Below are 122,924 nucleotides of genomic sequence, written 5' to 3' on the forward strand. Positions count from 1 at the left end.
GAACTTAATATCTAACTGTGCACACACGCCCCGTGCTTCTCCTCTGGCTATTCCTTCCACCTAGGTTCCCCTTCCGACTGGTCTTGATAGGTGTGACCCAGACCTCGCTCAGGGATCACCTTTTCCAGCACCGCTGCCCCCCCACCCCCCGCCCTGGGAAGGGCTAACTCTGCCCTCTGGTTTCTCTCTGCATCCCAGGCCTGATCTTAGCTCTTACTGCATGTAGAAAACACTGTTCCTTCTACCTAATGGCCCAGGACTTCCTCCAGAAAGCCCACCTTTCAGGTGGCAATGGACCCAGGCCCCAGGGATGAACCAAGGCTCATCTAAGATGTCATGAGCATCCTGTCTGCCCTCCCCCACCCCCACTGCCTGACCCTCACTTTCCCTGTCTCCCTTGCAGCGTTGCCTTTCAGTCCTGGCCAATGAGACATGAAAGGTCCTTTTCTGGTGGTGTTTCTGGGAAATACTTTTCTTCCCTGATAAAAATGCAGCCACATTTTCTCCTGGGCCTTTTTGTTTCCTGCCTTGAATATAATTATAGGAGGCGCTGCAGCCGCCATCTTGCAACCCTGAGGTAACACGCATGCGGACAATAATTTCATGGATTGAGGAGAGCAGAGCAGAAAGACAGAAAAAGCCTGAGTTTCTGATAACATCACTGAGCTCTTTCACTAAACCTGGAGCCACAGCAGGTCCTAGAAGATGCTCTTGTCGGAGTCTGTCTCCATGGCCATATGATAGGCTCTTGAGGACAGGAATAGTGTCTTAGGCCTCTTGACGGTCCCAGAATGTGTTCCTAACACAATGACTCAGGAAATGACGGTTCAAGAGAGTTGGACCAAAGTCCCTTCCCTGACAGTTCTGAATAAGGGGACAGGTTCACTTTTATCCCACATTTCTCGGATCACGGCCATTCTTTCAACCAATCCTTCTTCCTTCATTCTCTTCCCCCAGTCATCTGAGACATGAAATGGTCTCCAGCACCAGGCAGAAACAAGCCAAATGCCTGGCAAGTCTTCACAGTTGAGGTGCCCATGCACTGGGTCCTGCCCTGGGCCAAGGGGACACCATGGGTCAAGAAAACACCACCTCCATCCTCTCCCTGGCCCCGTGGGTAAGGGCACAGGACACACACTGTCAGCTCAGACCAGGCCTCCAGACCCGGATCCTGACTGCTTCAGGGCATCTCCTCTTCGCTGTCTTTAGGAAAAGAAGTTCTTCAAAGGCAGAAGCCTGGCCTTCAAGATGGACCCCAGCCTCCGAAAGTGTAGACACACAAAGAAGGCACTGCCTCCGCCATCCCTGACTGCACTCCCCGCTGCCTCTCCCAGGGCCTGGGTCAGGAAAATGCGAAATTCCAGAATGAACTGCCAGCCCTGTGCCCCTGTCTGGCTCATTATTAATGAACTCAACGATTTGAGTTACGAAATGTACTTTTTTTTTTTTTGAAACTTTTTTCCCCCCATATACCCACTTTTCTTTATTATTGTCTTTTTTTTAATTCCTCTTTATTTATTTATTTGATTTCTTTTCAGTGTACCAGAACTGATTGTTTATGTACCACACCCAGTGCTCCATGCCATCCGTGCCCTCTATAATACCCACCACCAGGCTCCCCCAACCTCCTACCCCCCGCCCCTTCAAAACCCTCAGATTGTTTTTCAGAGTCCATAGTCTCTCATGGTTCATCTCCCCCTCCAATTTCCCCCAACTCCCTTCTTGAAACTAAACCTAATTGATGCTGGGCTCCTGGGTGGCTCAGTGGGTTAAGCCTCTGCCTTCGGCTCAGGTCATGATCTCAGGGTCATGGGATCGAGTCCCACATCGGGGTCTTTGCTCAGCGGGGAGCCCGCTTCCCCCTCTCTCTCTGCCTGCTCTCTGCCTACTTGTGATCTCTGTCAAATAAACAAATAAAATCTTAAAACAAACAAAAAAAAAAACTAATTGATGCTGAGCATTTAAACCACTGATAGCATTTCTTGTTGATTCCCAAGGGCTCCAACTACCTGTACTAAATATTGAACACAGACTCAGTCTTCTGGTAACATATGACAGAGAGCGTCATGCTGCAGCCGCACTCCGCTTTGCCCACATTCTCAGCAGGTAACTCACCTGGCCTGGGGCTCCATTTGCTACCCCTCTGCTCTCTCCGAGAAGCCTGCAGATCGATGCCCACCGTCCACCCCTGGGGGTGGGGGGATCAGCAACATGCCCACCACTTTGGCTCCCACAGCCGAGCCCCGGGGGACCCTCAGAGCCACTGTGTTTGTCCTCAGACCTGTTTGTCAGTGGCTCTTGTTACTGTCATTGCACAATTTAGTTGACTCCAGCTTAACACAATGAAATATGACTGTGAGAAAAAGGAGTTTTCCTGTTTTCTTAAAAATTCAAGTTGAATGTTTGGAAGAGTCCCGTAACAGCAAACTGCTGAAAACACGGCCATTGAGTTGGAGGTGGAAAAGTCAAACTGCGAAGAGTGGGGCCGGCAGGCCATGTGGTTGTGGTGGCTCAAAATCTGGAAGAATCCTCCCCTTGATTAGTTCTTAAGAGGTGTGAAGTTCTCCCTGTACTTTAAACCAAAACTGGAACCCAGAGAAGACAGCGTGTCACAGGATGGTTTGCATGAGAGAAAACATTCAGGGCTCAGGAGGGGCTGAGCCCAGGGGAGGCCTCAGTCACGTATCAAAAGGCTGGCAAATATGAGCACATCCATAGGTCTCCAGTTAAAATGAGCTATTTGCCCCGTGCATGTCTATGAGCCCTGTGCTAACCAGCCGACTGCAAGTCCTGATGGAGAGAGGTGTTAGGAATTCTTCCCAGGGCCAAGCCTAAAGCCTACAGCAGAGGACTTATCACTCTGAGCCTCCGTGTCCTCGTGGGTGATATCCGACCCACTTCAGAAGGCTAGGAAGATTAACTGGGACAGTAAAGTGGTTAGCCTAGCGCCCAGCACAGAGGAAGCACTCCGTTCACCATCCAACCAATTAAGCGAGTGAGAAATCTCAGACCCGCTCCCTAAGGCTCCCTCTCCCACCCCTCCCAATGCCACTCCAGTGACCTTGGAAACCCATTCGGGCTGCTACTGAAAACCTCTTGATCCGGTCCTAGGGGGCCCCCCCTCTCACGGGAGGACAGTCCACACATCTCTCCCCACCTCAGATTCCATCCTCCTCCAGCAACAAGAGGGGTGTCTTTATTTATTTATTTATTTAAAGATTTTATTTATTTATTTGACAGAGAGAGAGATCACAAGTAGGCAGAGAGGCAGGCAGAGAGAGAGGAAGAGAAGCAGGCTCCCTGCCGAGCAGAGAGTCCGATGTGGGGCTTGAACCCAGGACCCTGGGATCATGACCTGAGCCAAAGACAGAGGCTTTAACCCACTGAGCCACCCAGGCACCCAAGAGGGGTGTTTTTAAAACACAAATCTGATCACGTCACTCCTTTGCACGTTCCAGGCTCCTTCCAATAGCTGAGAAGGCACTCTGCACATACGTGCAGGCCCTCCTGTATGCACACACGCGCAAGCACACAGAGAGCACTGCGGCCACACCAGCCACCTGTCAGCTCCTCAGAAATGCACTCTGCCCCCTCCTGCCTCGGGACCTTTGTACATACTGCCTGTACCTAGAACAGTCCTTGCCTCTTCTCAACCTGGTAAATCCTCCTTACCCTTCAGGCCCCTACTTACATGCCACATTCTTGGGAGTACTTTCTCTTTCACTTCTTAAAAAAAAAATGTGCCTTCTACGTGCCAGGCGCTGTTCTCGCTATTGGGGATACAACATGACCATGACAGACAAGAATCCCTGCCCTCAGGGGCGCCTGGGTGGCTCAGTGGGTTAAGCCGCTGCCTTCGGCTCAGGTCATGATCTCAGGGTCCTGGGATCGAGCCCCGCGTCAGGCTCTCTGCTCAGCAGGGAGCCTGCTTCCTCCTCTCTCTCTGCCTGCCTCTCTGCCTACTTGTGATTTCTCTCTGTCAGATAAATAAATAAAATCTTTAAAAAAAAAAAAAAAAAGAATCCCTGCCCTCATAAAGATGATATTCTAGTGTGAAAGAAAGATAATAAACAATTAGATAAATAATATTTTCAGGTAGTGGTGATAAAGGAATCTGATCAAAACAAGATTCATTTTATTGCCAGAAGAAATAAAGGGTTAGAAAAAAATGATTTATATTTTTTATTTGTTTAAGGAAAAAAATAAGTTTCAACAGTATATGGAAGGCATTTTTTTTGATATATGTCAAACATATGACACAGAATACACATACATGTATCTGCCTAGAGTAATATCACAATTTGTATTAAAATTTAGTTCTAGAATGTTGTTTTCTGTTGGCGTGGTTTTGAAAAGGTGAGTCTGGTGCGTTCCACGACTCAACAGGTAAAATCCAATACGATGGCATTGCTCCTGTGTATACCCACACGAACACACGATACCTGGAAACCAGCCTGCAGAGCCCGTCACAGGTGGCAGACTCACATGTGTACATACGCAAAGATATTATTAACATCACACACACACACACACACACACACACACACACACACACACACAGAAACCGGGGTTAGGGTGTGAGCACTCCCCCCCACAAAAGCTGGTGCTCCCACCGGAGGTATGATTGCTGAGAGAGGTGAGCTCCTCTTCTCCTAAGACGTCACCATTCCGATGATAAGCAGCACCTGGGGTGGCAAGTGGAGGCCCTAAATTCTCCCCCCACTCCCAACAGTTACCCAGCAACCTGACCCCTGGCAGAGGCTGAGGTTAAATTAAAATAAAGAGAGATCAAGGTACGTTGTAATTTTGTGGTCACTCTTTTCCCTGGCCTGCACGCAGCCCCCAAGCCCAGGGGCACACTCAGAACCCACCCCATCACTGACACAGCCCACCTCGCCCACAGCACGCGCACACACAGTCCCCACACCTCACGTGATCTCCTCATCGATCCCCCCTGCACTCGCACCCACAAATCACACACTCCTACATCAGCCCGTCTCACATGGCACACAGAAACACAAGGCAGCCACCAGACCTCCCTCCCCCACCCACACATACCCGACGCCCCTGCCCTGCTCTCTTTCTCCTCACCACTGCCTGCAAGAAGTGACTCACTGCTCTTACACCCAGAGCCGGCCATGCGGGGCAAAGTAGTACCCCCACCCTAGCCCCAAGCGAACATCCAAGGCTCCCCACTGTCCACTGGCACCTGACCTCGCTGCCACACTGCCCATAAATACCCAAAGAAAGGCCAAAGTCTTCGGGGACAAGGTCCCTCCTAAGTGGGGCAGGGCAAGTCATAGGATCTGAGGTGACATCAGAGGTCTGGGGACATCAAGAACACAGGGAGGGTTGAACCCTGGGCAGAGCATAGAGCTGACCACCCGGGTCTCTCTGTGCCTGGGACCCGTGGAGCACAGCTGGTCGTGGCAACAATGGCCATGAATGGAGGGTAGTGGGCCAATCCACAGAGGAGGGATCTAGGGAAGGCCCCAGGGAAGGATCAGGGATGATCCTTCCACCCTCCCTCCAAGTCTTGGCTCCAGGGGGCCTCTGGGAGTAATAATGCCTAGGAGATCATCAGAAAAGTCATATGAGAGCATCTGGAAGGAGACATGGCCAGGACCCTCTCCAAATGCCAAAGGGTCTTCTCTTCTCTCTGATCCCTTGGTTCCAAGGGAGAACCAGGCAGCCAACAAGCTAGAAGGAAAACAGGCACAGAATGGTCCAGGCCCTCCTGGAGGAGGAAACCAGCACTGAGATTCTATGATTCTGTGACTTGGCACAGGGGAATACAGGGGAGGAAGAAAAGGGGGAGTGGCTGCCTTCCTCCAGCCCCAGCCTCTCCTGACCTGCCACCCCAGCCACACAGCCCCTGTCTCAGCCCAGCCTCAGGATCCCTTTACTGACGGCTAAGAACCAGCGGTTTACCTCCTTTCGTAGGGTGGGGGGCAGGGGGAGACCAAGACCCAACCGTGAAGCAGATGGATGGAGAACAGGGCAAAACAGGCCAGGGAACCACCGGGAGAAACTAAGGGTTGAGTAAGGAAAGACTGCCTGGTTGACAAAAGACACTAAAATCCAATTAACAAACAGTGACTGAGTACCAGTGGGTCTGCACTGGGCACTGGGCTAGGTGCTAGAGCCACCAAGACGTAGGGAACGTGTTCTCTGACCTCAAAGAGCTGAGACTATAATAAAGTAATAATAATAATAGCCAGGACCTGTATCATGTTGGTGATATTTTAAGTCTTGTTTTATGAGTCATCTGATTCTTATAACCAGCCTTCTAAGCTAGAAACTGTTATGCCTCCTGTTTCAAAGATGGCAAAGAAACTGAGGCATAGAAGGGTTAAGCAACCTGGCCAAGACTAGACAGCCAAGAAGAGGATTTGAACGAGGCATTCTGGCTCCAGAGTCTGTGCTCCCCTCCGTCTTGTCTTCCCCCTCCTGGACAGCCATCTCACACCCATTCTCCACAGCACCGGAAGCCCCCCATCTCTCCCACCACGCTACCCCCAGCCCAAATCATGTGTCATTACAGATCATCTTCCTTTCACCAAACACACACACACAGAGCACCTGCTATTTGCAGGTCCTGTGCTGGTGTTGGTCATGTGTCCCTCAACCAGGCCAGGGCCCAACTCCTATGGTTGGTGGGTGAGGCCAGCCAGGTGGTCCCACTGTCAATGCAGGGAGACAGCCCTAGAGGTGACTCTGGAAGCCCAGATGAAGTAGCCAACCCCAAGCATGGCAACATCAGGAAGAAGGGTCATTCGTGAAACTTAGAATCTTCTCTGCAGCTGGACACCTGGTAGTCTCAGTCAGTAGGGCATGCGGCTCTTGATCTCGGCATGGCGAGTTCAAATCCCGCACTGCATATGGAGATTGCTTAAAAAAAAAACAAATTTTAAAAGAATCCTTGGTGCATCAAAAGATTCTATCAACAGAGTAAAAAGGCCACTCCCAAAATGGGAGAAAATATTTACAAGTCATATATCTGATACCTGATAAGAGATTAATACCCGGAATATGTAGAGCACTCCCAAAACTCAATGACGAAAATACCCAATTCAAAAACAGGCAAAGAACTTAAAGAGACAACATACAGATGGCCAATAAGCACATGAAAAGATGCTCAACTCCACTCATCATCAGAGAAATGCAAATCAAAAGTAGAATGAGGGACACCTGAGTGGCTCAGTTGGTTAAGCCTCTGCCTTCAGCTCAGGTCATGATCTCAGGGTCCCTGGATCGAGCCCCGCATTAGGCTCTCTGCTCAGCAGGGAGCCTGCTTCCCCTTCTCTCTCTGCCTGCCTATCTGCCTACTTGTGATCTCTTCTGTCAAATAAATAAATAAAATCTTAAAAAAAAAAAAAAAGTAGAATGAGGTATGCCCTTACACCCATCCAGATGGCCACCATCAAACAACCGGAGAATCACAAGTGCTGACTAGGATGTGGAGAAATTGACACTGTTGGCGGGAACAGAAAATGGTGCAGTCTTTGTGGAAAACAGTTTGGTGCCTCCTCAAAATATGAAAAATGGACTTACCATATGATCCAGCAACTTTTCTTCTGGGCATATGACCCCCAAAGAATTGAAGGTAGGGTTTGAAAAAGGTATGCACACACCTGCGTCATAGCGAGGACATGGTGAACATTATTCACACTGGCTAAAACGTGGAAGCAATCCAAGGGCCTCTCAGCGGATGAGTGGATCAGCCTGAGGTGGTCTATACATACTGTGGAGTAACATTCAGCCTTCAAATGGGAAGAAATTCTACCATTACACCACAACATGGACGGACCTGAAGGACGTTTTGCTAAGTGCAATAAGCCAGCCACAAAATGACGGATACTCCTCTGTGAGCTACCTAGAGTAGCCCAATTCACTGAGACAGGAAGTACACGGCGGCCGCCGGAGGCTGGGGTCAGCCGGGGAAGGGGAGTCCGGGAGTCCGTGCCTCATGGGTGCAGAGCTGCAGCTGGAAAAGACGAAAAAGTTCTAGAGAAAGATGGTGGGATGGTTGCACAACAATAGGAATGTACTTAATGCCGCTGAACTGTGCACTTTAAAGTGGTTGAGGTAGTAAATTTTATGTTAAGTGCGCTTTACCACAATAAACAAAAATTAAATAAAAGAATTAGAGGCAAAGTGTAACTCCAAAGCGAGCGAGCCTGAACAGAGAAAGTTCTTTGAGGGAGAGCTGGAGAAGCAGTGCAGCGGGAAGCCGCGTGAGGCCCAGGCTGAGGAGGGCTGGTTGCCCCCACCAGGCCTCTCTAGGCTCTGGTCACAGAACTTCCTCGCTCCAGGGCTCAGTGTCTTCGTCTGTCTAGTGGGATTAATAAAACTTTCTTTGCCAAAACCCTAAGAAATTGTGTGTGCAAAGGGCTTGAAGAAGGATAAGCTGCCAGCCTGTGGTCTTTGGGCCAAATGATAATAGTTAAAAGCCACAGGCAGGAATCTGGGGGAAATCATTAGATTTCAAAGCCTGCGAAAAGACAAAAGTCATGAATTGCTCTATGAACCATGTGCAGGAAAGGAGAGCGAACTTGAGTAAAGCCTTCACAGAAAGAGGGACACTCCTGTCCATGGCAGTCTCCCCTGTGAGGTCATCTTGTCCATCCCTCTGCCTCTTCTGGGCCTGTGCTACTGGACAAGCCCCCTCAGGGCCCCCAGCCCCTCCCGTAGGGAATCCCCAGATGGCACAGCCACTTGCAGCCACAGAGCCCAAGGCAGTGACAGACAATGCAACATGGCCAAGCTCGAGGCCACGAGATTGCTGCTGTTTCCCACCCTGGCTCACACACACTGACATCTGGGACTAGTGTGACCCCATCCTGATCTTCCTGCGGATTTGTCCTTTTGTGACCGTAGTAGCGCACTTAGCAAAATGTCCTCCAGTTTGATCCACGTTGTGGTGTCTGGTAGAATTTCCTTCCTTTGGAGGGCCGAATAGTCCTCCATTGTATGCACACACCACATTTTGCTTATTCCTTCATCCATTCCCAGGCTGGCTGGGGCAAATCATGAAATCCTTCTGGAGCCTTGACTGAGCCAGTGTGCTAGAGAAACAGCTAGGCCGCGGCCCATCACCCTCCGTGGTAAAAAGCATGAACCTTTCATACAACCCAGACCAGGGGTCGAGTCCTGCTCTGGCCCTCCATGTGTGTGATCTCGGGCAGTTACATAAGCTCTCCAGGCTCCCTTCTCCACTCTGGGAAATGTGGGGGTGAGATCCGTACCCTCTCACGGGGCTATTGAAAGGATCACAAATGAATCTATCTATATATATATATATCCTCGGGGCCCAACAAAGGGTGGCCCTTGTTATTAATATTATTACTTACTATTCTGCTTCCCGAGGCCGGGGGGTTGGGACTGAGAGGGAGAATGGAAGGACTGGGCAGGTCAGGGGTGATGCTGGCATATCTTCCAAGTGTGGGGGACATGCATATGTCTAGTGGTTGAGGGTGAGCGACCCCAGGGAGTTGCCTAGCCAAGGCCTGACCTCCTGAGGGCCCAAGACCTGCTCTCCCCTCTCATTTGGCTGGAAGACCCCCCCCCCGACCCCTACTGTGGGAATTCTAAGCCTTGAAAGTTTCTTCCTCTCCCAAACCGCTCTCCTGTCAGAGCTGGGGGTTGGGGGGAGCAGCGCCCTGGACTTTACCCTCCCTTTCAGGCTCACAAGTTCCCTGGGCTGTCTGCCCTTAAAGACACACATGGCCCAAGCCCAGCCAGGAGGGGAGGCAACCCCAAGAGGTATGTTCAAAGGGCCATGATCCTCCTCTTTATGTGTCAGCCCAGCGCTGCCCCAGGCCACCCCTCTGTCACCACCTCCCACCCATCCTCGTACACACTGTCCTCCAGGCTGTTGGTGACCCAACAGGTAACCATTAACCCCAAGTGAAGGTGCTGGCCCTTTAAGGCTACCCTGGGAAGAAATGACAAAATCACCCCACTGGACTTTGTGCCCTGAGGCTGTGGGGGGGGGTGGACAGGAATAAGGCCTGGGAGCTACAAGCAGCCAGCTCAGGCCAGCTGGCAGCCAACAAGTCCCTTTCCTTCTCCCTTCCTCTGATAGGTTAGCCCTGCTTGTGAGAAATGGGACCTCTGCTATGCACACAAGTGTCCAGAGGCAAGCTCCCTCTGAAGAGCATCCTCTCTGCCCCAGCTGCTTCCTTCATACCCTTCTCTTTCCAACAGGTATCTCAGCCTGGGCCATCTTTTCAATGCCTATCTGCCACTGGGTGAGGAGGAGACCCTGGTAAGGACCATTCTCTCTGTGCCCCCCACTTCACCTGGTGAAGGCACTGGCCTCGTGAAGGAAAAGGGACAAAGGGTGACTCTGGGAGGGAGCTCAGGGGGGAATCAGAACACTTGCGTTCTGGCCCCTTTGGGTTCTGGCCACATCGCCCCATCCGGACCAGACCTTGGGTTCTAGGTCACTTCGGGGCCTCGGGAGTATCTCTGCCCATCTCCGAGCCAGCATGTCTGGCGACAAGCGACAGGCCCTCTCATTGCTGGCTGCTGGCTGTGGCTCCTGATGGGGCAGGGCTTGCTGGGGAACAGCCCACATTCTCCCCTTCTCCAAGAACCAGGCCCCAGGCTGGTCACCGGCATATCTTGGACTAACAGAGATGGGCAAGGGCTCTCTTAAACAGCTTGACCACATGAATGGTTGTGTAAGAATGTTTTAAGGGCCTCAGGGGCCGCCTCCCCAGGGAAGCTTTCTCTGACTGCCCCAACATTTGGCTCCAATGCTAAAGACTGTAAATATCTCATCTCCCTGAGATCAGGAACTATATCACCTCCAACTCTGAGAACCAGAATGAGTACAGCACCTGGCACATTGAAGGCTCTGGCCGAAGGTCTTTTTAGTGAAAAATGCATGAACATCGATGGTTTTAAAATATCAGCACTGCACGCCAAAGGGGCCCTGGCTCTGAGGAAGGATGTGCTGGTTGGGCCAGGACAGGCCCAAGCTCTTAAGCTACAAACTTGGGTGACCTTGAGAGATAATCTGACCTTCCTGGCCCTGCTTTGGCCCAGATCCCACAGGCCAGTTGGTTAGTAAGCATCACTTAGGGGTCCACTGTGTGCAGGAGACAGGGGTGGGGTGGGGATCAGGGGGTGACGCGAGAGAATAAGAAGACCCAGTCTCTGCATTCACGGAGCCTACCTGTGGTTGAAGGCACCCACCTAAAAGAGCAACAGCGAGCAGAAGTCGGGACAGGATAGAGAGGCAGACCAAAGGCAGGAATGAGAAGATGATAAGAGCAGGGTGGAAGCAATCATGGCAGGTTTCCTGGAGGAGGTGAATTCTGAACTGTAGACCCAGGATGTTAGTCTCAATCCTCCATTCACCAGTCTATTGGACCAGATGTCATCACCGGCCTTTGAGGACACAATGGTAAACAGACACTGTCCTCACGGATAAGTGAGGACAGCCTTACGAAGAAGCCAGCATCTTGACTCAGGTGACCACATAATCTGAGATGAGGCCTGATAGATACAGAAACCATGTGCAGAAACAGGAAGTGCATCTCGGAAGGGTCAAATGCAGAAATCTTCTGGGAGAATCTGAGCTTCTAAGGAGGCAGGAGACAAAGTTAATGAGAAGGGCAGGAGGAACCTTATAAGGCAACAGGTACCTGACAGATAAACAAGGTTAATGAGGACCTGTTGTTTCTCCAGGTTCTTGGTGACCTCACCTTTGACCAACAATTTCCTGGCACTGGCTCAGGCTGCCAAGCGGGGTAGAGGGGGAGGAAGAGGAGTATAAACAGCAGGTGAGGCCAAAGGTGGTTCTGGAAGGCAAGGGGCACATTCCGAAAAGTCTCCCCAGCCTGAGCCTGTGACAGAGCCCAAAGTCCGATATCGAACCCACACCTGCATTCAAACTATCCGAAGGGACCATGAGTACCTGAGAACCCACCAGAAAGGATGGTCTCCGGTGCCTGGGAATTTCTCCCCTCCCCAGCTCCCCCAAGTGTCCCCTTCTCCAGGAGGCCTTCTGGGTTCGGTGGAAGGAACTGAGGATTTCCATCTGGGCATGACCTCCTCCCCCTCGGCCTCCTCCTCTTCTCCCTTCTCCTCACTCCCCCTGCCCAGAGTGCCAGTGGGAGAACCCAAGAGCTAGTTGCTGGGTCCAGGCCCACGCTGCCAGCCACAGTCTGTGTGATCTCAGGCAAGTCACCCAGCCTCCCCAAACCTTGGGTTTGTCATCTGGAAGACAGAGCTGCTGACAGGGAAGGATTTCACAGGGTTTTTGGAAAGAATAAATGAGATAATGTACATGAAATAAAGGTAGACATTACTATTCTAAATGCTGGTGTTATTCTGGTATCACGCAAACTTCTCATTTACTCAAGAGGAAACAGGTCCAGAAAAGACATGAAAAAAATTGGGGAATGGGGTACTCTCTCTCTCTTCCTTCCCCTTCCTCCTTCTATTGCTCATCTTATTCAGCCTCGCCTTCTAAATGGCTCCTAAGCTTTAGGGGGCACAGAACCCTTGGAGAACGCAAGAGCAAAGAACTTTCTGTCCCCCAGACACATTAATTGGCCTACCCCCCCAAGTCTGTGTGAGTGATTTGAGGCAGTTTATTTGCCTTCGGCTGGAGGTGCTGTCCCTGTGACAGATGAGAAGAAGGGCTAACAGTCTTCAGGTCATGCTTCCATAGTCACAGCTCAGGGAAAGTGAGAAATGACAAGGGGCAAAGCCGCAACTTCAGGGAGCAAACCTCAGCTAGAGGGTCCCCAAAGCGCTGGGAAGGAAGTCCTATCTGAGACCCCACCCCTCCAAATAGCTCACCACCCTCCTCCTACACTCCCCCCCCATTCCCAATCCACAAAAATCCCCTGAGCTAGTTCATTCCATTCTGGTCCTTGAAAGTCAAAAAGTCAAACAGAATCTGAGAGGCTATCTGTGCAAACCTCTTTATCTTTCCAGATGAGGAATATAAACAACAAAAGATAGATGGACTTGCTTGAAGTCACCTGGATAATCAGTACAGGAGCCAGGCTGAACTAGCCAACCCCGTCCCCCAGTGTGCGCCAAGAACCTACTGTGTGCTCTGGGCCCTGCTGGCAGGGGTGGGGCCGCTAAGAATTGATGAGCTGCAACTTGATTGGCCAAGCAAGCCTAAAATCCTTGGAATGAGAGCACCAACAGGTTACCAAGCTCCTGATTGTGTAAGAGAGGTTGCAAAATCTCTTCAAGTTAGCAAAGGCAGTACTGGAACGTCGGTCCATCCATCCATCCGTCCATCCGTTCATTTGTTCATTCATTCAACAAATATGTATCAAACCCCAAACACTAGGCATGAGCACACAGTGGTAAATCACCCAGACTAGGTGCCTGCTCTCCTGGAACCCTAGAGAGGGAGAAAGACAATAAACATGTAAACAAATAAAATTAATTCAGCTAGTGAGGAACACTATGGAGAAAATAAAACATGATGTAATGGTTGGCATGACTGATATCGTCGAGGGGAGGTGCTCAAGGGAGGCCTCTTGGAGGAGGTGATATTTGAGCTGAGTCCTAAAAGGTGAGGAGGAGGCATACAGGCAAAGGTGTGGAGCTGGAATGTTCTAGAAGGAGGGAACAGCAAGTGCAAAGTCCCTAAGGTAAACATGAAACTGATATGTTCAAGGAACTGAGAGATCAGTGTGTAAGGGGGTGAGAGGGGCCTCCAGGAGGTGGAAGAGGTGGTCAGGAGGCAGGTAAGGAAGGCAGGATTTATGCGGCAAGTGCGGAGGGTTTAAGCAGAGAGGCAGCATGATCCCACATATGGTGTCAAAGCTCAGCCTGGCTGCTGGGAGGGGCATGAATTGGAGGGACTGAAGGGGAAAAAGGAAGCCACAGAACCCAGGAGAGACGGCGGGAAGAGTGGAGCAAGGGATGGAAATATTTTTGAAGTAGAACAGGCCCCGGGATTGCTGACGGATTTGGATGTGAGGCTCAAGCAAAAGCAGAGATCAAATACGAAAGCCAGGCTGTGGGCCTGAGCAACCATGGGGGTGGCGGTCCCATTTCCAGGTACAGGAAAGTAACAGGTTCCAAGAGAAGCCAAGGGTTAACAGTTGTGCTTCAGGACAAAAGAGCCCAATGTCCTTTGCTCACGACCTTTTCCATTAATGTCTAGCACAGAAGAGTGTCCACATGACAACAAAAGATAGAGCCTTTTCAAGAATTCAAAGGAGGTTGTAACAGAGGATGGGGAAGCAGAGGCCTGGCTCTGAAAATGGCCAAAATCTCCAGAATTGTATCCATCACAGTAGAATTTCAAAATTATTTTCCTTCTGGGTTTTCTACACGGTGTGGCAGGTGGCCGGGCCGTGTGGCCGGGGACAGCGGGGCTGGCAGGGCAGCCTCGTGTACTGGTGTTCGTGGTTCTCTTGCTCACTCTCTCAGCCCATTTTCATGTTATACAAATGCAATTGCTGGATTTGGGCATGGTTCCTTTTCGTAAGTTCAGAGTTTCTTTTTATCGGAAAAAACTAACAGCTGAGATCAAATACAAAACTACACTCTTGGTGCCACCTTCTGAGGGAAACCCAGGTAGTAGACCCTGCACCCAGAGCTCCCGCTGGGGGCCTCCTGGGTTGCGGGGTGACACTGACCATCTCCCCTGTGCCTGTTAGGGCAGACCGCAGAGAAAGGTGACAGATTTCTTCTCTAGGGATTCTGGGTGGGAAACCCAGACTCTTCCTTCCTGTATCCTGTAAGGCCCCACTGGAGTACCCCCCCATTAAGCCCTTGGGGTCTTGCTGGCCCCTTCTCAGCCCTGCCTCAGCCCTGCTTCTCACGGGGGCCTCTGCTGACCCCTGCCATATCCTTCCTCTTTCTCTTCCATCCTAGTAACCACCATACGGTCCTTGTCTACTTTTTTTTTTTTTAAGATTTTATTTATTTATTTGAGAGACAAGGAGGGTGAATAAGAGAAAATAAGCTATGGGCGGGGGAGTGGAGAGGCAGAGGGAGAAGCAGTGTTCCCACTGAGCAGGGAGCCCAATGAGGGGCTCAATCCCAGCACCCTGGGGTCATGACCTGAGCCAAAGAAAGATGCTCAACCAACTGAGCCTCCCAGGCGCCCTGGTCCTTACCTACTTCTGACTGGAGGTATCCGACAGTCTTCCTCATGTGCCACTCTTGCACTAGGCCACCTCCTCCAGAAAGCCCCCAGTGGTTAAGCCTGATGCCATCATCAACCTGGTAGTACAGTTTCTGACCTTTTTTTTTCCCCCTCTCTGTTCTGGATACAGATGTGTGATCATCCTAGGGAGAGAGAGCGAGAGCGAGAGAGCTTCCCCTTCAGACAGGGGAGATCTTACAGGGCCTCAGAGTGACCAGTAGACATGCCCCAATTCTCTTCTGCAGGAACTGCCCTTCCCCCACATATGGGCTGATTCCTGGTCATTGTCCTGCCTTCCTACTCTCCCTGGTCCCTTCCATCCAGCCAACAAATATTTACTGGATGCCTCCTCTGAGCCAGAGAAGTGCCAGGAGCACACCAGTGAAGGAGGAAGACAAAGTGCCAGGTGTCTGGGGGACTGTTGTTCCAGGCGGAGGGACTGATTATAAATGGAGACATTGATGGGGCAGGGGTGAGAGGGTAAGTAGAGGCAGAGGGAACAGGTCTCTCCCACAGGGATAGGTGCTAGTCCCTCTCTCAACAAAATGAGCACCTACTATGTGCTGGATCCTGTTCCAAGGACTTAAGATACATCAGTGAACAAAACAGAGACACTTGCCCCTGTGGAAGTTTAATTCTAGTTGGAGGTGAGAGGAGACCAGCACTGTATCATGCACATAACAAAAGCTTTTTATAATGTGAGGGCATTAGGAAAGTGATCAGCATTTAGGAGACAGAGTAAGATGAGAGACAAGAGCGTGGGGGAAATGTTGCCATTTTAAACAGGCAACTCCAGGGAGGCCTCATTTTGCAGGTGGTATTTGAGCAAAAATTTGAAGAAGGTGAGGGAGCGAGTCCTGTAGACAGCTGGAGAACATTCCAGGCAGAGGGGAAAGGTTGTGCAAAGGCCCTGGTGCAGGAGCATGCCGCATATGTTTGAAGGACAGCAAGGAGGCCTGTGGAAAGGGAGGAGCTGAAGACCAAAGTCAGGGAGGAAGCTAGGCTGGGAAGGTATTATGGAGGTGTTTGAGGGCCATGTGAGGGCTTTGGCTTTCACCCTGAGGGAAATCAGGAGCCGCTGCAGCTATCTGAGCCCAAAAAGAACGTGATCTGAGCCACCCTTTCCTCACTAAGGGGCATAATTGTAGAAAGTGGTGGAGGAGGAGGCTGCTGCTTGAGGTAATGAGGTCAGTGGGTCTCTGAGGAAGTGCATCTAAGCTGGGGTCTGAGGCGCAAAGATTGGATGTCCCCCCTTCTTCCCCCTCCTCATCCTCAGTCTGTCAACCAGGCAGAGCCTTCTGCTGTCAAACTGCACCTCTCTCTTCTCCTTTCACATCTCCTTTCTGCCCCCTCATCCTCTCTCTCCCTCCCTCTCTCTTCCCACCCCCTTGCTGACCCTCCCTCTCTCCTCATCTCCCTCCTTCTTCTCACCTCTTTTTGTCTTCAGCCTTGCCCCATGGGGATGAGGGCTTCCCCCTTCCCAGGGTTCCTAGGAAACAATTGTAAAACCACTAGGAAAGGCCACAGCAGGCCCTTGGCAGGAGGGAGGAAGGCAGATTACAGTGTCTGGTCCCGGATGGTCACCCTGTAATCAGCAGGGTGTCTTAGGTGGACAGGGACACTGGGGCAGGCCCTGCCAGGCCAGGACTTCTCATCCCTAGTCCACTCCTCCCCAGCCCCCCACCTCAAGCAAAAGCATGGAGAGAGAGAGAAGGCATCTTGCAGGCTTTCCCTCCGCCCAGCCTTCATACCTTGATAGGGAGAGAAGCGAAAAGAAACTTCCAAGCTTTCCAACACAAACCCTCATGGTGCAGAGGGTAGGACCCAAGGGCAACAGTGCAGCTCCGGGTCTCATAGTCAGATTCAAACCCAGGATGCTGTCCACAGCCCAGACTGTCTCATCCTGTGGCCCAGTCCTCAGGATCAAGCAGCAGGTCAAGGCTTCTCCAGGAGCCCCTGCCTCAGGCAAAGAAGATGGGGCTGGCAGACACTCTTTAAGGGCAGAGCAGGGCAGCGTGTTGTGAGCTGCTGGCTGCTGTCTCCAAAGGGAAAACTCTCCCATTGACGGTGACCCTAATCCCACACCTCTTAGGGACAGTGGAGATGGCTCAATACAGCAGCCTTCCTGTCCTCTAGGAAAGGAGCCTCACAAGGTCAGCCTCCCGGGTCACCTGTCTGTCCAGGAACAGACCCAGCTCTTCTCGGCTATCAGGTGCCACGCGTGGATGTGGCCTCCAGCACCTGAGTCATCTGTGACTCATCGCCCTCTGCCCTAGGTCCCAAGAGGGTTGGGCTGGGTGGACTTGGCTTGGGAATGGGATAAGACCTGTCCAGTGTCCCTGCTTCAGGCAGGCCTGCCCCTGTCCTCCCTGAATTGAGATAGAAAGAGTCAGACCCCTCATGGAGGACACCCAGGTCAACACACCTTTACTCACAGAGGAGCCGGAGCCCTCCCACCCTCACACACACATGCGCGTGCGCACACACATGAACATACACACACTCCCTCGCAGTGTCTTCTCACTCACACATGTGTTGTGTAGACCCACATCCCCTGAGTCTCCATCTAGCCGAGAGCACAAGTCTGGGAGTCAGGGTTTACACTTACTTCCCTGTATGACCTCAGAAAGGATTCTTCCCCTTTCCAGGCCTCAGTTTCCTCCTCTGATCTGGGACTCATATACCTCCAACATCCCTTCTATTCCTAAATCACAAGAGGGATTTTGGGAAATGACTTCAGACCTGTGGTCAGCCAGTGAAGGAGAGAGTTAGCAGGGTGAAGGTGGGCATGGCTGAGAGAAAGGACACTTCCCTGGTACTCTCCAGATCATATAGCAAAAAAGGCTATAGACAAACACTGCAGGGAAAGGGATGATAAAGCCTCTTCCCCAAACCAGTCAGCTCAGGGCCTCCAGGGCCCCACTGCAGTCAGCACCCCAAGGAGAAGAGTCACAGAGATAGACTTCCATAGGTCTCCCCCTCAGACTGGGGCTCCCTGTGGACCCGGCTGTGTCTACACCTAAAACTGCGCCTCCCTGAGGGCGGAGTTGTATCTGTCCCTCAGACAGGAGCCCTCAGGGCTCCCTGAGGGCAGGGTTGTGTCTCCCCCTCTCAGACTGGGGCTCCCTGAGACAGAGCTGTTATTTTCCTCAGACTGAAAGCCCATAGGTCAAGAGCTTTTGGTTTTATCTTTTTTTCCCAAACCAAATCGTCCCCTCCCTGAGTGAGCCTGACCCAGCACCAGGGCCTGTTCCCCATCTGCCTGTTTTACCATATGTGAGTCGGACCCCCAAGAGGACAGCACCTACAGAGATAGAGGCAAGCAGTAATATAACAGTCTAGCAGCCTACCAACTTCCCAACTTTCTCCCATCTTCTCCTCAGATCCTCTCCAGAATGTGGGTCACACCTGGATCTTATTCCTCAGAGTTTCGGGCAGTGAGTTTCAGAGAGCCAGAGATCTGTCAGGTCACACAGCAGAGGATCCCCAGGCCCTCACCCTTTCTGTCACATCCACCCACACAGACCCCACAACTCCTGGAAAGGACCCCTCCCCCAACTCCCAGGAAGGGGTTAATGAGCTTTAGCACTGGCAGGGTGGAGGGCAGTTGGGAAAGTTAGGGAGGGAACAGTGTTTCTCCACTTGGCCAGAGCTTCGGTTTCCCAACACAGTATTACTGTGGGGCAGACAGGCAGCCGGACGGGCTGGGCACCACCAAGCTGAGGATCTTAGCACTTTCCTCTGTTGCACTGGCTGGGGAACCAGCCCCAGCCCCTGAGGGCCCTCAGTGGGGAGGGACCTGGTCTCTGGGGAGGGTGGGTCGGCGCCCACAGAGGCAGGGCGGGAAGATACGACTACCACCTAGGAGAGTGATCCCCCAAGAGGGAGCTGCCAGCTGGCCTGGCATCCATGAGGTGAAGAAGTAGCAGACACCTACCTCCAGGTCTCCAGCTGCCCCTGCCACCTTCTGTCACAGCTTCGAAAATAATGTCCTCCTGACATTTTTGTTTTACCATAATCCCTGTGAAAAATACAACCTTCACTGTGACCCCTGAACACATATGAACATACATACCCCAAGAGTTTCAAGAAATAATATTTACCCTTACTACACGCAAGCCTGTCAAATATTTTATATTCTCTTTCATATTTAAGAAAAAGCATAATGCTGCTGCAAACCCTTAAGCTGACCTCCTGACCCCCTGACAGATCACAGTTCACGGTTTGGAAAACACTGCCCCAAGGTCAGCAGGCTGGACACATTGCCACTGTACACAGAGGGACACTGAGGCTCAGGGAGGAACCAGAGCCTGCCCGGGGTCTCAGAGCCCCAGCCAGAGCTCAGGTGGCTCCCACCACAGAATTTCCAGAGCCTGGGGACTTCTTGAGAGCACTGCCTGCAAAAACAAGGCTGAGGGAGAGGATTACCACTGGCCGACCCTCAGAAAAGAGGAGAAGGAGGTCTGCTGAGAAGCAGGCTCTCCTAGGGCTCCCCTAGGTCCCAGCACTTGAGACTCTTTTGAGTCTCTGGAAAACATCAGGCTTGGGCGTCACGTTCATTTCCTCCAGAGATGGTCTTAATCATGATGCAGAGGAGAGTCGGAAGTTCCCAGTTGGAGGGGCGATGACACAAAGCCCCTCCCCTCTGGGAGTGCCCAGTCTGAGGAGGAAGACCCTGCCTGCTCTCAGAGAGCTCTTCATTTGTTTCACATCTCTGCTGCAGGCAAAAATTATGGACATATCCAGAACAGGGGCCCAAATATAATGTCTACACAGGGAACCTTGCTGGCAAAGTTGCAAGAAGGATGAGGAGGAAGGAGAGAAGGATCAAAGCACCTGGAGGGGGGCGCCTGGGTGGCTTAGTCTGTTAAGCGTTCAACTCTTGATTCTGCTCAGGGTCATGAGATCGAGTCCTGAGTTAGACTCTGCACTCAATGAGGCACCCGCTTCAGACTCTCTCTCTCTCCTCCATCCCCCACACCCACTCTCGCTCGCTCTCTCTCTCCAATAAATAAATAAGTCTTCAAGGCACCTGAAGGAATCACCTAGGAGGAAGGTCTAGCCACTCCTTTCAGGTAGGGTTGCCAAGCTAAGTACAGAATGCTTAGCTAGATTTGAACTTCAGACAAATAATGAAAATTTAACTGGGTGTCCTGTATTATTATTTGCAGGGTCTGACAACCCTGCCTCCAAGATATTTCCTCTTCGTACCTATCAGGGTCGGGGTGAACAGGAGGCGCATGTAGGACTAATAGCAGAAGCTCAGATACCCGGTACCCAGGGCTGTGGGTGGGGGGCAGAAATGAGAGTCCCTAGAACCCCCTCAGCCTCCAGCAGGCATACCTCAGACCCACAGACACCCCCAGCTTGAGCAGCCACCTTCCCTCTCTCCCCTGGAAGTATGGCTAGGATGGAGAAGGCCAGGAAGAGCCTCTGGAGTGGGCATGTGGTGGTGGGCAAGGGAGCAAATGGCTTCCTTCGCTCCTTCTCAGCAGCCACACCAGGCCGGTTGAGATAAGAGAGTCTTCGGGGAAACTTCCTTTTAGGCCAAAACCAACCGCTGGGCCTGGCACCTTGTGGGCAGTTTCTCTGAAGTCATGGGGTCTGGGGAGGGTTTACCAGCATCAGGAAGAGCTCTTCCCCAATTCATGTCTCTTCTGCCCTCCTTCCTCCCTGCACCCCCCAGCACATAAACCCACAGTTTGGGCTTTTAGGATGGCCACTGGCGTTGGGCAGGGCCGAGGGTATGGCTGGGGTGGCCACAGCCAGAAGGAAAGGAGACGAGTACATCGGCCTCACTGGGAGGGCATTCTCTGAGCTCTCATAACCTCTGTGGGCACAAACATCCCCTCTCCCAGGCCCAGGAGCAGGGCTAAGTGCTGGGTCCCAGATCCTGCCTGTCCCCCACTCATGACTAAGAGGAAAGGAAAAGCTGTTTCTGTCTTCCCTTGTGGGTTTCTACACTGGCTGTTTCCACATTTCTTACAGACCAAGGGAATAAATCATCTGAGATGCTGAGCCTTTGTTGGGTCCTGTAGATCAGCCTCGAGGAAGCAAGCCCAGAGTTGCACCCCCATCCTCAGGGAGCACCCCGCCTGGTGACAGAGACTCTATCCCAGTCCTTAGGGACCCTGACAGAGGGATGTGACTAATGCTCAGTCTTTCATTCAACGAGTACTGTAGTTACTCAGCCCCTCTTAGGTGGCAATCACTTTATATTGTTAACTAGCTTAACCTGCATCAACAGCTGGGCGATAGGTCTTATTATGCCCATTTCACAGATAAAGACAATGAGGCCCAGAAAAGTCAAGTAACTTGCCCCAGGGTCGGACGGCCAGAAATTTCTGCTGATGTGAAAAGTAGAGCCCAACTCTGTGGGATCCCAGATACTCTCTTCCCACCACCCTGTGCCCAGTGACAACAGCAACAACTGCTGACATTTCCTGCACACATACTCTGTGTCAGCCACCACCCTAGGCTTCTCCACATTGGCCAGATCCTCAGGGGTCATGGCACCCATTTAACAGACAGCCATTAAGACTCAGAAAGGTAATTCTGCCCTGAGACACAGTTTAGAAGCGGTCAGGGTTGGAGCTGTCTTTTAGGTTTGGTTTTGGGGCCTTGGCCACATAGAATTAGCAGCCGGGATTTGAACCCAAGCGGTCAGTCCAGGCTGGACCAGAAGTGACCCGGCATTATCAGTCCTGTGGCCGCCAGACAGAGGGTTATTAATATCCAGGAGGTGCTATTGCAGAAAAATCAGCAGCTCCCAGAGGGCAGCTCTGGGCCATGGGACGACAGCCAGGTCAGCACCCGCGCCCCCGCCCCCAGCCCCATGGGGGCTCAGCCTGAGAAGCCGGATCCCTCCGCAGAGCCTCACAGCCCCTGCCCCGGGAGCCCTTACCCAACCAGGCAGCTGCCCCGTGACTGGTAGCCGTGACCCCTGTCACACTTGCATGTGTGCGAGCCTGTGGACGTGCTCGTGTGCTAGAAGACCTGTCTAACCCCGGGAGAGAGGATACCTTGAGGGTGTCTGCTGGGGATAGGCCTTCCCCCACAGGATTCCAGCCTCAGGAGGCCAGCAGGCCCTAAAGGCAGGTCCAGGCACCTTCTCTATTTCTCAAGCAGGATGGAGGGGACTGAGAGTGGATCCACCGGGAGGAAAGCCTTGGGGAGTGAAGCAGAGGGGGTTGAGGTTGGAGATGGAGATTCCTGTGTCAGAAGCAAAACCAACCGCAAACACCCTCCCTGAATATTTCTCCAGAAGACATCCTCCTGCGGCCTCCCCAGGAAATGGAAGCTTCCAGCTCTCAAAGTCCCAGGGAAAGGCTCCTTCCCCCTGCTCCAGTCCCAGAGGGCTATACCTAAACACAAACTTTCTCCCCACAAAGATCCTAGAAGAACAGGACTTCAGTCTTAGCGGGTTTCTGAGGTGGGCCCCCTGAGAGCCTCCTCCATGGGGGGCCCCTCAGATGTAATCTGGGAACAGTCCGAGAGCAGTTAGCCCAGGCAGCCACACCTCAGGCCTCCAGGTTTTCTGCCCAAAGCCCAGCTGTGTATAGAAGTGTGGACACAAGACCTCCTCTTTCAGACTGGAGACCTTTGGTGTGTTTTGGGGGACACAGAGAAAAGAATGGCCTTGTGTTCTAGTCCTGTTCATTTGTTCCTTAATTTCTCAAATACTCATGGCAGGCCTGCTTCACACCTGGCCCTGGGTTCAGAGCCCTATAGGGCATCATCCCTTCCCCGGGGGGCTCTCTCCACACCCCCTCCCCTTAGTGCGACCCCTCTTCCCACTCCTGGGCTCCAGGGCTGGAGTCGCCCTGGCTTGCCTCACTTCTCACTGAGAGAGAAAGGATCTCTACTCGCAAAGATTGGTAAAAAACCCGGTTGTGGTATTTCAGTTTAAAAATTTTTAAGTGAGGGGGCACCTGGGTGGCTCAGTCTGTTAAGCAGCAAACTCTTGGTTTCAGCTCAGGTCATGGTCTCAGGTCTGTGGGACTGAGGACCCTGTGAGGCTCTGCCCTCGGTACAGAGTCTGCTTGTCCTTCGCCTTCCCCTCTGCCCCTCCCCCTCCATGTGCAAGCACACGTGCTCTCTCTCTCTCAAATAAATAGATGAAATCTTAAAAAAAAAATTTTTTTTTAAGTGAGAAGGAAAAAAAACTAGCCAAATTACACCAAAGTAGGAACTCAGAGAAGAAAAAAACATTGATGTGGGGACTAGACCTATGAACATAATCATAAAGACTGGCTTTGAGGTGCTGTACTAGGTACTTTGAGATGTCATCCTCACCTCTTCTCCTCAAGCTCACACGCTGGTATGATTGTGCCCATTTCAGAGAAGAGAAAGTTAAGGCCCAGAGAGGTGATTTAGGCCGTAGCCAACCCAGGCTTCTGACCTAGATCTGTCAGAAGGCTTGGCGGTGCTCAGGGCAGCACAGACTGGCTCTACAGAGGCACCAGGCAGGGCCCACAGGCCCACACCTCCTCGCCTGGGAGACTTCCAGTCCCGGGGTGATGGCGTCTGCTGTACACAGGAAGGGGAGCGGGGATGTGGTCTCCCTGCGGGGAGCCTGAGGAGGTGGTGAATGGGGTTCTCAGACCTCCCCAGCAGAGGGGACAAGCAGGGCCCCAGGAGGGGGATCCAGGTTGGCTTCTGTCCCACCTGGAAACAGACCCAGAGACCATGAGGGGATGCATGTCAGGGCCCAGATTGGTAAGCGGCGCTCAACTCTTAACAAATGGGCAGAGAAGCCTTGCAGGACCTGTCTATGTGTGTTGGGAGAAGAGGGAAGGATGAGGGTGAAGGTCCCGGAAGGGCTCGACACGCACCCATACCCTGTGATTCCAAACATCTACCACAGCCAAATGAAGGCAAGGGAGTACCTTCTTGAGAGTGGTTTCCATCTTAATCAGCAAAGAAGTGTCTGCCGGTGGGGCTTCTGTCTCCTCCCTCAGACTAGAATCTCTGTGAGGACAGGGCACTACCTGAGGGCAGGGGCCATATCACTCCGTCAGACTGGGAGCTACCTGAGGGCATTCATTTGCTTCTTTCACTAACAGACTCTCATCCCTCCATCCAACCACCACCAATGCCAAATGCAACCTTTTAAAAGCTATTTCAGATCTCAGGCCACTTGTCCTGAGGAGACTCAGGCCCAGGCCTTCTCCCCTAGGTGTCTCAGCCTGATGGGTCCTTTCCGTTTGAACTACTGCTCCCCTCCATTCTGGCTCTTCCCACTTGTGAGTGGCTTCCGTCCCCTCCTCTGCAGATGCTCAGCCAGGCCCCATCTTTGCTTTGCATTTTTCCTTTCCAAGTAGATAATAAATATTTACCAATTCCTTCTCTCCCCTGCCCTATTCCTTGAGTCCTGATGCATGATGGCCTGTGGATATGGCTGAATTGTCTCTCTCCCAACAATTCTGAGACCAACCCAGCAGGGCCTCTCAAGAGGATCACCTCCTCCATTTCCCCATCTCTAGGCTGGGGTGTGCTACAACCACCCCTAGTAAAGGAGAGGTCACTCCATACCAAGGAACAGCACATCTGACTGGTATTCCATAAATCCTGGAGGAGGGGAGGGAGAAGGAAGGGAAGTGGGGGGGGGGGAGATTCTATTGGCATTTCCTCCAAATTCCTTGTGCTTCTCTCTCTGCCAGTTCTCCTTAACGTCTGGCCTCTCCCCTCATGCTGTAGATGGGGCCCCTTCCTCCTGGTAAGGCCTCGGTAGAACTGTCTGGTTCTCCTCACTCCAAAACTTTGGACAATACTTTGTCCTGCTTGGGACAGCCCGTGTCCTGAGTCTTCCCACCAGAATTCCCACCAAGATAGACCCCTGGTCTCTGAGTCTGTTATACATATGTCCTTCCTTCCTTGAACCTCGATCTACCTCCCCAAGACCATCTCACATACCAATAAAACACTATGGGTAGGAAGGGACAAAGGACCAAGCCCTGAGGAAGTGACCGCTTAGTTGGATCATATAGTTATGATTGCTTGGTAATACCCACCCCAAAACCTCATAGCTTGAAACAGCAACAGTCCGTGTATTTGCTCATAACTGTGTGCATTTAGGCAACGATGGCTTCTCACTCTATGTGTCCTTGGCAAGAGCTGTTCCCCTGGGCCTAGAGAATCTAAAATGGCTTTGCTCCCGTGTCTGGTGTCTCATCTTGGGGTGGCTGGAACAGCTGGCAGCTGTTCCTGCCTGAGCCTCTCTCTTTCCCTCTGTGGCTCCCTCCCCAGCAGGGTAGTTGGACTTCCTCACAACATGGTGGCCGCCTTCCAGGAGGGCAAGATGGAAAACTGCGTTGTCCCTTAAGGCCTTGGCCAAGAAGCCCTACAACAGCTCTTCTGCCACATTTTCTTTGTCAAAGCAAGTCCTATGGCCAGCCCAGATGCAAAGGAGGAAAAACAGTCTCTGCTTCTTGATGGGAGGAGCGGCCTGTGTGCACAGGGATGGCAAGAACAGTTGGCAGCCATGGTCTCATGCAGGCCACCATGATGGTCCTCGCGTTATGAAACTGATCCAGAATCAGCCAGGTCTGTATGGATCTACCCAGCTTCCTTGCGGGGGTCAGGGTGTGGGGGAAGAGAGGAGGCTGGCAGTGTCCTTGGAGAAGCAAGAACTCACAAGGCCTTTGGGGCTATGGCCAGGGTCTGTCACTGCTTAGGGAAAAGGGAGGGGGAGTCAGGCTGGGCAGATCAGAGTTGAGAAGGAGCACTATGTACTTCTGGGGAAAAAAGTGGCCAGGCCAGAGGGAAGGGTGTGAGTCTCACAGAGGGGAGATGATTTGGGACAGCTTGGCACTGGGCCTCGCTCCAGGTTGGGGGTTGAGCAGGTCTTATACAACTGGAGGATGCAACATTTTCATTTTATCCTTCTTTTCCCCATGGTCTATTTAAAGACTGTTTCTCTCCTCCAAGGCTGCATGTTGCAATTTCTTTCGTGCTTAGGTTTCGGATCTTCCCCTGACAAGCCCCAGGCCCTGGAGACATCTCTTGCCTCGCCTTGCCTTACCACACTTGGGGACTCTGGATTTCAGCCCTGGGTTTTGGCCACCACCACATCCTCCCCCTGTCCCACTTTTCTTCTGGCTGTTTGTATTCAGTCTAGACGATTCATTTTTACTTGTTGATGTTCTGCCCTAGCCTGGGGCAACCACGGTGTGGTGGGACCGAGCACTAGAGTTGGAGTCAGGAAAGCTGGTTTAAATTCTGGCTGGGCCATTTACTGGCTGTGCGTAAATTCGGGCATGTTATTCACCCTCTCTGAGCCTCCTGCTTCTCATCAGCAAGCAGAAATCATGAGCCCCATCTCCAGGGTGGCTAAAAGCAAGAAATCGTGCCTAGCACTGGCTTCTGTCCCTAATCCCTGCCATGGACTCAGTTCCGTCCTTGTCCAGCCCCGTTCAAGTGTCTCCACCTGTCAGTGAGCTCCTCCACCAGACATCACGGCCGGCCTCTCCCACCTCCCCAGCCTTGGGATGAACCCCTTGGTTGCCTTGGCTTCAGTTTCACAATGTGTCATTCAACAAATGTTAACTAAGCATGTGCACTGTTCTGGGAGCTAGAGATACAGCAGTGAAGGAAACAGACAAAAATCTTTGCCTTCACACATTGCCTGCATTCTAGTGGGGGCAGGGGTGGGGCGTGAGGGGTAGAGGGAGAGACAGACAAAAGGGAAAGTAAATTTTAGAGCTACCTGGTCCAAAACAGTAGCCACTAGCCACATGTGTATACTAAGCCCTTGAAATGTGGCTGCTCCCAAATGAGATGCTTGACAATAAGAACAAAGCACGCATCAGATTCGAAGATTTCACACAAAAGAAAAGGGAAATCTCTAATAATTTTTACATTGATTAAATGCTGGAAGTTAGGGTTAAGTAAAACATAGTATTAAAATGAATTTCACCATTTCTTTTGACCTTTTGAAATCTGGCTCCTAGAAAATTCCAAATTACCTGTGTGGCTCACAGGGCAGTTCTCCTAGACAACACTCTTCTAGGATGGGTGAGAAGATGGCACACGTTATGGGGAGAGGAAGGGGTGATAAAAGGAGGATCCAAGTGCAGAGTGAGGAAGGGTTGTCAATTGTAAATGAAGTGGTCAAGGTGGCCTCCCTGAGAAGGTAACAATCCAGGTTGCCAGGATTGGAGAAGAGTGCTCTGGGAAGTGGGGACAGCTAGTGCAAAGGCCCTGAGGTAGGAGAGTGCCCATAGTCTGAGGAACAGAGAGGCCACAGTAGCTGTTGCTGAGTGGCCAAGGGGGTTTAGAAGTCATAGAATCAGGGAAATAGAGGCTGCCCAGATGGTACAGGGCCTTTTCAGGCCATCGTAAGGACTTTTATTTTTTTCTCTGAGTGAAATAGAGCCTCTGCAGAGTTTTGAGCCAAATGGTGACATGATTTGGCTCACAGTTTCCCAGGCTCATTCTGGCTGTGGTGTGAGAACCAACTTAAAGGGGGTGAGGCTGAAAGAATTAGGGGGCCAGTTCAGAGGCTCCAGCAAATACCCACTTGGGATGACGAGAGCCCCTACTGCACAGGGCTGTGGTGTGAATTCTGAGTTAACCAATGGGAAGCTCTGTAGGTCAGAGACCTAGCCTCCCGTCTTCCTCATGGTGTAGCCAGGGGAGGCAGAAGTCGCCACCACCCCCTCAGCACCTCCCCTTGGAGGGAGGCCACAGTCTCCTTTTGGCCTCCCTGCCTCCTGCCTGCCACAATGCTGGGGTACTCCTTCGAAAACCCCTCAATTGCTGCTCATCCCTGACAGGCCAGAGGCTCCTGGCATGGCATTGCAAGCTCACTGTGAGCCAGCCCTGCCTCTCCCCTGCCTCCACACCTCACCCCTGCCCACCAGAGTCCCCACTCACACCTTTGCTCATACTGTGCCTTCTGCCTGGGATATCTGCTTCAACCGTTCCCCCCGCCTTCCCTCCCTATTCTATCTTCTCCTACCTGTTCTTCAAGAGGCTACAGAGAGGTAATGTCAGGAGAGGACCCCCAGACTCTGCCACCCCCAATACCTCCCAAGCTGGACAGGTAGCCCCCTCACATGTTATGTATCTTTCTAGTCATGGATTTATAGTTTCTGTGACTCCTCAGCCACCCACCCTCACCAGACCCTTGAGGAGTCCTCTACCCTAACGTAGCCCCATAAATATGGTTTGAGGCAATAAAAGAGGCAAGAGGAAGTAGACTTGGAAGCTTTGCTTACAAATGCCAAAGACCTAGACAGTGTCTACCCTCGCCCGGACCACAGGAGAGCAAGCCCTCTACAACGAGGCGGGGCGGGGAGTCCTCTCAGGGGCCACCAGAGCTGCGGGTCTATCTTCCAAGGGCTCAAGGAACTCCAGGACCCACTCTGTAAAATTTAATTACACCCTAGGGTCACAGGGTGCCCGTGAGCACTCCTTGCCACTCCCAGCCTGTTGTGGCCAAGGCCCCATAGCCAACCTTGGCCCTCTCCTGTGCCACAGGCAGCAAGCTCAGACACATGGCCAGTCCCTTCCTCCACCCAGGGACTAGGCCTGGATCACGCAGTTCCTGAAGGCAGCACTGCTCACTGCAGGCCCTGGCTCCTCTCTAGGGTGCTGTTTCTCCCTCCCCCATTGCAGAGCCCCTCCCCGCACATCATGGCAGAAAGTGGATGGGACGGCACCTGCTCAGCCAGAATGTAAGTGCTGTAACCCCCAGCATGAGAAGGTGGGCCACCCCATCACCTGCACCCCTGGGAACCCCTTTCCCAGACCTAAGACAAATGCCATTTTCCCCAAGGGAGGAGGGAAAGGGGGCAAGAGGGAGTCTGGAACAAGGACCCAATGGAGAAGGAGAAACCAGGAGGAGCTTTGAGATCAGAATTAAATTCTTTAATACAAAATGCTTTTTTTAAGATATATCTGTATTTCTTTGTTGTTGTTTAAAAATAAATATGTACTACGGAATATCTCGAAAAACTGTACTAGAGACAAAGATGTGATGTTAATATCTTTTTCCCCCACAATTATTACGGATAAACAGTAGCACCAATAAATAAATGATAACAAATATTAAAATTAAAAAAGGAGAGAGATTTAGTATGTAGAATTCTCTATTTTTTCTTGTTTTGTTTTTACATATAAAAAACAGAATAGCAATGTCTATTTTATCAGAATCACATATATACATAAACATATATATATATATATATATATACACACACACACACACACACAAACGCAAGTTGCCAAATATATATATAGTATGTAGATGTATATTGAAACCTTATTTCAAAGGAATGTGTGGTGGGGAGCCAAGGGAAAGGGGAGGGCAGAGCTGAGTGTTAGCAAAATTAAATATCTGTCCAGGACAAGCTAGTGACTGTCACCGATCGGGGAGCTAGAGATTGGAAACATGAATCTTAAAACACAAAGACCAGTACAAATAAGCGAGAGAGAACAAGAGAGAGAATACATCTCATAAATAGTTGAAATTAAATATTAACCAAGAATACTGAAAAAAACCCTACTCTTTAATTAAATTAACTGTTTTAATTTCTAATTAAAAAGGAATATTAAATAAGTACCGTATATAAAACACGTTCTCTGCCTCCGTGGTGGGCACGAGGATCCTGCCCTGTCTCTCTGTGCCGCAGGAAGGGTGGGGTCTGGGGACAGGGGAGGGGTGAACCACTCACACACACACAGCCAGGTCTCCTGGGGGGACAGAACTAGTGGTTTCAATGGTCTGAGGACATCAGGCCCTCCGGGGCTGCACCGGGGAAGGGGAACTAGGAGAAGGCCAAGGCAGGAGTCCCCTCCTTTGGAGGACAAGCTGCCGCCAGGCGGCCCTTCCCCCACCAATGTCTCTCTTCTTTTCGCCAAGACTTCTGCGGGCAGTGCCCTGGGCCTCTAGGGAGCGAGCGAAGAGCCGGTGAAGGTTGCCCAGTCTCCTGAATCTTCCAGGCAGTGCCCCTAGGGGCAAGATGCCTGTGCAGCATGCGGAGAGGATCCCCAAAGTACAGTAGTGTCCGGAGGCTCCCCAAACTCCTGGTCAGAACCAATGTCCTCATCCCTGTACCTGCTGTCTGCCCATTTGACTCGGGGTAGAGGCTTGGGGCCAGGGCTGGGTTTGTCGGTGTTCCCAAAAGCAGGCCAAATTTGCCCCCGTGCCCTGGCCACGCACGTTCCCGGGCAGGGAAGGGGACCCTGGCCTTCCTAAGAGTAGGACTGCAAGATCATGCCAGAGTCTCCCCTCCCATCCTCTTCCCTGTTGGGATCTGGGTAGGGGCATTCTCCTCCCAACTCAAGTCCACAGCAGTCAAATACATCCAGTGAAGACACCAATAACATTAGCAATGTTAATTTAAAAAAAAAGAATATATATATTTTATATGTATAAAATATATATATTTATTTTTATATATATATAATATATATATATTATATATATATATAAATGTATGTATGTGGGTGGGTGTGTCTACAGGAATCCCAGAAATAAAACTCTCTAATCTTCCGGGCTCGGTGATTTAGCAGCAAGAAAATAAAATGGCGATCCAATTCCAAGAAGGACCGTGCTTGGTCACCTGCCCGGGAATGCTTCTGCCGGAGTTGCGCCCTCCGGACCCAAAGTGCTCTGCGCAGAGTCTCCTCTTCCTTCATGTCAGGTTTCTGGATTAAGGGTTGTTTTGGTGACGGCGATGGTTGGTGTGGTGGTGGTGGCGGCGTGGTTTCTGTAGCGTTCTGAATCAGGCTTTCCCGGTGAGAGGTCTGGTTCCCGAAACCCTGAGGGAGGCTCCTTCTTCCAGCCCGGCTCACCGCCTGGGCTTGTCACATCTGCGGGAGATGGGAAACAGAGGTTGGGGTCAGGGCCAGCCATGGGGATGCAGTGGTGAGGCAGGCAGCCTCCCCATCCTGGGAGCCCCGAGTCCCCAGCCAAAGCACGGTGCTGCCTCGAGGAGCCCAGCGTGAAGGGAAAGCCAGCCCCTGCGTCCAGGGCACCCCTCTGCCCTCTAGAGCTTACAGTCTAGTTGAGACAGGACAAGGACACAGGGACATGTCATCAGAGGCGACAAATGAATCCACACTCAAAAGTCCCTCCTTGACATTTAAGAGCTGATGGTGACCAGAGTTAGGCTGAGTTAGTCAGCGAAGAGTGCCCACAGAGAGATGTGCTTCGACTCTGCCTCTGTGGGGCTGGCTGGCAGGAGACAGTGGGGAGAGCACCCTGACCGGGGGCTAGGGCCAGCTGAAAGGGAGGGGACACCGGCGAGGCGCTGAGGGACACATCTCCCTTCACCATGTCCTCCCTCTGGGCCTCATTTCTTTAGCACGCTGGCCACAGCGGGCGCCAGGTACCAGGCTGCTGTGTGACTGACACTGGGGAAGACGTGATCATTTCCTGCACTGCTCCTGTCCACCCAGAGGGGATGCCGAGAGCTTTCGTGTCAGGCCCCTACCCCTGGCACTGATCGCCTTTGCCCTTCTCCACTATGAGAGGATGGAGCAGTCCCTGCCCTTCTCAGAGCCCGGTAATGGCATCCTAAGCCCCGAGTTGGAGTCCTGAAACTCCCACGTATGGGGGAGGTCACTGGAGGTTAGCATAACTTCCATTAGCCCCAGGTCAATTCCCACACCCCATCCCAGACAGTCTCTCTGCAGAATAATCCCCACAGAAACCCTAAAATGATAAAGCCCTCACTTTCCCCAAAGCCCCTAGGGCATGTGGAGACCCCTCACTGGGCCCTAGAGTTAGGCAGAGCCCCAAAGCTAGCACTCACTTTTACTTCCTGTCTTCATGTACCCCCGAGACAGACAGAAGGCTGCACCAAAACCCCAGGGCCTCATCCCCGGTACCCCATGAACATCCACAGCCACAGGAGCATGGGGGGTAGGGAAGGCAGCCACATTTCAAAGACTTTGTTAATGGAGCAACTGGAATGGCTGGGGGGGACCCCAACCCTGCCCGGGCATCCCCACAGAAGCCCCCCTGAGTGACACTCAGGCTGGCCCAGAGGGCTCCCGACCTTGGAGCAACAGCCTGACTGGTATAAACACCACCGAAGACTTCGAAAGATTGCCAGCCAACCTGTCACGGCTCTGTGTTCCTGACCTTACCCCCTGAACTCAGCCATGTATTCGCTTACATGCTTGACACTTTCTAGGTCCCCACTGTGGTCCAAGGACAGAGCTACAGATGCCTGGAAGGTCACCCCAGTGAACAAAAGCCAGGCCCTCCCATGGGGTGCTCCCGACCCGCCCATCCTGGAGGCATCTGGAACTAATGTGGGCTGTTTGGGGTTGTCATCATGACAAGAACGTATTACAGGTTAACTCTCCTAGGATCCCAGTTTCAGAGGGCCTCGCCCCCTGCCCCGTGAGAGACACTGAGGGGATGAGAAGCCCAGCAGTACAGACTTCAGAGGGTGGTGGCAAGGTCCCCAAGAGCCTTTGCGATTTGTAGATGGCAGCACCCCCTCAGAGCAAGAAGGGCCCTCCGTATTAGTAGCAAGGTAGTAGTAACCACATCAGGACCAACAGCCACCACAGGACACCGCGGGACCACAGGACACGACACTTAGCCTGCGTCCACACCGTCACATGAAGCCACACCAGGCTACCCCCTCAGGCAACCAGGGCAACGTCTGAACAGGCCCCACCAGGCCAGGCCAGCGCCTGCCACCCCCCGCAGGGGCCTCTCGAGCACAGAAGGCAGCAGTCAGTCACCAGGCAGGCAGCTAGAAGCCGAGCAAGCAGCTGGCCCCTCTTGGGTGCGCGTGCGCGCCAACTCTCTCTCTCTCTCTCTCTCTCTCTCTCTCCCCATCTCTGTGTGAAGCCCCTCTCTGACTCCCTTGCCCTCTGGGAACCAACCTGCAAGTACGTTCGTTTAACTCAAGCTGCCTCGCCTTGCAACGCGAGTCTGTGTTTTTGCAGGAACATTTACACGTCTGCGGATCTTGTACAAACAAATGCTTTCTCCGCTCTGAGCAAGGCCCACAGGGACTGCAAAAAGGCAAAAGGAAAGACATCTAAGCTAGAGCGTCAGCAGAGAGAGAGAAAAAAAAACAAAAAACCATGCAACACCCCCTAACAGTCCGCAGCTGCACCACACCCCCCTCAGCTCACTGGTTCCCCTGCCCTTCCATGCCCTGGAAGGATCCAAGGGCTGCAGCGGAAGACAGAGAGAGCGGCGGAAAGAGGCAGTACTGGCTAGGAAGCCTGCCTGCAGGAAGAGGCAGGCACAGATGGGCAGAGTGCAAGGAGAGGGCCCCCGTAAGGGGGGTGCTATCCCCTGGGGACAAATACAAGTCTTGGGCCACAAGGCCCCAACAGCTACCACCCCAGAAAGAGCACACCTTGACTCTTCACCTGCTGGGGACAGCAATCCGGGCCACCTTCCCCCGTGCCAGGGCTCAGGCCCAGGCCCCTCCACCAAAGGCAGGCTGAAGGAGGGCACCATGGCAGGCCAAGCCCAGAGGCAGCATCCACAGCCAGGCCACCAGTGGCCGAAGGGCCCACCACAGCCTCCAACCCAGAGGAAGAGCCTCCAAACCTACAGGGAGGTTCCCGTGGGTGCCGTGGGTTGGCCGAGTTACAGGGCTCCCCTCCGGAAGCCCCAGGTCCACGAGGATGGGCTGCCATGCAGTGCCTGACCCCACCTGGCCTCTCCTTCAGCTGACGACAGGCTGCCTCGTGTCATTCGCGCCCCTTCCTCGCGCCACATCTGCCCACCCCACCACCCTCAGCTTCCAGACAAGTGCACAAGCCCAGAGCAGTGGAAACCAGTTGAGTGAGAAGGCACCAGTGCCTGGCACCCATGCCAAATGGGCCCGCCACCAGTGCCCAGTGGGTGAGGGAAAGGCGGTGCCCAGCCAAGCCAGAGTTCCCCGCCCCCCCCCCCCCCCGAATCCTCTGGGCCCACTCTGCCTGCCTGCCCACCCATCCCAACCCTGGACCAGCCAGCCACGCCACCACCAAGTCTAGCCACTGGTGCCAATTAGTGGAGTGAGAGTGAGAGAGAGCCACTGCGGGGAGAGGCGGAGGAGAGCTGGGGGGGTTGGGGGGGGCAGGGTTAGGGGTCCCGCCGGCAGGAGTCTGACTGGGGGCCAGGGAGGCTCCAGGCATTGAGACAGCGGAGGTACCACGTACACGCTCCAGGGTTTATACCGGGATTTCTTGCGCTTTCTTTTTTGCCCCTTTCCCTTTCCTCGAATTGATTTTCTGGAAAATAAAAAAACAGAGACAGACAAAGAGAGAGCAAGGAGGAAGGGGAAAGGAAAAGAAGCAACAAGGAGGGCAGGGTTCGGGACGCACTCCCTGGAACAAGGCATCGGGAGGCCAGCGGGCTCCAGGAAAGGGCCTGCACACGCGCACACACACACACGCAGGCTGGGGCAGCTGGCATGCAACAGCTCCTTCTTCTCCCTTTGGCCTCCCTAGGGAGGCCAGTCCAGCCTCCAGCAATGCTCTGTGTTGGGAGCAGAGGCTGGGTGGAGGACACAGGACCCAAAGGCCTGCATACTCGTGGCAGCTCCTGGTCCCAGGCAAGGACCTGTCGGCAGGCTCTGGGGCCAGCAACCCTGGGCAGGTTTGACCCTGAAGGTCGGGTGGTGGGGGGGGGGCTATAAAAGGTAGGCCAGAGTTTGGAGAGACCTGATTTGATGGGGGTAGGAGTCAGGGCCCAGGCTGTGCTCCAGGCACCTTCTGCCTTCATTTCCAAGTGCACTAGCAAAGGGGTCCCTCAGGGCCCTGCCTCCACAGATCCTGGTGTGGGAGAGCAGCTACCCTGGGAGCTGGCACAGACCCAGGGGCGGCACGTGAAAGGCGCCAGCCTGCCCAGCTATAACCTGGGCCGAGAGGCAGAGATGGGTGTCCTCAGAGCCCCAGGCAGGCGGTAGGGTGGGGTGGGAGTTAGGAAGGCACGGGAGGAGGGGCCTGGGCGTTACTTGGCATAAAGTCCTCTCCCCAGCCTGTCAAAGCCTGCTACACCATCTCACCAGACTCTCTTCGGAGCCCAGGCAAGCCCCCCACTCTCCCTGTGGGCAAAGCAGACATTTGGGAAATAGGCAAGGGGGGGCAGGCTGAAGCCTGTTCCCCTCAAGGGAACCAGCACTCTCCACACCTGCCAGGCCAGAGGGTGCCCAGAGTGTCTGCCATGGGGGAAGAAATGAGGGGGAAGGGACTGAGGAGAGGGGCAAAACAGCTCCCCTAGGAGAAAGCACTGGGAAGGCAGGAGGTCTACACACACAAATACACATTCTCTCTCTCTCTCTCTCTGAGCCTAGTCTCCCAAATCGCTGCTCTGGGAGCAACAGCAATCCTGGAAGTTGGGGACTCAGAGAAGAGGGAAGGGGTTGAGGCCCCAGAGTTTCGGAGTTCCCAGAGCTTTGGGGGCAGACGGGATGGTAAGGGAGGGGAGGAAAGGGCACAGTTGCTCTCTCTCATTCTCTTTCCCTGCAGGCTAGTCCCTAGACCTCACCAGGTCTCAAAGGCCCACTGTCCCCAGACTATGCCCCCCTGCTCCATCCTGACCCAGCCCTCCACACGGAACAACTAGAAGCCTCAGAAAATGACCAAGTGTCAACTCATTTCTCCCTGGCCAGTGAGGGCTGAGTGGCTCTGACCCACCCTCCTCCTACAGGGCATCACCCAGAAAACATCTCAGCCGGCCCCCAAGTCCAATCACACCACCAGAGCAACCACTGTGAGAGGCCATCCCCTCTGACACACAGAAGCTGGCCTCTTTGCTACCCGCTCCCTCTCCCCACTGTGCATGATGGGAGACTAGAGCAGGCCGGGGAGGCCATGTCCACACGGCCCCCCAGCACACCAAAACTGCAAGTCCCAGCCAGGAAGGACCTGGAGACCTGGAATGTGTGGTCTCTCCTACAGGAAGCTCCAGGCTCCAGACTGGGGTTTTGCCCCTAATCCTAGAGCCATAATCCTCGAGTTTGCTCCAACCCCCTCCTGCCACCACAAGTCTTCGGTGAGGCCAACTCCCTGACCCGGTGAAGCCATCAGACCCCCTGAGAGAGGAAGCCAAGATCCCCAACCAAGATAACCGGCCAAGGAGAGGGAGAGGAGCTAAAGTCATGTCCACTTACTTTTCTTGCCTTGCTCTATCTTTCTTTGGTCTGCAGTGGGCAGAGAAAAAGAAAAGAACAAAACAGAGAGGGATTCAGACGGTGATGCTGACAAAGGTAGTAACATATTATTTATGACACATCAATGCAGTTTTAATCCCTTTACATAAAATAACTCAAATGTTCCAACAACATTATGAGAGACATCCTATGGTTGTGCCCATTTGACAGATGTAGAAACTGAGGCACCATGAAGTAAAATTAAAATGTCCAAGGTTCCACAGTTGCAAGAGAGAAATGGCTAGCAAGTGTAACATGCTTAGCCCTCCCACTGTCTGCTGAACGAGCAAATTCGTGCCTCTGTCCTCACCTGCATTCACATTTGCTGTGCTGTAGGAAACTCATCTCCCCTATGTGCTGGCCTTGATGAGGTTTGATCCGCATAATCTAGAGGGAAAGGAAGCAGATCACAGAGGTCAGTGACCCAGCCAGCCATACCCAGATGGGACACCCCGTGGCTCTTGCCACTTAGCACCAGGGGTTCTACAGAGCAGGGGTGGGGGCAGAGGGAGGAGGGACCTGGGGCTCTACCAGAAAGAGCCTCAGGCCCACCCCCACTCCCCTGACTCCCCAGACCCTGCTGACCTCAAGGAGCCCCCGCTCTTCCTGGGGGCAGGCGTGGCTGCACGGGTTGGCCAGGCTGGGAATTTGAGTCCTGGGTTCTTGCCGGTCCCCTCCCCTCCCCTCCTGTTAGCCCCTCTAGACCTCACCCTGACCCCTAGTTGCTACCCAAGAGCTACCTTCCCTGGGGTCTCAGAGCTCCCTCCCACCCTGTCCGGCCTGAGATGTGCCCTGTCACTGGGCAGCAGCAAACGATGTCCTTTGAACACTCTCCATGTGCCGGGCTCATCCAGCACCCCAAACAGAGCCCCCAAGGAGGAGGTGCCCTCTTCCTCCAAGAGAAGAGGAGAGGGGCACCTGTCACAGGTATGAGCCCCTCCTGAGCCCAGGGGCAAAGGTCAGGGGGGAGGAGGAGGCAGCAGGGACTTGTGGGGAACCCCAAACCAGAAAATGCAGGCATCTTTTCCCCCAAAGGGGCAAGACCCCCCACACCTTGCCGTAACTGACTTAGGGACAGGCGCTGAGCAAGACGAGTCTGGCTCTCCTCTTAAGAGCTGCCCAGGAAAAGGCCGGAGAGCACCTGTTCCAAAGTCTAACCCCTGCTGCCCCCGCCCCCTGTCCCGCCCCCACCCCCACTCCCCACAGATGCCCACCTGCATGGTGATGTTGAACTCCTCAGTGGGCACGCACTCCAGGCCCTCATCATTACAACAGCCCCCACACCGCATCAGGGGCACACAGGATGGCTTGAAGATGTACTCGATCTCGTCGGGGTACTCCTGGAAGATGTCCACCAGGGTCTCAATGGGACGGCAGTAGCTGCGCTGGTAGACATCCATGAACTTCACCACTGCATGGGATGGGGTGACATGTGAGCCCCGCTGGTCACACGGAAGATGGCCGGCCCCTATCACCCCGAGCTTCAGAGGGCAACCCCATGGGGTTCCTATGAGGTACCCCCTACTAGGGTACCAGCCCTTCCCAAACTCTAGCTGAAGTCCCTCCAGTTGTGTGCTTGACATCCTTCCCTAAGCTTTCCCCCGTGGGCACTGATGAAGGTCTGGTTCTATTCCAAAGTGATCACATGAGGCTGTCGGGTCCTGAGGAAGATGGTCTGCCATATCTGACCCACTGCCTCGCCATGACCACGGAGCCAATTCGTGGGTCAACCTTGACACCAGGGCACAGTCTGAGGACGAGTATACTTGTCGGGGTTGGGGGGGAGGGGTGATCTAAGTTTTCCATGAAAGGAGGAAGAGCCAGCTTGGCAAACCTACTCCCCATTTCCCTACAACTTCTGCCACATGAACCACCATGCCAACAACCACTGAACGAGGACTTATCATAAGGTGGGCATTGTGTGCTGTCATCCCTGGTTTTCATGGCCAATAGTATGAGGTTCCAGTAGGAACCCCATTTTACAAAGGGGGACCTGGAGGTTCCCGAGGGGCTGAGGAACTTGCCCCAGGCCCACACGTCCGAACAGCTCTGATCAAAGCCTTCCCAGGACAAATTATGTGGAAGCATGGTCGGGGGAGCACTTTGCCACCTGCCAGACCCCTCCCCAGACACGGGCTGGGGAGGCAGTGAGCATCAGCACAGGGGCCGGGCCTGCCTGGAATCAGCAGGTGGCAGCGGGTGGGCACTCTGCAGGCCCAGCCACCCCAATAACCCTGCCCGCCCCAGAGGGCAAACTGCTTGCATCATGGAAAAAACGATGCTGCCATTGCAGCCGCAGAGCACTTCTAGAAGCTGATCTGGAGGGAGAGTAGGGTAAAGACAGCTTCCCAGGCTGGCCATGGAGCCTGCGGTGCACTGGAGCATGAAGGGGTAATTCTAGGCCACAGGGGCGGGGCCCTGGAGAACAGATATACTCAGGACCTGGAATGATGGTTCCCAGTTGTGGCCCAGCCTGTCACTCTCCATCACACACACACACACACACACACACACACACACACACACCCTACTACCACAAAGTAATCCTCTCCCTGAAATGCTCCCCCCTCCCCGCCCCTGCTTCCCCTCCGCACGGGAGGAAGAAGTGGCATCCAGGCTGTGAAGAAGTCCCGGCACTGGCCATGACTTGGTGTGTGACCTTGGGCCAGTCCCTCCCCTCTCTGGCCCTCAGACTGCTCATCTGTATAAGTGGGCTGGGCAGATCCTTAAAGACACTGAAACTGAGACTGAAAATGTGGGGTTTTGTATCCCATTTCCAGCCCCAAGAACAGGTGCTCTTTCTCAGCCCAGATAACACAAGGCTTGGAACCTCACCCCCAAGTCATCTGAAGCGCAACCCCCTGGCCTGCCTTTCCCCAGGGACTGTGGCTGAGCCTCCTCTTCCCTTCAGAGGGTAAAGGAAGATGAACCTGGGTGTTATCTATATAATAGGGAGGTTGAGAACTGGGGGAGTTGAGGGGCAGGGAGGGGAGGGCCACAGGTGTGCAAATAGCAAGGGAGGAGGAAGGGGCTTCCAGCCAGTCCCTGGCCCTGTCTGAGATTTACTACCCCTCTGCAGACAACAGACACAGAATTCTCCTCCAACCTCGAAAGGGTTAAGGTCAAGCACCATCAGAAAGAGTACAGATGAGATCAGGGATCTGAAGTAGCCCTTTTCTAAGCCAAGTCCCTATCGAAGAAGATGACTAATCAAGAAATCCTGACCTAGGCATGCCTGGGTGGCTCAGTGGGTTAAGCCTCTGCCTTTGGCTCAGGTCATGATCCCAGGGTCCTGGGATCGAGCCCCCGCATTGGGCTCTCTGCTGGGCGGGGAGCCTGCTTCCCCCGCCCTCTCTGTCTGCCTCTCTGCCAAATAAGTTAATAAAATCTTAAAAAAAAAAAAAAAAAAAAAAAAGGGAAGAAAGAAATCTTGACCTGACACTTCGTCATGGTTGGGAACAGAGATGGCCCAGGCTTTGGGCCCCAACCAGGACAGGAAGAAGCAGGAAGGTCTGCTCTGGACTGTGGCAGCTGGTAGCTGAGGGTAAAAAGTCACAGACTAGGGATTCCTTGGAAAAGCTCCCTGGAATCCTCAAGGGCCACAGGAGAGAGGTCGAAGGAGCAACTTCACCCATCCCCTTCGGACCCCAGCCACCACCCCCAAAGAAAGCCGGCCAACTTCTGCCCAGGCCACAGACATGCATCAACTCCCACGATAAGCTTTCTTGCTTTTCCTTACTTCTTGAAGACAATCTTGTCCCCAGGAAACAAAGACCATTTGTCTTGCCTCTCCCAGAACACAGAGACCACCGGGAGGCTGATGGGGGGTGGGTGCCCACTGGCAGCCAGGAGCCTCTGGGGGCCACAGGCTGTGGAGTGGCCGGGAAGCCAGGCCCTGGGCCAAGGAAAGAGCTCCTGAGTGAAGAGGGAGGTGGAACTAGCCGGGCATCACCCCTGCCCAGGGAGTGCCAACACCACCCCTGGCCACCACCCTGGGCCACAGTGGGTTTGGGGCTGGAAAACTCGCAGGGAGGAAGACCTGGGGGGCCTTCCCACCTCAGAGGTGGGGAGTTGGGGGAGTGGCATCAGGCACTTCTCTCCCCAGAATGGAGCAGAGGCCGCATTCAGTGAGGGGGGGAGAGCCAGGGCTTCCCTAGAGAAATGGGAGGATCCCTACTCCAAACCACAGGAACAAAAGGCAGGCTGACTCTTAGTTGGGCAGGGGGCGGGGCACCTGGGAGCTACAGCCAGCCCTCTGCTGGCCCAGGAGGGAAGTTCACAGCACCCAAACCTATCCCACCCAGAGGGCAGAGGGAGACGGCAGGGCCTTCTCTCCAACCCCAAAGGAATACAGGCTGTGGGGATGGGGGGGGGGTTCTCAGGAAGTTGGGCCCTCTGGAACTCCAGCTCACGCACAGCCAATCTGCTGGACAGCCAGGGGCACAGCCCCCTCCACGCAGACCCCACAGGTGTGACAAGGCTGGGCTGGATGAGACATGACCTAGTCTATCCATCCTCCCCTCGGGGCAGGTGGGACAAGGGACACCTCCTGCGACACCTGGGATCTTTGAACACTGTCTTCCTGGCCTGTGCTCACTGCTCCCTCTCCAAATAAAATTTTACTGGAAAGACCAGAAGGAAAAGACAGCAAGTTCTATTTCTAACAGAGACCTGAGTAGGAAAGAGAGTCCTCCAGAATGAAGGGTGACTCTCACGGTGCTCCCCTCTTCCCTTCTTGATCCCCATTCCTACACCCCTTCCCCTCCGTCCCATGGCCACAGACTTGAAAGAAAGGGATCGGGCCTCCCCACCCCTCCCCTGGGGAGACAGGATACCCCTCCAAGGGCCAGAGGGACTCACCTTCATGGGGTTTGTGCTCTCCTTCTGCCATGGGTGCAGCCTGGGACCACTGAGGACAAAACAAAGAGCAAGGGACGGGCATGAGCAGGGATGGAGAGGCCCAGCCACACGCCTGGACAGCAGCCTCTGGCTTCTCTGAGGCTTCTGAGAGGAACAAGGCACCTGCCCGGCTCCCCAGAGCAGAGAGCATGCCCACTATCCCCCTGCGAGTTCCAGTTGGGACAGAAGAGAAAGAATGACCCGCTATGAGAGGCCGGGGGGGGGGGGGGGGGGGCGGAGAACTGAAAACACAAGAGGAAAATACCAGAACGCTGTGCTGCCTGGGTCCCCACCCCTTCCCCACATTTCCCTCCCCACCCCTCACTGGCCCACTGCTGAGTTCAGTGAATTTTCTCAGCCCCCCTGACTCCCTGGTCCAAAGCCATGGGTAAGTAGTAAGGTCAAACAGGAGGACAAATTTGGACTGGAGCAGGAAGGAAGGACTGGGGGCGAGAAAAACAACATGGTGACCTTCTCCTGCTGACATGACAAATACCAGGGTGAGCTGGTGCTGGGGAAGGAGGAGGGTGCAGAGGAACGAAGGGCGCCAACCACCCTCCCCCATCCAAACTCCTCTGCTCTCCGGAGTTTTCAGCAAATATCCTCTGGTATATTCAGCAAAGCCACAGGTTGCCTAGAAGGGAAAACCAGGGAGGAAACCCTGGGAGAGGGCAGAGCCCCATTTCTCTCAGCACACAGACCTCCGGGAGCCAGAATGTACCTCCAAAGCCCGGAGCCTCACACTCCCACCTTGTTCCCTGGTTTCTTCTCCCTCCCGGACTGAGGGGGGTTGGGGTCCAGAGTCCCTCTCGCCTAGCTTGGCACTTTTCCTCCAATACAACCAGCAAAGCCTTTATGCCTTAGCACTGCCCAGCCCCTAGGGGGCCCCCTGCACTACCCAGCCTCGAGGCCTCCCCTAGCCCTAGCCATCCCTCCCTACCCCCACCAGATCATTCCTTCCCTCCCCAGAAGCTGTGAAGGTCAACATGCCCAACCATGTGGACCTGACAGCTCTGAGAAGGCAAAGGCTTCTCCCCACCCTTCCAGAGGGCCTCCGGTTCTCACCAGCTGCCCACCCCACCTGCCCTTCTTTGGGGACATATTCCAAGCAGCAGAGCCGTACACCAGCCCGTGGAACTGCAGACCCCACTGACAAACTGTCTCCTTCCCACACACCCCCAATGCACCCTGGATCTCCGAGTCTTCCCCAGGGGCAAGGTCAGATAACAGTTTCCAGGATCCCAGCTGGGCAGCCTCCCACAACACCTCCCTCAGGGACCCCCAGGGTCTCCACCTTAGCTCCTGGCCCATCTCCGGGATACCCCCTGGTGTCCTTCTGCCAACATTCTCTCTGTGCCCTCCACTCCTCCTGGGCCCCCATGAGAAAGGGGGACAGAAATTTAACCCCCTCCAAGGCCAGGGGGCACTGGGAGGGGCTGTTCTGGGCAGGGAGGGACCAGGTGCCCTTCTCTGGGGGCCTCTGAAGGTCACACTGTGGCCAGGCCGCCACTCCTCCCCCTCTCCCTCCCCCCCCCAACTAGGAGGCCTGGAGCCAAGGCCTTTGTGCCAGGGTCTGAGGCACCCAGGGTGCAGCAGGGACCCCAGCCCATTTCTTTCTCTCTGCCTCTCTCCAAGGGGAGACTCTGTGGCCAATGGAAGGTGTAAGGGAAAAGTGTCAAGGACCCCTTAGGTGGCTCTGAGAAGCGAGTTGGGCGGGCGAGTTTTAGAGTTCCAAAAAACCACCTGCTCCTGCTTGGACACCCCATTTCACCAGGACAAAGTGTGTTTGCAAGGCTGGAAGAGCTCCTTCCAAAAAGGGTGGGGGCGGGGGGAAGCTGGTCCCACCATGCCCACGTTACAGCAAATTTTAACCCATTTTTCCAAAAAGTGTAAAGTGGGGTAATGACACTCTTTTCATTCCTACCTTAGGCCACCCCCATAAAAGCTAAAGCACGGCTCGGAAGTGTGGGGGAGGGGAGCAAAGCGGACTGTCACCAAGTGGGGACTTTAGGTAGTCTGACAAAGCACCAGGGTGGACCCCTGCGACCTGACCTCTGACAGCGATCATCCTTTCCCTGGCCTCTGGGGTCGGAGAGGGGTTACACGGGTCTTCTCAGCAGAGGGGAGTAAAAAATAGAAGGGTGGCAGGGGCTTCTCTCCACGTCAGGGAGGAAATGGGGAAAGGGCATCAAGAAATCCGTCCCAGCACAGGAAGGGGCTAGGGTCTGGGGTCTGGGGAGAGTGGAGAAGACGTATGGGGTGGCTCTCCGCGTCCCCCGGGTAGGGGTACCTCGAGAGGTCACCTTCCCGCGGAGGGCCGGCGGGGGGAGGGGCGCCGCTCGCCGCCCGGGTCTCCCCGCTCGGGGCCGCCGAGGCTCGGGGAACACGCGGCCGGCCAGGCCCGGGCTGATGTAATCGGCTCCGCGCCGCGCGCGCCCGGCCGGGCGGGGGAGGGCGGGCACCGAGCTGGACGTGAGCGGGAACGGGCGGGGGTGCCTCCGCGCAGGTGGCCCGGCGGAGACCGGGGGTCCCCTCGGCAATCCACCCCGAAACTTTTCTCAAACTCGTGGCGAGGGCCTAAGAGATCGAGCGCCAGTGACAGCAAGCCCCCTCTCTCTCGCCTGCGCCCTGCCCCCTCCACGCTCTCTGCCCTCCCTCGGTCCAAGGTCCGGGCACCCCCCTGCCCACTGGGCTCTGGCTCCCGCCCCCGCTGCCCGGACTTCCAGTTTGTCCGGGACCAGCGGCCAGGAGCAAACTTCAGCTGCCCGCGGCAGCGCAAGCCCAGCCCCCTCGGCCTCCTCCTCTGGCTCCCGCCCTCCGCTGGTCGGCCCAGATCGTACGTGCGGTGACTCTGGTGGGTGGGCAGGGCCCGCGTGGGCGGTGAGATTCTATCCCGGTGCCCTCCCACCTAACGCGCGCCCCCTCCCCCTACATGTACGAGGATCGAGGGGGAAGCCACGCGCCCGGTGCCCAAGGACCCGCGTGGGGTACGGAGCCCCCACGCGCGCGCTCGCACGCACGTCCCCAGCCCGGAGAGGCGCTCGCAGCGGCCCGCGACGCCTGGTGGGCACGGCCGCTTACCTTGGCATGGTGGAGGTAGAGCAGCAAGGCAAGGCTCCAATGCACCCAAGAGAGCAGAAAGTTCATGGTTTCGGAGGCCCGGCCGGAGCCGGCGCGGCTCGCGCTCCCTCTCCGGCTCGGGCTGCGGGGCGGCCCGCTCTCTTCGGCGCCTAGGCGGTCTCCTCTTCCTCCCGAAGTCGAGGCCCGGGCCAGGGCCTGGGGCGCGCGCGCGGCTGGAGCACTGTCTGCGCACACAGCCGCCTCACCCGTCCATGAGCCCGGCTTCCGAGCTCCAAGTCGCCACCGCGGCCCCCTCTCCTCTTCCTTCTCTTCTTCTTCCTCCTCCCCCTCCTCCGACTGCGGCTCCTCCCGGCCCGAGCTAGCACTTCTCCCGGTTCCGCTCGGCTCGGCTGCCCCGGCGCGGACCACGGCTCCTCCGGAGCGGGAACAACCCAGAAGTTGGACGAAAAGTTTCACTGCAACGCCGCGAGCCCCGACCCCCTCCACCCCGCCTCCAGGCGCGGGCTCCGGCTCTTGCCCGCGGCTCGTCGCCGCGTCCACCCTCGGCCGCCCGCCGGGGAGGAGGTGGGAGTTGGGGCGGGGGGCGGTGTCTGTCTGTCTGTCCGTCAGCGCTGCTGGTCCGATGCGGGATCCCGAGGGGGAGGGCTCACGCCGCGCTCTGGCGGTCACCCCCAAAAGCAGGTCACTCACTTTGACCCTGTCCCTGTCGTTGCTTGCTTCGCCCGCGCGCGCTCTCTGACCCCGTCTCTCTCTCTCTTCCTCGACTTCTCTTCTGGAGCTCTTGCTACCTCTTTCTTCTCTCTGCAGGTTTCCAAAATCCGAAGTGATTGGGGGAAGTAAAGGAGCGATCTCCCCAAACGGTCGGCCCGATTTTAGCGGGGAATGGGAAGCAAAAAATAAATTAAAACGGGAAAGAATGTGGATTTTAAAATTGCTGAAGAAAAAAAGAGGAGGGTAAACCCTGGAAAAATGAATATCAAATTCCAGTGCGGAGACCCCTGGCCGGTGACCCCGCGGGTTCGTCCGCCTCGCCGCTGCGCCTCCAGACCCAGCGCCGCTGCCGCCGGTTCCACTCGCCCCCCGCGCCGCGGCCTCCTTGCAGCCCGGCTGCCCCAAGCCTCTGCGCTCCCTACCACTAGCGGTCGCTTAAAATAGGCTAAGCCCCGCCTTTGGCACGCCCTGGGGCGGGGCCAGGCCCAGTGTCTGCGCTTCTCGGACTGCCCCGCACGCCCCTCGGGCCTTCCCCGGGGACGTTTAGCAAAGCCTGCCCCCCACCCCCCGCCAGTGAAGGGAAGCTCGACCCCCACCTAGGTTCACAGCCTGAAAATTGACCAGCCCCCCTTTGCCCAGACACACACACGCCCGCGCCGTTTTGGGGGGAAGGGTACAGGAAAGTGAGGTTATGTGCGGACAGGGCTAGGGAGCTTTTCCTTCTTTACTGGGAATATTGGAGGGAGGGGGGCTCTGGGCGGTCAGGGAGTCGGGCAGGGACGGGTGGGGAGAAGGATATACAGATCTATTGGAATACTGGCGTGACCCCTGGCCTTCCCACTCCAGCACTCTCAGTCCGCCCCCCACACACACACACAACACACACTCACACTGACACACGCGTCCTCACTCTCACGCAGACGCTGCTCTCCCAAGTTCACCCAGCTTCCCTGTGGTAGCCGAGCGCCCCCTAGTGACTACTGCCTGCACACCCCCTGCTCTGGTTCAAGAGGGAATGGGCTCTGGGAAGAGGGTGGAGGGAGACTAACCCTGATCCCATTTCTGACCTCCCAATCAGAGGCATGTTTGGGACTCGAACCGACCCACGTGCAGAGAGCCCGATGCTGGGCACAGGAGGCATGACGTATCCGTGTGGACAATGTGCCCATCTGGAGACTTCATCTGGCCTGCTGACATCAGAGTGAGCTACAGCCAAAGGACTGGGGTGACTGGGGTCCTTTGGGAAGTGTCCAGGGAAGCTTCCTTGGGGGAAATTATTTGGCACCAGGTTTGTAAGACTGAAAATGGGAAGCCCTGTGGTTCTGGGTTAGTCAGTGGCCCAGAGGGAAGAGGACCTGTTGGAGCCCACGTATGCACTGTGGAGTCTGGCAGAGCCCAAAGGGAGAGGCAGCCGGGCAGACAGAAGCCCTTGTTCCTGCTCCCCCCCCCCCCCAGATGTTGCCAGGGAACTGAGGCCAGGGGGCTGGTGGGGGCGGATGGAGGCCAGGGCCTGAGTGATGATTCAAACCTACTCACCAACACTAAGGAACGTCTGTAGGCCAGCTGCCCAGAGCTCCCACGAGGCTGGGGGCCAAAGCTTCTTTCTATCAGCCCCAGCCCAGCCTCTCAGCTCATCTTCTGAACAGAATTGGGGTTTCTCCTCAGGACCCCCAGACCCCCAGGATCCCTTGCCCACTTCTACTGACTAGGAGCCTTTCTCCTCTTTCCCCCAGTTCCCCCCACCCCACACTGGCTCCCTTCAAAGCCCCCTTTTCCCCAACTCCCCTGGTCTTCCCTAAGTGCTCCCTGAGGCCTCCCACCCGACCCTTGGATATAGGAACCAGCCTGGAAAAATTCCTGGTTGGGCTTTGACCCAGAAGCTCCCAGGTTCCCCCAGGGAACAAAGAGGGGGCTCTGATACCTGAGGGAAGAGAGGGACCAACCAGTCTCATTTTTCATCCAGATCCGGCCAAGGCCTGGCCCAGGGCTGATGTAGCCTCTGTGGGTGTCTGGGCCAAAAGCGGGAATGCTGCAATTTCCCCCAAATTGACCCAAACGATCCAGGAAGTTTACTCAGCCAACCCCTTGCCTCGGCACATGGTCCTGCGGTTGGGTGAGGGTGCTAGGTTACTTCTTTAGGAGCCCAGTTCCACGGGAGTGGCATCCTGAGGCTCCTATGAGCAGAGGGGCTGCCCACCCCACCCCATTCTACCCTTTGCATCACCCATGCCTCCAGTCCTGCCTGTACCACCTGGCAAGCTCCCCAGCAGCAAGGACAAGGTCTTTTTCCAGTTACTAAACGTTTATTTGCTGGCTCAAGGGGCCCTCCTCCCAGGCAAGCCTTCTTACCTAGGCTCCATGCTCCAAGCTGCTGCATGGGAGATGGAAGGGAAGCCATTAAACCTCCTCCTTCCAACCTGGTCCGCATGTAGCACCACCAGGGCCCAAGATGTGGGTGCTTTGGTAGGGCCCCCCCATCCCTCCCCTGGAGCAGGCAGAGCGAGGACTGAGGCTCCCAGCAGCAGGAGCAGGGCTCACGCTGGCCCCCTCCACCACGTTCCTCCTCAACTCAGCCTTGCTTGACCCCCGAGAGGCCAAAAGAGGAGATCTTAGTAAAAGACCCTAAAGTTGAGAGGAGAGTGGAGGGGTTCCAAGAAAAGGTGGCTGTCAATTGTCGCCATAACCCCAGGGCTTTCCCCAACCTGAACCAAACATCTCCCTCGGTGGTGTTAAGTAAGGTGTGTCTCAGCTACTTATTCGAGGCCCCCTCTGTGTGCTTGGCCTAGAGAACCAAAGGAAGGAGGGAGCAGAATTGCATCCTGGACTGAGGGACTTTGGAGCACCCTGCTCTGCCCCCACTCCCACCCCTCATTTCAGAGACAAGCTGGTGGCAACTCCAAGGACGGTTGCCTCTGGACACTATCGCCCAGTGTGGTGTCACCGGCTTTCCCAACAATACACTATCCTGACAGATAACACCCAGCCAATGCCCATATTGCCATCGAACTGAGAGCCCAACACACCTGGGTCTTCCAGAAAGGGGACAAAAAGCACGTGGAATCAGGAACACCAATCAACAATCACAAGACCACATTGTGTCTCTCTAGTACCCTCTCCTCCCACACACTTAATCCCCCGGACAGGGGTCATGGTCCCCTCCAAGGGTATCCTCAGCCCCACTCAGAGGGCTCAGGACCAGGGCCCCCTCAGCTTAGGGCTCGGGAGCAGTTCTGCAGGAGCCAAGGAAGGGGAAGGTGTTCCAGGTGAGGGGAAAGTGGGGAGAAGGTGGGGGGTAAGGAGTGGGAAAGGTAGCCAGGAGCCAGCCGTGGCCCCAGACAAAGGAAGTAGTGATCAGGCCCAAGGCACAATAGTTGTACCTTGTCCTAATGACCTATCACTTGGATGTTCAGGGAAGCCCTTGCCTGTGTGGGTGTGGGTGGTTAACCTCCAAACCCATGGAGGAAGGGACAGAGCCCCTCCAAGTGGGGAGAGAGTGGCTCATTCTTGCCATTGTCTTAGCATTTCTCCAGGTGGTTTTGCCGTGGAGAAGAGAGGTCTCCTCCCTCGCACAGTCCCCTGACTCCCCAAGCACCTAGCTGGACACAGATCTGATCCACTGGAAAGGCAGGAGTACAAACCTCACTGAATTGGTGGAGAGAGAATTGGGTTGGCTCCCTTCAATTCTCTGTCCCTGGCTGCCGTTCTATCTCTCCCTACTCTGTCTCTGTCTCTCTCTGGTGCCAACCCTTCCCCGCCTCCCGCCCCCCACCCCTGGTCTCTCCCTCAAGGAAGAAGGGCCTCTTTTTCCTCCTGCCAGCTTCCAGTCCCCATCTGGATCTGGATCTTTGACTTGGGGTAATGATGGCCAAAGATGCTGATTGGTAATGAGACTAGAGGCTGACTCCCCCAGAGAAGCCCGGCAGGAAAAGGGGAGGGAAGAGGGATGGCGAACAAGCCGAGAAGGGGCAGACGGGCAGGGCAGGGCAGGGTCGCTGTCTGGGGGAGCCAACCCTAGTCCTTTATCAGCTGAGTCTCTGCCTGGCCCTTACAGACCTCTGTTTAATCCCCTAAAGCCGGGCTATCTCCCTGGATTGCTTCTCCCTGACAGCCCCAGACATGCTCACTTCTTGACACCCCCAGCCTTGGCTACCCCTCAAAGTCTGATCCCCCCTCCTGCCCATTGCTGAGCCTGGTCACACACACCCACTCATTCTTGGAGGGAGTCCCTGTCCTGGGAAGAGGTGGTAGCTAGGGTCCTAGAGCTGTATTCTCCCTTCAGACCTGGGCCCTGCCTGGGAGCTGAGCCTCGTTCCAGCCGTGGATATTTCCCGAGGCCTACCAGGCACCAGGCACCGTGCCAACGCTGTAGAAGATACAGGACAGAGAACACTATGGGGGCTTCGGATCCAAATGGACCCAAGTGGCATTCCGGGCTGCCACTCTTTAGCTGAGTGACCTCGGGCAAGTGACTCAACCTCTCTGACCCGACCCCCCTGATCCCCTCATCTGTAAGACAGGAGTGAAAATGCTGCCCATGGACAGGTATGCACACAGCCACAGGTGAGGTGGGAAAGCGGCCCTAAGAGAGGCCCAAGGTGCTATGAGGGTACCAAGGCAGAGCAGTCAGACTGGCTGGGATGGGCCTCAAGAAGGGTTTGCTGCAGGAGGTAGCACGGGACGTTTATTCCATAAGCAAGTATTAAACTCAGCCCGGGAGCCCTGTGTTGGCTCGGCCCGGGGGCTGCCACAATGTGGAAGGGGCTCTCTGTCCAGAGGAACCAAACAGTAAACAGAAAATGGGAACTCTGAGGGGGGCACATGATTGCTGGCGGTAGAGGAAGGTTTCCTGGAGAGGTGGCACATGAGGATAGAGGGAAGAGAGGCGTTTTTGCCCACTGCATGGAAAGGGATTTAAAAAAAAAAAAAAAAAACAGGCAGGGGAAGTAAGGTCTGGAGGATTCTGAGGCCCACCACACCTCTGGGGGTGATAGAGACTCTGAGGTTAGGCAGGACGGGGGATTAGGGCTTCTACAGAAACATTCCCAGTCAAAGCCCACAGGGACAATGCTACTCCCTCAGAGGGTGAGCCCCACATGGGTTTCCCCGCCCTCTGGGACAGCGTGTCTCTGCCAGAGAATTTAAACAAACAAGCAGACACCAGACGTAGGTCCAGCTTGCCGGTGAGCACCACTATTGTTTGCAGGGAAGCAGAGAGGCAGAGGGCAGAGGACACCGGCCCGTGACAAGCACAGGGCCACTCAGCTGCAGCAGGGCACAAAGCAGAAAGAAGTTTTCTCCAGCTTTGTCCCCTCCCTAGCCCCAACAGGTGTCCAGAGGTCTGGTCTCCCATCTGTCCATCACAGACAGGTGGAAACCTGGAAACAGCACTGGGAGGTTGGCGGGGAGGAGGAGTCAAGGCTGCTGCATGCCATGTGATCTTGGCCAAGTCAGTCCCCTTTTTGGACCTCAGAATCCTCCTAGATAAGAGCAGGAGGTTACACCCCCTAAACTTTAAGGCTCTGTAACCCTCCATCAAACACTCCAGCTGAGATCACTGATAGGAAATGTCACATCTTCCGGGAGTCTGTGTATTTCAAAAGGCTTCTGGAGAGAACAATGCTTAACTCAAAGATGGGTGAAATCTGGGGACCCGGCACCAAGTGGGGGAGGGGAGATGTGGTTCCAGGGAATCCCTCAAATCCCAGCAGGTCAGAACAGCTTCCTCTTTTACCTAGGAGACCAGAACCTCTGTCCTTTTTAAAAAGAAACTGGCAGGGTACCCGGGTGGCTCAGTGGGTTGGGCCTCTGCCTTCGACTCGGGTCGTGGTCTCAGGGTCCTGGGATCGAGTCCCGCATCGGGCTCCCTGCTCAGCGGGGAGGCTGCTTCCCTCTCTTTCTGCCTGCCTCTCTGCCTACTTGTGATCTCTCTCTGTCAAATAAATAAAAAACCTTTAAAAACATAAAAAATAAAAAGACACTGGCCTAATGAATCCTCATTGTAAAAAGTCCTCACCAGCTACCCTACCCCATCCCTACACCCCCATGGTGTGATGGAAAAAGCCAGACAGGCTGGACTCCATCTTGGCTCACCACTTCCAAGCCAGGAGACTTGGACAAATCTCATCATTTGCCTGATCCTTGATTTCCTCATCTGTAAAATGGGAGTTGGGGTGCTTTACCGCCCAGAGTTGTGAGAAGATAAATGGAGGCTATGAATACAAGCAAAGCTCTAGTGGACAGTGTCATATACATGTTACTACCCTTCCCTTTCTCTGTCCCTGCCCCCAGGAGTGAGTAAACTCTCAAGAGAATGCCAACTCACTAGCATCTCGATAAAGGCAAACAGAAAGGATTAGAGAAATAGGTTTATCCCATCCCTCTGTAAAAACAAAAACAAACACAACAAAAACAAAAACAAGGGACGCCTGGGTGGCTCAGCAGGTTAAGGGTTAAGCATCTGCCTTCTTTCTGCTCAGGTCATGATCCTAGGGTCCTGGGATCCAGTCCCACATTGGGCTCCCTGCCCAGCAGGGCACCTGATTCTCCCTCTGCCTGCTGCTCCCCCTGCTTATGCTCAATCTCTCTCTAACTTAAAAAAAAAAAATTAAAAACAAAAACAAAAGGGAAGAAGGAGGGAAGGAAGGGAGAGAGAAAGGGAGGAAAGAAGAGAGGGAGGAAGGAAAGAAGGGAGGAAGGAAGGAAGGAATCACACAGTGCTTGCACAGATGACTAGGGCTGGAGGATTTGTGGCCTCGGCCCTTCTTTAGCCTTTCTTCAGAGCGATTGCATCACCAGGTTGTCACTGAGTTGGCTACACTGTAGGTTCCTTCAGGGAAATCCTAGGGGGAAAAAAAGAGGCAGGTACCCAAGCGCCCCCTGCCTCTTAGCAAGAAGTGACCCTTCCCACCTCCCTCAGGGACCCTCTGAGCCTGGACCAGTAGCTTGACCCATGATCCAGGCCCCCCAGGGTGGTTCACAAAGATAAAGCCAGTCAATGATTGGTCCTCTGAGAGGAGTCACCCCACCATCCTGCCTGCCTTCCCAGACCTAGAAGTGCAGAGCCTACCACAGGGAGTGGGGGAGACCTCCACGCAGCTCCCAGGAGCAGCTTGGCCTAACAGCCTCAAGAAAATCAGTGAAGCAGACAATGAGTCAAGAGGTCTCCATGTCAGGAGAACATCAGACCCAGTTCCTGGGAGCCTAGGGAGGCCCTAAGAGGCCGGGCAGGTGGGGGAGGCAGTGGGAACAGGCAGGCACACCCGGTTTTATCCGCCATATTGATTGGAGTTTCTCTTGAGATTTCTTCTGAAGAAAAGACTCCACGACTAAAGATGTTTGAAAATACCATCCCTGGCCAGATGAGCAGAATGAGGCCCAGAGCTATCCGAAGCCTTGCCTCCTTGGAGGCAAGACCCAGACTCAAATCTCTTGAACTCACAGCTCGGTGCCCCTTCTGTTTCTCCAAGGGCTAGTGAATCCCTTCACTGGGGCACAGCACTGAGCCAGATGCCTTTGGGGGAAGTGGGGCTTCTGCCCCCAAGAGTTGACTGGCTCACTGGGAAGCCAGGCAGTGCCAGGGAGGGGGGCTGGCATGAGGTGTCGCATGTATCTGAAACAGGTCAGCTGCTGAGCCCAGGACTTCATCCTTTGCTTCTCCTTCCCACGTGGAGAGGTTCAGCAATCCCTCATTCCAGGCTGTGCCCTGCTGAGGGCACAGCTGGTGTGAACCATGACCTCCTGGGGTCCCCTGGAGAGATGGCCCTGCCTACATCTCCCTGGATGTCAGCCCATTCCATTGGACCTCTATTCTTCTGAAACACAGCTAGAAGCATCAGGAGAGGTAAGGTAGGCCAGGTTCTGGACTGTCGTGTCTGCTGCCAGTGTCCCCAAGTCCCAGGACCTGGCCCCCGTCAACTCCACGGGGACTGGTCTCCACCACCCTGCTGAGAGTGATGGTCAAAATATTGAACATCCATTATGGTTCACATAAAGCTGGGGGCAGAGGCCATACCACCATAAACCCCACAGGTTCTGGACTGTGGGGAGATCCAGGGGACTCAGGAAGAGACTGGGGTGGCCAGAGAGGCACACAGAGGGCTGAGGGGGTAATGGGGACCAGGTGGTGGAACAGTAGCTGTTTACCAATCAGGTGGCCTTTCTGGGGCACGCCAGCTGAATGTCGGCCCTGCCCCAGTCTGCTCTCAACTCTAGGTTGGAATGTCGAGTTCCCAGCCGAGAACAAGGCCTGTCTGGGGCCCTGGTCTTCATGCCTCCATGTCTCCTCTGCTCCCGAGAAGACCAAGCCAGGACTCCCCACCTCTCCATACATATATATAGTCCATCCCACACAGCAGGGGCCTCACGGCTCTTGGGTTCCAGCCACTGTTGAAAAAAATGGCAGACACAGGGGATGCCTGAGGGTAGCTCAGTCAGTTAAGTGTCTGCCTTTGGCTCAGGTCATGGTCCCAGGGTCCCGAGATCAAGCCCCCCATCAGGCTCCCTGCTTAGCAGAGAACCTGCTTCTCCCTCTGCCTGCCTCTCCCTGTGCTTGTGCGCTCTCTCTCTCTCTCTCTCTCTCTGACAAATAAATCGATTAAGTCTTTTTTAAAAAATGGCAGATGCACCCAGTCCCAGCCCTGGACTGGAATCCTAACCCCAAGTGCCCAAATCACAAACAGTTATAAGAAATCAGAACATTTTCCTTTTCTCCTCACTCTTTCTTCGAGTATCTTCATCCCTCTCCCAACCTCTCTCCATCCCTCCTGTCTGTCCCATTGTCCCAGGGAACCTCCTGGACAGTCCTTTTGGCTGAGTGTTCCTCTCCACCTGTCTCAAGCCTCAGCTTCTCAGAGCCTCCTGTGAGGTTACTGTGGAGGGCGGCAGGCTGGGCAGTGGGGGACAAGCTAGGGGCAAAGATGGTCTTCACATCTCCTCAATTCCCCCTGGCCTCCAGGGACTAAGGGAGATCCTGCAAGAGGGAGATTCTGAGGAGGTGGGTCACACTCTTGCTCACCTGGGGGGCAGAGGAGTTGAGACTCGAGTATAGTGAGGGGTGCCAAACCCCCTCCCCCAAGCCAGCATGACCTGGGGCTTGAAAGAGGACAGAGGTGGGCACAGTGAGTCTTACACTCAGGGGAGCTGTTCCTCTCCCACAGTGTGACCCTCTCCCCGACCACGTATCCACCAAAACCTCCTCCTCTACGAAGCTCCTCAGTTCTCCAGCCTGAAGGCCATAGGGATTGATTACACACACACACACACACACACACACACACACACACACACACACACACCACTGCCGCCACTGCCGCCGACGCTACTGCTGCCACCCGTGACAGGGCCCCACAGAGAAGAAAGGAGTGTTCCCAGAAACCCAGCAGTTCCAGGCAAGCTGACCTGGGTCATGATGCCCTCAGCTGCAGAGGCTGGGCGCCCCCTGATCACCCTCTCCCAACACCACCACAAGATTTACCTTGAAAACCCCTCACACAAATAGCATCTCCAAAGCCTTGCCCTTAAGCAGGCTGCTTTTTGAGCAGCAACTCAGATATCCATGTGTGGGATTGTGGCTAGGGGCCTGAGCACCTGAGTTCAAAACTAGGGAGTGTTATTGCCTTTGCTGTGTGACCTGGAGCAAGGCACTGCCCATCTCTGGTCTCATTGTCCTCTCGACAGAGTGAAGGGGTGACTGATTTCTGAAGCCCAGATAGGGCTCCCAGACTGTGACCGGGGGGGATGGGGAGGAAACAGTAAGGCTGAGGGGTGTGGACTTGGCCTGTGGCCTGTGGGGCTGGAAGGCATGGAGGGAGGACCAGGGAGCCTGGCCTGGGACCACCTTTTAGAGATGTTATAAAGATTACAGGAACAGAGGTGGGCAGGGAGGCAGACAGCAAACTCTTCAGTCCATTGTCTCATCCCCAGCCCCAGTTTGCCTGTTGCCATCAACCAGAACAGCTGGGATTACCACAAGAAGGATTTAAGTTACCAAAGTAGAGGCCCACCAAACTCGTCTTCGATGGGGGATTTATGGGATGATAGCTGTGGTATGTTTGTCTAGAGAATTCTAGGCCCATTCCTAGCTGGGATGAAATGTTGGGGAGTGGGAGAGAAAGGAGGACAGACAGGGTGTCAGCTTCTAGGTCCCCTCCCCCTGCTTTGGGAGGTGGGTGGGATACCCATACCTCCAATCTGAGAGCTGAAGTGGGGAAAGGAATTTGTCAGGGGTGTGGTGGAGCTGGGAGCAGGGCAGTGAGGGAATGGAATGAGAAGGCTGTCAAGTGGCAAAGAGAGTGTTTGTGGGAAATGGAGAGAAAGACCCTTCCCTGGTGGGAGGGGATGAGGGAGAGCCTCAGCCCTGGGGGTCCGTGCCCTGGGCACCCCCAGCCCCGCTCCAGGCACCATACCACCTCACTGGGGCAGGTCCTGCGCCTCCACTGTGATGTCAGCTTAGCTAGAGGAGCCTGAAGCCATACTTCGAGACGTAGAGATGATACGCACCTAGCCTGGGCCCAGGCAGGCCCTGGAGTGTCCACAGAACAGACTGTGAGGACAAGTGCCTTTCCCTCTCCCAAGACTACTGGTTGCAGAGGCCAGGCCTGCTTTTCCCCTGGGTGTCACCCCCAGCCCTCACCTGGGGCCAGCTGGTAAAGTCCGAAAGGGTCTTCCCTTGCTCTACTCCTGGCCTGGCACTTGGGCAGATTGGACAATTCTGTGACTCATTCCTCCTCTGTCCCACACCCAGGTATCTCTGGGTCTCCTAGGGGAATGGAGGCAAAAAACCACCCAGGAAGGAGGGCCCTTCTTTTTTATGGCAGTGAGGACCGGGGAAGGGAAAGAGATGAACTGGAGTGTAGGGCCAAGCCCCCCAAAGACCTCATTCAAATAATGGACAATTTGAGGTGGGCCTGGGGTGCACTGATGGGGGCCCAGTGAGGAGAGGCCCTGCTCTGCAAATGCTTTATGCATGTGTATTACAAGGAAGCTGGGCTGGCCCTGCCCAGTTCCCTTGGGAGGCCCAAGTCTCCGGCACCCAGTCTTCTAGCTGGAAAGGCTCCCATCCTCCCACATTACCGCTCTCCCCCTTCTCTGTCTGTCCTACCCAACCAGGAGTTGATGATTTCTCCCACCGTCTTACTGGGTTCTGTCCTCACAAAGCTACCTGGGGACACACTCCTCATCCCTCTGCCCCTCCTGGCCTATAGCTCCTCAGGCTCTCCCTGGCTATCTGAGGAGTGGTCTCCCCACTTTCCCAGAGCTGGCAGGGGCAGCTTCCAGCCCCTTTGAAGCTTCCCAAAGGGAAGGTGGGAGGTGGAGAGGGGCCGTCCTGCTAGGCTGGCTGGATTGAGACTGGGGAGCATACAAGGAAGGAACCTCCACACCCAGACAGAGGTGGGGGGCCTTGAACTCCTTTTTCCTGAGCTGACAGCACAAACTCACTGGGCCCCTTCCAGCAGGGGGTTTAATCAAACTGTTGTCTGACTGTGGACACCTTCCAGACATTCTTGGAAGGCCAGGGCCCCCTCCTCAATCAGGACCCCTTCTAGGTACCTCACCCAGTGCCACCCCATGCCTCTAGAGGGCGCGGGAGAGCAGCGCTGAACTTCCCAGCCCCTGGGGCATACCAAAGTGGCTCTACCAACAGGCCTCTGGGATCTGGCAGCTGCCCCCACCCACTGCCCCTGGGGGCCGGGGCACCATGCGGGAGATGGCAACCAGGCAGGAGAGTATGGGCTGCGCCTGAGGGGGGGTTCTTGGAGGAGGCAGGGCCCAGCTGGGCTGTGGGGCACTCTGAACAAGGGTGGGTTCAGTGGGAAGAGTGGAAAGATGATCTGAGACCTATCTGAGCTCATCCCGCTCTTCTGTGGGGACAGGAGAGCGGTGGCCTGAGCCCTGGGTTTTCCTGCCTGGCCTTGGAATAAAGAGGGGCTTCTGGGCCCATACAGTAAAGCTGCAGAGCCCCCCAACCCCTTGCAGGGTCAGAACTAGGGTAAGGCGAGTGTGGACACAAAGGACCCAGTTGGCCCTAACAGTGAGCACCTCCTTAACCACTGCATCCCATCACCCCACTTCCACCACTCTCCTTCCTGGCCCTGCCCTCTGAGTCATGCTGGGGACTAAAGCTGCAGGAATACTGGGGGCAGAGGTGGCACAGTGGAGCAGAGGGGTTATTTTTTCACACGGGACCCCTCAAAGGAAGGAACTAGCCCGTAACTCAGCTAGAGGGGAGGGGAGCAAAGAATGAGGAGAGAGACAGCTGTCTGTCGCCTGAGCCTAGGCCCCTGTGTGTGTCTGTCTGTGTGTGTGTGTGCATCCAAACTGTGGGTCTGATGATTTCTAGCTCTGTGTCCCTGAGCAAGTTACCCAACCTCTCTGAGCCTCTGTTTTCTTAACTTGTGATAATAATACCTGCACCTATAATGATACCGAGTAGGGTTGGAGTAAAGATTAAATGAGGTAATATATGGAAAGGGGGTAGCATGGGTATGCTGTCTGCATACCGGAAGAACCAAATACATGTTGACTGTTATTCCCATTGGTATCAATATACATGATCGTGTGTGGCCCCAGCTTTGCAGCCTTATTCCCACTGCCTCCCTACACATGCATCCCACTCTAGGTGGAGAGGGCTTTGGACAGAGCACACTTATTTCTTCATCCTCACCTAGGCATCACCAGCCATCAAATTTCACCTCTCAACATAAGACTCCCCGGACCGTTCAGTGGTCTCAAAACTCCTATAGCATTAGCTGTCTATCCCTCACAAGCCAGCTTCAGATTGTCGGTCAGTCAACACATTGAACTTGCAAGGGAGTGTGTGTGTGTGTGTGTTCTCTCTCTCCAAGTGCACTTATATAGGAAGAACTATATTTTTCTGTGATCTCACCCCCCAGCCTAAGAACTAATACAGGCCTGCAGGTATAGACACCCATATATAGACTGTCTATGAATGGTGTTGGATGGTACGAACGGTGAATGTTGCCTTTCGTTATCCTGTGTGCCTTACATTTCCTCGTTAACTCCCACATTCACCCCGTGGGATAGATTATGCTTGTAAAATTACAGCTTAGAGAATTTAAGTAACTTGCCCAAGATCATCCAACAAATAAACAAGAAAGCTGGGATTTAAACTCAAGTCTATCTGGTTCCAGAGCCTGCACTCTTAATCACTATGGTTTCAATAGAAGAATGAACCAAAAACCAGAATTTCCTTTCTGTGATCAAAGATAGAAATAACAAGAAAGCAAGGTGATATCAGAACTTTAATCAAATGCTTTCAGGATTTCAAATCAGAGTCCACTGGCGTCAGGTCCCATCACTCACGGCTCATAGTGAAGCCAGAGAGCCCCAGTCATCACAGAAAAAGGCACCTGTAAAGTTAAAATAAAACCTATCCCAGGAGCCTGGGTGGATCAGTCGGTTAAGTGTCTGCCTTCGGCTCAGGTCATGATCCCAGGATCCTGGGATCAAGCCCCCCATCAGGCTCCCTGCTCAGCAGGGTGCCCACTTCTCCCGCTCCTTTTGCCCCTCCTCCCTGCCCATGTTCTCTCTCTCTCTCTCTCAAATAAATAAATAAAATCTTTTTTAAAAACACACAATTCATCCCGGAGTGAGTCAGAAAAATTGCTTACCTTGATCGATTGTTCAATTACCAAAATGTTCCAGTTGATCCTAGTTCTCTTTCAGCTGCTCATAGGAGAAACTTCCATTTCTTTTCCCTCTCTTTGTTGATCAACAACTCAGCATCAACAACATTTAATCATCAGTATTTGCTGGTCAGTCAGCAAAGGTCAGATGGAGTAACCACCAGAAGACCGCTCGTTGGCTGATTTTCACACATGGTTCATCAGTCCCCAGCTTTTATAATAAAATCTGGTCATGGGGAATATATCCCCTTTAGGCCTCCATCCTCCTTTGCCATCTTCCTTTAGTCATTCTGGGGTTAAATTGACTTGACATGTCTACCCTACATTCCTCTCCCTGTGACTTAATTTTCTTACCAAGAAAATGAGGATAACAAGACTACCGACCCCATAGGGCGATGGCAAGGATCTAACGAGGGGACGTGTTTAAAGCCCAGTGGCTGGCATGGAGTGAGTGCATAATACACAGTTAGGGCTATCGGTGATGTCATTTCCAGCTAGGAAGAGATGCCCAGATTCCTGACCCCACTTTGGCTTCAGAGAAGCTGTTTCTCCCAGCACCCCTTCCCTCTGGCCTACTAGGAGGCCCGTCCCAGAGAATCGGCCTTCTGCATTCTCTTGCCCCTCCAGTCATACCTCAGCCCCCAGAGATGCCAAACCCCATAGCCAAGAAGGTAGTGATACTTCATTTGGTTCAGTTTCGGTTTTTGTTTTTGTTTTTTGTTTTTGTTTCTGAAAGGGAAGGCAGAATCTTCTACAGCCTCAAAGGCTTGCTCTAAAAATCATACACCGTTTGCTTCCTTTTGTGAAGTGACCTCAGATTTCATTGTACACCAAACAAGGAAATCAATCTCATAACTTGGTGCCACACCCCGTTTAGGACCCCAAAAAAAAAAAAAAAAAAAAAAGGTGTTGTTATTACCTGCTTAACTTTGCTCACTTCCCTAGTTCACACATCTTGGCACTAAAGAAACTCTGGCTATTTCCACATACTCGTCAGCTCCTAAAGGTGAAGTCTTGACATCACTGAGGAAATTTTTTAATGTAATAAAGGCTCTGAAGGGAGCTCGGTTGTTTATTTGTTGATTCATACATGTAGGAAATATTTATATACTTTCAGGGCTGCCTAGGTGGCTCAGTGGGTCAAGAGTCCAGGTCTTGGTTTCGGCTCAGGTCACAATCTGGAGGTTGTGGGATTGAGCCCCACGTCAGGCTCTGTGTTCAGTGTGGACTCTGCTTCAGATTTCTCTCTCTCATTAATTATTTAATTAATTAAAAATATTTATTGATACTTTCTTATATACCAGGCCCTGTGCAGGGGAATGAAATGCCACGGTAAGACAGACTGACTCAGTTCTGACCTCTTGGAACATACAGGTTAGCTCCTGAGTAGAGCACACCTGGTCTGTTCTTTTAGTATGATTACATAGAATTGGGGGTGGGGGCGCCTGGGTGGCTCAGTGGGTTAAGCCTCTGCCTTCAGCCCAGGTCATGATCTCAGGGTCTTGGGATGGAGCCCCGCATAGGGCTCCCTGCTCAGCGGGGAGCCTATTTCTCCCTCTCCCTCAGCCCCACCCCCTGCTTGTGCTTACTCTCTCACACACTCTCTCTTTCTTGAATAAATAAAATCTTAAAAAAGAAGAAGAAGAAGAAGAATTGGCAATAATAAAAGCCTCCAATAATGGATTAAGGGACTTCCAGGAAAAGGTAGCCTGAATACTTGTGTCCACTTAGCTCTTTTCTAAAATGCCACTAAAGCAAAGTTAAGGGCTTTTTATGTTTTCTTTCATTTTGATTTTGTTTTTTAAGGTATATACCCACAAGGACAGGAAGAATTGGTGAGAAGATAATACCAATACAATTTTGAAAGCTAGAAAGCAGGCAGAAGAGTGATAAAGAGGGGACAGGTGGTAGGGAAAACCATAACCACCTGATTTCCAGAAGGCTGGGGAAGTAGTGATGCCAGTTTCCTCTGGAAGTGGGAGTGAAAGGATTTAGTAAATAAAGAGGACTAGTCAAAAGAGTTTTTTTAAAGCAGTCAGATCTTAGGGTGCCTGGGTGGCTCAGTCGTTAAATGGCTGCCTTCGGCTCATGATCCCAGCGTCCTTGGATGGAACCCCACACTGGGCTCCTTGCTCATCGGGAAACCTGCTTCTCCCTCTCCCACTCCCCCTGCTTGTGTTCCCTCTCTCGCTGTGTCTCTCTCCATCACATAAATAAATAAAATCTTAAAAAAAAAAAAAAATCAGAGCCTCAGACTCTTCCCCTACCCCACACAGCCAGGCAAAAGTCTACCAGCTTACTTCCTGGTGAGAGGAAAACAGAATGTCTTTGGACAAGGGTGCCCAGAACACTGAGAGCAGAAAATGATCCCATGGTGGATGCTGAGACCCAGGCCCCCTGGAATCCCAGAAAACTGGCAGGACACAGAGAGTGCATCTCTGTGGAATCTGACTCACTTGAAAGGAAGAAAAGACCCAAGATACTAACATCAGAGGCTTTAAAATGAAATATCCCAGTCAGATCACCCTAGTGTGAGGCTCACAGATGATAAACTACACGCAGACACACACACACACACACACACGCACGCACGCGCTTTTCAGATCTTCATATTTAAAAACAGCCAAACAACCAAGGATTATAAGACATCTGAGAAAAGCTCCTAACACAAAAGACAGACCAAAACAAAATAACACAAAAAGTGTCTTGGAAGAAGCTAAGACTATGTAGCAAGAAGAAACTTTAAAAATAACAACACATTATTGTTATAAGAATGATAATAGAAAATATTGCAAAATGAAACAAAGATGACATAGGTTTTTCTAAAGGAAAACAAGAGAGAAGTCTTGAAAAATCAAACATGTGATAGCAGAAATAAAAAATTCAGTGGAAGTCTGGAAGAGAGGGTCTCCTGGGTGGCTCAGTTGGTTAAGCATCTGCCTTTGGCTCAGGTCATGATCCCAGGGTCCTAGAACTGAGTCCAGCATCAGGCTCCCTGCTCAGCAGAGAGCCTGCTTCTCTCTCTGCCTGCTACTCCCCCTGCTTGTGCTCTCTCTTTGACAAATAAATAAATAAAATCTTAAAAAAAAAAATAAGAAGTTCGGAAGAGAAAGCTGAGGAATTGTCCATAAAATAGAGGGACAATAACAAAAGGGTGTAAAAATATGAATGAATATACAATAAAATTAGAGGATCAAATCAGGCAATAATATCCAAATAATAGGAAAATATCCAAATAGTACGAGAATCAGAAAAACTAAGGGAAAGATATCGTTAATGATGTAATCTAAGAAAATTTCTGAGACCTGGAGAACTGAGAGCCCAGGGCAATGAATGATCATTTTTAAAAGTATTACTTTTGGGGCACCTGGGTGGCTCAGTGGGTTAAAGCCTCTGCCTTCGGCTCGGGCTATGATCCCAGGGTCCTAGGATCGAGCCCCGAGTCGGGCTCTCTGCTCGGCATGGAGCCTGCTTCCCGTTCTCTTCCTGCCTGCCTCTCTGTCTTCTTGTGATCTCTGTCTGTCAAATAAATAAATAAAATCTAAAAAAAAAAAAAGTATTACTTTTAAATTCATTACTTTAAATTTGTTCAATACTAATTGTTCAATACTAATTCAATAATTCAATACTAATTCAAAAATTGTTCAATACCAGTATATGCAAATACAATTGATTTATGTATATCTATCTTGTATCTTGCAACCTTACTAAATCCATTTATTATTTCTAGTAGCTTCTTTGTATATTCCATCAGATTTTCTACACAGGTGGTCCTGTCATCAGCAAATAATGACAATTTTACTTCTTCCTTTCCTATATGAATGATAAGAATGCCTTGTATTTCTTTTTCTTGCCTTACTGCACTGGTTAGAGTTTCTGGTACAATGTTGAAAAGACACAGTTCAGAGTAAGCATCCTTATCTTATCCCTGATCTTAGAGGGGAAACACTCTTATCTTTCACCATCATCAGTTTTCTTTTGTAGAGTTTCATTATCTAGTTGTGGAAGATCCTTTCTATTCCTGACTTGCTGAGGTTCTTTGATGAGGAAAGGATATTGAATTTTGTCAAATGCTTTTTCTACATCTATTAAGATGATCCTTTTTTTTTCTTTCTAAATATGATGCATTACATTGCATTACATTAATGGTACCAACCTTGCATTCCTAGGATAAATCCCATATGGTCATGGTGTATTGTCAAGGAGGGAGAGAAACAGTGAGATTCAATTTACAAACATTTTGTTGAGAATTTTTGCATCAATGCTTATGAGAGTTTTGTTTTGTTTTGTTTTGTTTAAGTAGCCTCCACACCCAACATGGGCTTGAACTCATCACCCTGAGATCAGGAGTTGCATGCTCTACTGACTGAGCCAGCCAGGTGCCCCTCATGAGACATATTGATCTATGGTTTTCTTTCTTCATAATATCTTCATCTAGTTTGGGTATCGAGTAATGTTGTTTTCTTTGTGGGAAAGCTTTAAGTACAAATCCAGTTCTAAAAATACATATAGGCCTATTCCAGTTATCTATTTCTTCTTGAGTAAACTTCCGTAGTCTGTGTCTTTTAAGGGATTTGCTTATTTCATCTAAGTTATGGAAATTATTGGAGTAAAATTGTTCATAGTATTTTCTTATAGTCTTTTCAGTATTTGTATAATCTGTGGTAAAGACACCATTTTCATTCTTGTTATTAGTAAACTGTGTGTTTTCCCTTTTTTCCTGATCAATCTGGCTACAGGTTTATCAATCTATTGATCTTAAAAAAACAGCTTTTAATTTCACTAATGTCTTTTTGCTCTCTACTTCTTTAATTTTCTTTATCTTTCTTCTGCTTACTTTGTGCTTAATTTGCTCTAGTTAAAGATTTTCAAATTTATTAAAAGTTTAAAACTGTGAACCAAAAAAATACACAAACAATTTTTCATCTATTTTGTGCTCTGAAAGAACCTTTCCATTTAAAAACTCTTGGTAAGTATAAAAACACATCCAATTATTCATTCATCAAATATTTATTGAGCACCTGCTATGTGTTGGGCATTATTCTAGGCACTGGATATAGAATAGTGAATAAAACAAAGTTAATGCCCTCGCTGAAGTTACTTCTAGTGGGAGGACACAGGCTATAAATAAGTAGACATAAACATATATAATACATCGGGTGGTAATAAATCCTATGCAGAAAAATAAAGCAAGGTGAAGGAAGAGACACTGGGATGGGGTCAGCAAAAGGCTCTCTGTCCAAAACCTGAAGGAAATAAGGGAGAGGGCCTTGGAAATGTCTGAGGAAGAGCACTCCAGACTGAGAGAGCAGTAAGTGCAAAGTCCCTATCTTTAGAACATGCTTGCCTTTTAAGGGAAAGTAAGAATGTCTAAATGGAAGGGGAGAGAGGTCACTAGGGGTCTGATCGTAGTCCTATAGACTGCTATAGAAACTTCATATTGAATTCTGAGTGTGGTAGGGAAAATTCTAAGATGGCCTCCCAGCATTCCCCAACTCTCTGTATAATCCTGGGACTGTAAACATGACCCTTTGCACTCCTCTGATTAGCTTATGTTATATGGCACAGTTGACTCTAGAAAATGGGATTTTATCCCAATGGACTGGACCTATCACATGAACCGCAGAGAGCCTTCTCAACAAGAAAAAGCAAGTAACCCAATTCAAAAATGGGCAAGAGACTTGAAGAGACATTTCTCCAAAAAAGACATGAAAAGATGCTTTACCACACAAATCATTATGGGCATGCATATCAAAATTACGATAAGATACCACTTCACTTCCATCAGGATGGCTATTATCAAAAAGAAATTTTTCTGTAACAAAAAATAAGTGTTGGCAAGGATGTAAAGAAATTGGAACCCTTGCGCATTGCTGGTGGGAATATAGAATGTAGAAAACAGTATGGAGGCTCCTCAAAAAATTAAAAATAATTATCATATGATCCAGCAATCCCATTCCTGAGTATATATGTGAAATAATTGAAGCAGGGTCTCCAAAAGATATTTGTACACTCATGTTCCCCATCATTATTCCTAATAGCTGAAACATGAAAGCAACCCAAGGATCAATCAATAAATGAATGGATAAGCAAAATATGGTCCACATATACAATGAAATACCATTCTGCCTTAAAAAGAGAGGAAATTCTGTAATATGCCGCAATATGACACTTGAGGACATTGTACTAAATGAAATAAACCAGGCACACAAAGATAAATGCTGTGTGATTCCATTTACACCAAGTACTTAGAATAGTCAAAATCATAGAGACAGAAAGTACTGTGGTGGTTACCAGGGGTCAGGGGAGGGGACAATAGAGAGTTAGTGTTTAATGGGAATAGAGTTCCAGTTTTACAAGATGAAAAGAGTTCTGGGAATGGATGGTGGTGATGGTTGCACAATGTGATGAATGTATTTAATACAGCTGAGCTCTATACACTTAAAATGGTTAAGATAGCAAATTTTATGTTAGGTATATTTTACCACAATTGAAAAAGTTGAAAAAGAAAAAAAAAAAGCAAAGAGTTTTCTTTGGCTGGTCAAAGAAGAGGAAGTCAGAGATTTAAAGCATTAAGAATGGGGTGCCTGGGTGGCTCAGTGGGTTAAGCCGCTGCCTTCGGCTCAGGTCATGATCTCAGAGTCCTGGGATCGAGCCCCTCATCGGGCTCTCTGCTAAGCAGGGAGCCTGCTTCCTCCTCTCTCTCTGCCTGCCTCTCTGCCTGCTTGTGATCTCTCTGTCAAATAAATAAATAAAATCTTAAAAAATAAAAAATAAAAAAAATAAAGCATTAAGAAGGGGTTGACATGCCCTTGATGCTGCAACATGGAGAGGGCCATGTGTCGAGGAGTACAGGCAGCTTTTAGGAGCTCTGTTCCCCCCCCCCCAGATAAAAAATCAGTCCAGCCAACAATTTGGTTTCAGCCTTGTGATACCCTAAGCAGAGAACCCAGCTCTACCACAGCAGATTTCTGACCTTCAGAACTGTGGGCTAATAAATGGATATTGTTTTGTGGTGCTAAGCATGTGGCCTTTATTGTACAACAGACAAATAATGTGCCCAGTATCATGGGAAACCATAGGCCTATGTAGTCTCTTTCATGAATTTTACTTTAATGTCACCCCAGTTAGAGAGCAAATTTCCTGAAGGCATACACTCGACAGTCTACATGTTCTTACATAAGACTGGACCAGGTGCCTCATGGGCATCCAGGAACTGAATGGGTCAGATATTTTGATCAAAGGCAATCTATTTGGAAAAATCATCTAGACCCTTGTACTGGCCACTTTAAATAACTGCTGGTATTTATAGAAGTTCTTTAAGAAAAAACAGACTCGGTATCTGCGTGGCTTGCCTACAGTCTCTCGCTCTTCTGGAATGCATGACTCATCAAAGGCAGCATGTTGAAATAGAGCACACCTTCTATCCAGAGTTCCAACAGACTTGCCCTTCCACTGCCAGTAACACCAGCATCACCCAGTACTCAAGCTTTGTACCCCAGACTCACACCCAATTTCTCCCTCTCCCATCTCCCCCAGAGCCAGAGTCCTGGAGATTCATTTTCCAAAATGCCTCTCCTCAAATCCAAACTTGGTCCCACCACTATCAGCCTAACCAAGGCCTCTTCAGCTCTCGCCTGCACCATCCCCTCTTTCCTGCCTCCAATCTTCCTTGGTCGCTGCCAACCTGGCTAATCTCCCCAAAGAAATGCTCAGTACAGGTAAGCCCTTTCTCTGAAACCTCCACAGGCTCCTCTCTGGTCACTCAGGTGAGCTGGGTGTCCTACACCAGGCTGTGAGCCATCTTGAGAGCAAGGGCTGTGTGTTGGGCTTCTTTGTAGCATCACTGGTGTTCCGTGCCTGCATGAGGCTACCGATGATAATGGTCATGACCATGAGAATTCACAGGCTTCCCTTTTTTTTAGATCAGAGAGGATCAGCCTGAGTTGTCATCCTCCTGGACTCCAAAGACTTAATCAGGGGCGCCTGGGTAGCTCAGTCGGTTAAGTGTCTACCTTTGGCTCACATCATGATCCCAGGGTCCTGGGATCAAGTCCAGCATCAGGCTCCCTGCCTCCCTCTCCCTCTACCATCCCCCCACCCCCACACCTGCCTGTGCTCTCTGGCTCTCTCTGTCTCACTGTCAAATAAATAAATAAAACCTTAAAGAAAAGAGAGAGAGACTTATCAGAAGCAAAGGAAAGCTGTGAAGCCAATCTTTTCCCTTCTATAAACTTGATACCACCTGAGAATCCTGGCCAGCCAGTTCCCCCATCCCAGTTACTCGTTTATCAATATCAGCTATCAGATCTTTTAGTGGGGTTCCCATCCCAAGGCTATTTGCAATTTAACAAGGAGCCAAATGTTAATTGGTGGAGTTTCAAGTATCAGCTAGTGGGTGGAGTGCGATGTTTGGATGTTTCGACAGGGATACAGAGCTTTGTTCCTACATCCAAAAACACATCCCCGCCCATGTGGTAGGATGGATGTTAATAAAAGAATGGCTTCGAACACGTGTACCTCCCCCTACAGCTGGGAACAGAATGGGAATCCACAAAATGGGCAGGATCCAGAGAAGGCTGCTGGAAGGAACCCCCAGTGAGATGATGGAGAGGGAATGCGTGAGATGCCCAGTGCCCTGGAGAATTTAACGGAATAAAAGAAAAGCTTCTCCGTATCTTCCCCAACTGAGACCCTTCACCTACACCCCCAAGATCAGGAGGGGAGTGTCACTCAGTCTAGAAGCACGGGGAAGGCTACTGTGGCCTTGGTCATTTTTAATGCCCCTCACCTCAATACCAACTTTCCACCCCCCCCCCCACTGGATGATGGAGAAGGCATTTTCTAGATCCAGCAGCCTCTCCCTACCCTGTCTACCCCATTCCCCTACTCAAGCCCAGAAGAGGGGACGCCTTTGGAATACTTTCCTCCCCATAATTGTATCCCGGGCTCAGAGAGGGGAAGCCTGTGTGTATGCGCGCACGTGTGCATGTGTGTGTGTGTAAATGGGAAGGGGTGGGGGGTGATAATGGAAAAGGAGGAAGGGAGGAAGATGTGCGCAGCTGGGGGGCTGGCCCTCTGGCATCCTGGGGGAGTCTTCCTCCTTAATTGCTTGAGTTCTACAGCTGTCATCGCTAACGAGAAATTAAAAAGCACCCTGACCCCTGCCCCCACCCCTGCCCCCGTGCCTCACAAGTGCTCTCTCAGCACGTTGCTCTTGAAGCAGCACCCAGTGGAGGATACTGTAGCGATGGGCCGCCTGGCCTAATGGCTTCCGGCCCCGAGATGGGGAGGCAGGAGGCTACAGGGGGTGGTCGGGGGGAGGGAGGTTGGAGTGGGCCCCAGCTTCTCTACTCCGCTCTGCTCTGGGCTCTGGCTTTCAGACTGGCCCTGACATCTTATATATCCTGCTTCTGAATCCCCACAGCTCTTGTGGAACCTCAGGCCCAGATGTGGGGTGTGGGAATAGGGTCCCCGGAAGTGCAGATTGAAGACCCTGTTCTCAGAATGGACTTCCCTGCAGCTCCTCTCCGACACCTACCCTACCCCTCCACCTCCAAGGACCACTGAATTCTCCCGAGCAAAATTCTAATGTCTCCCCATTGCATTTCTCACAGGCACTGCCCCCCAACAGTTCTCCCTGTGGGGGGACAGTCAAATGTGGCCTCACATCCCCATCTTCCTGACCACCTCCCCCTGTGGCTCCTTGTCCCTCCACTTGAAATAATAACATGAACATCTTTGCTCACATCATGGAATGAACATTATTCTTCAATACATTTCTTTTTTTTTTTAAGATTTTATTTATTTATTTGACAGACAGAGATCACAAGTAGGCAGAGAAGCAGGCAGAGAGAGAGAGAGGAGGAAGCAGGCTCCCTGCTGAGCAGAGAGCCCAATTCGGGGCTCGATCCTAGGACCCTGGGACCATGACCTGAGCCGAAGGCAGAGGCTTTAACCCACTGAGCCACCCAGGCGCCCCACTTTAATACATTTCTGCTGTTGTTTCAAACTCGTGCAGATTCTAGGGCGAATAATGACAAGTGATTTCATCTCAAATTATTCCTCCCCTCCCCATATGCTGGCTGCCTTCACCCACTTTCCCAAATGATAGACACCTGTCGTGACAACAATTGCCCTTTGGAGTTTTATGACATGTTGGAGTTCTCTTTTGAGTTCTAAAATAGGGTTTTCCGGTTACAGACCCAGTAAAGGTGTCTGTACACAAAGGCAACAGACCGTTTTATACGCATGTGGTGCCCAAATCAGGTTGGTATTCTGCTTTGGCAAATCTTATGTAAGGCTATTTTTACATAAGTCAGAATCCTTTCAAATCAGAAGATAAACGAAGGCAGGTATCTGCTTGGCAGCACTGTAAACATGGGGGGGGGGGGGGACGGAAACCTGCCCAGTGAGGGTGCCACCGGCTCTCCTTGCCATGAACAAGGGTTACCTCAGAGCGAGGGAGCGAGAAGCGTGACACGCTTACGCCCTGTCAGCCAGGGCGCTCTCTTCGCCAAGCCTGCTGGAAAAGCTTGACTCAGGCTGAGTTTACATAAGTCAGCCTTGCATAAGTGTTCACCTATAAAGACATTGGAAGGAGAAATGTCAATAGCTGGGATTATGGGTGTGAGTTTAATTTGGGGTACCTGACATTGTATGACCGCTTTAAAAAATAGTGTAAGTATACTCAAAATCAGCTTTGGGCACAATGCTTACTGTGTACCCAGCTCTGTGGAGAGGTTGTCGGATAATTAAGAGAGGTTATAAGACAGTCCCTGCTTTAACCAAACTTCTAAGGGGGATCTAGGAACACTAAAACAGGCTTCCATCTACCTCCCGCTCAGCTGGGCCCAGGGTCCAGGCTGCTGTTTTTCCCTCTTAATGCCCTCCCTTTCCCCGCATTACTCCCTAGCCAATCTCTTCCTTCATACTGTCCCCACCTTGTCCCCACAGAGAAGTAATCCTCTTCATTTGGGAAGAGGAATGTTCCTTTGCATTTCACAGATATTCACAGCTATGATAATGTCACAAGACAGACACACACGTGTGGGTCCAGGTCTCCCTCCCTCAGCTTCCTTCCTTGCCTCCCCAGTATCTTTGGGGGGACACCAGTGTTCCTGACTTCTGTCCCCAGCCTCCTCCCTAAACACAGCCGGGCAGACGCAGAATGGGAATGGAAGGAGGGAGGGAGGGACAGCCAGGCCTCGGCCATCTGCATGTCCTCAGCAATCAGTCCTCCCCAACGCCCATCCCTGAGCTGGGGGGGGCGGCGGGGAGTGGTGACTGCTGAGTCAGGATATTCCTCACATTCCCGCCCTTCTCCCCTGCCGGCCCAAATGCCACAGACCCTGCCTCTGAGTGACGGGCCTCAGCTGAGTGGCTGCTCCCTTTACCCTGACACCAGCCCTCCAGCAGCCCTCCTCCCTCACACCCTGAGTGGGAGGCCCCCTTGCCTTTGGGGCCCTGCTGGGAGGAGGAGCATGTGGCCACACAGCCTCCTGCTGCCACCATGTCCTTCCTTCGCTCCTGGCTCCATCTCCCCGCACTGGTCTCACTCACAAAATCTGCTGCCCCTGGTGGGGAAAGGACAGAGAAGGTGGCAGACAACCAGGAGCAGGACCCCACAACACACACAGCCAACAGAGCACCAAGGTGCGGGCACAGTCACCCCCTTAGTGCAACATCAGAAGTTTCTCTGTTAGGCAAACAGAGGCAAACCCAGAGGGAGGCCCAGAACAGCCAACACCAGGGAACCCCCAGTCTGAATGAAGGGCCTGCCCTGTCCTCAGAGGGTTCCAAGTCTTGAGGAGGAAGACCTGGAAAGGCTGGTGGACAAGGGAGGAAGGAGGCTGTTCTCTTTCATTCATGTGGACTAACACATAAATAAAGACTCAGAAGTTCAATGGCAATACTGTGTGAATGAGCCTGGAAGGGGTAAGAGGCGTGCGGGAATAATCCAGCAGGTAAAGCTGATCTAAACAAGAAGGGAAAGCTCCCTGAAGGAGGAGATCCTGAGGGACAAAGGACATTTCAGGAGGCTCGGAAGCAAGGGAGGAAGAGAGGACAAATGGGAAGGCCCAGAATGGAAAGGAGGCCTTCTAGGGCAGTGGGGCCCAGGAAGGAGCGCTGGACTGTGAGCAAGCCTTCATTCCCAGGTGTCATGGCCAAGACCCTGGCCTCTCTCTGGCCACAGACATTTCCTTGGCACAAGGTGGGGCTTGGCCACAGGACTCCTAGGGCGGGTGACCAGGGGGCCCCCATGCTCAGCTTAATGTTCTGGGTTGAAGAAGAGACCTGCATTTTCATTTTGCACCGGGCCCTTGGGGGCCAGTCTTGCCCCCCAACCAGCTAGAAAGGTCTATTTTTCCTCCCCATGTCTTATCCTCTGGAGAAGCCCTCATGGAGAGGAAAGCAGGAGGGAGGAGGCCTGAGGGGCTTGGCTCCCCACCCCCCAGGGTTCCCTACTCCTGGAGGCTGTAGGCAGGGAGGAGATGGGCCCTCCCTAAGCCTGAGGCCTGAGCCCTGGGTCCCGCAGGTCCCCAGCCTGACCCTTGGCAGCCTGCAGTGGCCTACTCAGCCCACAAATGGCCTCATCTCTTGGAGGGCCCGGCAGGATCATTTCACAACTGTACGCACTCAATGGAGACTGTTCTTGGAAAGCTGAGGACAGGACAGCTCAGTCCTGGGTGTGAGAAAGGCTTCGGCCCCTGGGGTCTGAACTTGTACGGTAAACAACGGAAGACGGCTTGCTTGGGTAGGGACGGAGAGTGGGGACAGAGTGTAGCCAGTGCTCTATGGCTAGCTGGGGGGCGTCAAGAGTCCGCTGAAGAGCTTAGCATACAACCGCTCTCTCTCTGGAGTACTACCCCAGTCTGATGGGGCACAGGGTGGGCCCCCACTGGAGGAGGCTGGAATCCTAGATTAGGGGCCTGAGGAGCATATTATGACAGGGGAGGACATCATCGCCCCGTAGGCTGAGAGGGCCCTGGGGCAGGGCCACCCCTGCCTGTCACAGTGCCTGGTTCCCATGAGCACACCATAGGGGTTGGGGAGGTAAAAACTCAGAATCCAGGTCGGGAACAACAGGAACCTAGCCTTGCACTGTGGGCATCTGGCCACCTGAGCTGGGACACAGAAGCAGAAGAGAAGTCGGTACCTCGGGAGGGTTCAGTTTGTAGGGTACAGAATAGGTCCTGAGGGCACCAAGAAATAGCTGAGTGGGGGCCAGGAATTCTCAGAGAAGCTTCCTGAAGAAAGGGCTTAAAACCTCTTTGCTAATAATACAGTATGTATCAATTAAATTGAATTTTGAATTTTAATAAAATTTAAAAAAAAATCACCTCTTTTTAACGAATGGAAGGCTTTGCACAGAACAGGGCTGGTGGTGTCTTGGCAGAGAGAGCAGCATCTACAAAGACCCAGGAGTGCCTGGGTAATGAAGATGCCCTCCCCTGTGGGGGGTGAGATTAGGGATGGTGAGAGAGGGGAGGAGCTGCCCTTCTCAGCTGATCCATGGAAAAAAGCCCCCTAATGAGGACTCAGGGCCATTCTGCCTTTGATGTGCCCATTCAAATAGCCGAGGCCTCTAACAGGCAGAGGCCAGGCTGGGGCCACGTGGGGGTGCTGGAGGCGAGGATCTAGCAGTGATCGCCAAGGCACAAGTGCTCAAGAAATGTCTTAATGAATGAGCTGACCCAGTGGTTGATTGACTGACAGGGGTCATGAGTCAGGGTGGCACTTTTCGGAGAGGCTGGCAACTTAGGTCTTTGGGCTCAGCAGAAGGGGGCCGAGCCCTTCTGATGGGGGTTAGAGGTAGGCTGTTAATTTCACCCATGGAATAGAGCCCCCTCCACGCTGCCTCCTTGGCTCTCCTGGCTCAGGGTCCTCAGAGATCTTGGCCTCTGGAGAGCACAAAATTAGCAAAAAGGACTTTCATGTACAGAGAACAGCAATGGCAGTAATAATGAACACATAAGGATCCTTTCCTCTGTGCCGGGCAGGGCACCGACGCATAGGTCTCCTCTCCTAAGCCCCAGAAGGAGCCTTCGGAGTAAACACTCGGAAACTCACTTGCAGGAAAGAAAATGTGAGTCCCAGAAAAATGTTTTTCACTTTTATTTTTGTTCTCTGACACACATTTTTGACATTTTAACATCCCTGAAATCAGGATGGGCCTTGCAATCACCCACAAGAAGGCACTGTGTCAGAGTTTAATGAGCGGTGTTCTTTCTTCTTGGTGAGACTTGAATTAATCGTGAGTCTTGCTTCTGATGAGATGTGGTTGATTATGTCCCTGGTCTGCATAACTGACCACCTGCCCCTTTGAGTCAACAGTGGATGACACACAGAGCAGGTGTCTGTTTGCAAGCCCGGGTCTCAGCCCATTGACCTGGGAGCTCCCCAAGGATAGGCTGTCTTCTCTCCCTGGAGCGCCCAGAAGCCCGTAGCTCAGCACCCACAGCTAGCACCCAGTAGACGTGGCGGGTGGGTGGGCACTGAGAACCTTGGGCCTCCCAGGGAAGCCCATTGGAGGCATTAGGGAAAGGAGAGCCCTGGAAAGCTGCTCTCGACAGCCCGGGGAGAATGGAGGTAAAAGGGAAGGGAACAGGATTGCTCCACACTCCACCAGGACACTCTAGGCCAATGGAAGTGGTAGGTACAGGCCAGCACTTGGACAGAGGACCAGGAGCCAACTGCAAATGCTGGCCCCAGCCTCCTCCAGCCCTCACTATGCTTACCTGCCAGAGCATGTGTTCTCCTCGGCCTTTCCCTCTGCCCTCATGCCTGGCCCCAGGCATGATCAGCCCCACTGGAGAAACCCAAGGAAAATGAGGCCTAAGGGGCCCCCCGGGCCTGGCTCCCCCCACCACCCGCCCCTGGCCTTCACTGCTCTGCTGCCACATCAAATAAGGGCCGAGCTGGGTTCTCATGCCTGCCCTGAGGCACCCCTCAGTGGGGGATCTCCGAGGTGCTGAGGGGCGAGGGGAAGGGAGAAGTGGTGTTTGCCAGGGACTCTCCCACTTGGTCAGAACATTGCCACCACCTCCTCCTCTTTTCCCTCTTTTCCTAGGATTCCTCCCTCAGAGGCCTGTCTTCTCCCACCTCTCCTTCCCAGAAGCACAACCCTGGGGTGCCAGTGGCCCCCAGATGCCCATTGACTGCTTGGTCAGGTGCCCAAGCCCAGTCTTGTGGGTGGGCGTGGGGGAAGGGAAGAAAACTCAGAATCAGTAGATGTTTGCCCCTGCTAGACCTGGGGGTGGAGGCCTTTGAACCCACAGCCAGGGGGCTGGCGGGAGGATTAGGGTCTTTAATGAGGACCAAGGACTTATGGGGTTAGGGAAGGGAGCATTTGCAGTCTGGCCTGGGTGGGGGAGGGGCGCCCACTCTCTCAGCACCCCTGGCCCTCTCCCCTTTCTGGGGGAGGCCCACTGACTGATCCTGCTGAGGTACAGCAGGGAGGCGGAAATAACGGCTGCCACTCCTGTCCCTGGCCCACCAGGACTCACACTCAGAATCCCTACTCTCGGCTGTGGCCCCTGAAGCCGAAGCTGTCCCTCCTGCTCATCTCACACCTCCTATCCCTGCAGGTGAGCTTGAGGGGTGCCTTTCCCTCTCTCCTCGCCTCCCGCCTCCTGGCTGTCAGCCTGGCAAAGGGGTGGGAGGGTCAAGTATGCAGGCACAGGGCCCCACTGCTGCCTCCAGTGACACTGAGCTTAGCCTCATGCGCGAATGGAGGCGAGGAAGGAGTTCAGGGTTCATGACAGGGACTGGGGACTCAAGCCCCATGACCAAAGCTGGAACCAGGGAACTGGGGCTCGGATCCGTTGGAGTGGATCACGACTCCCCATTTGTCAGGGAGAAATTACTCCCAAGGAAGGAAGAGGGCCAGCCCCACCTTCAGAGGCTGGATCCCAGGAAGACAATCTCAAGCTCAAAGGCTCTCGGAGATGGAAGGAGCCCTGGAGATGATCTCACTCCTGATCTCACAGCCTGGGAGACTCAGGCCCAGACAGGGAAAAGGGCTTGTCCGAGGTCCCACAGGGTATTAGCAGTGGGCCAGGAATCACCCTGGGGCTCCTAACTCCCAGCCTAGTGCAAGTAATCTATAATAATGCAAATAACTATATAGGCATTAACTCTCTTAATTCCTCTTCTGAGAGAACTGAGGCCTAGAGAGGCCACGTATCTCGCTGAAGTCACACTCAGGGTCCTTGCTCTAGGGCTTATAAACATCTGGTTCACAATTATCTCTCCGGGTCACACCATGGGTATAAGTAGTGAATCCAAAAGTCAAAGCTGAATGTGCCTGGGGACACAGGGGTGCAGGAACTGGGGGCTGACCCAGGAGTTGGGGGGTTTCCCCAGACTGAGCACCAGACCTGCCAGGACCATCCCAGTCCCCACAGAGATGACCCAAGGCAGGCACAGAGACCTGGCACCCCACATCCAACCTGCTCACTGCTCCCCGAGCACCAGCTCAACCTTGCTTCCCTAGCAGGGAAGAGCCACACTGTAGAAGATCTGCCCCTCGGTGGTCAGCGGAGCCTGGGCTTTGCTGGGCCCTGACCCCTACCTCATTCCAGCCCACTTCCAGTGATACAAGCAGACACACAGGGAATAGGAAGAAGCAGACTACGAACACTAATCTAGGCACAGAGCCAAGTGCTATAAGGGATATATGTTTCTTTTTTTTTTCTTTTTTTTAATTTAAATTCTATTAATTAACATATAATGTACTATTGGTTTCAGAGGTAGAGGTTAGTGTTTCATCAGTCTTATAGAACACCCAGTTGCTCCTTACATCCCTCCTTAATGCCTCTCACCCAGTTACCCCTTCCCCCACACCCCTTCCCTCCAGCAACACTCAGTTTGTTTCCTATGATTAAGAGTCTCTTGGGGTGCCTGGGTGGCTCAGTGGGTTAAGCCGCTGCCTTCGGCTCAGGTCATGATCCCAGGTCCTGGGTTCAAGCCCCACATCGGGCTTTCTGCTCAGCAGGGAGCCTGCTTCCTCCTCTCTCTCTGCCTGCCTCTCTGCTTACTTGTGATTTCTCTCTGTCAAATAAAAAATTAAAAAAAAAAAAAATCTTTAAAAAAAAAAAAAAAGTCTCTTATGGTGGGGCGCCTGGGTGGCTCAGTAGGTTGAAGCCTCTGCCTTCGGCTCAGGTCCTGGTCTCAGGGTCCTGGGATGAAGCCCCGCATCAGGCTCTTTGCTCAGCGGGGAACCTGCTTCCTCCTCTCTCTCTGCCTGCCTCTCTGCCTACTTGTAATCTCTGTCTATCAGATAAATAAATAAAATCTTTAAAAAAAAAAAAAGTCTCTTATGGTTTGTCACCTCTCTCATTTCATCTTGTTTTATTTTTTTCCTCTCTCCACCTATGATCCTTTGTTTTGTTTTGCTTTTTGTTTTTTGTTTTTTAAAGATTTTATTTATTTATTTGAGAGGGAGGGAGAGAGAGAGAGGAGGTGTGGGGTAAGGGGCAAAGGGAGAGGGAGAAGCAGGCTCTCTGCTGGGCTGAGACCCTGACTCGATCCCAGGACCGTGACCTGAGTCAAGGCAGACGCTTAACCGACTGAGCCACCCAGGCGCCTCTGATCCTTTGTTTTGTTTCTTAAACTCCACATATGAGTGAGATCATGTGATAATCGTCTTTCTCTGACTGACTTATTTCCCTTAGCATAATACCCTCTAGTTCCATCCACGTTATTGCTAATGGCAAGATTTCATTGTTGGTTTTTTTGTTGTTTTTTTTTTTATGGCTGAGTGGTTAAAAGGGATATATCTTTCACCAGCATATCTCCAGCCCCCTGGCTCAGTGCCTGGCTTTTGAAGGCACTCAGTAAGTGCTGCATGAATAACAGAAACACAAAGATCATGAGGCGTTGACCTGCCCTCCAAAAGGCGACGGTCTGATGGGAGAGTTGGATACAGACTATTAATTATAACAAAGTACAACAGGAATCTAATGGAGGACGGGATTAATCCTGACTGTAGGAATGAGGGAGGCTTCATGGAGGAGACAGCATTTGAGTTTGGATTCGTTTGGTTTGGGGGGGGGGTCTTTTTAGCATTTGAGCTTTGTAATAACAAGACTGATGGTGATAATGACCATGGCTTATACTAAGGGTTGTGTTTGGCCCACTTCTCAGTGCTTCCCATACATTATTAACACATTTATTCTTCAGACTATCTCCAAACATACATACTATTAATATATCCATTTTACAAATGAAGAAATTAAGGCTCAAAGTAAGTTGCCCTAAGTCACATAGCTATAATAAATGAGTAGAGCCACAATCTGACCCCAGTTCTGACTCAAAGGGATGCGGGGGGAGGGGGAGTGGTTCCATTTGCCCGTTTGACATTCATTCAACAATTATTTCCTGAATGCTGCTCTGTGCCAGGCAGTCAGAAGTGAACTGACCACAGAACCAACCCCAACAGGTAATTCAACAAGAATATAAAACCTTAACACAAAGCAGGAAGTGACTTGGGTCATAAAAGATGTCCATGGGATGGAGGGAGCACAAGGCGAGAACCATGGAGGCTTCATAGGGGAGGTGGCTTACGAGCTGGACTGTGAAGGATGGGCAGGACTCGGGCAACCAGCGATGGCAGAGGGCTTTCCAGGCTAAGGGAACAGCTTAAGCAAAGGCACAGAGGCAGGAATGGGAGGGCCGTATACGAGAAACAGGAAAGGTGCCATCTGGCTGGAGGGGAGGCTGCAAACTGGCACCGCGGACCACATCCGGCCCTCAGACATGTTCTGTCGGGCCCACCCACACTGGCCTGCGCAGCGTCCTTGAAAAAGGTGCAGTCCATCCCCAGAGCCAGAAGGTAAACAATGAGGCTGGGGGTGGGAGTTGACGGCTTTGGAGTCTTAAATTCCAGAAAGGCAACAACCATTGAGAAGCCAAGCGCACACCTCCCCCACTCAGTCCGGTCCACTTCCCTTGTCCCCAGTTACCTGTCTGGCCCCTGGCAGGCATCTGAGTTTGAGGACCTGGACGAGCGCCCAGGGCACCGAAAGGAGCAGCTGTGGATAACCAACTATGGGAAGGTGCCTTGAGGTCTGAACACGAAGGGCCTTGAATACGGGCTTTATGTTGGCAATGGCTCCGTAATTACAGCCCCTCCAGCAGCTGGGTGAGGAGGGCACGCGTGTGTGCACACACACACACTGGGGCTGAGGACGGTCTAACTTGGTGTCAGCTGAACCAAAGTGGACTCAGTGTGCCTTTATACACACATTGTCCCGGCCTTCGCCTCAGAGTTCACATCTCTGCTGCCCCCATGCCCAGCCCCCCACCCCAAGAGTTACCCAGCTCTGCCCACACCAGCCCTCCTTAAGCAAGCCGCTCTTTCCTTGATGCGGAAGGGAGTCCCATAGGTGTGTCCTCCCCAACCCCCCCAGCCCGTAGTTTCCCCAACCCCCATTGTGAAGCTGGCTGGCCAGGGTGAGAATTCCGGACAGGATTTAGGGCTGGAATTTCCCTCTGTGTGGGCAGGGCCGATCAGGTGAGCCTTGTTAACAGGGCTGGGGGCTGAGTGGAAAAATTTGGTCTGTCCCATCCCCTTGCCCCAGTGACTCAGGGCCCCAGTGGTGGTGAGTCTGGGGAGGGGACAAGACAGGAACCCACAGAAAAATTTTCCCTTGTCTCCTGGCTCAGCTACTGCCTGGTTCCCCTCCCCCATTCTATACACACCCTGCCTTGCCGCTCACCACAGCCACTGTCTGTACCTGCAGCCACAGCCCCAGAGCCAGCACGGGGGCCTTCTCAGCCCACTGCGAGCAGGGAGCAGGGCGGCCAGCCCACGGGACCCTGGGCCTTCCCCACTTCCAGGCAGCCTTAGGGAGACAGGTGTCCCTGACAAAGGCCATGGTGGGTGTAGGGGTAGGATTGCCAGGCCTGGCAAATAAAAATGCAGGACCCCTAATGTCCCATGCAGTGTTTGAGATATACTAAAAACTATTTCTTATGTATTCTCTCCTTTATGCAGAAGGGCAACCCCTGCCTCCCCTTATCCTCACCCCGCCCTGGTCTGGAGCCAAGGACTCTGAAATTCTAATTTAACTGGGAACCCTGAATTTCATCTGGCAACTTTTTGTGAGGTGCAGGTGTGAGGCTAGGGAATACCCAAGGTGCTCCCCACCAGTCAGGCCCACCCATTGTCCGAGACCTTCCCCACCACCGTGCCCAACATCCACGCCTGCTAGAACTTACTAGGCTCCTTTTGGCCTTAAGGCCTCTCTAAGACCTTCTAAGTCCCCAGGAACAGGTTCTTTCTCCCAAAGAGAGAGTCCTGGGACCTCAACCCTGAGGCCAGCAAGGAGCCAGCTAGGATGTGGGGTGTCATTTCCTGGGAGTGACCATTTATATCTGAGGACACCTCACCCTTCCAGCAGTCAGCTTCAAGCTAGAAGAATTGTGGGAAGGAGGAGGGTCCACAGCTCCAGGGGATCTCCTAGGGGACCTCTTAGAAACCCCACCTTCCACACCTTCTTCTTTCTACCCATCTACCCCTCTGGTTGAAACAGTGTTTCTCTTACCCTCTCTTCTTCTGGACCCCGCATCCCTCCCAAACCAGACTTGGTCATGATCTTATATTCTTCCCCCTTACTGAAGTATTGGAGCCCAGGCCAGGAGCTGTGTTCAGGGTACAGGGAAGCAGGCAGAGACCCGTTCCACCAGCCCTCCCTGCCGGCACGGAACAAGCGGCTCTCATGCAAACATGTAGCCAGACCCTAGGACAGCAGCGGCCAAGGTACTCACAGTGCTCAAAGCCTGCAGGGGGACAGAGGACATGCACCTGGCAGTGACGGAGGGGCAGACGGAGATGAGAGCAGGACAAAGGACATGGCCACCTTTGGGGCTGGTCTGAGAAGGCGAAGCAGGTGTATCTGGCCAGCCCCAGTGTCTAGGCTGCAGCAGCAAGGGGCTCCTCCCTCCCCTCCCTGTCAGCTCTAAACTAGGCCTCTGCCCCAGCCTGTACCTTCTGACGGGCTCTGACAATAAACTCTCAGAGGGCAGGGCCGCAGCCCAGCAGCCACTGTGTCAGAGGCTCCCTGGAGATGGAGTTCTTTCTTTTCTTTTTTTTTTTTTTTTTAAAGATTTTATTTATTTATTTGACAGAGAGAAATCACAAGTAAGCAGAGAGGCAGGCAGAGAGAGAGGAGGAAGCAGGCTCCCTGCTGAGCAGAAAGCCCGATGTGGGGCTCGAACCCAGGACCTGGGATCATGACCTGAGCTGAAGGCAGCGGCTTAACCCACTGAGCCACCCAGGCGCCCCGATGGAGTTCTTTCTGACTCAGGACTGATGGACAGTCTCTTTGGCAGCAGGCACCTCAGGCCTCAGGGCGAGGGGTGGGTAAATGCCAAAGGACCATCTTGTCTCCTTCCTAGAGATTTCCACACCCACTGGTGGGAGAGAGAAGGGAGAGCAAGGACCTATGGTGCAGATGGAGAGGAAAAGTCCCAGAGATCCGGGTGCCTGGGCAGCTCAGTCATTAAGGGTCTGGCTCTTGGTTTCAGCTCAGGCCATGATCTTGGGGTCCTGGGATGGAGTCCCACATGGCATTAGGCTCCACACTCAGCAGGGTGTCTGCTTGGAGATTCTCTTCCTCTGCCCCCCTCCCTCCCTCAAATACATAAATACATCTTTAAAAAAAAAGTCACGGTGACTCACCTAAAGTCAGGCAGGCTGGGTGGGAGGTGGTGTGGAGCCCAGAGAAGAGCCCGGGATCCCAGAGCACACCCCAGGGCTCCTGCAGCCTCCCTCCCCCCAACTTATTGGCAGCTGTCTGGTGATGGTGGCCAAAAGGGAAGATACCAGATCTTCCTGTGGTGAAGGCTTTGCACTCCTTCCAGCAGGATGATAGAAGTCAGAGGGGGAAGGAAAGTATTTCTCTTACCTTGGGGACCTCTCTGTCCTCCAACCTCGGTCCTGACCCTCAGAGGGGACTGGGGCCAGGCAACACCCCAGTCTGGACCCGCAGGCATCTTTTTTTGACTTTGGCTTAGCCAGCCCTCCCCTACCCACTCCAGCTGGGATCATGACTTCTGAGTCCCCTGGGTCCTGCCCTGGTCACTGCCTCCATAGCCACCCATGTAAGTGCCCTCCCCATATCTTGGGGTTGCCTTAAACAGTCATATGCTTCCGGAAGTGAAACAGATCAGGCATCTGTCAGAATCCAGGTTGGGTTGTCCAGCAGGCAGAGCACTGAGCTGTGAACTCAACAGAACCAATCTGGCCACTGCCCAAACCAGGCACTCCATACACAATTCCTCTGGTCTCTAGGGTCCCAGGGTGGGGGTGGGGGGAGGGGGCTATGTTGCTGAAAACAGAGGCTGAACCTGCTGGAAGGGTCCTTTTACCTCACCCCACCCCCAGCCACCTCCACCAGCAAACCTGGGTACCTCATCAGGGAAAACAAGGAAGAAAAGAGGAGACACTCTGGGCAGGTCCACAATATCAGAGCTAGAAGGGAGTCGGGAGACCCCTTGGCAATCCTTCAGCACACAGATAAGAAAACCAAGGCTGCAGGAGAAGGGAAAGAAAAGTAGCATCTGCAGCCCTGGGTTCTGGTATTAGCTCAGCTATTGAGTGACCCTGGCCACATGCCTTTCGCACTATGTGCTCTGGGGTCTCCCCACCACCTTGCTGTTCCAGGGTTCCAGTTAAAGCATCTTGCCTCAGGAGCTCAGGCCTGACCACTGCAGTCAGTCTCCTGTGGACCCCTCTCCGGACAACCCCTCCAGCTCCTACCCCAGCCAGGGCCTGGGGACTTAGGGCAGAGGGGGTGGGGGGGGAGGAAGGTGTCACCCCAGGGAGGGGCGGCAAGGGAAGGGAAACTGAGTGTGTCCCTGGCTTGCCCCAACCTGTCCCCTGCATCCGGGGAAGGGTAAGAGTGACTGTCAGCTGGGGAAGGGGGGCAAGAGGGGCAGGCTGGGAGGGGCAGGGAACCCCCGTCTGGACTTGTTGGGGCAGCTGGGTGCAGCTGTTTCCGGCTGATGAAAGGGCCCTGATTGATATGACAGTCGTGACTGATGCTCACCCCCAAATCTGAGCCCTTCCCATCCTCTCCAACCTGGACATGCCCAGGGGGCCCACTGTAAAGACAGCCAGAGAAAAAAGAAGAGTGGGGCTTCTGCTGCCACTGGGGACAGTATCCCAAAGACAGGGGAGTGGGGGATGGTCTCATCTTCCTTGCCCCAGCCCAGCAGGGGCAGGGAAGCTGGGGCTGGGCTCCACTGGGGGGCCAGGAGGACAGGGCCAGGGAAGAGGGACAAAAGACTCACTCTCTCCTCTCCCTATCCTGGGGTGCATCCACACACATTCAAAGGTTTACACAGAGAGATCGAGCCTATCCATCTGTCCTCCAGGGACGGCTGGGAAGAGAGCAAGGATTGCTACTGTGCATTCATTTTATAGTCTAGCCATCTGTGTTTTGCTAAACAACAGCTAAACAATGTTGATTGAGCAGGTCCTGTGCGCCTGGCATCCTTCTAAGACATTTTCATGCACAGCCCTATGAGGTAAGTGCTCTCACCACCCCCATCTTATAGATGAGCATGTAGAGGCCCAGGGTGGTTAAGGAACTTGCCAGTAGTCACACAGTGGTCTGAGGCAGAGTGGAGATGTGAGCTCAGTCTCCAAGGCTTGGGTCCTAACCACTGTGCTTCTCCCACAGGGAAATCGTGGTGGGGCAGGGGGGACAGGTCAACTTGTAACTAGATTGTAAACAAATAATGAGCTTATAATTGGGAAAGGTTTTAAAAAGAGTCCTCAGAAGAGGGGCACTGTGGGCCAGTGGGGAGGAAGGGAAAGGGAGAACAAGGAGAGACTTCCAGGACAGTAAACAGTGGAAGTGGAACTGAAGGGTTTTCTCTAGGTTAGCTATTTTTTGAACTTTTTTTATAGTAAAATATACAAAACATAAAATTTACCATTTTAACCATTTTAAGTGTATAATTCAGTGGCAGCTTGTAATTTTGATGAAGTCCAATTAATCTTTTTTCTTTTGTCCCCTGTGTTGTTGGCATCATACTAAAGAAATCACTACCAAATCCAAGGTCTTAAAATTTTTCCCTAGGTTTTGTAAGAGTTTTAAAGTTTTAGCTCTTAAACATGGGTGACTACCATTTTGAGGTAATTTTTATATCTAGGAAGGTAAGGTCATCAGCAAACAGGTAATTTTACTTCTTCCATCCCAACTGGATGTCTTTTATTTCTTTTTCTTGCCTAGTTGCTCTAGCTGTAATTTCCATTACTGTATAGAAGAGAAGTGACAAAAAGCACTTGCCCCATCTTATCTCAGACTGCAGGGGAAAAGCTTTGGTCTGTCTTTCACCGTTAACTATCCTGTTTAACTGTGAGTTTTTCTTTTTCTTTTTTTTTTTTTAAAGATTTATTTTTTTATTTGACAGACAGAGCTACTCTGCACAAGTAGGCAGAGAAGCAGGCAGAGAGAGAGGAGGAAGCAGGCTCCCCGCTGAGTAGAGAGCCCGATGTGGGGCTCAATCCCAGGACCCTGGGATCGTGACCTGAGCCGAAGGCAGAAGCTTTAACCCACTGAGCCACCCAGGCGCCCTGTGAGTTTTTCATATATGGCCTCTGTCATGTTGAGAAATTTTCCTTCTATTTCTAGTTTATTGAGTGTTTGTTTGTATTTATTTATTTATTTATTTATTTATTTATTTATTTATTTTATATTGAGTGTTTTTAACCATGAAAGTTTTTGTATTTGGTCAAATGCATTTTCCCCCATCAGCTGAGATGATCATGAGTCTTTTTTCCCTTCATTCTATTAACATAGTATACAACATTGATTTTATTTATTTATTTATTTGAGAGAGAGAGAGAGAGAGCATGCGTGCACAAGTGGGGAGGGGTGGGCAGAGGGAATGGGAGAGAGAGAATCTCAAGAAGACTCCGCACTGAGCGCAGAGCCCAACACGGGACTTGATGCCAGGACACTGAGATCATGACCTGAGCTGAAACCAAACTTAACCAACTCAGCCATTCAGGCGCCCCTGATTTTTGTTGTTGTTGTTGTTGTTATATTGAGCCGTCCTTGCATTGTAGGAATAAGTCCCAGTTGATTGGAATGTGTATTTCTTTTAGTAAAATGCTGCTGAATTCCATTTGCTAGTATTTTATTGAGGATTTTTTGCATCTATATGCATAGGGAATAGTGGCCTGTAGTTCTTTTTTTGTATTGTTTTTGTCTGGTTTTGGTATCAAGGTAATGTTGGCCTCATAGAATGAGTTGAAAATGTTCCCTCGTCTTCAATGTTTTGGGAAAGTTTGAGAAGGATTAGTGTTAATCCTTTACATGGTTGATAGAATTCACCAGTAAAACCATCGGGACCTGGACTTTTTTTTGGACGGATGGGGTTTGATTATTGATTCAACATTTTTCTTCTACTTTCTATTTCTTTCTATTACATGTTTCTAGAAATGTGTCTGTTTCATCTAGGTTATTCAATTTATGGCATAGAATTGTTAATAGTTTTCTTTCTTTCTTTCTTTCTTTCTTTCTTTCTTTCTTTCTTTCTTTCTTTTAGTTTTATTTATTTCAGTAATCTCTATACCCAACATGGGGCTCAAACTCATGACCCCAAGATCAAGAGTCACATGGTCATCTGACTGAGCCAGCCAGGTGCCCCCATAGTACTTTCTGACAATCCTTTTTATTTCCATAAAGTCAGTTATAATGTCCCCACTTTCATTCTGATTTTAGTAGTTTAAGTCTTCTTCTCTTTCTATCTTAGTCAATTTAGCTAATGTTGCTTACAAAGAATTTTTGGTTTTGTTTATTTTCCTTATTTTTTCTATTCTTTATTTCATTTATCTCTAATATTTATTAGTTCCTTCTTCTGTTAGCTTTAAGGTTACTTTGCTCTTCTTTTTCTAGTTCCTTAGGTGTACACTTGGGTTATTGATTTGAAATCTTTCTCTTTTCTTTTATTGTAGACATTTATAACTCTAAATTCCTCTCAGAGCACTGCTTTCTCTGCATCCCATAAAGTTTTGGTATGTTGTGTTTTCATTTTCATTAATTTCAATGTATTTTCTAATTTTCCTTGCTAGTTCTTCTTTGACTCAATGGTTGTTCAAGAGTGTGTTGTTTGATTCCCACATATTTGTGAATTTTTCCATTTTTTGTCTGATACTAGCTTCAGGTCTCATCTCATCGCAACCAGAAGAGTTACTTTGTATGATTTCAATCTTTTAAAATCTGTTAAGGCTTGTTTTGTGGCTAACCTATGATCTATCCTAGAGAATGTTCCATGGGCACTTGATAAGAATAATTACTCAACTATTATCAGATGGAATGTTTTATGTATATCTCTTAGGCCTAATTGGTTCATAATGTTGTTCAAGTCCACTACTATTCCTTTATTGGCTTTCTGCCCAATTGTTCCATATGATATTGAAGGTGGGGTATTGAAGTCTCTGACTATTACTGTAGAAATGTTTATTTCTCCCTTCAATTGTTTCAATTTTTGCTTCAGGGGCGCTTTTTTAGGTGTGTAGAGGTTTATAATCATTATATCTCTTTGCTGAAATGAACCTTTTATTAATATACAATGTCCTTCCCTTCTGTCTCTTAAAATGTTTTTTAGGCTGACAGTCTCTTTTATATGACAAAATTAGGCCACCCAACTCTCTTCTGGTTACTATTTGCATGGGATATCCTTTTTCTTTTCTTTCTTTCTTTTTTTTTTTTTTTAAGATTTTGACAGAGAGAGAGATCACAAGTAGGCAGAGAGGCAGGCAGAGGAAAAGGGGTAAGCAGGCTCCCTGCTGAGCATAGAGCCTAATGCAGGGCTTAATCCCACGACCCTGAGATCATGACCTGAGCCGAAGGCAGAGGCTTAGCCCTCTGAGTCACCCAGGATCCCCTTCTTCTTCTTCTTCTTTTTTTTTTTTTTTTAAGATTTTATTTATTCATTTGACAGAGAGAAATCACAAGTAGACAGAGAGGCAGGCAGAGAGAGGGAGGAGGAAGCAGGTCTCCCGCCAAGGAGAGAGACCGATGTGGGGCTCGACCCCAGGACCCTGAGATCATGACCTGAGCTGAAGGCAGAGGCTTTAACCCACTGAGCCACCCAGGTGTCCCTTCCTTTTTTTTTTTTTTTAAAGATTATTTATTTATTTGACAGAGAGAGACGCAGAGAGAGAGAGAGAACACAAGCAGGAGGAGTGGGAGAGGGAGAAGCAGACTTCCCACTGAGCTGGGAGCCGAAGAGCTTTCCAAGACAGTAAACATTTGAATTGGAGTTGACATGGGTTTTATTTATTTATTTATTTATTTATTTATTTATTTATTTACTTGAGAGAGAGAGAAAGAGACAGAGAGAGAGCATGAGCAAAAGGGGCAATGGGAGAGGGGGAGAGAATCTCAAGCAGACTTCATGCTGAGCACAGAGCCCCACACAGTGCTCGATCTCATGACCCTAAGATCATGACCTGAGCAGAGACCAGGAGTCAGATGCTTAACCAAATGTGCCACCCAAGTGCCCACTGAAACTGACTTTTGAAAAGCAAAATAATTACTATGTGAAACTGCTTATTCACAGGAAAAGATGTCCAAAATATTTCACTTAGGACACAAAGTAGGTTACCAAATAGCACAAATGAACTCATTTTTGTAAGTGTGTATGCATTTACATTCATTTAAAGATATATGTATATCTATGCACGGAAAAAAAATCATGATTATATTCATAGTACTTTAACAGTGGTTATCTCCAATTATTGGAACTGTGGGAAGAGGAAACATTTCCTTTTATTTTTTCCTAGTGTGTTCTATATTGCTTAATAAACTTATGTCACTTTTTTAAATTAACATATAACGTATTATTAGCCCCAGGGGTACAGGTCTGTGAATCGTCAGGCTTACACACTTCACAGCACTCACCATAGCACACCCCCTCCCCAAGTCCATAACCCAACCACCCTCTCCCTACCCCCCCATCCCGGCAACCCTCAGTTTGTTTCATGAGATTAAGAGTCTCTTATGGTTTGTCTCCCTTGTGTCACTTTTATAACCAGAAAAGGCAATGATGCCTTTTTTATTCTGAAAGGTTAAATGAATGACTTGGCATTCCTCGTAGAGACAAAGTCCGGAAAGACCTACTAGGTGGAAGGGACAACACAAGCAAAGGCAAAGAGGCATGAAAATCATGGTCTGTTATAGGACCTGGCAACATATGGCATGGCTGGCAGACACTAGGGGGCTAGAAGAGAGGTGTTTCCAGGGGCCACATTACCAAGGCTTCTCATTCCATTAAAAAAGTTTAGTCAGTTCTTGGCACAAGGGCAAGAGAGTGACAGGTTTTGATTTACATATTAAGCAAATTAGTTAATGGAGGTGAAAAAGAGCCCAGAGGCTGAAAGGCCAGTGGGGAAGGCTGTTGCAATCATTGAGGAGAGAGAAGATGGGGCGGGAACTGAGTCAGGGCTTGGAGGGTGGAGATTAAAAATGAAAATATGAGAGAAGTGGAGGCCAAACCAGACAGCAATTATCCCTGAATGGGAAGTAGATTTGTGTGTCTCCAGGGTCTCCAGCGCTATGGCAGGAGGCCAGGTCCAAAGATGAGCGTGGTGTCATGATCACAATGCAGATAAGGCTGATTCCCAGCAAGGAAGAGGAGAGTCCCATCAGAAGAGCCCTGGAGCCCCTTTTGTAGCTGGGGCTACAAAGACAAATAAGGCCTGTGCCTGTCTTCAAGAAGCTCACTGTGCCACTGACTCAACTCGCTCCCTCACACATGTATTCATCGCTTACTAGAAACCTCTTCTGGGCCACACACATACACTCTGTTTATATCTCCTGCCTTTAGATATGAAGCAATTAGAGTCTTTTCCCAGGGGTTGTTATGTTTCGAACCTTCTTCTCGTACTTTCCCCCACCGTGTACCCTCTCTGTGCCCCCACACCAAATCATACAGAGAAACAAAAACAGAGACCCAGGAAGAATGAATTCTTCCTGAGGCGCCTGGGTGGCTCAGTCGGTTAAGCAGCTGCCTTCAGTTCAGGTCATGGTCTCAGGGTCCTGGGATCGAGCCCTGCATCATGCTCCCTGCCCAGCCGAGAGCCTGCTTCTCCCTCTCCCTCTGCCTGCTGCTCTACCTACTTGTGCTCTCTCTCTGTCAAATAAATAAGTAAAATCTTAAAAAAAAAAAAAAAAAAGAAGAAATTATTCCCTTATACTTCTTGTGGCTGAACATCTTCCCCTAGTTCCTGAAGTCTGAATGGCAGAACAGCCACAACTGAGTTCTCCAGACTCATCTGCATTCTTGTTTTCATCCAGCAAACTGCTGACTGAGCCCCAGGCGAGGCCAGGGCCAGGGCTGGCCAGTGTGGGGGTGACACAGTGAAGAGCCTCAGAGCACACCCTCAAGGAGTCTCCGCTAAGGGACTCAGTGGCTCATTCTTTCCACAAGTATCTACTGAGCATCTCGCATCTACGAGGAAAGACTTTGGAGTGTGAATGAGAAAGACAAAGCTTCTGACTGCGTAGAGCTCGAGCTCGCTGTGTAGACAGAGAGACAAACAAATGAGCAAACAAAGACATGAATAGAAGACAACTATCTGTGATCAAAGTTCTAAAGAAAATAAACCAGGGCGATAAGATAGTGATGAGGTTGGACCGCACCAGCTTTTTTATTTTGAGCAGGACGCTTCCCTTCCCTGAGCGTTGGCTTCCTCCCAGATAATAGTTGTGCCTTCCTCAACTGCGAGGAGGAAATGAGTTAATATGTGAGCCTTGCACATGGCAAGCACTCTAGGTTATCTACCATTATTTCTAAATAGATACATAAACAGATCATCAAAACACTAGGCAGTTAGTGCAGTATAAAGAGATTGAGACCTGAGGCATTCTGGGAGCACTACGGAGGAGCCCCGGGGGGCCTGGTGCAGCCCAGCAAGGGAAGGAGGTGAGGACACTGGTCACAGATGTCCTTCTTCCCCTTCCCTAGCCCTGCACCCCACTGGTGACCCTGAAGCATGTTGCCTCTCTGAGACACGAGAGCAGGTGGAACGGGGCAGAAGAATCAAAAGTAACTTGCTTCCCTTGAGGACAAGAAAGGAGGGTTCACAGGTGGCCCACTGCCACCACATTCCAGGGCCCCTGGCTCTTTAAAGTGCCCGTTGCCCCATCTGATGATGGAGATGCTGTGAGGGGGGCCCGGATGCTCCATCCTTGTGGGATTGAATGAAAAGGCAACTCTCATTCACAAGGATCCCTTCCTGGATATCCTAGGGTCCCTCCCAACAGCCCTGTGGCAGAAGTTTCATCGCCCCATCTTTCAGATGAGCACATGGAGGCTGGGAAAGGACACAGATCATCCTCATTCGGTTCAGAAATTGTGGTGGGCAGTGGGACTGTGACCTGGCTGTAACTCAGCAGCTTCTCCCCTCTTCTCTTCTGCTTCTCCTCAGCATGGAGTGTGCAGGAAAGGCTATGGGGGGGAGAGGGCTGGGGAATTCGGGAAGGTGGAGGGAGTGATAGGCAGAGGCTGCTGTGCAAAATGACCTGGAACTGAGGTGAGGGCTCCAGGATCGGGGGTGTGGGGGTGTCAGTTTTACAACCAGGAAGAGATGGAAGAGATGGAACCAAGGGAGGAAGCTCATTCCCCCCACCCCCATCACAACAGGTATCCAGGCAAACAGGATGAGGATGGGGCAAGCCCCCCTCTCTGCACCAGCGCTGCCACCCCCCCACCCAGCATCAGCTGGCCAGGTGGCCCCATTTCAAGCCCTGTGGCCACAGGGACCAGGATGTGGGCACCCAGGAACGGAGGAGCCCTGACGCAGACAGCTCTGCGACCCCCGTGCCTGGCCTCCGCAGCCACAAGCCAAATCCTCCCTATGGTCTGGGCCCCAGCCAAGCGCCCACACCCCAGCTCACAGGACCGCAACTTCCCTGTTGCATCAGGTTACAGAGCGCGTGCACACACTCCAGAGCTCATTACACAACTGGAGTGCGCGCTCCCGGCACCCACACACCCCGGGTGGCCTGACAGGCCCACAGAGGAAACCACAGCCCTGCTGCAAGGGCACAGGCCCCTCTGTACAGCCTCCTGGCCTGGAGAGCTGCAGGAGAGCTGGGGAGGGTGCCTGGCCAGGACCCAGGATTCGGCCGGCTCCCCCACTGCATCGTGAAACCCCAGTAAGTCAGGGCCCCCTTCCAGGGCCTGTTGCCCCACCTAGAAAGGAAGACCTTCCATGCCAATGATCTGAACACCGGCTTCTCCCCCACGCCACTAGACACCTGCCAAGCCGCCGCCAGCATCCTCTTGCCCCCAAGAACGTCCCCAAGGAAGGGAGGCAAGAATGTGGAGACAGAGGGTTGCACAGGACAACCTCTAGAAGGGCCCTCTTCTGACAGGGCTTCTCTGCAGCAGAAGTGGGTGTGCCTGGAGGGAAACCCCATGGTCACCTCCTTCTCCCTAGGAAGCGGCCAGAGCTTTCAAGGTAGTCCTAAGGAGCAGCAGGTGGCAGAAGCAATTTTCTTCTTTGCACTTTTAACTTTTCCCGTCCACAACAGACATGTGTTGCATATTACTTTGCAATAAAAGGTCGGAGGGGGAGGCTGGGCTTGACCCATTAACCTCCCAGGGCATGTGCCCTCTGCCCAGGACAATGCCTTAAACCGGTGCTTCCCTCAGCCTGTTGTGAAAAGACACGTGAGCCCAGGAAGCCTGGGACAAAAAAGTCCGACAGGTTCTCTTGCCAGCGGGACTCCTCAGAGCCTCCAAAACGCTAATCTGGGCCACGATGCTCCGAGAAGAGGAATGAGACGAGGAAACTCATTGGTCTTGGAGCTCTTTATAGGGAAGTGTTTCCAGAGACACCTTCTGGGTCCTGCCAGAAGTAAGGGTCCCAAAGAGGTGGAAATCCAGGCATATACCAGATATAAGGGCCTCCATCAAGGCCTGGAGGACACAGAGCTGCTGCCCTAGGCGGCCACCTCCAACTGCATGAGTCAAATCCCAAGCCCACTGCCTGGAACTGACCTGAGCCCTGCATCCCCGAGATGGCCCTGACAGAGGCAGGTAGTAGTGTGTGAGAGGGCCCTTGGGTGGCCCGCAGCCTCCCATAGTTTACTTAGATCTGCAGTGACCCCTGCTGGCTCTGCCCAAAATTGCCCCTCCCCTTAGTCCTCACCTTGCTTATCCTCCTCAATCACTGTCCTCCTCCATCCCTGGCTCTCCAGCATCCTCCCGCTAGCCTTGACCCAGCCCTATTGGGATCCACCCTGACCACACCCTCCCACCAGGTCCCCACTCTTTTCCCTGTCCCTCGGGTTGGAATCTCCCTGGGCTGATAGAGCCCACCAATGAGTTCTGGGCCCTGAACTGGGGAACTCTGATGGCATGAGGAGTGGGGGCTCCGAGGACCGCCTGCTGCCCTACCAAGGGCATGGAACAAACCCCCAAGGCCGCTATAACAACAAACGTTCTGGGCGCCTGGCTGGCTCCGTCCATGGAGCGTGTAGCCCTGATCTTGGGGTTGTGCGTTCGACTCCCATGTTGGGTGTAGAGATGACTTAAAAACTTTTTAAAAAGCAAACATTCCCCTTCCTCTCTCTCTGCCAGCCTCTCTGCCTACTTGTGATCTCTGCCTGTCAAATAAATAAATAAAATCTTTTTAAAAAAATAAAATAAAATAAAAAGCAAACATTCGTTGAACTCTTACTATCCTCTAGGAGCACAGCTAAACCCTTTATGTAGGTTATTCTATTTAATTCTCATAAGAATTTTAAGAGGAAGGCATTATTCCTGTACTAACCCAGTTTTCAGATAAGAACCAAGATTCAGAAGCAAAATAGTAAATGGCAAATCCAGGGGGAGTCAAATGCCGTCACTGACTTCAGAGCCCATCCACGTGTCCACAAGGCTTATTTTATCATTCTTGCATCTGCCCACCACCCCGACTACCCGGGCATGCAAGTGTCTGTCCAGTACCCATGGCCTTGAGGAAGTGGGCCTCAGTGGGCCTTGCCCCATGCCCTCTAGGTATAGCCCTGTGACCCAGCCATGGCCATCTGTAACCTTCTCCCTGGCAAACTGGACTTCAAATTTAGTTGTCAAGTCCAGGACCCATCCCCTTTTCTGATCATTGAGTCTTGATTTATTTCAGGCAAAGCACAGGCCTTCAGTAAAAGTGGCTCAGACAGAAATGACTCTGCCCCCTAGCTCCAGGGGGGAGTCACGTGATCCAAGCCTGGCCACTCAAGCACCAAAACGTCCTGGCTACAGTGATTGGTTCACAAAGGACATATGACCCAGACTAGGCCAAAGGGGCTAGTCCTGGGAGTTCACTGGGGAGTCACTGGTTCTCCAGTCTGGAGTTGGTAAGGCCTGGGGAGGTGATGTCTGAGAAGGGAGCTCAGAGACCAGGAGAGCAGAGACCAGACCTGATGATGTTATTCACACTATGTCAAAGACAGGTCCACCCCTGGACTTTTCAGTGATCATGAGCCAATAAGTTACTTTTCTGTTGTTCTTATCTTAAGCACATATGAGTTGGGTTCCTTCCTTTGAAACAGAGATCTAGCAAAGCCTCCCCACCATTGTTAATCATTGGTAACAACTGTGTCTCCTTCTTGCCTTTTCCTCTTGTGCTTATTTAGACATACTAGACATTTTTTTAAATAAAAATTGACACCACTGACTACTCCTTCCTTCAAGATAGGCTTTTTTGCTTATTTTTGTGAAACCTCACTCTCCTGGCTTTCCTCAGGCCCCTCTGAAGTCCTATCTGGCTCATTTTCCTTTGCTGGCTTCTCTTTGTTTGCAAGTAATGGAAACCAACCCTGGCATTTACAAGCCAAAAAAATTTTTTAAAGAATTTATTGGAAAAATATTGAGGAACTAGCTAGGGATTTGACTGGAAGGCTAGAATACCTTGCTTGGAAATGGGGCAGAAATTACTTGGCTGAACTCCAAAGGCCTCTTTCATGTTAGGGTCAGGTGCTCGAGATGCCCAATCCCAGGAGAGAGTCTGTCCCGCTGAGTTTAGGTCACATGGCCGCCCCTGGGACATCCCATGGAGATGAGAGGGTCTGGGGGAACAGGTCTCTAGGGAGCCTTCCAAACTCTGAAGTGGGAGAATGGATCATCTGACTTATCACCCCACAAGATGGTGGAAAGACAATGCTCCAGAAGGGAACCAGAGACAAGAAGACCACAAAATGAAAGTGAACATCTTTCCTGTGTTCTTGGGGTTGTGCCCTAGGTGTTTTCTCTTGTCTGCACTGCTCCCTGAGCCTTCACATTCCCTCTCATAATGGCTGCAGTTGCCACTTATGCCAACCACTCCCAATATAGACCTGTCTCCTGTGTAATGAGCCTCCCTCATGGATGACTCAAAGGACATTGAACTCAATGGGTCAACCCTGAACTTGTCCTGATCACCAAACCCGTTCCCTCTTCGAGGTCCTTTGGCTCAGCAAATGAAATCGCCAGTCAGTCAGTCAGCTGACCACACCAGGAATAGGGAGTCACTGAGTCATTCTCAATGCCCCACCTGCTTAACGGGCTTCAAAGATGGCAATCCTCTTTCTGACACTCTTGTCTTGATCACCCCCATCTTTCACCCAACTAATTCCTTGTGCGATAGAATTTATCTGTCATCTCCTCTTCTTTTTTAATAATAGAACTGCTGATCTGTAGCTAGATCCATGTCTACCCAGAATAAAGACAAATTCCCCCAGCCTCCTTTCTAGCTAGGTATATAACCAAGCTCTGGACAGTGGTATATAAGTAGAAATGGTGTGTGCTACTGACAAAGCTATGTCCTTAAAAGAAAGGTTATGCCTTCTCCCTCTTCTTTTCTCCTCCCTACTGACTGGACTGTGGGCATAATGACTGGAGTTGGAGCAGCCATTTTGGACCATGAGATGGAAGCTGTGTATTTGAGAATGGCAGAGTGACATCATTAGCTAGAAGAAGCCTGAGTCCCTGACGGCTATGGAGATGCCCTCCCTGCCAAGGAGTACCTAGCTCTGGGCTTCATTTATGTGAGAAATAACTAAACTTTTATCTTGTTTACCCCCACCATTATTTGTGGAATTCTTGTCACTCACAGCTGAATCTGACCCCAGCACACTGTACTCATTCTGTAAGTCTCAGATTAGTCATTTCTTCAGGGAAGTTTTCCCCAGTCACAGACTCAGATAGGATAAACTGTTATAAATTATTATAGTATAGGATCCTGTCATTCTCTCTAATACTTTTCAAATTTGTATCAAAATCAACTGTTTATATAGTAATCGGTATATTGTCTTTCCCTTTATTTGAACACAATTTCCAAGTGGGCAGAAACTGAAGCTTTTTTTTATTTAAAGATTTTCATTTATTTATTTGACAGACAGATCACAAGTAGGCAGATAGGCAGGCAGAGAGAGAGAAAGAGGAGGAAGCAGGATCCCCGCTGAGCAGAGAGCCTGACGTGGGACTTGATCCCAGGACCCTGAGATCATGACCTGTGCCGAAGGCAGAGGCTTTAACCCACTGAGCCACCCAGGAGCCCCAGAACTGAAACTTTTTATCACTAAATCCTTGGTTCCTAATACAGTGCCTGGAATAAAGCAGTCACTCAATAAGCCTTGTTGGTAAAATGAAGGGATGAATGACCTTAATATTGTAAAAGAAATTATTACTGATTTCTCAAGCCTCTGGAGTTGCTTGCCATAGCAGATTAACCCAACAAGACCCAACTCCTCGGACTCACCAGTTTTCTCTAATGAAGTCTACTTCCCCTACATAGAAATGTGCCCTCTCTTGCCTCCATTGCAGCCTCTGTGACTCTGTTTCTCTTTCCCTCACAAAGGTGGTCATCTGGGATCATCTTTTCACCACAACCAAGTTGGCCCCAACAGGTCTCAGCTTCCAGCTCAGCAAACATGCTATTGTCTTACTAGACATCTCCTCCATTAAGGAGGAAGGTGGCACACACCATCCTCCTCCCACTCAGGCACCGGTCCAGGCAGCTGTCCAAAGAAAGGGGTTCCAGGGCCTGGTACATTTGTTGTGGGTCCAGCTTGCACTGGTGCCCCAGATCTTCTCTGATCTCCAGACCCCCGAAAAATCCCTCTCTCCACTTCTGTCCTCCACCTTTGGTAATCCTCCAAAGGCATGACATTGTGTCTAAGTAATAAAATATAGAGTAAGGAATGAGAACTGGTTTGAGTTCCTTAGGGCAGGGCTCAAGCTGTATCCCTCTCTGTCTTCTTACACCTGGCATTGGACCTGGCCCATAGTGGACACTAAGCAAACATCTACTGGATAAATAGAAAGGCTCTCCAGGGTGTGGCTGGGAGGGGAAGAAAGGGCTTATTGCATGAGGAGGATAATTTGAGGTGCTGTGCATGAGTTGTTCTGACAAATGGAAGAAAGGGAATGGAAGGGTAGTGAGAACCAAGGGTCTGTCCCTATCCTTCTTACTGCCTTGGGGTGGGGGGGAGCACTAGCAGAGGAGGCCAGCGGTGGGGTCCAGGACTGGTGGGAACTAGATGCCAGCAGACCCTCTTCCTGCCCTCACCCCATGTCCAGATGGGGGTCTGGGGAAGTGAACAAATCGGGCCATTATCTCTGATCTGTGACATCACTGTCCTCTTGACAGAGAAGAATTTAAGAGGCAGCTGCCACAGGGGCACACAAGAGCTGTCCAGACATATGGGTCTTTTATGCCATTGTCTTTTCCCCAACTCTCAGCCATTCCCAGGGGCCAGGCTGATCCCAGGGAGGTCTGGCAAACAGGACTAGGTCCAAGCCAAGGTGGCTCAACTCCAGATAGTACCTGGAAGGGCCTCAGGAAGCTGCAGGTTCTGTGCAAGGCCTGCATGGGGCAGACAAGGAAACTGAGGCCAGAGAGTAAGGACTGGCCCACAGCCACATAGCATACTAGAAGTACAAGACCTGGCTCCCCAATTCTTTTCTTTTTTTTTTTTAATTTAAGATTTATTTATTTATTTATTTTAGAGAGGGTGGGGCAGGAGGGGCAGAGGGAGAGAATCTAGAAGCAGACTCCCAGCTGAATGTGGAGCCCTGAGCGGGGCTCAATCCCTCGACCCATGAGATCACAACCTGAACCAATAACAAGAGTTGGACACCTAACCGATTGAGCCACTCAGGCTCCCCACCTGGCTTCCAGTTTTGCCACACTGGTTGGGACACTGGGGAAGGGGAGGGGTCTACAGGTTTGGAGTGGGGACTCAGGATTTCACAGGAGGACACCTACCCTCACCTCACCCTGGAGTAGAGAAGAGCTTAAGCCCTGGAGTTCAGATGTTCTCATCAACACTATATAACTTCAGCAAACATTGGAACCTAACTGCCCCTCAGCTTCCTTTACTGCAAAATACAGATAACAGTAACTGTACTAACCTCATAGAGCTATTGGGGGGATTAAATGAGTCGAAATGCACTTGGAAAGGGACTGATATGTAATAAGTCCCCAGTAAACACTTGCTGTCACTACCGAGTGGACATCAGAAGGTCTTCCTGACCTGCGAATGTCTTCCCCAACCTGCCGGAAACCTTGCGGGAGGCGTGATTCACAACGGCGAGTACACGGAGGCTCAGCCACACCCACTTCCCAGGGTCCAGGGCAAACCAGGCCCGCTCCCCAGTGTTCACTGACCCCACCCTCCAATGCCCCCGTCTCTGGGACTCAGTGGCCCCTCAGCTTCCGCAGTCGCCAGCCTGTCTGCCGGGCTCTCACGCCCGATGCAGAGATAAGCGCATCCACGCCTGATGCAGAGATAAGCGCATCCCACGATAGCATTGTTTCTGCTTCCTGAAGCTCTCAAGTGCGATCCTAGAGGGTGGGATTAGCCAGGCGTTTGGACAGCTCAGGAGTTTGGAAGGATGGAGAGAGGCTCTTCCCAGAACTGGTCAGTCCCATCCTTAAAAGTGGTGGAAGTAGCTGGGCATGCAGGGAAGGGGCAAGGGGAGCAGCTGTGGCCTGAGCTCCTGGAATAATTCTGCCATACCCACCACCACCCCACCCCACCCCACCCCCGCCACACGTACACACCACACTTGGCCTCAGGTGGAAGGAAGGGCTGTACAGCTCAGTAGAGAAAGAGGACATCTCTCTCCCATAGTCTATTCTCTCCCTGCCCCCAGATCAGAGCTGGCTGGTCTGGGGACTCCCTCAGGTGGCTGAACTGAATAGCCAGGTGTCTCTGGAGAGAGAAACTCAGAGCCCGTAGCACCAGAGCCTGCAAGGAGCCAGGCAGGCAGAGGAGAGGGGAGTCTGGGGGAATGGAGCATCAAAGCGGGCTTACTTCATCATGTTCGATAGCGTCAGCCTAGGTAGAGAGGCCTTCTTCCTCTCCCAGCCAGGGCGAGCACCCTCCTCCTGTCCCTGCTCCCCCATGCTCCCAGCATAGCCACTCGCATGACCTCACTGCCATGGCCAGGCCAGGCAGGTGGCCAGGAGCCAGGGACCCGCCAAAATCCACATCCCCAGAGACACGCACGAGCCAGGCAGGGCCTGGATATGTCACCTAAACAACCTCCACCCGTTGAACCCACGCCTGGGAAGACAGCCTGTCCCACCAAGTGCTTACTCCACCAGGCAGTCTCACCTCCTCTCACAACAAGACTGGACTCAGAGCCGTCCTCTACTCCTGATCTCGTCCGTTAGCCACACACATCCTGACTCTTGACTGCTCCCCTGCTCACTGCTTTTCAAGCTGTCCCATTCCAGGACCTCCCCCAAGTCCCCTGACCCACCTCTAGCCTCTCCATGATTCCACATGGCAAAGGCAGTCACGCCAGAAGTAATGGAGGTGACAACCTGGATGTGGCTATGCTGCCTCTGACAGGGGTTCCAGAAGTTTCGGTGGTCATGATGGTGACAGAGGTGGTGGTGATGGTCCCAGTGATGATGGCAGGGGAGGTGCTGGTGGTGACAGAGGGGCTGGTGATGGCGGTGGCAGTGAGGTGGTCCTGAGGGTTGCAACAGCAGGAATGAGGCGAGCAGGGGCAGGAGTCTCCCACCCCTCCCTAAGGCTCAGGGAGGTGAGCGGACCCTCACGAGTGTCCCCGAGGGCTGCGGGAGTAGCAGTGAGTAGCGACTGCCCAGTCACCGCAGGCCCCCAGAACAATGAGGTCATGACCCCTTGCCCTGTTCCACAGTGAGGCCTAATCTATTCCCCTCCTGGACCTCTGGAGACCTTCTCTCCCACCTGAAGCACGTATCCTCTGACCCCGAAACGGCTGAGGCTCCCCTTGAGGGGACGTGGGATGAGGCTAGGCTGGCGAGACAGAGGATACAGTGTTAGCATCCCAGCTATTAGAAAACAAACTTGGGTCTGAACCTCACCAAAGAATGGGAATCATAATTCTTACAGGCAGGATCATTGTAAGGTCTGAGATAAGCATCTTCAAAAGTGCCTGGCACAGAATAGTAGCACAATAAATAATAAATCTTTTTCATTCTGTTTCCCGGGCCTTTCTTATGAAGCCCTGGTATACCCACCCACCCCCGACCCTTTTCCCATACGCCGCCACGCAACTGCTATAGCAAGTCGCTTGAAACAACAGAAATGTGTTCACTTGCACTTCTGGAAACCAGAAGTCTGAAATCAAGGTGTCGGCACGGTGGTGCTCCCTCCGAAGGCTCCAGGGGGAGAATCCTTCCTTGTCTCTTCCAGGTTCCAGGGGCTCAAGGCGCTCCCTGGCTTGGAGCTCCAACCTCGGCCCGTGTCTTCATGTGGCTCTTCCTCATGTGGCCTTCCCCCCGGGGTTTCTGTGTGTGCAAGGATTCTTGCACTAGAGTGAGGGCTCACCCTAACCCAGCATGCTCTCATCTCAGTCCTTACCTTCATTACATCTGCAAAGACTATTTCCAAGTAAGATCACACTCTGAGGTTTCAGGTGGCTATAACTTGGTGGGGGGGGGCTGTTCAACCCACCGCATACACACCCCCACCTCTGAATGAGCCAAACCTAACTCCCCCCCACACACACACCCCCAGCACACTCATGGCCCCTGTCTCTCTCTCCCTTCCCAAGCCTGCTCCTGAACACCCCTACCCCACCCTCACCGCCCCCCACCCGTGGCATCCCAGGTCCTCGGGTCCTGTGCCCCGGGGTTCCCTGGTGCCCCACGTGCCTGCATGCATGTCCACAGACTCTCTTTCTCACTTGGCGATGATGAAGGGGGATTCTAGGCTTGAGTTGGAGTCCGCAGGGGCCTCACTGCTCGGAAACGCTTCTTCCTCTCCCGCTGGCAGCTGTTTGGCTTGGCGGGGGCCCAGCTGGCAGGACGCACAGCCACGGAGCCTGGGGGGGGGGGGGCAGGGGGAGGGGATGGTGAGGGGCAGGCAGCTCCCTCCTCGGGCCCAGGCCCCGGGAGCTGGGCCAATCGCAGGCCTCCCTACTAGCCAGCTCCAGCCTCCCTCACTCTTGGTTCTCCTCCTCCCTGCTCCCCTGTCCTCCCCATTTGACAAAGGGGAATTCTGGAGACCCTCCACCCCCCCATCCCGCCCCAGCCAAGGAGAAGACGTGCCGAAGGGGAGCAGCAACTGGCAAAGCTAGAAACACATACACAAAGAGAAAGAACAGTCAGCAGACCCCGGGGCTTTGCTCAGGGGGGCTCCGGGTACTCTTTGAGGCCACCCTAGGACAACCTGGACTCCTTCCCACCTCTGGACACCCTGCCCCCTGCTCCTTCCACATTCCTGAAATCTGTTCTTAGTGCCCCCTTCTAGGGCACTTGCTTTCTCCTTCTGGGTCCTCTCTGAACCCCCAAACTCGTGCCAATTTTTCCCAGTCAGTCCTCTCGTCAGATTAAGTGGGAAGGATAATGATGGCCCCCAAACCCTGGCCCCCAGCAGGTCCTACAACTTCTCTTACCACTGGTGGAAACTGGCGAGTGGCTGAGCAGGGTCACTGCCTTCCAGGCTGGGGCAGGGGAGTTCTATGCCTCCACCATGGGCAGGGGCGCCAAGCTGGACAGGGTTAGTATTAATACCATTAGGAAAAAGGTGTATTTTGTGTACACTTTGGATGGACACTGTGAGAAGAACGTGGTTTTACACTTATTCGGGCTTCATTAAAAAAAAAAAAAACAACTAACCCAATTATTTCACTTGATTTGCCAGCTTTAGAGAAGAGATCCCGGATGTTTGACCCATGCTAGAGGTTCAGCATTGGCACAGCGGGCGCCAGCCTTAGAAGAACCGTGGCACCAGAGCCCATCCTTCTTTGTCAGTCTTGACCCAGAGATGTCACCATTCCTAGTTATTTGTCACCACCTAACTGGTGTTGATTGGAAACTTTTCCTGAAATGGGGCAGAACTGCCTGATTGTCTCTTCCATGTAACTTAAGCACAACAACATAAATAAAATAATAGTTGGATGTTAAAGAAAGAAAGAAAGAAAGAAAGAAAGAAAGAAAGGAAGGAAGGAAGGAAGAAAGAAAGAAACCAGAAGGCCGCAGAGAGCAGCTGGGCCGCAGGGCTTTCCCACGGGTCCCTGCAGGTGCAGCATGGAGGGCTCCCTCATGCTGCACACATGTGTGTGCACGCCGTTCTTGAGAAGGGGAGCTGCCCAGCTGCCTTGGCAACTCTGGAGTGCCGGCCGCGGGGGCCAGCTCATCCTGGCCTCCCAGCCACGGCGGGAGACCATTGGACTGGAGGCTCCCTTGGCTCCCATGCCCTGGCACATCTGGAAGCTGTTAGCTTCCAGCCCTTCTCCCACTCTCCCCTCCCTGCGCCAGCTGTTCTTGGTGGCTAATTCTGGGAAGTACCCCTCGGTCGTGGATGCCTGCAAAGGACGGGGTAGGAGGAGGGGAGGTCCTCACCCCTGTGTTGGTGGGTGGGAAGGAGGTGGGCAGGCCACAGAGTGTTCCCGTGAGTCACCCAGAAGAGCCGGTCTCCTCCTCCCCTGGCCCCGAAGGACAGCTGGTAGGGTTACTAGGGGTTGAGTAATGAGGAGGGAAAGACAGGGAGGAGGCAGGGGCAAGTGTGGAGGGAGACCAGGGCGCAGAGACTGCGAGAATGTTTCTGCGGGAGACATTGCCAAAGGGTCATCTGATAGCGTCCATCCCCCGTGCTGCCTGGGGTCCACATGGTGTGGTGGAGAGAAGGCAGCCTTTGTGGCTGACCGGAGCCCGGTCGCAAGCCCAGCTGCCTCGTTGTGGGTCTGTGTGAGCTTGAGCAGGGTCCTTATTCTCTCCGGCCTGAGCAACCTCGTCTGTACAAGGGAGGGATGGCACCCCTGGGAAAGGACTCCGTGTGGTCTGTGGTGTGGTCCGCACTTAGAAGCGTTCGCTCGCTCCTCTCTAAGAGCTGCTCCGGACATCTTCTGCTCACTTCCCTCCCCATCCCACTTTCAGGGGTCTCATTCCCTAGTGCCTCCACACCACACCTGGACCTGCTCCCCAGATGGAGTCTGACCCTCTCTCCTCTCTGCTCAGCCCGGTCCTCTTCGCTTCCTAAACTTGTAGAGGTTTAGGAAGGCGACTGCCCCCAAGTCTCCCTCTACCCCCCAGCGCCTGTGGCCTTAGGGAAGCTGTTGAACATCTCTCTAAGACTTGATTATCCCAGGGGTTAAATGTCATCACATTTGCGAAGATGCCTCCTCAGATGCTTTGGCATGCCATCTTCCAGCAATTCCAGAAGACAGGTTTCTCAGCCGCCCTCTTCTAGATGTGGAGGGAAGGACAGATACTAGCATTTACCAAAGGCTTGCGGCACACCAGACCACATGCTGAGCCTGAACGAAAAGCCCAGGAAATCCTATAGCCTTGCCTTAGAACACCTGTGTCTTCAAAAGCTGAACTCTGGTTCATAGCTCCTTGGATCCCCCCAGGTAGCCAGAGAGCCTGTGGCTCATCATCCTGGCTAGGACACTTAGAGAGCAGTCACACAGTCCCAACCCAAGGAGCCATTCTGTCACCAGCAGTTGGATGGCCCCACACCCCCTTCCAGGGCAGCTCCCCTCCCTGTTGCCCCACAAGCTCCAGTCCCCTGGGACAATGAAATCACACGCCCCTGCTCCAGCCTCATCCTTGGCCTTTCCTCTCCCAACTCCCCAGCCTGCACCGCCTAACCCATCTGATGGCTAGTCTGCAGGAGCTGATCCAAGCTGGTTCTTCAATATACTGTCACTCCCATCTGAGTGCCAATGATTTATGGCTACTATCTCATTCAGCCCCCATAACAACCCTCAAAATGAGTATTATCATACCAATCTTGCCAAAGAGGAAACCAAGCCTTAGAAACAGGGCCACCCCATCCACTGGGGGTTCTCAGTCTATGGAAACGGTGGCATCCTCCGTGGCTTGCAGCGGGCCTGCATCGGTGTTGAAGAGGAGACTCAAGTCCGTTCATTGCAAAGGATTCTAGGCCCGAATAATCAACTGCCTATGCATCAGTGCCAGCAGGGACCCACCACACTGCTCAAATCCTGCACATCCAAAACCAAACCTCTGATCTTGCCCTCTAGAGGCACGTCACTCACACCTTCCCCATCACAAGGAATGGCAACTCCATCCTTCCAACCCCTTGAACCAGAAATCTTGTCCCCAAGATCTCACTTTCAATCATCTGAAAGTCTTTTGGGCTCTACCTTCAAAATGTATTCAGAACCCGCCTCTCCCAACCTCTGCTTGCACCATCCTGTCATCCCTCTCTCTGTATTACTTCAGTGGCCTCTCACAGGTCGCCCTCCTTCTGCCTTTGGGCCCTGCTGTCTACACAATACCCAGAGTTAGAGGTGACCTTTTAAAGCCAACCTCTTCCCTTCGCTCAACACCTTCCAGTGTTATTTCCCACTCAGAGCAAAAGCCAAGGGCCCACAATGGGCTCCAGGACCCACACCATCTGACCTCTGACCTCTCCCCAACTCTTACCTCTGCTCCAGCCCCACTAGCCTCAAACACTCCAGATACACTCCTGCCTCAGGGCCCTCGCTTTAGCTGTTTTCTTCCCCCCAAGTATCCCCATAGCTCCCTCTTTTAATCATAAATCTCACCTCTCAGTTGGGCCCACACTGACCAAGCTCTTTTTTTTCTGTGACCACTCCTCCCTCAATACTCTCAATCTCCTCCTTTTATCCCATTCAACTTGATTTCCAAAGCCTTTATTTGTTTCTAAACCCTATGATTTACTTATATTTATGTTTTCTTTTTTATTGTCTCTCTTCTCCACTAGAATGTCAGCTCCCCTGTGGGCAGGCAAATCTGTTTTGTTTACTGCCTCATCCCAAGTACCTAGAACTATCTGGCACACTGTAAATGCTTAATAAATATTTCTCGAATGAATGAGGCAAGTTAGCCAGTATATATCTTCAAGACACCCTTGGCACAACACATTGTAGGAAATTCTTTTGGTCAACACTTTTGGAGGGCTGCCATGTGTCAGGTCTTGTGCTAAGTCAGTCCAGGAAAGTGATCAGGGACAAACGTAGTCCCTGCTCTGGAGACTCTTCACCCAGAAGAGAATACAAGTACACCTCCACTATCTCCAGCAATGGGGTGTTGTAGGGGGAGGGGTGGTCATTCAACTTAATGCAAACAGTTATCATTGAGCACACAGCATACTCCAGTCCCCTTGCTTAGACACGTTTTACTTTGCCCTTAAAATACGCTTCACAATTGAAAACATCTTTGCATCCATATCTCCTGGGATTCTCACTATCACTACCACCATATCACCCCTGCTTTATTCCTTCCATCTTGCTTGCCTGCCCGCCTGTCTTCTCTCTTTCCTTTCTTCCAGAACACTTCCTGAGCACCTCCTCCTTCCTGAACACTGCAAGGCAGGTGTGGTAGGCCTCCAAGGCGGCTCCAGAATCCCAGGAGATGTAGACCTGCACCCATAACAATTTCAGTAACAAGACCAAGCTGTTAGATAAAGGAACAGGACAAGCCATTGCCCTCTAGAGCAGTTAGGCTTGATCAAAGACGCAGCGAGTTCTCACGGAGAAAGTAGATCTGAGCCAGACCTTTTAAAAATGGATTTTCAGATATTTCAACATTGAAGGGAAGAAGGAAAAGCATGCCCAGTAAAAGGCACAGCTTGAACAAAGACTTGGAGAAAAGAATGAGCCTGACATGAAGGGCATTAATCTGATTCTAAGAGCAAGGTAAGGTCACTTGAGGGGTGGTGGGATTCAAGGAGCACCTCACCCAAATGTTGAATGGGAATGTCAGCAGGTTGACTGTGCAGCTGGATTTGTAGCAGGGATGGTATGCAGCTAGGTGAAGCACCAAGTCTGAATTCAGACAGACCTGGGTTCAAATCCTGACCATGCCGCTTGGGCAAGTCGCTTTTGGTCTTGGATTTCCTGCCTCTAAGATAGAGATAATAATTCCAGCTCATGCAGTGTTTGTGAAGATTAAATGAGATGATGTATATGAAAACCTCTGGCCCAGCACTTTTGTAGATGCTCTTTAAAAATGTTTATTGAGAGGTGCTGGGGTGGCTCAGTCGTTAAGCGTCTGCCTTCAGCTCAGGTCATGATCCTGGGGTCCTGGGATCAAGCCCTGCCTCTGGCTCCCTGTTCAGTGGGGAGCCTGCTTCTCCCTCTCCCTCTCCCCCTGCTTGTGTTCCCTCTTTCGCTGTCTCTGTCGAATAAATAAATAGCACCTTTGAAAAAAATTTAAATAAAATTTAAAAAATAAAAATGTTTATTGAATCTAAGAAAATTAAGGCAGTGGGCGTGAACCACTCATTCAAGAAGTTTAGTCATGAAAAGAGGGAAACATATTGCACAATGGCCACAGAGTGCAGAGCAGGGTCAAGAGAGCCTTTTTTTTTTTTTTTAAAGCTGAGGAAGACCTGTGGGTGTTTGAAAGCTGAGAGGGTGGGTGCTGCCAAAAGACAGGCTGGCTGGGGATGGAAATGCTCTAAAACGGACTGCGGTGATAGTTGTACAACCCTGCGACTAGACAGAAACCCCTGGATTGTCACTTTCAGCCGGTGAATCCTGTGGCACGTGAATTACATCTCAATAGACCTTTAAAAAAAAAAAAAAGCAAGGCAGGATGGATAGAACCACGAGCTCCTTTGGGAGTCAGGAAGGGGGTGTACGCAGTAGGGGTCAGACTTGGAGAACAGAGTGGATGCAGGATTCCTCCAAGACCCAGCGGTAAGCTGGAGGACTCGCTCATCACTTGCATGGGCGTTAAGGATTGCCTACTAAGTGCCCAGCGCTGTGGCAGGGACCCGGGGACTCAGATGTCCTCGAGCTGCTCACAGCACTTGGGGCGAGTCCAGCATGAGCAGAGCTATGTAAGGGCTGGGAGCAGGCGGGAGCCCGCGGGAGTAGGCGGGAGCGGAGACAGACAGCCGCCCAGCAGTCACAGTCTTCACCAGTCAGAATGGGCTTGGTTTCTCAATCACAGACTTGCAGGTGGGCTCAGAGCTGCAGCACACAGACAGATGCTTGGGCTGTGAATGGGGAGGGGGGACCAGCAAGGTGGGGAGCTCCATAGCCTAACCAGGAGAGTTGTTGGAAGTGCCCTGTTGTGGAAGAGGTCAGAGAGTCCTGAAGCTGTCATCTCCAACCCCCAAGTCACTTCCATTAGACCTCGATACAGGAGGTTCCTGTAATGTCAGGTATTCAACATGACCCCAAGCACCAGGATGACCCCCCAGCCACCACCCCGAACTAGTCTCAGCCTTTCTCTTCATCCCCATGGAGTAACGCCCCTGCTGGCCCTCTCCCTACACCACCCTGCTCACCAGTTCATCAGGTAAACTGAGGCAGTGTGCTGGAGAGATGGTCTTAAAAGGGGTCGTGGATTCTAGACCCCCTGGTTCTGCCCTCAACTCGCTGTGCAGCACCCCTCACAACTACTATGCCACTCAGTCTCCCCGCTGTGTAAGAGATAGAATGTGTGAGGGTTCAGAGTATGGACTCCACACCAGACTTCCCGGTTTTGATTTCCAGCTCTTCACTTACTAGCTTTGTGAACTTGGGAATGTTCTGTATCTTCTTTGTGTCTCACTTTCTTTATTTTAAATGGGGATACTGGGACACCTGGGTGGCTCAGTTGGTTAAGCCTCCAGTTCTGCCTTCAGTTCAGATCATGATCCCAGAGTCCTGAGAAGGAGTCCTGCATCAGGCTCTCTGCTTAGCAAGGAGTCTGCTTCTCCCTCTCCCTCTGCCTGTTGCTCCCTCCACTTGCGGGCTCTCTCCAGCACACGCACTCTGGCTCTCACTCTCTCTCTCTGCAAATAAATAAATAAAATCTTTAAAAATACAATACAATAAAATGAGGATAGTGGTAGCATCCACCTCAAAGGTTAGAGTGAGGATTTAATGGGTTAATCAGCACAAAGCACTTGGAATGTTGCCTGGCAGAGTAGGGGATCAATAAAATTTAGGTGTTTGTGTCATTATGACCATAATGGAGGAGTTGCTCAGTGGTCTCCAAGGACCAATCTGGCTCGGGCATTCTATGACCTTGTGATTCACCCCATGCTGTCCTCTTTGTCTGCCATTTCTAATTATGTGACCGTTGAGTAACCTGGGCATCTCAAATCTGAATGTTTGCTTGGCCTTGGGTCTCCTTGACCTACCTTTTCCTATGACAGCCTGGGGGAAGCCTTGAGCCCCTATCCACACACTGTAGGAAGTCAGAGCCCTTCCCAGCATCTCTGAGGGCTGGGAATGGGGCGTTCTCTCAAACCTTTCCTCGCAAAGCCCTCTGCCTTGCGGTGATCTGGTCCTAAGCCTCACCAGGCCCACGTCTGTGTAGCCAACTTTCCTGAAGGTTCAAGAGTACAAGGGGAAATTACAGCACAGAGCAGGAAGAGATTTGACCGTGGAGGTGAGACAGTAGGAATCTGGATAAATAAACCTCAGTACACAATCACAGTGGAACACTGCCCAGCCGTCAGAAAACCAGAAAGCTCTGTTGCTCCAGGGCTGATCACTAAGGAAATGCAAAGCTAAGCAAATGTTGGGTAAATACAGAACTAGATGCAGGGTGCTGTGAATGACATATTTGCAAAAGAAAGGGGAGAAGCAGGAAGGAAAATATGTTTATATACAGTTGCCTTGTATGCACAGAAGATCTCTGGGAAGCCACATAAGAAACTGGTGGTAAGCTTAGTGGCCCGGGGTGGTGTGAAGGGAGACCTTTTATTAAACCTGTACACCTCTGTGCACTTAATTTTTTTTAAGATTTTATTTATTTATTTGAGAGAGAGCAAGAGAGAGAGAACACGAGCAGGGTGAGGGGCAGAGGAAGAAAGAGACGCCCCCGCTGAGCAAGGAGCCCGATGCAGGGCTCAATCCCAGGACCCTGAGATCATGACCTGAGCCGAAGGCAGACGCTTAACCAACTGAGCCCCCCAGGTGCCCCTGGATACTTTTTTTAAAGAGTTTATTTATTTATTTATTTTAGAGAGAGCACAGGGGAGGGGCAGAGAGGGAGGGAGAGAGAGAATCTCAAGCAGACTCCCCTCTGAATGTGGAGCCCAACGTGGGGCTTGATCTCACGACCCTGAGATCATCAAGAATCAGACTCTTAGTCACCTTAGTCTCAAGTGCGCCTCCAGAGACTTTAGAAGGGAAGGGCAGGGGCGCCTGGGTGGCTCAGTGGGTTGGGCCTCTGCCTTCGGCTCAGGTCATGATCTGGGGTCCTGGGATCGAGCCCCGCAACGGGCTCTCTGCTCAGCGGAGAGCCTGCTTCCCTTCCTCTCTCTCTGCCTGCCTCTCTGCTTACTTGTGATCTCTCTCTGTCAAATAAATAAATAAAAATCTTTAGAAGGGAAGGGCAGACCACTCCCAGTCCGGGACTGCCTGGAAGCAGGAGGCTGGACAAGATCACCTTGCAAGGTTTTCACCGTCTTCTGACTCCCACCTCCACCGTGAACCCTAATGGCAGAAGTCTACGTATGGCATCCCTCACAGGGTTCAGCAGGGAGCCACTGCCAATGCCAGAGGTTCAAAGGAGGGAGCAGCGCTGCTCCTGAAGAAAGACAAATATTGATCTGACTCCACCCCTGCTTAGCAGTCAGAGGCCCCCGGTGAGGCGACCAGGAAGCAGGCAAGAGGCAGAAAAAGGCAGGGCATTTCCAGCTCCCAGACAGCCAACCCCAAAGTTGGTCCAGCCCCCTTCTCCACTGCCTGTGCTCCCAAGTGTTTCCACACAGAAGTCCTGGCCCAGGCAGGACACCCCACATCCCCTGAGGATGCAATATCCTCAGCTGTTCAATGTACCAGTGAGTCCGCGGGCCAGCATACCCATCCATCCTTCCTCTCACAAACTTCCAGCAAGCTCATGAAGCTGCAAGCCCCACACCAGGCACCAGAGATGCAGGCGCACTTAGCAGTCACCCTTCGGGTGGAGAAAAGCAGCACCTGAACGAGGAAATGCAATAAATAAATAATCCGTGAGCCCAGCTGATGCAGGAGTCAGCAAAGCCTTCCTTTTTTTTTTTTTTTTTTTTAAGATTTCATTTCTTTATTTGACAGAGAGAGAGAGACAGCAAGAGAGGGAACACAAGCTGGGGGAGTGGAAGAGGGAAGAGAAAGGAGTCTGAGGCAAGGCTCAATCCTAGGACCCTGGGATCATGACCTGAGCCGGAGGCAGATGCTTAATGACTGAGCTACCCAGGCGCCCCAGGGCTTCTTAAAAGAGGTAACATTTGTGCGGAAGAAAAGTGAATGAGGGCAGGGGAGCAGGGGTGGGCATGAGCTTTCCAGGCAGTGGTCAGAGTCCACCTCTCCCTGGATAGAATATTTCCTGTTGTGGGTGACTGCAGGCCAGCTGGCGAGGAGAGGAGATCAACTGGGCTGACTGGCATGGGAAGCCCAAGATTAACAGCCACAGATGAGATGGAGAGGGGAGGGAGACAAAAGGCTGGGTGCCACGCAGGCCTCTGCATTGCCCCAGGCTCACGCTGCAAGAACCAGAGAAGCATGGATGGGTAGAAAGCAAGGGAGTGACGTGGTCTTCTTTCTGGCTTAGAAAGACCATGCTGGCAGGACAAAGAAGGATCTGCAAGGGAAAACTCTGGTCCTTGTCGGTCAACCTCATGGTCTATAGGCCCCTCCTGCCCTTCCCTCCAAGCAAGACTCTGTCTGCATGTGTTTGAACCATGTTTATGCCCACAAGCATGTTAAGGGAAGGGAAAGGAAGATGGTCGGGACACTGCCCTAGACCCCAAACATGTGCAAAGCTGGATCCAGCTAGCCTCCACTAGTATCAGCTGTAACCCCAGCAGGGGCTCAGAGGAGAGCAAAAGAGAGCCTTTCATGAGAGAGGTGGGGCCAGGAAATAAGGTTAGAGATTCAAAATGGCAGCAAACATTTACTGAGTGCTTCACATATGCTAGGCACTGTCTCAGGGCTTCATACATATTGATCCTATGATCTATTTACTGTCCCCATGTTGCAGAACACAGCTAGTAAAGCACAGGAAAGTCCCATACTGTCTGCCTGTGGGGGTTCAAACCTGGAGTCTGGCTCTTTCTGTTTATTCAATAAATACTTGCTGAGTATTTAGTACGTGCCTGACACAGTCTAAATATTTCTTATACAACAGTGAACAGATAGTAAATCTACAAATAGGCCATGGTATCAACACTTAGGCTGCACTACCTCCCTGAGGTTGTGTGGACAGAAGCAAGGGTCATTCTCGTGGCCGGAGAGGATGCTCAGTACCCCAGGGCATTAGTGGTCCAGTTACCAGTGAAAAAGAGTGGCCACTCTGCTGAGAAGCTGGTGGGCTCTGGAATTCATGACCCCTATCTGATGGCTAAAGTACTGGATGGAGAACCCAAGGCTTAGGCCCTGTAGTGCCCTCACCACCAGAAAGAGCGCCCCTCCAATGGTCTCCTTGGGCTGTACCCAATCTCTTAGAGGCCACTGGGGAGGAGCAGGGAATGAGAAAGGCAAAGAGCGGTTTGCTAGGCAGACTTTACAGAGGAAACAGGGTGACTCAGTTTCTCCTTCCCCCAGCCTGCTCCAGACCCTGTAATTCTCTCACAAGGTGGGGGACCAGAGCAAGCAGGGAGGGGAGAATGGCAGGACACTGAGACAGCTGGGCTGCTCTCCTGCCTGGGTGGTTAGCAGCGACCTCTGCAACTGCCACTCAGCATCAGGCAGGTAAAGGCAGGGCAAGGGAGAGAGGGCTCTGGGGTTGCCATCTTGCTCCAGCTGCTCCGGGCAGGTGGGCTGAGGGCTCGGTCAGCCTCAAGAGCGTGGACTAGGACAGGTGCATGTTAGAGATCTCGGGGCTTCTTCAATTCACAGGCCAAGGGGAAGAAAGACATTGTCTGAGTGTGTATTCCTGTTGCAGGCTGTATAGACCCCCCCAGCCCATGTTCTTTTCCTACCCAGTTCCTTCCTTTCCTCCCTTTGCCCAAGAACCTCCCTGAAATGCTGCCTCCTCCAAAAAGCCCTCCTGAACTGACTGGAGTTAATGCTTCTCCTTGCCTCTGATCCATGTGCTGATACACACACCGGCTCAGGGCTTCTCCAGCGTTCTTCTCAAACCTTCGTCCAAGTCAGGGAGTATGACCCTCTCTCCAGTGCAGGTTCATGCCTCCTGACACGATGGCCAAATTTTTTGATACCTGATCTTTTACCTTCAAATATATATATTAAGTTGTTTGTTTTTTTTTTTAAAGATTGTGTTTACGAGAAAGAGAGAGCTCACATGCGCAAGAGAGAGAACACGAGGGCAGGGAAGGGTGGTGGGAGAGGGAACAGCAGGCTCCCCACTGAGCAGGGAGTCTGATGACACCAACGCCTGGCTGGATCCTAGGACCCTGAGATCAGGACCTGAGCCAAAGGCAAACACTTAACCGACTGAGCCACCAGGCACCCCCCCATATGTTTGAGCTTTTCATTCTACTCCAGGATATAGCCATATCTCTTATTAGATCTTTAAAAACATCTTAAGTTACTTACAATGTGAATCATAACTTTTCTCCTAAAATCTTCCAGGAAATTGGTGCTCCAAGAAGATGCCCCATATTTAACCTGCAACTTTGTAAAGCACCTGGCATTTCAGCAGGAACCTTGTGTATGCGTCAGCTGGAGGAGCAAGGAGGGAGGAAATACCTGCAGGGACAGGAGAGCTTTTTGCTGGTACAGACACTAAGCCCTGCGGTTCCTAGGGGCAGTTGGAGCCCCTCTGCGGTTACCTCTGTTAATAGGGCACACTGTTCGTGGGATGCCTGGGTGACTCAGTCGGTGAAGCGTCAGCCTTCGGCTCAGGTCATGATCTCAGGGTCCTGGGATGGAGCCCTGCCTTGGGCTCCTGGCTCAGCACGGAGTCTGCTTCTCCCTCGGCCTCTGCGCCCACCCCCCTGTCATGCACTCCTGCTCTCTAACAAATAAATAAAATTAAAAAACAAAAAGCAGTACTATTCAAATACTATCTCATTCTAGGGGTGTCATGATGTGACCATGGTCAGGAAGCAGTTATCTAGAACGGTGGTTCTCCAACTTGGGTATAAATTCAAATCACTTGAGGATCATCAAAAAAAGTCCTGAGGCTCAGGCGACAGCCTACGCCAATTAAATCAGCATTTCTGAGGCTGAAAACAAGTCAAGAGTAGTTTTTAAAGCTCTCCAAAGGATTCCAAAGGGCAGCGGAGTTTGAGAACTAGTGATGTGAACCAAGTCCTTTCTAACCCAGGGAGGAGAGCTGCCCAAGGTCACACAGCCAGGAAGCGACTAACCTGTTTCCCAGGGCCCTGGTCAGGCCTCCTTCCCCGGGGCGTGCCCCCACCCTCGACGTTGCCATGGGAACTGAGCTGCCCCACTGCTACTCCCACGGGGACCTTGGAGTTCTTGGCTCAAGGCTGGCTCAGAGGAAGGAATCCGGGACAGACTGACAGAGTCCCCTCACCCCAGTGTGCTCTCCCTCAAGCAGTCCCTGAGGCTGGATACCTTAGGACACAGCCCAGCCTAGAAGTCTTCTAGGCCCGGATGCCAGTCTGGATTTTAGGAGCCCTCAGGGAAACGGGGGGGCGGGGGGAAACGGGTGGGACTTGGGGCAGGGACATCAAGCAGAGATCCACTATAATCACAGGGGAGAGCTGGGGGTGGGGATGGATGATGACTGCCCTGACCCCACCCGTGGGGCCCAAGGACTCCCCACTCCCTCCACTCCCCACCCTCCTGATGACACACTGACCCCTGCCCTCTACCTCACTGCCCTCACCCTTGATGGGGAGGCGACAGAAACGCAGGCACCCTGAAGGCTGTCACAGTGTTTCATTCTGGGGTCTGCTTGGGCTGATAGGCCCATCCGGGGCCCCGCAGGGTCCTGTGTGGAGGGCCCGCACAGACAGGAGGATGGGCTCTCTCAATAGGCAGAGGGTCACGGAAAGAGTCTGCCCTTCCTGGGACCACAGGGCAGGATATATACACCGAGACTCCTTCTTCAAGTCCATTATCAGTGCAGTGCAGTGACAGGCTGTGGCTAGAAGCGTGGGCAGGCTCGGGTCCTTGCTCCCCCTTTCCCTGCCTTGAGCAAACTGGCTTCTCAGAACCTCGATTTCTTCGTCGATGAAAGAGATAATAGTCGTCCCCTGGCAAGTACTTGTGATAATTAAGTGATTGACTCTGCACACTCTTGAGTATGTGGCAAGCAGGCGATACAAGGTAGCCCTTTGCCCTAAAAAATAAAAACCTATTTGTACATCTGGGTTCATAGCAGCATTAGTCACAATAGTTAAAACATGGGAACAACCCCGATGTCCCTGGCAGATGAATGGATGAGCCAAATGTGGTCTGTACACATGACGGAATATTACTCAACCTTAAAAAGGAAGGAAACCCTAACTTACACTGCAACATGGGTGAACCCCGAGGACACGATGCTAAATGACATAAGCCAGTCACAAAAAGACAAATGGTACTGTGTGATTCCTCTCATACGAGCTACTTGGAGTAATCAACACCATAGAGACGGCCACCAGGAATGAGAGGAGAGCAGAATACAGAATTAGTATTTATGGGGATAGTTTCAGTTGTTGTTGTTTTTTTAAAGATATTATTTTTTTAATTGACAGAGACACAGCGAGAGAGGGAATACGAGCAGGGGGAGTGGGAGAGGGAGAAGCAAGCTTCCCGCTGAGCAGGGAGCCCAATGTGGGGCTCTATCCTAGGACCCTAGGATCATGACCTGAGCTGAAGGCAGATGCTTAACGACTGAGCCACCCAGGCGCCCCTAGTTTCAGTTTTACTCGATGAGAAGATTTCTGGAGATGGATTCGGGTGATGGTTGCACAACATTAAGAATGTATCTAATAGGAGCACCTGGGTGGCTCAGTGGGTTAAGCCTCTGCCTTCAGCTCAGGTCATAATCTCAGGGTCCTGGGATGGAGCCCCGCATCAGGCTCTCTGCTCAGCGGGGAGTCTGCTTCCCCCTCTCTCTCTGCCTGCTTCTCTGCCTACTTGTGATCTCTTTCTCTCTGTGTCAAATGAATAAATAAAATCTTAAAAAAAAAAAAGAATGTATCTAATACAGCTGAGCTTTACACTCGGGTGTTACATTTTACATTATGCATATGTTACCACAATAAAATAAAATGCGGAGGGAGAACATTCCAAATCAGAACTGGTGATACAGCTGACTACAGGCCTGAGGGAGGACCATCCCATGGGAAGAGCAGACACATGGCCCTCTCTTCGGGCCTCCCCTTCTGACACAGATACAGCTGGACAGATGCACAGTGAATGAACCCAGGATTTACATGGCTACTAAACAGGAAATAATAGATGGGTTTAAATATTTACACGGCATACAGGCTTCTGGGTGAGGACATGATCGGGAAGGGCAGAGAGGAAGAGGGGGAGGAAGGTTTAGGAGACAGAAGGACAGTGGAAGGCTTGGTAAAAAATGGGGATTGAAGCTGCCCAAACATGTTTCAAGTGCACCCAGGAAAAGAGGGACAGCGACAGGAGGGGAAAGCCCTGTCAAGGCCCAGGGGGGTATGACAGAAACCTGGGTCCTGCTGTTCCTTCCCTCCACAGAGATCCTTGTTTACCCTGCAAGGCTGGAAGAGAATGTAATCAAATTATGACTCGTTATTCTAAATTATACTCTCTAGTGGCGAAGGCAACCAGGCAGGGCGCCTGGAAAAGGGGAAGCAAGTTGTTTTCCAGGACATTGTTTGTTTGCTCACTCTCCGCTCCCTCTGTCCCCAAGCCCTTTCCCTCCCTTTCTGCACGCCCCCCCCCCCCACATCCCAGCCTCTCCCTCCCTCCTTCCTGGGCTTTGCTCCCTAGGTCCCCAGCTTCCAGGCAGACTCAGGGCGAAGGACAGGAGCAGGCCCTGCTGAGTCTCAGGAGGTGCCCGGGGGGCAGGACCACTGGAATGTCCAGTCCCACAGGACTACCTGACCAGCCAGACAGAATTTTTCCAGCCCCTCCCACCTCCCAAATTTTCCAGCCCCTCCCACCTCCCAATCAGAGAGCAGAAATACAATCTATTTCTAGAAGGCAGGTCACTTGATTGACTAGGACTCTGACTCTAACTGGCAACTACGTCACTTTAAGCAAGTCATTTGTCCTATCTGGAGCTGGGAGGTCATTCCAGAAAGGAGAACACCCTCTGCCTGCCACTTCCTTCCTCCTAGGACTGGTGTGAGACAAGGAGTGGTCCTGCCATCAGAGCCACTGGAAGCCTGGAAGCCTGAGATGGACAATACACACAGGACTTCAGGGGCAAGGGCAGGGGCAGGGGAAGCCGGAGGTCACAGAATGGCCCCACGTCCTGCCCGCCCAGACCCCAGGACCAAGCTGGCCTGGAAGGCATGAGCTCCATGTGCCCTCCCTCCCCTGCCAGGGAGCATCCCATCTACCTTCCTCCCCTCCTCAGGGCATCAGAGAGGAGGGGAGCAGGACATAGGTCCCACTGAAGGGTCAGATGGGCTAGAAAGGGGAAAGGAAAGAAAGAAGTCTCCGTCTCCCGCTGCTTGGCTGCTCTGCTCGGTGCCTTCCAGTCACCCAGAGGGGTGAGCAGAGGTTGGCTCCACTTCCTCCCCTGGGTTCTCACGTTCCAAGGCTGGCAGGCAGTTGTGTGGTGATAAATACAACCAAAAATCTTCTCAGGGGTCAAAGGGAAACTGTGAGCAAAGGGGAAAAGTGGCATTTTTCCAAACATCAAGTTATTTTTTTTTCTAAGATTTCATTTATTTGTCAGAGAGAGAGAGAGCCAGCACAAGCAGGGGGAGTGGCAGCAAGGGGAGAAGCAGGCTCCCTGCTGAGCAACGAGCCTGGGATCATGACCTGAGCCCAAGGCAGACGCTTAACCAAACTGAGCCACCCAGGCATCCCCCAAACATCAAGTTATGACGGCTCTCCCTCTTTCATTCTTTTTTTTTTTTTAAAGATTTTATTTATTTATTTGACAGAGAGAGATCACAAGTAGATGAAGAGGAAGGCAGAGAGAGAGAGAGAGAGGGAAGCAGGCTTCTTGCTGAGCAGAGAGCCCGATGTGGGACTCGATCCCAGGACCCTGGGATCATGACCTGAGCCGAAGGCAGCGGCTTAACCCACTGAGCCACCCAGGCGCCCCCCTCTTTCATTCTTCACACACACACACACACACACACACACACACACGTCATGCACATGAGTCATGCACAGAGCACATGCCATATTGTATGAGTATCCATGTCACAGATAAAATCCAGTTTATATTCTTTTATTATTAGTACCCTGAACTTTAATAAATTCACCCTGAAACTGTCAGATCCAAAGCTCCCAGAAGTTGCCACTAGCCAGGAAGGACAGTACTGAGGGAAGGTTGTGATCCTGGGCCCTGTCCTCTTCTCACCTCCAAGACCACCCTCCCACCCCACCCCTACCCACCCCACCCAAAGACAGCCTTCCTGGAAAGGCGACAGCACGAACAGCAGGGCCAGAGTGAAGAAAAGAGAAGGAAGCCTGCCTCGATGGTTCCCAGTCTCTCCCCTCTGCCCATCCTAGCCAGGGTGACAGAGGAGCCCAAGAAGGACATTTAGTTCTCAAGTGATTGAACCACAAAGTTAGAGATGAGCTCAGAGACTTCTTATCTGATCTCATTCTTCAGAGGAGGTCACTGGAGTCCACAGCATCCAGGGACACACCCCAGGTCACAGGGCCAGTGAGGGGCAGACCTGTCATGGATACTCAGGTCTCCCGACTCTACTCCTCAGTGGTGACCCCTGAGGGGTTCTTCGGCAGCTTCCTTCCTCCTCTCCCACCACCAGGGTCCTCATCAGCTAGGCCTGCTGCCACTACCAGACAATTTCACACACAGACGTTCCTTTCTCACAGTTCTGGGGGCTGGAAAGCCCAAGATCAAGGTGCCAACAGACCCGGCTCTTGGTGAGGACCTGCTTCCTGGCTTGCAGATGGCCCCGTTCTCTCCAGGTCCTCCCAAGGCAGAGAGAGGAAGCTCTGGTGCCTCTTCTTCTTCTTCTAAGGGCTCTAATCCAAACACTGGGGCTCCAACATCAAGACTCATCTAAACCAAATCACCTCCCAAAGGCTCCCACTTCCTAGTACCATCATACCGGGGTTAGGGCTCCAACATACAAACTGGGAAGGGGCCCCCCAAATTCAGTCCCTGACAACCACTTTGTGACTTTTGTCCCCTGCCAGGCCTTTCCAGGACTCTGAGTAAAACCATTCCAAAGAGTAGAGCATCCCAGGGGCCCCTGCCAGCTGGTCCCTCAGGCAGCTTCCCTCTCACCTCGATGCCCATCCCTGGCCTGAGACCCTAGTGACCCCCTGGTTCTCGAATAATGCCCACAGTAAACCAGATAAAGCCAGAGATTAGGGGAGGGCATGGGAACCACCTCCGGATTCAGAGCAGGCCTTTCAAGCAGAGCTCCTACCACAGCTGGAAACTGGCCCACCCTCAGCCCATCCCACCTGGTGACTCCCCAGCCAGCTTTCTTTATGAGAGGAGAAACTGAGGCTCAGCAAGGTGAAGGGACTGATCAGCCACAGTTCTAGAGCCCCCAGCTCTTCCACTCCGTGGTAGATGCCACAAGGCACTGTTCAGACCCCATTTCAGAAATAAAGGACCTATTTTTCCAGCTGCTTAGAGAGGTGCAGGCCCAAAGCCCCGAGCGGCTAACTCCTGTGGAGAATGTTTAGCTGAAGGGGACCCCCACATCCAATGGCTCATCATCACTCTAATAGAAAGACCTGGCCGTCTTGGGTAGCCTGGGTGGCTCAGTCAGTTGAGCGCCTGACTTCAGCTTGGATCATGATCCCAGGATCCTGGGATCAGGCCCCCACATTGGGCTCTGTGCTCAGCAGGGAGTCTGCTCCCCCTCTCTTCCCCCATCCTCTCTCTCCAATAAAATAAATACAATCTATAACCAAAAAAAAAAAAAAAAAAGGCCTGGCCCTCTTGTCCCTACTTGAGACAATCCTGAAGGATCATCCCAGCTTCAGAGCTCCCTATGGGAGGCTGGGACATTTCACTGAGATTCCATTGCAGCTTGACCCCTCCTCTGTCCGATCCTCCTTCTTTCCCTTCCTTTAGCAAACACCGGCTCTAAGAGCACTCCCTAAAAAGCCCATTACATGCTAACTTCCACCTCAGAGTCCGCTTCTAAGGAGCCCAGTCCGCAACATACTCTGAAATCTGGGTGTTTTCCATTGTTCTGAGAGACCTTGCACCTGACTTAGGGAAATAACCTTACCCAAAGGAAGACACAAAATAAACAGCTCCATGGCGCCTGGGTGGCTCAATCGGTTAGGCATTTACCTTTTAGTTCAGGTCATCATCTCGGAATCTTAGGATGGAGCCCTGAGTTGGGATCCCTGCTCAGTGGGGACCCTGCTTCTCCCTCCACCTCTGCCCCTGCCCACTGCTCATGCCCTCTCTCTCTCTCTCTCTCTATCAAATACATAAAATAAATCTTTTTTTAAAAATTAAAAATAAAAAAAATGAACAGCTCCATGGGGAACATGGAAGATGGCCCCTGACCCTGGCAGAAGTCAGAAGGAAGAGCAAATCCACCAGTGGACAGTCCAGGTATAAAGTGAAGGCTCTAGACACTTGTGAAGACCCACTGTGGGCTCAGCTGGCCAGGGGAGCGGAGGGCAGAAGGCGAGCATTCTGGCAGCATGATGACCACATGAGGATAAGTGGGAAGTTAGTTGGCAATTAGCCCACCACACCTGAGATAGCACATTCTCCCTCAATCTTGGGCACATTGGCAGAAGTAGGGTGTTGAGATGGGGGTACCAAAAGCCCAATTTATATCCTCTACAGGTCACAGAACACCTGGGATACTGGGCCCAGCTGAAGAATTCACTTTTTTTTTTAAGATTGTATTTATTTATTTGACAGAGAGAGAGAGAGAGAACACAAGCAGGGGAAGCAGCAGAGGGAGAGGGAGAAGCTGGCTTCCTGCTGAGCAAGGAGCCCGATGAAGGGCTCGGTCCCAGGACCCTGGACTCATGACCTGAGCCGAAGCCAGATGTTTAACAACTGAGCCACCCAGGTGCCCCAAGGACTCACGTTTTTAAGGACAATATTGACCAACCTCAGCTGCACACCGGGGTCTCAAACTTAGAAGAGAAAAATAAAAGTTAAGGGTGATAGGACCAAAACTGACTTGGGTGCCTGTTATGTCTTCTAAAAATGTAAATACCATATTATAGAAAGGATTTAGAGGGCAGAGCAAGAACTGGCAGGGATCAGTCACAGAGGGGTGAATGCGAGCTGTCCAAAAATTAAGGAGGTCAGCTTGCATCGCAGTGTGTTCTCCATCAGCTGGAAATGCCCCTCAAACACCTCAAGGATCATGGTCCCTGCACAGGCTAATTGTCCAAGATCCATCCCAGCCTTCTTCCTCAGCATGTAATAGCACTCTGACGTTTAGCCGTGCATGTGGCTGCCCAGAATTAAGGGATTCCTCAGAAGCTCTTCCAGCTAAGGATAGCTATAGAACTCATTAAATCCTGTCAATACAAGGGATATAAGCCGAAATTTGTGCAGCTTCCAGAAGGCATCTTTAAAAGATGGCAAGTCGGGTCGTTCTTCATTCATTTCTCCTTTCTGCTCCCTAGACTATATGGGTGGAGTGGCTGGTGCTCAAGCAGTCTTCTAGAACTACAAGATGGCATAGTAACAAGCTATACGGAGCCTGGGTCTCTCTCTCCAGTGTCTTTTGCATCTTATTTAAGTCACTGCTCTTGGGGACTTTCCTCACACAATAGCTGATCCGAATCCCAAGTAACACAGTTACTAGGACAAATGGGTGACCATTGATCATTTTTCTGTCCAGCATTTTCCCTTTTTCTTGAAACAGTACTTCACCTTCTTCATGGAAACATGTCTTCTTTTATTTTTTCTACAGCTTCTCCATACAGTTCCCCCGGGGTCTGGCAATCTTAGAATCTACACCCCTGCTTCAAGGCTAAGAACCACCAGCAGCCTTACAGAGAGAAGGAGTGAATAAGGGCCAACGCAGAGAGAAATAGAGATGAGAGGAGAGGATGCACCTGATATTTCTGAGTTTCTCATTCCAGTTGCCCCGAGGTCCCACTGAAATCTGCCTGTCCTGTGTAGGTTATAAGAGATAGCAAATGGGGACGCCTGGGTGGCTTTGTTGGTTAGGCGTCTGCCTTTGGCTCAGGTCATGATCTCAGGGTCCTGGCGTCAAGCCCCATGTTGGGCTCCCTGCTTGGCGGGGAGTCTGCTTCTCCCTCTCCCTCTCCCTCTCCCTCTTCCTCTCCCACTCCCCCTGTTTGTGCTTACACTCTCTTTTTCTCTCTGTGTCAAATAAGTAAATAAAATCTTTAAAAAAAAAAAAAGTAGCCAATGTCCTCTTGCAAGTTTGGTGACTGTCACTTACAGCCCAGAGAGTCCTAGCTTCTGTGGAATAACGTGGAATCACGTCACCAGAGGTAGGAGCAGCCTAGCACTGGAAGGGCAGGTAGGCAAGAGAGAATACCCAGAAAGCTCAGAGGCAGGAAGTCCTGAGGAAGGAGGGGAGAAGTGGGCCGGGCCTGGAAAGAAGAGAAGGCGCCCCTGAAGAGGAACATAGTGAGAGTAAGGGGGTCTGCGGGAATGCGTATGGGGGAGGCTTTGAGAGTCTGTGTGGGAGAAGGGTGGGAAGGGGGAGATGGGGTGCCACCTCGTGAAAGGCCCCGTATGTCAAGCTGGGACTTTAGTTCCCTTGGTCAGCAATTCTCAGATGGTAGTATTCCAGGACTTCTTTAAAAATGCAGATTCAGAAGCCAGTTGCAGGCGACAAGGTGCAGTCAAGCAGGGAAGAGATCAGGAGTGTTTGGGAAAATTAGACGGGGACAGTCATGTAGACTGGAAAGGAACAGGGCAAGGGGCGAGACAAATGGTGGTACTGGAAAAATGACAAAAATGGAAATGGTGAGGAAGAGGGGAAATCAGGAGGTAACTTTGGAATGTGAGAATGTATGAAAACTTTGGCGACTGGATGGGGACAGTAGACGGTGACTCTGACTGACAGACGTGCTGGCAGTTATCCAGAAGGTGGCGGTGGCCTCACCTGGACATGGTGCACATTGACACTCCTTCGGAAGAATGAAAGAGACTCTGTGGACAGTTGGAGACAAAGGCTGGAGCTCAGGCTGGAGCAGGGCTATGGATTTCGGACTTACCAGCGTCAAGTTGGGAGCCAGTCAGAGTGAGAGCTCTGAACAGGAGCAGAGAGGGGAGCAGCAAGCTAAGGACTGGACTCTCTCATTCTGTCTCCTTATGGAATCCGAATTCTAGAACCAGACTGAACTCCTTACTGAGGGAAACTGAGGCCTAGAGAGCATTACTGACTTAAGGTGGCCAGTGGGTAGAGCAGAGCCTCATTTTCAGGCTGCAGCTCTTCCCTTTTGCTTTTGTATGTGTCCCCCACGTGCAAGCAAGGGACAGCATCTACCCAGGGCACCATTTTGTCTCTATTCGCAAAAATATGCCATTAGTTTCAAAGTGCTCTAAGAGGTAAAAATCTCCCCCTGATGCAAGAACTGGATTCAGCCACCAAGAGAAAGAAATCTGATGAGCTCCTCAGCCTGACAGGGATGTGAAGATCCTTTCCGAAGGGGCACCCAGCCCTCTGCACAAAGCTCCAGCCACAGCCAGGCTGGTTTAATTTGCAAGGACACTGAGCTGAGCGGGTCTCACTGGCCCCAACCATTAGCTGAGCTGGGGAGAGGCCAATGCCAGCTGAGCTCTGGGCATCCCTACCAGGGTGCACTCTCTCGGAGAAGATTCTGGCCTGTGCCCTGGGGATACACTCAAAGGGCTCGGCAGACTTTGTCTCCTCTGGCAGTTTGGTCTGGGACCTCCTTCCTCTGGCCTCTGGAATTTCCTGAAAGGTTTTGGGGTCCTCAAGGCTCCTAAAGCCACATCTCACCAATTTCACTTCTCTTTCATACACCCCCTCCCTCCAGCTCTTGTTGAGACAGCAGCGAGCCCTAGAGATCCAGCCTAGAAACGAATCTGTTTTGCCTTGTAATTAATCCATTGAATGGTACATTTAAGTTTTACATGCTTTTTCTGAACATATTTTATTTTACTAGTAGAAAATGCTTTTTTTAAAAGCGGGGGAAGGGGAGGGGAAGCAAATAGGTCCCAGGGCAATCATCCAGGTCACGAAATGTTTCTTCATCAGACAAGAGCTTTCACAACTCGAGAGTCTCCCCTGGTGTATGTAATCATTGGTTTGCAAAAGGCACATAGTAGGCACTCAGTGGATACTTGCTGGCCCAATGAATCCATGAATAAATGAGGGGTTAAGACACATAACTTGGGCAGAATAAAAGTCCCAGTGAGGAAGAGGCACAACTCTGAAAAACTGATGGAAAACACTGACTTGCCCAGGGCCCTAGACATAGCCTAGTTCTTTCTAGGCTCCTTGAGTCAAACAGGGCACACCCCTGGAGAGGTCACCACTAAGTGCAGGGTTCTTTGCCCAAGGTTTCCTCACCCACCCCCGTTCATACCTGTCTGGAGGCAACACTCCAGCCAGACTAGCAAGAAACTGCCCTTTTTTAACGGCACGGGAACACACAGGTGAGCAGCAAGGCAAGCCCAAAGCAAACCCTCTCTGGCTGTCCCCTCCCAACTTCTCACGCTCCCCCATTGAGGGGCTGTCCCTTCCCTCAGCTGCACAAAGCCAGTTGGGGAGGAGGGGCAGCTGCAGCCGATGAAACCAGACCCTTCTTGGGAGGCTCACAGCCCGGGCTCCCAGCCTGGGCTGGGCGGCCACGTGTTGTTATGGTTGAGTCAACCAGCTGGGAATCAGCAGGGGTTTGTAAGGAAACCACATTAATTAGGAGAAAGCAAACAGGACAGTCATTCACTCTGTGAGCCCTTTCCCCTGGCTTCTCTTGCAGCCCCCTCCCACCTTGGTCTCTAGCAGATCAGCCCTCTCCACCTTCCTGCGCCTCTTCACTGCCTCTGTCATTCACGGGAGAACATCTGTGTGGCTCTTGGCTCCAACCCATTCTTCCTGGGTGAGGTGGGAGGAAGACAGGAAGAACATCTTCATCCCCAGCTGGGACCAGAACTTCCTTAGCCCCGAGGCCATAGACAGGCTGACCCACCCATGGCTTCCCAGTGTTTTGTCTTTGCTCTGGCCCCATCTGGCTGGCCTGGTGGCTGGGAGCAAGTCTCTAGACCAGATTGTTTCTGCTGCTAGTTTAAGTTTCTCTTGGCAAAATGAGCATTTCTGGTCTCATCCCTTGTGAACGTTTCCCCAAACACCTTTATTAGGACAGTTTACTGGGGATGTGAGTTATCTCCAGATTTAAGATACAGGATCCAGGACAAGTAATGGACAAAAGAAGGAAGATTTCCCTAGCAAATGGGTTGGAAGCAAGGGATCTGGGCTCCTCAGAAGAAGGGATGGATAGGAAATTTTGTCCAGCTAAGGAGTGGCTGGTTCAGCAGCCTCCCTTATCTCATCTCCATGCATCCCAGGGTTACTGCTGCTCTTCCGGGTCCAGGACTGCTAATGCAGTTACAAACAGCCCAACCCAGGCACCAGAGTGACTCTGAAAACAGCCCCAGAGACTCCGGCTCTTGAAAAGACCCTTCCTTTGCATAGCAGCTATCATTCTGCAGCCCCCAGAGAAGGGCCCTCACTCCCTCTTATTCCAAACCACGGTTTTACTTTTTTTTTTTTTTAAGATTTTATTTATTTACTTGATAGAGAGAGAGAGTGAACACAAGTAGGGAGAATGGGAGAGGGAGGAGCAGGTGCCCCACTGAGCAGGCAGCCTGATGCGGGACTCAATCCCAGGACCCTGGGACCATGACCTGAGCCGAAGCCAGACACCCAACGACTGAGCCACCCAGGCGCCCCCCACAGTTTT

At 52.0% G+C, this 122,924-nt stretch overlaps 1 protein-coding gene across 1 annotated transcript; it reads right to left on the reverse strand.

The window, feature by feature from the left end:
- Positions 1–28,999: 28,999 nt before the first annotated feature.
- VEGFA (vascular endothelial growth factor A) lies at positions 29,000–120,108 on the reverse strand. The gene is made up of 10 exons (XM_047731996.1): positions 120,101–120,108; positions 98,784–98,921; positions 44,248–45,382; positions 41,128–41,176; positions 37,482–37,678; positions 36,578–36,654; positions 36,229–36,258; positions 34,274–34,345; positions 32,996–33,127; positions 29,000–30,961 (listed from the first exon to the last, which is right to left on the reverse strand). Exons 1-10 carry the CDS (start codon positions 120,106–120,108, stop codon positions 30,940–30,942), a joined length of 1,860 nt encoding a protein of 619 aa, XP_047587952.1. The 3' UTR covers positions 29,000–30,939.
- Between the last annotated feature and the right edge of the window lie 2,816 nt (positions 120,109–122,924).

This window comes from Lutra lutra, chromosome 6 (genome assembly GCF_902655055.1).
Source record: "Lutra lutra chromosome 6, mLutLut1.2, whole genome shotgun sequence".
Classification (NCBI taxonomy): domain Eukaryota; kingdom Metazoa; phylum Chordata; class Mammalia; order Carnivora; family Mustelidae; genus Lutra; species Lutra lutra.

Coding starts and splice junctions, on each gene's coding strand:
- VEGFA (XM_047731996.1), bottom strand. Junction 36,259..36,577: donor CACAGCAAATGTGAATGCAG/GTGAGGACAGAG, acceptor TGCCCACTGCAG/ACCAAAGAAAGATAGAGCAA. Junction 30,962..32,995: donor TTAAACGAACGTACTTGCAG/GTTGGTTCCCAG, acceptor CATCTCCCGCAG/ATGTGACAAGCCCAGGCGGT.